The sequence below is a fragment of the Lethenteron reissneri genome, chromosome 31, assembly GCF_015708825.2.
Source record: "Lethenteron reissneri isolate LAM-NWPU_2019-01 chromosome 31, ASM1570882v1, whole genome shotgun sequence".
In the NCBI taxonomy this organism is placed as follows: Eukaryota; Metazoa; Chordata; class Hyperoartia; order Petromyzontiformes; family Petromyzontidae; genus Lethenteron; species Lethenteron reissneri.
The window spans coordinates 13,552,903-13,678,881 of NC_083809.1; the positions used below are offsets into that span (position 1 = coordinate 13,552,903).

Here is a 125,979-nt window from a genome sequence, read left to right on the forward strand (position 1 = left end):
CTGTCAGCCGCCAAGCCCTGTCGCTGGCGGAGTGTTTACAGGTGGGGCTGTGAGGGTTTACAGAGTTCGTCTTTCCACATCGCCTCTCGTGGCGTTTGCCTCTGAACGGTGGCGCGAATTGCCGCTGGAACGCACGAGTGGGCCTGTGCGCCCTCGTGGTGTCACAATTCAAACATCGTTCATAAAAAATTAACCCGTAAAAACAAAGTTTTTCACTATAAATCCGTTATATGCGTGGCATCGGTTTTATTTTATTATTCATTTCTGTTTTTCTTGAGTAAGAGTTTCATTTTTTATCACATTGGTATTTTAAATTAAATATGAAAAAAATAATCCAAAATAGTGGAAAATTTAGGAAAAACATTTTCACGAAAATACATTGTCACGCACAACGAGTCTGTGTGCAAAATGTCAGCTCGATTAATTCACGGGAAGTGGGTTTAAAAAACGACCGAAAGATTTGCACGGTCGTAAGCGCGAAATCAAGCAAGCAAGTGAACTTAATATAAAGGATTTAAAAACCAGTCACCTCAGACTCACCGCTCAAACTTTGTGGCACTCTTCAAGTCAAATATCTTTGGTCATGCATTCTAAGTTGTCGATGCGTAGTGTCTTGTGTGTGTGTCTGTAGATTAGTTTTTTTTACGTGACGCATTCGTGAAGTTTAAGTCAAATTCCTTCTCGTTCATCTAGATCTGCGTGTAGATGTGAGGCACTGTAAACAAATTATACATGGTGATGCTGATGTTCCTATCATTACCTGATCCACCACCTCAACTCTCATCTCACTCTACTCCCACTATCTGTATAGTTTGCTATGGCAACAATGGCCACTTGGTAAAGTGTAAATTTAAAGTTTATGTTGTTTAACAAGGTGAAAACTCAAGACACCAGGAATAATCTCATTTTGCAAGTAACCTGGGGGTGGGTCATTCGTCTGCCAGTAAGAGGCGATGTTCAATCCCAATTGAGTAATTTGCCGTGGGATGTTTTATTTTGACAAATTTAAACCCTGGGCGTAAGCACACAATGACCCACTCTTGTGATTTATGTCAGGCGATCTTTAACGTCTACTGTGAACCAGACAGCGAGTGGTGTTATTGTGGTTATTGCCCCCTCAGTATTAACTAGGGCGGCCGCTGGAATCGAAACTTGAACCTCTGCAATAAGCGACGAACACGATCACCGCTACCGCTGGGCCTTGTCACCCGCATCCGACGCGAGATGTCACCCTCCTCCCTCTGCTGCTCCTGGCGTTTGGGATTCTCTCCCTTTCGCTGTCTGCACAGCTGTTTCTCGATCCTCTCCCCAAGTCCAGACCTAAAGCTCTTCCTTCTACTCTTTGATGCTGTCGGTAAAGTCACTAGAATAAAATAAAATAAATCACGACGTTCGGGCGCAACACAAGCGTCCCATCATCAGGTGGGAAAGCATGGTCTGCTGCTGAAGGTAGACTGTTTAACATGACTCACCATTGGTTGGTTATGTGTGCGAACAACATTCTGCCATAACTTTTCCACTTCTTTGCCATTACATCTCCATCCCAAATCTTCAATATTCCCATTTCTCCCTTGGTTGCATAAATTATAGCTGTTCTTTGCCCCAGTGGTTACGCATTTCCGGACAATTCAGCGCTGGTGTGAGGTTGCATCACGTGTTTGTATTGTTTGTTGTTGTAACTCTCTGGCCCGCCCCTACTGGACATCTGTGAAAAAGAGCTTTACATCTCATCGGATTCCTCCAGTATCAATTAATATTCAGATTTTGATACACACAGTGGTCGTGGCCCCTTGTGCACAGGGCGTTGCACCACTGCTCTGTCTGTGCAACCCGCTGTTTTGTTTTAGTTTTATTGTTCATTTTGTCCAAATGGCGCTGGTCATGTCTCTGCGCTTGCTTTGTACAGCCCCTTGAGATGCTTTGGTATTTAGATGTGGTGCACATGAAATTATTACTATCATATTATTATTGTGAGCGTGCACAATATCAGTAAACCCTTTCCCATTCCAATGATGTACTTGTACGTCATAAGAACGGAATCGGAAGGAAAAATAAAATAACTTCATCAGTACGTCTTCAGATCGGTAGACGTGCAGAGGCTCCCACAAGGCCATACGGGAGGGTTTGTGGTGCAGTTGGGCGCCAGCTATCATAGAGTGCAGTCACATCACTACAGTACTCTGCGGTGAGTACAATTGTCTTTAAAAACAACGGCGCGCTATGGCTCTCTAAATAAAATTAACGCTGGACCACTTGCGCGTGCTGAGAATCAGCGTTGAACGGGACCCACCCTGCAACTTGCAGACGTCACGGAACGGCGAAGGGTTAATGCGTGACCACAATTAATACCTCCAGCCCAATTTCCTCGACGCAGAGTCTCCCATTGACCTCACACACAAAACTCTGCTCGTGAGCTCTCCTCACCGGACATTGTCGATGCATACCGAGCAGAACTCTGCCACCCGTGCAATTCCACGCGGGAAACTGGAGATGAAGGGGGAGAGCAAAGTGTTTGGTTAGGTATTCATTCAGGTCAACTGGCTCCTACATACCCTAACCGGAGCTTTCCGCTAATCATGCTAATCATTTACAGACCTGCCAGATCTTCCCATGGGAATGGGTGCTCGCCACTGTGGGGTGTCGTCATGGCTGTCTGGAAACTCCAAGATGTTTCGCCAAGACTGAGAGACACCCACAATATGTTGTCTATTTTCTGAGTCCGTGTCATTCTCGCTTCAACAAAGTGGAAAAAATGCTGATGATGCTGATGGCGGAAACCTTTTAAATGCACAGTTGCGTACAAAACAGTCTACACGGTACTACTAAGCCAGCAGCCAATAGTTGCGTAGATTCAAGAGAGCTACCGTGCGGCAGAACTCGTCCCAATACGTGACGAAATTAAGGTCGAAACTTTGTGCATCCTCTGTCTGTAATTTAAGCGGTAACCATCCGGAACTTTTTCGCAAGTCAAGACACCTCCAACTTCCAAAACGTTGCTGCGTCTTGTATTACTGCATTGGCAGAATATGAAACCAGTGCTTGCGTAACATTTGTGCCTCACAGCAAGAAGGACCTGAGTTCGATGTGTGACTTTGGTGCAATTCCGTGGGGAGTTTGTATGTTTCTCTCCCTGTTTTGCATTAGTTTTCACAAAAGTTTTCTGGTTCCTCCAAACACAATGTAATCGATACTGTCCAAACATCCCAATGCAAAAAAAAAACTATCTGCATAAAACGTACTCCTCTACTTACGAACATTCGATTTACGAACTTTCAGAGATACGAACAAACCTGTCTGTATGCCCAGTTGCCCGTTCGGACCGAGGGTCGTAAGTTCAACCGCCGCGCAATAGATGGCGGTGGTGGCATCTACATCTGCAGAACATGAAGAACTAGTGGCATCTACATCTATAGGAGATTACACAACTTTTAAAGCCATTCCCCTATTTCGCGTACATGCGGTAAACATATTTGGAATCGACAGCAATAAAGTTGAACTTACGAACAAATCAACTTACGAACAGACCTCTGGAACCTAACTCGTTCGTAAGTAGAGGTGCCCCTCTATTACTTAAGTGGGATCACGCATCTCAGCATTGTCCCTTTATGCGAAAAACCTGGCAGGACCCTCCTGAATAAAAGTCTTCAGACTCGATGAGGATTCTCTGGGTAAACAAACGAATGACTAAACTGACGACCAATTGAATTCAGTTGCATTGCACTGGTGGATGCACCCCACCTCCCCTCCCCTCCCCAGCAGGGGGCCCTGAAGCGCTAGCCCCCCCCCCTGCGTTTAGAGTTCGGTCGAACTGCCTTCTCCAGGACACCTCTCAAATTGTTCACGTCCCTGACAAATCCGTGCACAGCATTAGAAGCGAGGTTGTCTTCTTGGTTCTATCGGTAAAGTCACGTAGAAGGGAAATAATAAAATAAACATAATACAATAATTCTCACGAAGTTTCGGCCACAACGCAAGCAGCCGTCCTCAGGTGAAGACCAGGTCTGTCGGGGAGACAGCGTCCGAAAGAACCAAGAAGATGAATCCCTGCAGTCACGAAAGCTTTAAATCGAAATTTAAGCGAGGTTGTGTTGCGAGATGCAACTTGCATGAGTGACGCTATATAAAATGATGCCGTAATAACATCTATTTGCAAGGTTGTGACCGGGAAATCGGGTTGTGGTTTTTTTTCTTTCTCCCCACACCTAATTTCAAGTTGACAAAATAACTTTTTTCCGAGACCCACGCGATTCTCGTGTCCCTGATGTATAAAGGAACCCACTGCACGCTGGGCACTCACGGGAGGACACATTCACGAAGGAGCCGTGCTGTGCGAGGCGTCACACCGCAGGAATTGTACCACCTGTCTCTCTAAACTACATCATGGATTCAGCCGAACGCACCGGCATTCATGAGCAAACCTGGAGATGTTTACTTTATTAGCACCTCCTGGGTAAATAGAACAATGCATTAGTTCTTTATGAATGTAGTGTGTAACATCTAAATGCCATGTATAGGTCATAAAATTAGCACATTAGCATAATATCAATACTCAGTGATACACATTATGAATAAGAGTATATTTAAATTATTAAAAGTAAAAATTAGTTCCACGTAATATGTCACAGGATGTGATGTTCAACACTTTGAAACATCTAAATCTCCTCACAAGTCATCCATTGCAGACATATCTCTTGCTCCTCACCCGGTAGGTTTGAATAAAAGCCACGCCAAGAAAGAATTCGAGAAAATCGATGTCGCAAGTTGTACATGCTCTCATTCTTAGGTTTTTTTCGGTAAAGTCACATAGGTAAAAAAAATAAAATTAATAAAAGTAAAATAAAAAAATTATTAAAAAATCACGACGTTTCGGAGGCAACACAAGCTTCCGTCTTCAGGTGGAACCGTCACAGCTAGCGTGCTGTGACGGTTCCATCTGAAGACGGAAGCTTGTGTTGCCTCCGAAACGTCGTGATTTTTTTTTTACTTTTATTAATTTTAATTTTTACCTACGTGACTTTACCGAAAAAACCTAAGAATATGAATACTTGCAGTCACGAAAGCTTCAAATCTAGAATTGTACATGCTCTCTTAAGACAAGAGAGTGCGACACACACACGCGCAACGTACCTTCTTCAGCCTGCCTTCACTTAGCGCACACGCGAACGCGGGCTATAACCTCGTGCAGTCTCAACATTAAAGTGTAACCGATTGTTTAAAAACCTTTGGACGTGCAGGTTTGGGCAGCGTTCACGCACGGTGAAGGGTGGGTGGGGTGGGGTGATGAGGTGCCAGGCTTGGCAAACACTCGGCCCGACGGCGGAGAGAAGGAGTGGCGAGTCGAAGGAAGGGCGGTGTCGTGGCGGTGGCGGTGATGATGCTGCCGATGATGATGATGATGGTGGCCTCAAGTTGGCACCGTGACAAAATTTTGGGGGTGCACGCGAGTTGGGACAGACGCCAGCTTTGGCTGCGTCGTAAATACCGCGCGTGCGCTCTCCCCGTGCACATGGTGAGACCAGTGGCCGGATTATCCCAGTAGCAAAAGTAGCTGCATATGCTACCGACCCCGCACTTTCAATGGCCCTGCGCTAAATGCTTTCAAGCTATCAATTCCGGTTCAGTGATTCTGGCACTTGCTCTATTACTATAGTGCTATACTGCCCTGAACTTTTATGAACGACTGGGTGTTTAAAGTTAGCGATTTGTCGTATTATCTGGCTGTATAGCAAATTAAAAAACACAATAACTTTACCGTGCAAGTAAAAAAAAAATATTTATGCGGTTTATTTATTTATTATTTAGGGCCCCTTTATAACATATGCTGCAGGCCCCGCATCGGCACTGGGTGAGACGGATCTCGCTACCTTGCTTTCGTGAGTGTGGCGGAAAAAAAGCAAAGTGGGAGTTGGGGATGGAAAATGAACTCTTGACGTTTCCCCCCTCTCGAGGTCAAAGTTCAATAGGTTTTATGTTGATCTTTTTACCAGTGATGTGACACTTTATTTTTTTAGGGCCCTCATCTGGAAGTGCATTAAAAAACGAAGGGGGGCTGTACACGCACACGTGGGCACATGTACGCATGGGTGGAGTTTGGGGGGTGGGGCACTGGGGGGCAATGCCGTCCCCAAACTGGACGCCTTTATCAATTTATTTTGAGTAGTTTACGATTAAGTTTAAAAATACATTAATTATATGCACCCGCTATTCCTAATGTGAGGGATAAAGCGAACCCCACCCCCTAATATATAAGTCAAACTCCGCCTGTGCATGTACAGTACTTGTACACGTTTTTATCAAGTCTGCACTTTTTAGCTTTGTTGCGGCCAGATCATTTAAGTGAAGCAATTTGGCCCTTTAAAATAAGGCACAAAGTGAATTGGTCCTACAATGTAGGGCAATGTGGAAAACTGTAAATACCTATACTTCTGCAGGACCTGGCTAACCAGCCGAGTTAAACGCTTCCAGACTCAAATTGTGCATTACAACAGAATTGTAGAGAATTACAAAGCTGTCGTTCACTGCATGTAAACGAGGGATGAAGCGGTGGGACGGTGACGAGCTCACCGTCCTATGAACCCAGTGACCTGAATTCGACACGTGGTCATGACTAACATCAGTGGCGAGTTCTGGGCAGTCCCCTTCATCAACTTGCACCGGTAAGCGTGGTGAAGGTTGACCGGCATAGAGGCCTTGATCCAGCAGTGAGATTGATGCAAGCTTGTACATCAGCACGATCAGTTTAACGCGTAGGCTTTCGCGACCAATATTATTCATAATAATGTTTTTTGGGCTTGATCGCGTAAGTATAAATGTGTCCTAACGCGCGACCACCCGACACAGCCGGTTTAGTTTGTCACGTAGACAAAACGTGCGAATTGGCTCTAATGAGCAGCACTACTCTCCCCCTACCCCACACCCCCCTCCCTCTCTATCTCTCCTCCCTGGCTCCTCCTCCCTCTCTTACCTATATAGCCTCTTGTTACAGCAGCCCTTTTGCCCACTTCAACAATTGTTTCTTGCTGTGGTTGTCCCACCTGATGACGAACGCTTGTGTTGCGCCCAAAACGTCACGATTTAATTTATTTTATGTTATACCTACGTGACTTTACCGAAAGAACCAAAGAGTATGGCTCAGTGTTGACGTCATCTTGCTCTATTTAAGACCGGAAGCAGGGGGATTGGCTTCACAATTCTGGAAAATCGCCTGATGATGCCGGTTGATGAAATTACCAGAGAAACGCCTTGTTCAAATTGTAAATGTTGCACCGATGGGCTGAAGTGGTAACTAACTGGCACGTTTACATGACAAACCTTACTGGTTGTGTCGGGTGGTGGTGCGTTACGACAAATTTATATTTACGCGATCTAACCCAAAAACCTTTATTATGAGCATGATCACAGTTCAATGCTGATGGTTTGAATGTAGGTCAAACCTGTGCAGCGAAGAATGGTTTTGTATTAACCCAGTGAGGGTGGACTGCTTACTGTACACTCACCGAGGACGTGGAGATTAGGTTTTGTAAAGTGCTATGGGGTGCGAAAAAATGAAACCAAATAAAAAGTAATATAAAAAAAAGTTTTATGAAATGTACTAGCAATGGCAGAACTCCACGACTCCAGGAAGTGGCCCCGAAGCTTGCCACAACGTAAGAGACCGTGGTGAATTACAGCCAACGTCAGTTGAGCGTGGACAATTAGACCCAAGCCGAAACATAACATGTAAAAAATAATGTTTAAAAATATTTATTTTTATGAGAGAATATAGTATTGACATACGTATACCAAGTTTGCAGTCCATACCACATTGGGAAGTGGGTTAAAATCGAGTTACAAGATTTGAGGATACAACGACAACAACAACAGAGCATTGAGCTGGCACCATCGATATCCGAGGTTAGAACCCTGGTAGCTGCCTGTTGTTGCATCGTTTATTCAAGTGTGTTGAGTTTATGGTCACATACTGGTTACCAGTAGCCAAACACAAAATAGGAAATTACATTTGGTTCTGTATTTAATTTTGCTAAAATCCAGACAATAATGTATCTCACTGGCAGAGCGAGTTGGAATACTGCTGCCCGGTATTGTGCAGACCAGAAGTCACTTTCAGGAATGACGGTGGTAGCTTCATGAACCGTTCTCGAGCACAAAGAGTGGCACTGATCTGCAAGAGATCGGAATGGGATCCTTCGTCTTGTAAAAATCACGCCGATAGGGCAACTGGGATACAATTGTGGGAAAAAAAAGAAAAAAAATGAAAGTCTCTCTCAAGTCCAGAAAATGCTTGAATTTTATTGACAAGATTCCACAGAAATTATAATTTTTATCTATGTCTGTTTGAATGTGGGACAGACCAAAAGCAATGCCTCCTAGTTTTTTCTCACCATCTTATTATTGAACATAAAGGCATCTCGCTCAACGAGCGAGATATACGTTTCGCCAAAATTGCCCGTTCAGCGAAAATTTGTTAAACGATCATCCGTTTCCCATTGACTCCCACGTTAAAGGCTCACCTACGTTTCAGTCCCAAAATGTTCCACTCTTCAACATCTTATTAAAGTGAGAAATACAAATTAAAAATGTTTAATAAGGTAATAAAACATCAAATGTAACACTAACCACACGCGATCACCTATGAAAGCCGGGACAGCACACAAAGAGGTGGGTTGCCAGCACCATGCCCTACTGCCTTTATCTCCCCAGTGGTGATGTTTACATACCGCGCCAGGTACTTATTTGAGGCTGAATCGACCTAGGGGAGGCCCTGCACCGGTTCAGATAATCGCGTGTGGCAATCGAACTCGGGTCACCGGTTTCGTTGCACCGCCCGGTATCCACTGTGCAGTGGCTCCCCACACCCACCCCTCCCGCCACCCATAGTCCATGGGCCCAGACCAAAAATAAAATCACTTATTGGTGGCAAAGTCTAGTAATGATTTTTGTAATTCTCCATGTGTGTGGGACATAACCTTTGCGGAGTGGCAGCTTAGTTGTAGTTACCGTGACTTTTATACACCCAGACCCTATGACAGGCGTCCGGAACGATGAAATGGGCATTATTACTGAAAAGCTACCTCGACCAAAGCCAGTTAGGTCACAAACTGGTCTTTATTGGTTTAAATACACAATGAAAGCAGAGGATAATAAGGAATACCATAGCTATAGTGAGGTAAGGAACTACTTTAATATTATAAATATTGACATTCGCATATACTTAGTCAATGATACATGTAATCCCATATATATGGTTAGTGATGGGTATATGTGAAGAAGGTTACATTATTGTTATTAAGCTCTGTGTGTACTTAGATGGTGTTAACAAGGGTAACCAAGTCCAGAATCACCACACTGTGCATCAATGTATACTACTACTACCATAGTAATACCATCAGAATCACTACCCTGTGTCTCTCATCAAACTGCTCGTCTATCTCGTCATCTGACTCCCCGAGTTCAAAGTCAGGTTCTGGATCATCCTGCAGTTTTTGGTTACTGCAGGTCTGTAACCTGCACATGTCTGTGCATGTCAGTCCTTTTGACAGGCACGTGCAGCTTGGCATTTTGCATGAACGCACACACTTGCATACTAGCAGTTCCAAGACCACATCTGGTGCGGGTGGGGAGCGCATCCAGTAAATGGCCAGCTTGCCATCATCGTCTGTCCATCCACACTCAGTAGGGCTTGGCACCACAGGGTTAGCCTACAGACAGCACTTCTATATTGCTGCCTGATAGTTGGCTCGTTGAACATGCATGAAGAGGCAGTCTCTACATGGTGGCAGCTGGCTGGACTCGACTTCTCCCCTTTTGGTGCAGAAGAGCTGGTAGCGCAGTTCGTTCACCGCACCAGTGATGCTATTAGCAACATACATGCGACAGGTGAATTGCTCAATTTTCTGGAACAGCTCATCACTCACATTCCATAACTGCCCCAGTCGACTGAACGTCTCTTGGCAGTAAGTGTCCTTTCTCACCATCTTCAGGGCATTCAGCTTCCCTCGACCGGCGAATGCACTGACAGTGTCGCAGCCTGTGAAGGCGTGTAAGCCAATTAGGCTGTCACAGATGCTGTCTCCAAGTGACCTTGCCAGTTTGCTGATATCGACAAACCGTGTGCGGTTCTGTGTCCCACACTTCTGGTAGATGGGACAGGTGATGTCCTTTTGGAAGCCAAGACAAAGCACCATGACATCAGTGTCCTCATTTGTGATGATAACTGCCTTTGAGTCCACATTTGCTGCATGCAATGCATGCAGGAGCAGACGGGTGTCAGCTTCTTCATGCGTGGAGTGCAGCTCTGCTACTTCCTCACACTTATCTTCTGTCAACTTATAGCAGGTTACCTCAGATCATGTACAACACCTTGCCATGCAGCACCTCTCTGTATTGTGGGAGTTTCCACTCTTCCACCAAAAACTTGATGAGACTGGTCTTGTTGGAGGGAGTGCACAGGAATCTTCTCCACTGCTGGACGTGGTGTCCCCCTGCAAGGTTCTTGTACTGGAGAGTGGTGTCTGCACCCCGGTTCAGTTGTTCAGCATCTTTGATCGAAGTCTGTCGGTAGACATCAAAAACAACATCAATCCTCTCACTCTGTGCCCCCTCGTGGAGGACCTGGGTCAAGGCTGACTCTGCCACCTGTGCAAAGGTTTTGTCGTTGCCATTCATTTTTTGGACCAGGCTAATCCCATCAATGATGGAAGTATATGGGATTGGGATGTCTTCTACAGAAAACGCATTTTTTTCAAGCTCTCTGGCAAGTGCAGCCTTGTTTGTTTTTCATAGGGACCCATCAGCATTTGCCAGTGCCCATGGCAGTGGGCGCAGTGGGTGGGCAAGGACATCCTTCATACTCACCTTCCTGCTTTCAGCCACCAGGATCATGTGGCTTAACAGGTGTATATCTGCCTTCAGAACCACATCCTGTGCTTTCTTTCCATGTGCTGTTTTGTGCTGACATTGTAGAATGTCTTCAGACTTTGCTTGGTCATCTTGTCATGGAATTTCACAGTTGGTGGGTCCTCAGCTAACATTTTTGCTTGAATACCTGGTAGGCCTCTTCTCCTATCTCAAGAGCTCTCAAGAGATCCCTGGTCACATCAGGTGGAGCCATGGTGCCAGTGGAGAGGCTAACCAGATCTGTCTCATCAGGGGACATAGGATTGATCCAGTTATTCTCCATAAGGTCAATGAGAAACTGGACATCTGCATAATCTCTCTTGATCCTTGGACCCTGTAGATCTGGATGGGACAGTTTGGACCTACCTTAACCTATCAGGTCTCTCAGCTGTCTGAGGTACATGCTTCTCTACTCAGCTGTTAGGTAATATTTGGTCACAGCTCCTGGCTTCAAGCTGAATCCCTTTGTCCCTCCAGCTGTCTGGGTGTCTTTGTTCACCGTTTCTTCTATAGCTTGGTCAACAGGGATTCAGCCAAAGGGATTGGTGGAGCCCAGTTGAACGGAGAAGCCTCCTTCCATGAATTCCGTGTACACATCTGGGTGTGTGATGGGCAGCTGAGACATCTGGGCATAGTAGTAGGGGAGGTAGCGTGCATAATTCATCCTATCATAAGCAAGGCACCATGGGGTCATTGCTCGAATGCTTGCCAAGTGTAGCATCCAGTCTCCCTCTCTAGATGCTCGGATGAGCCCCAGCAAGATTTCAACCATGTCCAAATAGGACATCCAGAAGGTCGAGAGGCTGCCGTTTCCACCTCTGAGGAACACGCGGTAGACTTCAAACAGTTCCAGATGCGTGTACATGAGCTGTTCTCAAGGACCTCCTTCAAAGCGGCTTGTGAGACTTCTTTCCCAAGGTTGTCAATGGTCCTCAGTGTCTCATCCAGGTGAACCATGTCGTTCACGTGAGTTGCTTCCAACCAGGACAGGAAACCATTCCATGTCAGTGGCATGAGAGCCGCATACAGGAGTGTAGTCGCACTGTCCTGTTACACTTGCAGCCATCCATAACACCAGCAATGGAGCCTTCTGCGATCATGCCAGACTCAATGCAGAGATCTTGGAGTCCAACATCTTGGAAGCGCTTTCCTATTATCGCCAGCAGTGTGCAGATGGTGTGGAATACCCCAAGCCTGACGATGACATCATGGAACTTGTCACAGTGTTTCCACGTGATCTCGACAGCCTTTGCACACAGGGCTTGGTCAAAGACACAGACAATCTTTGTCAGGCTTAAGTACTGCATGACGCTCAGTGACTGGTTAAGCACCTCGTTGGCAGTAGACATTTGTGTCGCTGGAGCATTGATGGTAGGCAGATAGCCTACATTGTCAGGGATGACCGTCATCTTGTGTTCCCCCTCTTACTGCCATGACAGCAAAGCAAATAGCCATATATGACTGAGTTAGACATCTGCTCCAAAGAATAAGCTTTTAAATGATATGCAATTCAACTAGGTTATTTCTTAAAATGTGGAGACAAATTGCAATGAAAGATGCTAAAACCGCTAATGTAAGGCTTTGTTTACTTGGCAAAGTTTGTATAAAATCGTGAAAACTATCTATAATTCTAGATTTGAAGCTTTCGTGACTGCAATAATTCATATTCTTAGGTTTTTTCGGTAAAGTCACGTAGGTAAAAAAAAAATTTAATTAATAAAAATAAAATTAAATAAAAATCACGACGTTTCGGAGGCAACACAAGCTTCCGTCTTCAGCTTGTGTTGCCTCCGAAACGTCGAGATTTTTATTTTACTTTTATTTAAAAAAATTTTTACCAACGTGACTTTACCGAAAAAACCTAAGAATATAACTATCTATAAAATAGAAATAGTACTTTTTTATGATTTTAATCATCAATTATTACAAATCTCTCTCCGTCGTTCGACCACGTGGAAGATCTCCTGCATAGCTTCCATCGCCGTCATCGTCACGCCGCAAGTCAGCGGCGCAGCCGAGTTAGCGCGATGGGACCGTGCCGAGTGATCGGCTGTGTGTAGCCAATATAGACGTTAATATCTAGTGTTGTACTCAGTGTAAGGAAGAATAAGTGTTGGCCTGTGTTGTGCCCAGTTTGAGTGATAAAGAAGAAGTACCCTCTACATGACGTGTCGCGGAAGTTGCTCATTACACTTGTGTAGCGGGTAAATAACTGGAGGAGAGTTCCTTGAGGCAACACGGTTTATTTTAACAATAACTGCGTAACACAAAGGGGTAACGGCTAATACGCCTCTCGCTGGCTATGTTCACCCCTCACGAGTGAAGCTTGGGTCTTCACTGGTATAAGCTCGAGCCGACCCTAGCCAGGGGTTTGGCTTTGCCCGTTGGGCTCTTCTCTTCAGGAGGCTTCTTCAATCTTCTGGCAAGCGACGACATATTCACTTTAAGATGTTTTTTGTTCATGTTTTGTTTTTTGTTTGTTGCGGTTGCACCCGATTCAAGAGCTGAATGGCTCACAGGGCTATACCTAATAAATGAACTTGAACTTGACTGCCGGGACCGTTCAGAGGTCCGGCTTTTATACCGAGCCGTGGCTCGCTCCGCCCCGGCCACAGCTTCCTTCTGGAACCTTCCAGCAAGACCTGGGGGTGATGTCATCCCCCAGTCCCCTCTTGGGGTCTGCATCACTGGCCATGCCGTTTCTTAGGGGCTTCCGTTGGGCCCCGTGGACCATTGTCCCATAACACTGGGGTTCAGCCCCTCTTCTGCCCCCTATTGGCACGTGGCCAGTACTACCGACTAACTGTATTGGAGAATGCGCATCGCGCCCAATAATACCGCTACATCTGCATAAAAGGTCCACCAAACTTGATTATCGGTGGAATCAGCTGCACCCAAATCTCTAAAGTGACACAACCACTTGGGACTTTGGACTCTCTCCAAGGCTTTGTTTAAACAATTAACAAATCATTGCTTTCCTCAAATATGGATATATGCAAATGTGTAACTACACAGAAAAATATGTTTAGTCAGAGCTTTAAACAAAAACATTGTATGTCATTTTTTCATGAGTGTGTGCTACAAGTTCACAAAGCAATTTCCAAAGCTGGATCATATCCAAGAACTTTAAATAACGGTGCGCCAACACACGTCTCTATATACAGCTTCCTGGAAGTTAAAAGCAGGGTAAAAATAATGCAGTAATTGACCGGTGGAACCGTGGTTAGGGCACTACACGATGAACCCAGTGACCAAAGTTCAATTCCTGGAGGTCAAGTTGCCGGGTTGCTGAGAGTGATATCAGAACTGATTCCGGTACCCCTCACCCTCTGGCGAGTATGGTCCAACAATCATCATGACCTATGCGACATATTGAGGCTTTCATCCAGCAGTAGATTGGCAAATAGTGTATTATTATTGAATGTACCAGAGACAGAAGCAGTGGACATAACATGCCAAGTAAATACATAGTTAAACATTTGAAATAAACTAATCTAAATTATTTTATGGGACCTCCTTTGCCAGTGGCAAAATATGAGAATAGGTTTTCCCCTTTTTTCTGGCAACAAACAGGTGTTAAGATGTTAAAACACCAAACTGAAACCTTTTATAAGGAATCATGTCTGCATTAACCACAATACTTGTGGTCAGAATGCAAAGACCAGAGTACGCCAAAAGACGCCTTTTTGCGTCCTCTGATCTAACACCGTTTTGAGACTAGGTTCGAAAGAAAGCTGCCTCTGGTGTGGACCAATCAGTTTCAAAGACAATGCATATATTATCAGAGCATGTTTTTTTTTGCATTCTGACCACAAGTATTGTGGTTAATGCAGACATGATTCCTTGTAAAAGGTTTCAGTTTGGTGTTTTAACACCTTAACACCTGTTTGTTGCCAGAAAAAAGGGGAAACTTATTTTCATAATCGAAATTATAATAATTATTAAATATATTCACGTGCTACCATTTTACTTCGAAGGTTTAACAAATATGAGTTTGCCAGGTGAGAGATCATAGGACGTTGGCAATAAACAGTTCTATATCAGATATCGCAACAACAAAAAAGCAACATTACATACATCAAACGCCATGGAAAACCAGATAGGTTTACGGCCTCACATCTGTTTAACGAAACCGACCTTTCTTGCAAAGGCCAATGGGATTACCGCCGTAATGGCAGTTTCTGCATCTTATGGGGCAGCAAGCGGTGGGGGGGGGGGGGGGGGACTCCATATCATACAGACATTTAACATTTGTACTGATGTTCGAGAATAAAAGGAAGGAAACCCAAGAGCAGGGCCTTTTTGAGACCCACCGGGAATTTTAGGTGGTAAAGCATTGCGATAGTTGTCCCAGGACCTGGATTTTGGATGCCACAGGGTAGTTGATTGGCAACCAGTGGGCACACTGGTTGGGCCGGAAGCTAACACCACTGGGAGCTTGCGAGGTCCCATTTGTAGCTCTCTGATAGGTTTTTAGGTTGTACTGTGGGTGGTTTGGCATGACATCCGACGTTTCACTCCACGTCCTGGGAGCTTCTTCAGTTCAGCTCGATTCCTGAATAAGCTTCCGGCATGTGCAGCAAAACGTCAGATATGTTTTGTTCCTGAAGAAGTTCCCAGCACATGGAGTGAATCCTTCGTACATCATGCCAAACATTACGCATTAATGTACAACCCAAAAGCGCAGCGAATTCTCCACTTTGTCAACGGCTTCTCTGAACTAAATTGCAAGCGAGGGAAGCAAATACTTCTGTATTGCGTCAAGCCTTTGTGCATCATCCACAGCCATCTTGGCGCAAGCATGGCCCTGTTTTGCAATGTTTCAGTAAGGGCACATGAGTGCACCCCATTTGTGGTGAATGCATAAACTTGTGAAATCGTGCAATGCCAAGATTATAGTTGCATGGGCTTTTGCGCAGGCATAAACCGCATAACCACAGGATATGTGATCATTTGACATAGTGTGACGCACTTGAATCTTTGGTAGATATGTATCTTAAGCCAATTAATTTGTTTTACCTTATTTTCGAAGATCAGTCACCACTTTACAGGGCAGTAGTGAAGTGTTTCAAGGCTTACGAGCGGGCAGTGCCAGCCAAGGTGGAATGCCAGCTGGCAACAACAGGTGCCAGTGCATGACTATAAATCCTGCTCGCAAAGCTTACGTTGTCCCACACAAGTCAATCTGAATGAACAGGAGAGTAACATAAAACCCGGAGTCATCCCATCTCACTCGCCAGCAGCTAAATAATAAATTATCCTATTTATATTGACCGATTCGTATACCGTAGAGCGTTGAGCACGTTTTCGCAAAACAGCAATATATGACGAGCACATGCGGTGTCGTGGGATTGATTCTGTCAAGGCAACAGTTCAGAGTATGAACCCTTGCAGTCACGAAAACTTCAAATCTAGAATTAATGCCCTCTACGGGGAGGAATTTCACTTATATTTCATTTATTTTCTTGTTTTACCTACGTGACTTTACCGAAACAACCAAAGAGCATGAACCCTTGCAGTCACGAAAACTTCAAATCTAGAACTAAATAGTATTCAAAGCCACGTGTTGCGAGGCGTCACTTAAACGCGTGTGTGCATACCTCACACGTTCTTGGCTCGCGTGGCGTGACGCTCAAATTATAACATACGGCCGGCCATAGGCTCGTCTTCATGTTGCATGGATATAAATAGAAAATTCAAGACAAGCCATGCAACAGAAACTAATGGACAACATAGTAGACGACCGATTTCTGCGCTCTTTCAACGTAAGAACGGCGAAACAGCGCGAAGCCCTCTTGGTGTGGCGAGGGGGCCTCGAAATTGGCACTTAACTCCTGAACCATAGTGCTGCCGTCATACGTAAGAAAATAATAGTGATCTTTAAACCCCACACAGAATTACAGGACTGCACTAGGTGATGCACAATAAAGGGGCCGTTCATAAATGACGTCACGCACCTAGGAGGGGGGGGGGGGGTCAGATATTTGTGACGATGTGTGACGAGGCAGGGGGCAACTTTAAATAAATATAGACAACACGTTCTACTTAATTGAATACTTTTTAATAAATACTTCTCCTACAACATCAGAGTGCAGCGCCACATTAAATATGCACTACAATGACAATAGTTTAAAGCGATTTGAAGCATGTTTTATTTATTTTGGGGGGGGGCAGAGCTTTGTGACGTCATATTTGAGGGGGGGTCTGACTTTTTGTGACGCTGTGTGACGACAGGGGGTGGGGGTCAAAAATCGTCCAAATTCGCATGACGTCATTTATGGACGGCCCCAAAGGCATTAATAAGTCTCCCTCGCAGCATACGTACTATAATCACCCAGGAATGTCCTTAACGCTCGTGACGTCACTTCACATCGACCATCCCCCATCATTAATAATCATGAGCAAATGGACACCCCCCCGCCCACCACTCAATATGGAGTACTCCCTCTCCCCCCTCACTAATAATCATGAGCAAGTGACGTCACTCCACATCGAACAGCCCCCTTCATTAATTAATGATGAGCGGGTGACGTCACTCCGCATGGAGAACCTCCTCTCATTAATAATCATGAGCAGGTGACGTCACACCACATCGAGCACCCCCCTAATTGATAATCATGAACAGGTGACGTCCTCCAAATGGACACCCCCCCCCCCCATTAACAATAATTAGCGGGTGACGTCACTCCACATGGGGGGGGGGGCGAAGCGCCTCCTCCCCCCTCCTCGGCGTCAACTCACAGCCCTCACTACAAAGGCAGAACCCTCACGTCACGTGGTCTCCGTAACGCTGTTGAGACATCGAAGTAGAGGCCGACCGATATTCGGTTTCGGCACCGAAAGTTGGCAAATGGACTCTTTCGGCATACTTTCGGTTTCCGCCGAAAGTCAATTTGTAACTTTCGGGCTGGTTTAGTTTTCTCACCTGAAACTGATATTGACTTTCGGTCGTCATTCGTCAACCGAACATCTATTTTTAGAATATAACGCTAGTGCTACGTCTATCACTCTGCCTATCAGCCGGTCAGTCGGCGCTAGGCAATCCTATGCGATAGGCTGCAAACACACACAAGTCAGCAGCAGCAGCAGCAGCCTGGGAGCGAGGTTACAGCCGCAACCACGGTCTGCTAATGTAGATATGACCGGTCTGTCTGGCTGATTGCGGAAAAACTGTTGTTTCTTAACTACAACATTCGTTTGTTTGGATATAATTACTAAGTAAGTAACACCTACAGATTTGATATTTAGCGACTCTTACTGCAGGCTCTGAATGATTAGTTCTAGATTTATTTTTAATTAAAGTAGCATTGCATCATGACATATTTAATAAATCTTGTGTTCGGTAACTTCGGTTATATACCTTTCTGTTTCGGTCTTGGTCGAAAGTGTAGTTTAACTTTCGGTTTCGGCTTTGGTGTAATTTTTTTACTTTCGGTCTGGTTTCGGTTTTGGCCGAAACTAAAAATTAAGTTTCGGTCGGCCTCGATATAGAAGTAAAAAGGACGTCATGATGAACAAGGGATTATAACCTTGAAATTAAATAGGTCTGTGTCACCGCGCCCTTACAAATTGCACACGCATTAATGCAATGAATATCACGTCGCAGTCTGCTTTTCGCTTGCAAGTTTCAGATTGACTGCAATACACCCGTCCTTGGACGGGCAAAAGGCTAGTTGGTACAGATTTGTGGTCAGTCACAAGTCCAGCCACAGAAAATGGTCCAATTTGGCATAGACTCTTTTCCTCATTATTTATTTGATAAATGGAGTCCATAAGCCAGACCACAATTTGGTACAACTTAAGGTAGGATTTTTTTGGTTAAAGGTGTCTCACCAACACCACTTTTCTGGCAGAAGGGTCTCCACTACAGAGAGCTCTAGAGAGCCCCTGTACAGGCTACTTTTGGTCTACTCTTCCATGCTGGCCAGACGTGTTTGGAAAAAGTGGGAATACCTACACATTACCCCACTACACGTGACCTGCTGATCTACTGTACTGGGTGAACAGAGGCGCCCTGAGACATTAGTGGAAGGTAAATTAATAGGTTTTTACCCTTTTATTTGGCACCAAATCTGACACCTTTATACAAGGGATCATGTTTGCAATAACCACAACACAAGCAGTCAAAATGCAAACAAAAAAAGACAACTCTGATAATGCTATGCACTGTCCTTGAAATTGATTGGTCCACACCCAAGACGGCTTTTCTTAGAGCATGTTGGACGAGATGATGCCAAAAGGCGTACAACTCAAAAACAGCGCACTATCAGAGTAGTGAGAGCTCGGGGTAAGCATTTACACCATGAGACCTCCTTTGCCAGCAGCAAGATATTTCAAGGACAGTGGATATCATCAGAGTTGTCTCTTTTTGTTTGTATTTTGACTGCTTGTTATGGTTATTGCAAACATGATCCCTTGTATAAAGGTGTCAGTTTTGGTGCCAGATAAAAGGGTAAAAACCTATCACTATATCTTGCTACTGGCAAAGGAGGTCTCATGGTGTAAATTAGTGAAAGGTGCCTTACAAATAAATGCTAATTATTATAAATAAACTTGCTCCATTGTTTCAATTGCCGCCCCCCCCCCTCCGTGTTTTACAAGTCCAGTGTGCTAACGATTACATCGTGGCACAAATAATAATGCAGTTTTAATAAGAAATTTACATGGCCAACAACACGGAATATGTGATACCATTTATAAGTTCCATTAAATAATAACTACGCTTGTTTACCCAGATAAGCTTCACTCTCGAGGCTCTTTTTCAGGAGGACTACTAAAATAGGTTTGGGTCCAAGTAGCCAGCCACCCGTAATAAAACCGGGTACTCAAGGCCAGAGAGTTGGTGGTAACCGGTGACCACACACAACCGCCATCACGTCACATTGTCTTTTTAAATCCTTTATATTAAGTTCGCTTGCTTGCTTGCTTGCGTGCTTGCTTGCTTGCTTACGACCGTGCAAATCTTTCGGTCGTTTTTTAACCCACTTCCCGTGATACAATCGAGCTGACATTTTGCACACAGACTCGTTGTGCGAGACAATGAATGTTCGTGAAAAAAATTTTCCCAAAATTTTACACTGTTTAGGGAAAACAAATTAAATATTTAATTACCAATTGCTTAATACTGGCAATCATCTGACCCATAGGTGGCAGCCATCTCAAGTCAGAGGACGAGATGACTCTAGCCGCCACGCATATAAAGGATTTATAGTGAAAAACTTTGTTTTTATGGGTTATACTTATACGTGGTGGGATCAAGCAAATTTAAACGAGCCCTTGCTTAATATTGCCAATAACATTACATTTTCCGAGTGACGCATCTTATTGGTGAACAATTTACAAATAACACGAGGCCTTTCTGTAATGCGACATTGGGAGGGGGAAACGCGGATAATCGCGGCTAACAGGACGAGTAGGGGCACCCTGGTCAAGTGATCCAAGACGCGGGCGCAGTAGAGGCACGTGCAACAGAAGGCGGATTCGTGGACTTGTGTGTCTGTAATGTGCGTGGTAGTGTTCGTATATGTGTGCAGCTGTGTGTTCGTGTATGTGTACATGTGTGTTGGAGGCAGTCGCCCTCCCAACAACGTAGAGCAGAGGAGCGACCGCTCACAACAACGAGCGGACCGCCGGGCGTCTAAAACACAGCAAGTTGGCACTGCTGGTGCATTTGCCGAGTCATCTCAGTCAACCCATAAGCACCTGGGCCTGTTCCGTGACCTGCCAGCGGGCGTTCGACACTTCGCGTGGCATCGGAGTGCACCTGGCCTGGCACAGGCACAAATAAGTGGTTAATATTGGTGGCTGTTCGTATTATTGTTGTTGGTGCCCTAAAGGTGGCACGTGTCCAAGACGGCGGGTGGGGGGCGGGGCCCTGGGGAAGTCACGTGTTCATGGAAGCGTTACCCTGGGTGGGAGTCACGTGCCCCAGAAGGCGGGGCCCGCACGGAGTCACGTGCTCCAGAAGGTGGGGTGGGGCTTGGAAAGCGTCACGTGTTCCAGTAGGCGGGAACCGAGGGGGGGGGGGCTTGGAAAGAGTCACGTGCCCATTAGGCGGGAACCGGGGGGGGGGCTTGGAAAGAGTCACGTGGTCCAGAAGGCGGGAACCCCGGGGAGAGGGAGTCACGTGGTCCAGTAGGCGGGAACCGACGCGGGGGGGGGGGGGGCTTGGAAAGCGTCACGTGCTCTAGAAGGCGGGAACCTGGGGGGGGGGGGGGAGTCACGTGCTCCAGAAGGCAAGGCCCGTAAGGAAGTCACGTGTTTCCGCTCCGCATTGGGTACCCCCTCTCTCCCCCCCCACTGGCGCTTTCGCTGCGGCGGCAGGAGTCGGTGAGAGCGAGGCGTTGTCGCACCTGAGGCGAAGTGTCGGGGTACTGAGAGCGGAGCCGAGTCGCGAACGTGCCCCGCGAAACGCGCGTCCAAGCCCCCCGGTCCGGTGCCTCGCCGCGCCGTGAGTTGTGATTGGTTTGTGAGCGGGTGCGTATTGCGTTTGTATTTGGTAGAGCGGATAAGCGGACCTCGCTATTTGCACGTTGCCGATTGGTCGGTTTGTGCGGCGCGTGGTTGCGTCAGCCAATGGGGAGCGCGGATTCGCGCCGCTCCACGCGTGCGGACTGACAAATGTAATCGCGTCCGAGGCTCCATTCCCATGTTTCGCGTCGCGTGGGGTTAAGTACACCTAGCTTGGCACGTTGACGCTTGTCAGGTGTGGCCTTTGTCACTTCGACAGGAGCTCACCTATTGTGTGTGTGCGTTGGCTCAGGTTGTGGGCTCAGGTGTTTGTCACCCGGGGCCGGTGAGAAGACATTCCCCTTACCGAGGGCAGAATAGGACCTTCAAATAGTTGTTGTATCAGGCAATCCGCACATTGACCACCCACTCACGCCTCGCTCACTGCAACAGAGTTCCCCTTTAAGTGGCAAGTGCCAGGTCGACAATCCTCCCCCCCTCCAATGTGCTATCTGTGCGGCTAAAGCTGCTCGTTTCAAGTCATTTGTAGTCGCTGACCGAATGTTTTCACGGCTGGTGTCCACTGGAGTCGTCGCTTGTGTGAACTATTCGAGTTCGATGTAGGCCGTCTATAGACTTGCAGGGTCTGTTAAGTTTGTCGAGACTAGAATCACAGCTTGACTATACTTGGGAGGTGCATGCCACGTGTAAACTGATATGGGCATCTGTGTGTGGTATTGAATGACAACCGAATGAGGACGCAACTTTTGAGTTAAATCACTGGGTCTGTGAGGTGTAGAGACCCTTTAATGCGGAACTTTGCTGTAACTGCAACGACCAAGACGATCTCAGAATACATTCTGGCCCATCTTAATCTTGCAAACCTGTTCTCAAAATATAACAGGGTCTTGCTGGCTATCGTACGGTGTTTACTCGGTGTAATATTGACTTTCATAGTATTCGGCAACGCCTAAAAGGTTATGTAACGGTGAATCTCGTATTCGACACACCCCAGTTGCAGTATACCTTGCAATAACGTTCAGCTGAACTGGAGATGATTTGTATTGGAGAACAGGATTACCGTAATTCATTTACTTTGCAAACTGAATTTGTTACGTTTTTAGCTTCCGCATTTAGCCTCAATATATACAGTATAGGGAAGTCAAAGGTTACACATGCCTAGCGTATCTGCATGCCTTTAAAGTTATTTCCTGATTCATAGTATGCATGTGTCACAGATCCAGATACTATATATGTCATAAATATAAAGTGGAATGTTTCACATGTTGGATATGGCAACTGGATTACCATGTTTCACTTACGACTGGATTTTAGCAAAGATTAAACAAAACGATGTTTCATGGAAAAGTGGAATTTACATAGACTACACACGTGGGCTGAATTTAACACGTGACAGAAATACAGGTGTACTGTATTCAAGTTGAAGTATATTTGTTTTAACCAAGCGAGAACTTAGTACCTGGGTCACCAACATGGCAAAGCAATACATACAATCAAGTACAGCAAGCGAATATAAAATCAAAGCAAAGACATTTCTGGAGAAATCGGAAAAGTTGCATTGGCAAGTCTTTCAGTCCATGTAAACACGTTTTCGTACAATGCTGGCTGTAGGTAAATAAAGATAGCAGATTGAAAATACTGTACAGTTTTTTTTAACATGAGGTACAGTATGGTCGTTTGGCATAGCTTAATGCTTGCCAGGAAGACTGTACTGCTGCTTTAAATAAAGAGCCTAAGACAGCTTCAGTTCCAGTTAGGCCTGTTGAACCACGCAGCCAGATTTTGCCTTGGGATATGCGGAAAACGATCACGTTGTCTATATAGCATTGTCTTAGTAAGTTTTAGAGGGGCTTGGTTTGGCCCGATTTTTTATTTAGTATAGATTTATACTTACATTTTTTATCTGTAATGTATTATGATTGTTATTGGGATCAAACATCGAAATGGAATTTTTTGCACTTTTTGTTCGCAGCATGGACGGGTTGTGCTTTTTCTGTAGGATTTTATTGTTTACGTAGTGTGATGTTTAGATTTGTGTACAATGAGTTTTAGGTGTATCTTGTAATTTTATTGTTTGTTGCGGTTGAACCCAAATCAAGAGCCGAATGGCTCATAGGGTAAATCCTAATAAATGAAACTGAACTGAACTCAAGATTCACTGACTCTTGACTGAAAGCTGGTTATCTCTCGCAAATTGTTATCAGATGGAGTGCTATGTTTTAAATACAGATCTTTAGGCATCCCTGTGTATCATGCAATTAAAACATGCACAGGCTATTGTACTGTACAATTTTTGTATTGCAGTTCTGTAATTTAATTGGGCTCCAAAATGACCAATTGCATTTGTGTACCATGGCTTTAACAGTAACTCTGTTGGTCACAACAATGAAGGAAAATTGGAAAATATTTTGGTGCAATGTGCTCAGAATCCAGACTCTGAATGTTTGATTGGAAGTGTGAATTCACAGGGAACAGTAATCAGAAGTCAAATTGGTTTCTTAGGAAATGCAATTTCCCTAAAAGCGTCATCTGTGCTGTGCAAAATGATGAAGCAATGAGCTTGGAGATCCTTATTTTAAATAATGAGCTATTAGATATTGTGTGCCGTATATTATTCCATATATGACACATTTCACGAGTGATTAGATAAATGAACAGTGATCCAATTATCTTAATAGTATATACTTTACCATAGTAGTTGCCATTTAAGTGTTTAACCAGTATTCCTTTTTTAAATTAGAATGCAACATTTAAAGGGGCAGCTGAACGATGCATTTTAACACAAATATTTAGAAAATTCCTGTAAAAAAAAGAAAAGCTGCTTCATGCAAAGTGGTGCACATCAATAACCTGTTCTCCCAGATTATGGGCTGGATTCTGCTTGTGGGTTCCGCTTCAGCACTTCTGTTCTGCCCTATGCTGCATTTGCTGCCGATTTCCCAGCTGTGCTGCATGAGACGAGGGACATCACCCGGTGGAGATTGCTCGTCGGTTCATGGTGTGAGAGAGTTTCGTGTGCCAAGCTGCCAGCATGCCGGTGCCGCCGCCGCCACCACCACCACCCCCTCCTCCCCCGAGTTTGTCAAAGGTGCGCGAATTCCTGTTTCTGTACTCTCGTTCGTCCGCATTGTCTCGGTAGGCAGTGGCACGTTCTACGTTTTCGTCTATCAACAATTCGTAACGAAGGTTACGTTCGTTGCGTAAACGTAACCTTGGCAGAAACACAACGGGCGAACCTTCTGTTTGAGAATTATTGGGGACGGAGCTACCCAATATCTATTTGTCGTTAGCTTGTTATAGCAAGCTTCCAAAAATTAGCTTAATTTTAACCCTACTTACTTGCAAATACTTGTTATCAGTGCATCCTGTGCAGTTCCTTGTTTCACAGTAAACTCTGGGACATTAGCGAAACAGCTCAATTCATGTGATTGTTAATTATTTGCATTCGTTTTTTTTATAGTATTATGAACATGCCTAATATCTAACAACATCCTTAAATATGGCAAAAGGAATGTGATTTATTTACATTTAACCTTTATAGTTTATAGAGGGTAAAACGTGTTTTATCAGAAGAGCTAATGACTGAACTTGCAATTGTTCATAGGTTACATATTGATAATATATACATAAAAAAAAGTAATGTTTCCGCACCCACAATACAACTTAACCAACACGTCCCATCCTTTAACAGTTCCATAGAGAATGTTTAAATGTATAACTCAGCTGAATGCTGGTCTACGAAGGTATTTTTACTGTGGATATCACATTCTGAACTGTGGACTCTGTGGGATGTTCAAAGTGCACAGAATACAGCTCTGCAGTTTCTAAACAGAATGTAGTTGTATCTGCCGAAAATAACTCCTCTCAATTGTCAATTTAGTTATATGCACTAGTTTCAAAACCCACTTCAAGGATACAAATTGAAGTTCACCTCGTGAATCTTTCCCATGTGTTGAATCCAGGTGAATTGATTATTGGATGCGATTCAACAGAAGCACCATGTGCAGAGTACCGCGTCCCCCCTCTGTTACCTGCCGGGCTATGGAACTGGCAGTTAATGTTACATACGTAAACTTTAAATTCCAGTTGGCAGCCCATTTATATAATGTGTATTTTTTTGAATTACTTCATCTGCAAAATATTCTTTGGGTCTTTCGGTAAAGTCACGTAGATAGGTTCCAATTAATACAAATTACATGAACAAAAAACCACGACGTTTCGATCGCAACACAAGCAGTCGCCTGATGACGACCGCTTGTGTTGCGATGAAAACGTTGTATTTTGTTTATTACATTTTGTTAATTTGAACCTATCTACGTGGCTTTACCGAAAGACCCAAAGAATAATAATTCCTGCAGTCATGAAAGCTTTAAGTCAAGATGTCATCTGCAAACAAAGAAAAGTTATCTGAAGAAAAATGAAACTCTGTCATAAATTTAAGATGAGACAATTAAGATCGAAGTTTTTCTGAAAGTTAGATAGTTAAAACGTGCAATAAAAATATATATTGCTGCTGTATATTTCACACTATCCATTGCTCTGATAAAACACCAGTCCTTGAGCCAGCCAGCCACCTCGTCAACAATTCAACTATTTTTACAATTGCAATGGTTTCCTGCCTTGTAAATTTGGGAAATATTATCTGATTTTGCCAGAGATTCATTTTATGTAATGAAACTTGACAGACATGGTAATGATCGCAAATGCAAAGCAAATGCAGTTTGAAAATTATATGTTAATGTAAATGTCTGGCTCATTGCACAGACAAAAAATTGTGCAATCCTAAATAACATAAATAAGAATAAAAACAAGAAAGCAACTACAGAACAAAGAATAATGATTAAATGGAACTATCAACCATGATAATTTGGTGTGCATTGTCACATACCCAGTGTATATAACCAGACGGTTGTTTTGGGGGACTTGGCCATGCTACTACCTACCAAGAATGTCATTGCACCCTATGTTGTCCTGCAGGCGAACTCCGACCCACCAAAGCTGTCTCGCGATGAGAACAAAGGACGTGGGGCCTTGCTGTCGGACATCCACAAGGGCGCCCGCTTAAAGAAGGTCGTCACCAACGACCGCAGCACGCCCATAGTGGACAGCAGTACGTGCAGTGCAGCCACACAGGCCAGGGAGCTGTGCGTGTCTGGGAGGCATGTGCAACCACGTGACACTTGTGGGAACAGACACTGCATTTACGTATGGAAGTGTGCTGCGCGAGACATACATCTCTGTAAATAACAGTATCTTGACTTGTTCTATTCTTGCGTGCAGTGAGAATGTGTTCAGGAGCTAAATGTGCATGTCGAGGTCTGCTCGCCACCAGAGGGCTTCAGAAGAGAGTTTGCGCAGTTTGATATTCCTTCATTAAAAGAGTGCAGACGACGGTGGCTTACTATATAGTCCATATCTATGGGACCCTTTTTGCTTGGGATAAAAATAATGAAAAAGAATAAGCTTGACTTTTTCTGCCAATGATACAGGTTTTAAAATGTTCAAACATAGTTTAGGTTGCATGGCCACAATCGCACTGTGCCTTGATCTTAACTTGTTGGTCATCCACAATGTAGCACAATTTATCAAGGTATGAGTTTTTAGCACGTTTTTTTTGTGAGAGGTGGGTATTGTTGTTTGTCCATGCCTGGGCAGACTATGTTTAAGAGGTTACCTTCAAATTGAAGGTTATCTTAAGTCACTGTTGCAACCTATTTAATATCAACCCCCTCGGCAAGTCCATCTGTTGAACTATAGAAAAGGCGAACATTTCTTCTCTTGTCGCAACTCCAGTGGTCTGGAATTCTGTCCCTCCTCCCTTGCTTGTGCACATTTGGTGTCGGTGTGTCTCCCTTTTGTCAGAATCTCGAGACTTCTGTCTTAAATGTATTCTCTCGCGCTGCTTATTGTATCTTTTAAGTCCAATTTGTGCACGTTACAAATTGAATGAGTGAATATTTTTACAAATAGGAAATCTCTCCTGGAAATGGACACCTCGGCCTTTAATACATTTTTGTTTCAAGAATCCAATACACAAGACACAATCATCAAAGAGATAAACACAGGTCACGAGCACGCAGCAAACCCGGAGCAGTACGCCCTCAAATAAGGGAGTGATTGGAGGCACTTGGGTTTTCTGCCCTTCCACCGTTGGGGCAACAATCGGGAGCGGCAGATTTGCAGGAAAAGAAAGAAGAGGGAAGAAGGGGAGGGTGGGGGGGATAATGTAGGAGAAACCTCAGCATTCTTAAAGTCCATTCATCATTGCCCGTATGACCGATACGCAGGGAACACTAATGTAATTGTCTTTGAGCTTTTTTGGCATCTCATTTAATCACTGAAGCCCTTGTTCTGTTTCAGCCATGTTACCATTGTACAGTGAAAAAACACAATTAAGCATTTTCATCTGGACTATTTTCTACAGTGGGTTTTATATTTATGTTCTTTACACCCAATGATGGACATTTATCATTGCCCGAGGCTCTAAAAAGCAATACAAATTTCAACAACAACAAGTTAAAACATTTTTTCCATACCTTTTGGCATTCAAAGCAGTAACTGGATATTAAGTCAACATTTATTGTTCATTTCATCTGATGTATATAATCATTTAATGACCTTTGTCAATCCACTGCTGAATGAAGGCTTCCCCATGATGTGCGGGTCATTGACATTGTTTTACTATAAGTCACACTAGGCAGTTGAGGTTGGTGAAGGTGAGTGCCCAGAATCGGTAAAAATTTCACTCGCCTCTAATTCTAGACATTGCCAGGAATCACACTCAAGTGGTCGGGTTGATGATGCAGTGCATTCACCACTCTGCCACCGCTCCTGCAATATATACTATATAATACCCAATGTGTTAACAGCCAAACTGTTTAAAATGCTGCACGTTTCAACCCACAACTGCACCACTTCAGCTGATTTTTTCGAGCTCAAAACGGAACTTGGTGCTTTTCTGATAAGGCAGCAAAATGGAAAACTCTGGCTTGTGTGTTAGAGATAACTGCTTTCTCCCTGCCCTGTGCTGTAACATGGGACAGTTATTACAATTTTGTGAAGACTCCAGCTAGTTTTACATCCAATGTAAAATATTATCTGCCTCGAATTACATAACACAACATATGTGCATGAGCAAGGTATTATTTAAGTAGCATTTCCAAATTATAATAAAGTCCTTTGTTTATCCAGGAAATCCTGAATTTCAAGATACGTTTTTATCAGGGTCATGCACTGGACTGTTTGTCCAATCCCGTGGTATGTGGGAGCATACAGAGAATACCTCAAGAAAAAACACATCCAAAGGACTAACACTGTAGGTTTATTCCACTTGCTGTATTGCCATCTACTGACCAATTCGAAGCCCAACAAGTTTTAAAGTTTCCCAAATGTGTGTGTGGTCCACCAACCCTGGATCAAAGGTATTCACAATCATGCCCTTCTGACAACATTGAATTATCTCATGATGTTAAACGTGAACGTTCTTCTCTATGTCCCAGTAATCCACTTCTCACAGTTAAAGGGAGCATAGAGGCAGTTAATTCTTTCCATGTGTCACATTGTGATAACCGAGACTCAGTGTGGGAAGACACCCATGTATTATAAAAGATATGCTCTTTTCTATTTATCTACATCCTTCACCTGACCAGGCCACCAAAATCAATGTTGATTACTTAAAAATATCCGTTGATTCAGCACATGTGCTAACTTGAGCACTGTAAAACCAATTGTGATGCGTCAATGCAACGAGAATGTGCTTCATTTCTGATGTTGCATGACGTCAATCTACTTGGCTAAAGTATTTGATGTCGCCCTTTATTGTTGCATGCCAGAGCCAAAAAGTGGGGGTGGTGGTGGAGGAGGTGGCGGCGGTGGCGGAGGAGGAATGGGAGGGGGAGGAGGCATGGGAGGGGGAGGAGGCCCTCCAGGGCTGGGTGGACTCTTTGCGGGAGGGATGCCTCAACTCAAGTCTGCCGGTGGTCGCGGTGCAGCAGGTGAGTCGGACCAAACTCCGCACAGTCCAAGCAAAACGTTTGAAATACACGGTACCTGTTTTGTTATTTTTAAAAACACTTAAAATTATTCTGAGAATTCGATGTTTAATGTTACGACTTGAAAATACGATTTTGTTTATTCCTGGCCATGTTTGTTTGGCAATCGTTAAGGATATTGTAGTTTTGATGACCTGCCCTTTTAAACGATTTTGTACCCTTAAACGAGAGCTTGCTAGGTGTAATAGAAGTAATAAATTATCTCATGTCATGTTTTGTTAAGTGTCGCAGTTTTTTGGGGGAGGATATACTTTATAAAATTTCCACCATCAGGTCTGACGAGATGTTTTAAGGACGACAGTTATACATGGCTCTAAGCAATGTCTATAACATGAGTTTCATATCAAGCGAGGCATGTTTTGTTTGATACATTTATACATGCGTTTGTTTTAAACATTGTACCCAACATACAGAGCCTTGCACAGTGAGCATTAGACTACCTGTATACTGAAGGGATTGCAGTGACTCATGTTGTGTTGCCACACCCATGCGATTGCCAACATTCACTCGGCTTACATAGAAGGTACAAAATAAACCTTGTCAAACGAGAAAATCCATTTTAAAAGTCACCTATTACCCTTAAAAAGCTTTCATAATGTTTAATTTAAACTAACTGCGTATTTGTTTTATTTGATCAATAATTTTTTACAAATCCCCTGAGTAGGTGACATTCAGAAAATAAATGCACATAATCTTTATTCTAAACACATATATCTTATTTCATTAATTACTTGGCATGCATCTTTAAGTACTCGTCTTAATAGATGTGATAAAAGACTGGAAATTAAAAGTTAACCTGGTCATTTGCATGCTCTTTTGACGCAGACTCTGGTGCCGGCCGTGCCCCTGTGATGCCCCCTGGTATGAGGACTCGCCCCAGCGACCAGCCAGACACTTCTGGCCTCTCTTCAGAAACCTCGAAACCTGCTGGCATGCGGTTGCCAATGCCACCCATGGCCAATCCGCCTCGTGGCAACCCACCTAGCAGCCCATCGCCACGGCCGGGGATGGGGCCGCCGCGTCTCCCGCTCGGCAAACCGGGAGGAGGCGGCGGAGGATTTCCCCCTCCGCCACCTCCCGTCATGTCCCAGCCTCCTCCCCCACCTCCACCTCACTCCAACAGGCAGAACCCCCCGCCCCCACCACCACCTGTCAGTGGCCGACCGCTGCCTAACCCACCGGATGGCCGACCGCCACCCCCACCAGGCCCCAGCCGACACCAAGGTGCAAGGCCGAGTCCAGCATTGCCACCGCCGCCGCCACCCAGCAGAGGAGCGTCGCCATCTGTACCCACCAATGGCGGTGAGCTTTTGCCGTTCTTAGAATTTGTCACCTCTCGTTAAACTGGGAGTGCAGCAGTGAACACTGGAATCCCAGATAATATCCTGACCATGGAGTGTCTTGAAGAAGCAATTTTCTGTAAGTGTTAGTGCCCAATGTAATTATAGTTTGAGAGCTGTCAATGTGTAGACTATACACTTAATGGAAATAGGAACTCGCCTGTATATTTGCACATGTTATTGACCGCAGTTCAAGAACCTCATTTGCTAAAACGGCGTTTCTGTTGTGTTTGAGCACTTTGTCTCCATATTGCCTTATGTCAACATACTCAATATTTTAATAGCACTATGGCCATAGTGTATATTATTTCTTGCAATTCAAGAAAGACTGAAAGAGAAGCACCACTGGTAATTGATGTAAAGACAATAGGGTGGTTTGTGTGTGTCTCGTGTGTCCATTGTATTGCAGCAAAAAAAATGAATAATGTACATCACTTCACAAACACGTGGTACTGCCACTGAGATGCAGTAGAAAGAATCCATGTTGCTCTGTAAACTGTTATTTTTGATGAATGCTCTACTCAGCCATGCTTCTGCCCCTCAGTTGACAACTGCTTACGTGTGTTACAGGACAAAGGGGGGGTCCACCGCCTCCCCATTCGAGGGCACCGCCCCCTCCAGCAAGGGAACAGCCAAGAGACAACTCGAGCAAGTCAGGTGGGATCCCAAGTTGATTATCTTGGTGTCAAACATTAAATAATATACCTCGCTGGCACAAACAGCACGGTTGGTTTTTTAAAGTTGGTTGGGATTGGAGCTTCTTACACTGGGAACAATGGTCTCACACAGCACAATAGTTGGCAGGATACCCAGTTCCCTCTTTGAGGCAGAACTGAAAATAAGCAAATTAGTGACCACTTTTTAACAGAAGCGAAGCACAAGTATCCACAGCATGCAACTTTGAACCCTGGGTCAAGGAAACAATTGTCTTATTCTACTGTGAGCTTTGTGATAACATGTGGTTTGAGGATTGTGGTGTAAGTTTATGTAATACTTTGTGTTAATTCGTATAGTGGCGCCCCTCGCGTAACACGCCCCCCATAGCACGAATTAGCAGTTACGCGATTCAACTTTTAGGGACATACTTCACACGCTATGCATTTTACAGTTATGGCGCTCAAGAAAGAAACAAATGTAAAATAAAAAATTTGCAAATTAAATTATTATTTTCGTTGATAAAAATTCTAAGTAAACTAAATATTCCTGATGGCGTCACCGTGTCATGGCAGCGCCTGGTGTCACGGGCTGGACGTAGCCATCGTAGGTCTGCTGCCTCTCTTTGCATCGTGCGTGCTGCTGCTACAAGCAACCCCCAGAGAAGCATTTAAGAAGCCCTGAAGTTACTATACTGGTAGGAACCACCTGGTTCCACCAGACCACAGGAATATTGTGTCCATCGTGCATCCAAAAATGGGAGGGGTCAGGCTGGGTGGAGAGGGGAGGGTGGAGAGGGACTGGGTGGGGCTGGGTGGGGAGGGGCTGGTCAACCCGTGGTGCCCTTATAAAACTCAACGTTTATAACCTACTCACGCCGGCTTGTGCCCACCCTCACAGTCGGCCATATTTGCGGAATACACCACGCCGCCGTTGACCCTGGCCATTGACCGAGCAACCCAACGTTCCTACCAGCTCCCTCCGCAGGAATGTGTTTAAGTATTCTTAGGTTTTTTCGGTAAAATCACGTAGGTAAAACATTAAAATTAATAAAAGTAAAATAAAATAAAAAATCACGACGTTTCGGAGGCAACGCAAGCTTCCGTCTTCAGGTGGAACCGTCACAGCCACGACAGCTGTATCAAGTAAATGAGTGATTGCAGGAGCTACCACTCCGTTTATATAATGGTTGGAGAGGGGGGAAGGGCCAAGTACAGCACACTTTTTATTCATATGGTAAGGTGAGGCTTAAGAGGGTGAGCCTTTGTTATGGAGAGGTACGGTTTGTGACTCAACCTGTGACGAGGAGAAAACAACTGAACCTGGTAAACCTGTAGTAGTTGTCTCAAATAAGATTGGCCAAATAAGTGTAAAATATTTTTTGCATGGTTGATCACATCTTTCCAATGATTACTCAGTTTGTAACCATCATCACAGTTGAAATTATATCTGTGTTTGTATATTTGTATGGCTTCGTGTACAAACCTTTGATGGTAGCCAGGAGGTTTGCAGAGAACCTTGGTCTCGGAAAAAACAATTTCATGAGAGCCCACCGAGTTGTAGCAATGATTGGCAACGGCCGAAGAATCAGTTCTGCCGTGTTTCAGATCTAACTTGTGCTCGCAGACACGATCAGAAACATGACGTTTCGTTTCTCCAATGTAGCAATCACCACAAATGCAACTCAATTTGTAGACTCCAGGATACTGTAAGTCAGGAACGACATCCTTCACAGATGGAATCAGATCACGGATGTTATGCACTGTACTGAATCGGACTTGGATCTTATGTTTGTTTAGAATTTTGGAGATCTTTTTGGTCACGCCTGCTATGTATGGTAATGTGATAGTTTTGGTCGGAGTTTCATGTGGCTGTTTCTGTGTGGTGGGAGAAACAGCTTGGCGGATAGTGCGGTCAGAGTATCCGTTCATCCTGAGGGCCCGATGTACATGTCTTAATTCACCGGCCAGGCGGTGTTGGTCAGAAATGCCATGGGCTCTGTGGTATAGTGTATTGATGAATTCTTTTGAGATGGGTGGTGGTGGGAATCCGGTTTCAAGTAGGAATCTGTGTGGGTGGCTTTCCTGTAGACAGAATGTCCCAAGGATCCGTCAGGCCTCCTCTCAAACAGAATATCCAAGAATGGTAGTTTACCGTCTTTCTCCACTTCCATGGTGAATCTGATGGATGGGTGTCTAGAATTGATGTGGTCCAAGAAGTGGTTCAATGCTGGGAGGCCATGTGGCCAGATGACGAAAGTGTCATCCACATACCTCTTCCACAGGGAAGGACGCAGGGTGGATGTCTGGATGGCGTCTGATTCAAACTTTTCCATGAACATGTTGGCTATAACTGGTGACAAGGGGGAGCCCATAGGGGTACCCTCATTCTGTTTGTAGAAGGTCCCATTCCAGGTAAAATAGGTGTTGGTGAGGCAATGCCTAACCAGCGCAGGTACATCAGAATTCAATCCATGTTGGACTAAGTCCTCAATTATTGTTAGGGTGTCCGGTACTGGGACTTTGGTAAACAAAGATACTACATCAAAGCTGACGAGGATGTCATCAGGAGATAGTACCATGTCCTTAACCATAGAGACTAATTGGGTTGAGTTGAGTACTGCTGAAGAGGTCTTGCCTGTGAAGGGGAGCAGAGTATCTGATAGAAAACGGGCTAGTTTGTACGTAGGAGAGTTTATCGTCGACACGATGGGTCGTAGCGGGGTGCCTTCCTTATGGATTTTGGGAAGACCATAGAGTCTGGGAGGTCTAGCCGCCGATGGTTTTAGAGAGGGACGTTTGCTTGGTTCGATTAGGGAAGTCGAACTCGTGATGATACTGTTGGTTTTTGTCGTTAGGCTTTTAGTGGGATCGTTTTTAATTTTGGAGTAACTCCCAGTACCAGTTCATTCAAGTATTGCCACATCTTTCTGACACCAATCTCTTATGTCGCCGTCAAGCCATACTCTGTTAGGTCTTCTTCCTCTCTCTTTACGGTTTCAGCATCAGTCACCACAGCCCCTGTAAAATGTGCGTGTTGGTGTGTCAGGTGCCTTGCCCCCTCCGCCCCCTCCACTGAGGTCCGACCCCCGTGGGCCGCCTCCTCCCTTGCCGCCCTCCCGGATTGGACCGCCGCCGCCCCCCCCTCCACCTGCTCACATCAGCCATTCGTCAGGGCCTCCTCCCCCTCCACCACCAGCACACAGGAATGAGAGTGTGAACAAGAGAGGTAGGGAAACAAGCATCTTTGATGAGCAGCTGATGTATGTTCCCACGATGTCATTTTTCACAAAGCGATACAAATATAATTTCGTGATAACTGATATATTGATAATCATGACTCCTATACCTTAATTGTATTTCACATTTTGATAATCTTTTTTAGTGTTTTCATTTACTTTAAATAATGATTAAGGATTGTTTAAAAGTAATTCAACTGCATTTCACTTTAAGCCTGTAACGTTACAATCTGTAATGCTTTCATGCACATGGTATCAGAAAATTATGTTATAAAATTACCATACCGTCAATGTTTGCCGGAAACGATTTACAAAGCTATAATTTAATGGATGCTACTTATTTTAGAACGTTAATAAAATTTGTATTATTGTGATTTCATAAATATTTTGTTAGAAACTCAAATATTAAGACCGCTTTAGCCATGATAATCTTGATATGCCGATTTTTTTTTTTAAACAGGATACAATTATTGTGGGTCTTGTATCAGTGTCTCAATATATTGGCGTAATCTTACCTAACATCAATAGGTGGTTGGGTGATTCACTCAACGAATACATCCTCAGTTGGTATTGGGAAACCACACATTGAGTTAGGCTGGTGAACAGTGGATTCAACACGAACAAGTGTCATCCTGAATACATCCGCATCTGTTGGATCTCGGAAGCTATACAGGGTTGACGGCTGGTTACCGCTTGACAACCTCGTTGGGTACTTTTAGGTTTTTTTGGTAAAGTCATGTAGGTAAAAAAATAATAAAGTAAAATAATAAGAGATGAAAATAGCTCAATTAAATCACGACGTTTCGGAGGCAACACAAGTCTCCGTCTTCAGGTGGGACCGTCGCAGCTAAATTTACTGTATTAAGTGAAGAGAAATCCAAGATCTTAAATACTCCCCTTAACCAGTATTTAAGATCTTGTTTCTTGGATTTCTCTTCACTTGATACGGTAAATTTAGCTGTGACGGTCCCACCTGAAGACGGAGACTTGTGTTGCCTCCGAAACGTCGTGATTTAATTGAGTCATTTTCATTTATTATTATTTTATTATTCTTTTTTGACCTATACTGTAACTTTACCGAAAAAACCTAAGAGTATGAATCCTTGCAGTCACGAAAGCTTTAAATCTAGAACCTCGTTGGGCTGCAGAGTGCGGCTAGAAGATGGATAGTGCCTCGTGTCATCCCCTTGGATGTGTGGATTTTCTCGGGGTATTCAGGATTCCTTTGGCACGATCCTGCTTAATCATGAATAGCCCAAATATTCCAATGTCCATACTCCCCCCTCCTGGTGAAGAACATGTCGCACTTTTGTATACTGCTCCTTTAAGATATGATTGTATTGTTAGATAAATCGACATTGTATCTACTTTCAATTTCTGTTTTGTTGAGTCATTGAGAAGTTCTCAGGGAAATAATTGGGTTGATTAGTGTTAATGTGTTCACGCAAAATAACAATGAGTTCAAAGTAACATATTAATGCATTATTGACACGTAAGAAAATTAGCCTACTGGGAATTTCCAAACATCCCAGTAAGGCGAGGTACATTCGTGACTAATCATTTGCATATGTAACTACCTTTGGAAGTAGCTCGTTGGCATGAAATACCTGAAAAATAATCCTACTTGCTTGAACATAGTTTTCTAGAATGGTAACAATGACACTATAATAGAACATCGTCATTGTCATGATCATCGTATCATTGGCTACATTACTATTTTCAACATTTACCAGATGAGGGGATCTAACTTGCCGTGAATTTGTCCTGGTGGTTATATTTTCCTAATAGATGTTCACAAAGCTTTGACATCAATGCACACAGGTATATAATTTTAAGAATTGAAACGTCTGCAGGACAATGCATGTCCGTGTACTTGTGTGTGCGTGAATATGCTTGTGGCAAAACATGGACGTTCTTAATGTGCATTTTCCCTGTCTTTGTTGTAGATGACTTTGAGTTGAGGTTTTCTTTCCGTCCTCTCAATGAACTTCCACCTCCAGAGCCTTACCATAACTTTCCGAAGAATTACCCCAGCAAAGCGGTCAAAGGTAGCATGTACACACACATTTCCCATTCAGACACATTCACATAATTTTATTTTTTAACATAGCGTTGTCAACACAGCTGTGTCGACACATGCATGGGCTTTGTTGAGCACAATCAAAATCTGACCTGACCACTTAAATCCTGGTATTTGTCAGTTTGTTACAGTTATGGTAAGCCATTGGAGAGCTAATGCCATGACCTATGTCAGTCGCTATTACTGTATGATGAAATAGAGTGGATGTTCTTATCACAATAAAATAGTGACTACAGGAATATGAAAACATGCATTATAATGCATGTTTGTTGCTCAGCGTGGTTGACGTTTGTGTTTATTCTCTTTACAGGTGATCGATAAGTGTTGTCTCCTCCACCGACCCCAAAGATTATTTGTTTTCAATGCCTTTTGTATCCTGACCTGCCTGGAATCTGGGAAATATGGTGTATTTTTAAGGGCTTTTTTTGGTATTTTCTTGATTGTGTTGTTTGGTTTCCATGCAACACTTTGTAATTTCAGACTGTTTTATTAAAATACAGAATGCCTCAGTGCCTTTTGTTTTATTTTACCATGGAAATTAATGCTTGATGTAAATGTAAAAAAGTACCTCGACTGCCTTGTTTTCTTGAATAGCCATGGACAGAAATATAGCAATTGTTTAATACACTTCTGACAGTTGTGCTAATTGACTGTTTCCTTTACGCTATTGTATTAACAAAGTTGTGCGTGTTAATATTAATGGTGAAGCAATACTAACGTTCACTTCTAAAATGCTGTACTTTTGTGCCTACCGCTTTGTGCGTTATGCCGAGTAAGGCAAAATGCACATAATGATGCGACTATAAAACATTATCCTGTTACTGCGTTCCTTCAAGGGTACAGGAAAACGTGAAATGTGGCTGACAATTTTTCAGTGAATATTTTATCGTTCCATCTTGTGTTTTTTTTTCCTGAGAAAATGAAGCTTGAAAACTCTTACCTACAATTTTAATGTGGCCAGCTGATATGTTCTTTTATATGTGTGAGAGTTTACAGATTCTTAGAGTCTGTAATCTGGTATATATGTCAAATTCAGTCAATGTAAAATCATGAATGGTTTTCGAGGCATGCCTAGGGGGAGGTGCTGTGCTCGACACAGCGAAGTCTGCAAAACTCCCAAAAAAATGTACGCCTTGATTTAAATTTCTAGACTTGCTACCATAAAGCCTCAAGTATACACAGGGCAAATAACTAGTACAATGCTAAATCAGAATATTTGTTTATACTGGAGGAATCTGATGAGCTGTGAAGCTCTTTTGTACACATGTCACGGTGACATGCTACCAATAGAAAAGAGGACTGCTTAATTATATGCACGATTGACTGCAATGTGAGTGGCGCATGCAGCGCATTCATGAATATGCGTCTCCTACCCACTGCTGTGTTGTATTGTGGAGCACCGAGCATTCGGGGAAAGATGATTTTAGTGTTGAGGATGGGTAGGACACACAGTACTGTTGGCTATGATGGAATACTCATTGGCCCGTCCACCTAGAGGAGTTGGAAATTGTGGTTCCTAGTAGCCTATGTGAATGGAAATATACCATCACGTTCATTGCACACATATCATGTATAATTTTATATTTTAATTTTATGATCGTTTCAATAGCAAACATGCCTTCATATCTTTCTAGCTTACCTTCCCAACAAGAGCTGTGTGAAATGGAGGGTGAAAAAACAACTGTTAAACATTTTCTATCTATTTTATCAACATTAGCATCTCGACTTTGCAACTGTGGGCTTATTAACGTGTACTGTATATTGAATGTTGGGGTGGCATGTATTTGTGCTTGTAAAATAAAATCAAATTTGAACACTGAAAATGTCTCATGTAGTTGCTTGAGTATTTATTTTTTATTTAACGCACTGTTGTATTCTCAAATATTGTAACTCAATTTTAACTCACTTCCCAATGTGGTATCGACTGCAAACTTGGTATACTTATGTCATGCTGAGGACAATACTATGTTCTATTATAAAAAAATAATAAACGATCTTTTTACACGCTTTCTATTAACTCACTGTTGTATCCTCAAATCTTGTAACTCAATTTTAAACCACTTCCCAATGTGGTATTGACTGCAAACTTGGTATACTTATGTCATACGGATGACAATACTATATTCTATAAAAAAAATTAAAATTCTTTTCATATGTTATGTTTCGGCTTGGGTCTAATTTTTCACGCTCGAATGACGTTGGCTGTAAATCACCACGGCCCCTTACGATATGGCAAGCTTCGGGGGCACTTCCTGGAGTCTTGGAGTTCTCCCATTAACTAGTATGGTACATTTCATTAAAGCGTGTTTAAAAACAAGTTTTTTTTCATAGTATTTATTCACCTTGACGCCAGCTCGTCGAGTTGAGGCGTCTGCAACCTGCGGCTCTTTTTAAGGACCGAGCACACTGCGGCTCTTCAAATATTGAGGGTTTATTTTGTAGTATTTAACACATTCCTGCGGAGGGAGCTGGTAGGAACCTTGGGTTGCTCGGTCAATGTCCAGGGTCAACGGCAGCGTGGTGTATTCCGCAAATATGCCCGACTGTGAGGGCGGGGGACACAAGCCGGCGTGAGTAGGTTAAACGTTGAGTTTGATAAGGGCACCACGGGGTGACCAGCCCCTCCCCACCCAGCCCCACCCTCCCCATCCAGCCCCTCCCCACCCAGCCCCACCCTGTCAACCCAGCCCCTCCCCACCCAGCCCCTCCCACCCTCCCCTCTCCACCCAGCCCCACCCCTCCGATTTTTGGATGCGCGACAGACGGACGGACACAATAATCCCCTGTGGGCTGGTGGAACCAGGTGGTTCCTACCAGTATTACCGAATTCTAAATTAATGTCTCTTTCTTGATTTGAAGCTTGGCTCTTTCTTGCTGTTTTGGTTGCCGTACCCCATTGGTCGAGTTGAACGCGGTAGTGAGAGGGTAGGAGGGGGGGGTAGGGTAGGGGGGGTAGGAGGAGGGGTGTAGGGGGGGTAAGAGGAGGGGGGTAGGGTAGGGGGGTAGGAGGAGGGGGGTAGGGGGGGTAGGAGGAGGGGGGTAAGAGGAGGGGGGTAGGGTAGGGGGGTAGGAGGAGGGGGGTAGGGGGGGGTAGGAGGAGGGGGGTAGGGTAGGAGGAGGGTAGGAGAGGTAGGAGGGGAGGTAGAAGGGGGTGGGATAGGAGAGGGGGTAGGGGGGTAGGAGAAGGGGGGTAGGGTAGGAGGGGGGTAGGAGAAGGGGGGTAGGGAGGGTAGTCGGTGTGGGGATAGCAGGAGGGGGGGGGTAGGGGAGGGGGGTAGGAGGGATAGGAGAGGGTGGTAGGAGGGGGGATAGCAGGGGGTAAGGGGGGGGTAGTAGGTGGGGGGGGGTAAAAGGGGGTTGGACAGGAGAGGGGGGAGTAGGAGGGTTAAGAGAGGGGGGTAGGAGGGGGGTAAGAGGAATCGCTCCATTCACAATCGCGTTTGCAGCGGCGGGGGCGACATCGCAGGGGCCGCCGTAGTTGTTGTGTTGGGTGACGTCACGCGTGGGGGTGGGGGGGTCACCAAAGCCTTGGCCTACATCGGCGCTGACTCGGGGCCTGACGCGTCGCCGCTCTTCGCCTCTCCTCCCCCCCGATTCCCGTCCGCCTTTGTCTCTCCCCTGCAACACGGGCGGGAGAGATGGCGGACCCGGCCGAGATCCGTCGCCTGGAGCAGCTGTCCCTGGTGTCCAAGGTCTGCACGGAGCTGGACAATCACCTGGGAATTAACGACAAGGACCTGGGTAACGTGCGCGGCCTGGGAGGCCCAACACCAACTCCTGTACACCAACTACTCTATACTAACACCTCTACACCAACTCTCCTACACCAACTACTCTATACTAACACCTCTACACCAACACCTCTACACCAACTACTCTATATAACACCTCTACACCAACTATCCTACACCAACTACTCTACACTAACACCTCTACACCAACTCTCCTACACCAACTACTCTATACTAACACCTCTACACCAACACCTCTACACCAACTACTCTATACTAACACCTCTACACCAACTATTCTACACTAACACCTCTACACCAACTACTCTACACTAACCACTCTACACCAACCACTCTACACCAACTACTCTATACTAACTACTCTACACCAACTACTCTACACCAACTACTCTACACTAACACCTCTACACCAACTACTCTACACCAACTATCCTACACTAACACCTCTACACCAACTACTCTACACTAACACCTCTACACTAACCACTCTACACCAACCACTCTACACCAACTACTCTATACTAACTACTCTACACCAACTACCCCGCACCGACTACCCCGCACTAACACTTCTACACCGACCGCTCTACACCAACCACTCTACACTAACACATCTACACCAACACATCTACACCAACACCTCTACACCAACACCTCTACACTAACCACTCTACACCAACCACTCTACACCAACTGCTCTATACTAACTACTCTACACCAACTACTCTACACCAACCACTCTACACCAACCACTCTACACCAACCACTCTACACCAACTACTCTATACTAACTACTCTACACCAACCACGCTACACTAACACATCTACACTAACACATCTACACCAACACCTCTACACAAACTACTCTACACCAACTACTATACACTAACACCTCTACACCGACTACTCTACACCGACCACCCTATACTAATGCCTCTACATTGGCCCTTCTACACCAACTCCAGAATCAGAATGTGTATTTATACTGAAGGCGGAATACGATGAGCTATGAAGCGCTTTTTCACAGACGTCCAGTAGGGTGCATAATGCATGGGCATAATATGACTTTGACACCCCCCCGCCCAACGCCTACGCATTTTCCATGAATATGCTAAATTCCTCTTCACATGCACATTCTTTTTGTTAAGGCGCTCTTCAACCCCCAATGCAGCTTATATATAAGCTCCTAGTTTGGTAGTGTCTCATTCTTCACCTGAAGACGGCTGCTTGCGTTGTAGCCGAAACGTCGTGAGAATTGTTTTATTGTGTTTTATTTTTATTATTTTATTACTTCCCTTCTACGTGACTTTACCGAAAGAAACAAGAAGATGAATCCCTGCAGTCACGAAAGCTTTAAATCGAAAAATAAAAGTAAACTTAATTTTTTATCTTACCAGGTAAAGCCCACTGAGCTATTAGTAAGTCCACCGACTCCCCTATAGAGTACCTACTCTACTAAACTAAACTTATTTTTATTTAACCAGGCAAGGCCCACTGAGAGTTAGAGATATGTTTCCAGAAGCGACCTGGCTATCACAAATGATAGCCTAATGAAGTGGCTTATCAAGTGCAAATGTATTTCAGCTAAATGCTCTAAAGTTGCTGTAACGACACCAACTTATCTCCTATAACTCCTCTACATTCACAACGTTATACTGGTAGGAACCTCCTGGTTACACCAGCCCACAGGGGATTATTGTGTCCGTCGTGCAGGGAGGGGCTGAGTGGGGAGGGGGGGCTGGGTGGATAGGGAGGGGCTGGGTGGGGAGGGTAGGGAGGGGCTGGGTGGGGAGTGGGAGGGGTGGGGCTGGGTGGGGAGGGGCTGGTTGGGGAGGGGTGGGGCTGGTTGGGGAGGGGTGGGGCTGGGTGGGGAGGGGCTGGGTGGGGAGGGTGGGGAGGGGCTGGGTTGGGAGGGGCTGGTCACCCCGTGGTGCCCTTATAAAATTCAACGTTTAACCTACTCACGCCGGCTTGTGTCCGCCCTCACAGTCGGGCATATTTGCGGAATACACCACGCCGCCGTTGACCCTGGCCATTGACCGAGCAACCCAACGTTCCTACCAGCTCCCTCCGCAGGAATGTGTTACTCTATGCTAACCACGGGGGTGACGTTTAGGCTGTACATTGTTTGATGCTGCTGACATGGTCATCTCCGCGTCGAGAAGCAGTGCTTTGAGAGTGCTGGATCCCTTGGAAGGTGTAAATGAGTCGAATGTGACAACGATGTTTTTACCACGTATGTTTTTGTGTGTGTATATATATGTCTTTTGTGTATTTTGTGTGTGTGATAATGTAACGCGACACGCACAACGGCACGTCCATATGTTGCTGCGTGCATTTAACCATCAGTCATACGGACGCCTAGATGGCGAATCATTAACGTTCGAGCGACTGTTGGTGGCGAGCGTGCTGCTGGCGATTCGGAGTCGTTTTACTTACATACAACTCTCTGTGTCTGTTCGCAGCTGAATTTGTCATCAGTTTGTCAGAGAAGAACAACACTTTTGAAAAGTTCAAAAAAGTCCTGGAGCAAAATGGAGCGGAGTTTTCGGTGAGTACTCCAAGAACCGAGGTTGAATCTCTTTTTGCAGTATGGTGCGGTAAAGTCACGTAGATAGAAAAATAATATATCACGACGTTTCAATCGCAACACAGGCAATCGTCTTCAGGTGAGAGAGAGAAAGCTACTGAAACAAGGTCTTATATAGAGTCCCCTCAGGGTAAGAGGGTGGGCTAGAGATGGTCTCCCTGAGGCTGTGGCAGTGGCCTATGTATTGTGAGAGATTAGCATGTCAATGATGCATCGGTGGCAGAGCGAGCAGGACATCCAGCCTGTCAATACAAAGACATCCAACCTAGTAATGCAACTCAGAGAGTCAGCTAACATCGGCAGGAAGGATGGAAACATCACAGCAGGTTAAGACGATACCTGGTTAATCACGGCCTTCCAATGATTGCCCAATTTGTACCCATCTTCTCGGTTGAAGTTGTGTCTGTGTTTATATATCTGGATGGCTTCATGGACAAATCTTTGATGATAGCCAGTGGGTTTGCATAGTACCTTCGTCTTGGAAAAGTCTATTTCATGTGAGCCCACTGTAGCTTTCTCTCTCTCACCTGAAGACGATCGCCTGTGTTGCGATCGAAACGTCGTGATCTATTATTTTTCTATCTACGTGACTTTACCGAAAGACCCAAAGAGTATTAATTCCTGCAGTCACGAAAGCTTTAAACCACAAACTCATCTTCTTGGTTCTTTTGGTAAAGTCACGTAGAAGGGAAATAATAAAATAACAAAAATAAAATACAATTCTCACGACGTTTCGGCCACAACGCAAGCAGCCGTCCTCAGGTGAAGAACAGGTCTGTCACCTGAGGACGGCTGCTTGCGTTGTGGCCGAAACGTCGTGAGAATTGTATTTTATTATATTTCATTGTTATTATTTTATTATTTCCCTTCTACGTGACTTTACCGATACAACCAAGAAGATGAATCCCTGCAGTCACGAAAGCTTTAAACCACAAACTCATGTTTGACATTAAATTTGCTGCGTTTGTTTTCCACAGGACCCGCTTATTAACAACTTGCTGCGTCTCATCCAGACCATGAAACCTGCTCCCAAGACATCCAGCGATAACTCGGGTATATTTAGGTTTTAACTCGTTTTTCTGTTACAGTATTTCCTCGTTATTACGCTACCGGAAGTAATTTGCTGATGAGCCTTGCCTCTCTTGTTCTTTAGCTGAGGCTTCATCGTCGTCAACCAGGACGAAACAGGAGAAGATGAAAGAGCTTTTCCCTGCCCTCTGTAGGGCGGATGATGATGCTGCACGGGTAAGCAGCAGCAGTAGCTGCTTTGTGATGTGTGTACAATAGTTTGTGGATGTACTTATGTCTGTTGAACTTCTTTCGCACCGTATAGCCAACCGTGATAATCGAAGGTGCGGGGGAAGGACAACAAACTAAACGTGTGTCTAGATGCGATTGCATCTCAAGATGCTGCATAGATAAAGAGGACATGTTTATTTTTCTAGAGATAAAGACACAGTAAAGAATGATGGTCTTTCGATTTAAAGCTTTCGTGACTGCAGGGATTCATCTTCTTGGTTCTTTCGGTAAAGTGACTTTACCGAAAGAACCAAAAAAATGATGGTCTTGTTAAGTCCAACATATATTATTTTTTGTATCAATGGAATATGCTAGTATTTTTATTTTCTGAATCTTTTAGTACTTGTAATGGCTCCAATAGAATTGCTGATAACTGAAATAAGAATGCTTCACAGGCAGTTTTGTATGCTTTCAATGGGAAAATGTGACTCCCGTCACCAGCTACAGTGTGTGTATGTGTCCACAGCAAACCATGCTCAAGGCTGAAGACATCAAAGTGGCCGTGGATGCCATGGCAGAGTTGGAGGCCCTGATCCCGAAACTCTCGGGGCAGGAAACCAAGCACGGGTGTGTTAGCAACCCAGCCGTGCACACACACACACACAGACACGCTAACATCTTTGCTTGTAACTCGCATCCATCTTGGCCCAGACCAATCGGCCATGACGAAACAACCTCTTGTTTTTGTCAATCCGTGCCGATGGCTCTAGGTCAGAGGCAAGCGGCAGCAAGAGAAGCGACAGCCGCGAGCGGGATTTCCGGCACGAGGACCGACACCGAAGACGGCGCCATCGCTCCCGCTCTCGCTCCCGCTCGCGTTCCCGTATGCGGCGCCATTCGCGCTCACGCTCGCCCTCCCACGACCGCTCCCGTTCGTCACGCCACGAGCGCCGGAGGCACCGTGAACGCACGCGGTCAAATAGCCCCGAGCAAGAGAAGCAGTCGGAGCGCTGGCCCGACCGCCACGTGGACAAACCTCCGCCCGAGGAGCCTAACGTGGGCGACATCTACAGCGGAAAGGTGTCGAGCATCATGCAGTTTGGTTGCTTCGTGCAGCTCGAGGGACTCCGGTACGCAGCACACGCTCAGGCTCACAACACTGAACACGACCGAGATAAATAATTAGGCCCATCCATAATAGTGGAATTTATTTAACCAATAAAGCCTCATGCTGAGTCTCAAGATTCTCTTTTATGGTGTTGCTGCATTGGGTTACTTGGCCAATTCTAAATTTTTAAGGTGTATTTTGCATGTGGGAGATAATCAAAATACACACATGCTCAGTCCTTTGTCAATTCACTGCTGGATCAGAGCCTCCCCACGCATTTGTGTTGTGAGGGTTATTTAACCACTAAAAGCCACTCTTGAAGCTCGCATTCCATTTGCTCGACTGCTATCTACTGGCCATGTTTCAGCTTTGTGACGCTGTCAATTTCACACACGCATGCATGGACCATTACATCTTGCCTCTAAAGTTCTGGATTACAGATGTGCAACACGAATTGAATCGTCCTGAGCAGCCAGAGCTATTTAAGTCCGTTCGAGATAATATGATAAACTAATGCCGCATTGCTATCATGCATCATCTATTTTTCGTCATAGATAAATGAGAACACTGATCCAGAGTTTTGTATTCCTGCTGGAGTGGTAATTGAGCACTGTTGACCCGTTGGTAGTAAATGTATATATGTCTGATGGTGATCCCTGCATCTGTAGGAAACGCTGGGAGGGGTTGGTTCACATCTCTGAGATCCGACGAGAGGGCCGCGTCGCCAGCGTGGCTGATGTTGTCACCAAAGGTCAGAAGGTCAAGGTCAAGGTGCTATCCTTCACCGGAACCAAGACCAGCTTGAGCATGAAGGTTTGTGGACCTGTGCTCCCAGAGCTTTGGCTCCAGCACAAGATTCAGACATTGACATAGCTTAAAGATTCTGTTAACATAAGTAGGCATGTAAGGTTCACTCTCCTCTCCCCCACCTCTGAGCTGAATATTTTTTTTGTTTCCATTCTTTTTTATCTCATGTTTTCTCTCATTGCTTCCATTAGCCTAAATATGAGACTTACTTTCTTACTTTATTTTCTTCAAGGTTTCTAGTAGACTGGAGGACGTAAGTGACTAGTATCCACAGCCATAGTGCGACATGTACGGGATGTGGTATGCTAGGTGTGTAAATATTTTTCCGGACAGATCCAGCTGAATTGAAACCCTGCCTAATCCTATCATTCGTGTAAATCGCAAAATTACATTTTAATATGTGCACGATTCGATCAATGCACCTTGGCTACAAGAATCGATATGAAGCGATGCCCAGTGTGCCGGGCCACCGAAGTTTGAAGGCTGCTTTTGTTTCGGCAAGCGCAGGACGTGGAGCAGGAGACGGGCGAGGACCTGAACCCAACACGGCGGCGCCTGCTGGTGGCTGACGCCGGCGAGGAGGCGGCGGCCGCGAGAAACCCCGACCGCCCATCGCACATGCCGCTCGTGAGCGCGCCCGAGGTGGAGGACGACCTGCTGGAGCGCAAGCGTCTCACGAAGATCTCTGACCCCGAGAAGTGGGAGATCAAGCAGGTGGGAAGCGGGCCCAGGAGCTGGGATAGCAACACGACACATGGCAGAGAGCCACGAAATCTGAACTAAACTATAAACTAAGCTCATCTTCTTGGTTCTTTCGGTAAATTCACGTAGAAGGGAAATAATAAAATAATACAAATTAATCATAATAAAATACAATTCTCACGACGTTTCGGCCACAACGCAAGCAGCCGTCCTCAGGTGAAGAACATTCAGACGCTGTCTTTCCGACAGACCTGTTCTTCACCTGAGGACGGCTGCTTGCATTGTGGCCGAAACGTCATGAAAATTGTATTTTATTGTTTTATTTTTATTGTTTTATTATTTCCCTTCTACGTGACTTTACCGAAAGAACCAAGAAGATGAATCCCTGCAGTCACGAAAGCTTTAAATCGAAATATAAACTAAGCTGTTTCTTATTTACCAGGTAAGGCCCACTGAGCTATGTAGCTCTTTTTCTGAAGCGACTTGGCCACAAATGATTGCTAAACGAAGTGGATTATCACGTGAAAACTTATAGCAGCCAAATACTCCAAACGCACGTTTCTAAATGTGGAGGGAAAAACCGGAGGACCTGGAGAAAAAGCCACACGACCATGGGGAGAGAGAGAGACATGTAAACTCCAAATATACAGGCATCAGGGTTCGTATCGAACCCACGACCTCCTTTATGTCAGGTGAAGTAGGTAACATCCCTCCACCACTGTCCCAGGGTCCGGAGCTAACGTTCAGGTTATGTTAATGGTTTTGTTGCAGTGTACTACGTGTGATGATGCTATTAGGTTTTTGAGAACAGTTACAGGTTTTGGGCTGATTTTTTTCTGTTTAGAGTCAAAACACTAAAGTTTGTCTTGATTCTGATGTCTTTTATTTACGTCCTTTTCGCAGATGATTGCAGCAAATGTCCTTCCAAAAGAAGAGTACCCAGATTTCGATGAGGAGACTGGAGTTTTACCCAAGATAGACGACGATGAAGGTGTGAAGGACATTCGCGATCAACATCCTCTTTGGAACTGTGTGAAAGACGTTGCACCTGAGTAACAAGCAGGTTGCTGATAGTGGTTCCGTGTGTTGTGCGGTTGGCGTCGTGGTGGGAGGTGGTGCTGTAGGGTGTGGTTTTGTGGTTGGGAGATGGTAAGATATGGGTGGCGCTGTGTTCTCAGATGAGGACGTGGAGATTGAACTGGTGGAGGAGGAGCCTCCGTTCCTGCGAGGCCACACTAAGCACAGCACTGACCTCAGCCCCGTCAAGATCGTCAAGGTCAGCTCCAGCTTGTGCTGCTAACAATTTCTGCGCCCCTACGAGTCTTTGAATTTTCACTATTTTAAGTTCTAATTTTATCAGTTTTTTTTACTGCCAATACCTTCACTCAATTCACTGAAATTGTCTCCTTTTTTCTATGCGGCACCCTGGAAGTGATATTTTTAGATCGGAAGCAGTCTCAACTCAATACTTTGATCCAGAAACTCAGTCTCAACTCAAGACTCTGGTCTCAACGCCGAGATGACGAAACCTCGCCTTCCTTGACCCACGTTCTTCCCCGTTGTTCCCCAGAACCCGGACGGCTCGCTATCGCAGGCCGCCATGATGCAGAGCGCTCTGGCCAAGGAGCGGCGCGAGATGAAGCAGGCGGCACGCGAGGCTGAAATGGATTCAATCCCAACGGGCCTCAACATGCACTGGATCGATCCTCTTCCCGACGGCAAAGCCCCTCCCCCCTGCCACACGCACACACGAGCACCTACTTCACACTCGGGGTCAATTATAATTATAGTTAACTATTATGATACGTGATAGACAGCAGAGGGTGGTGCAGAAAATGCCATTTTTAAATCCTTTATTAAGTTCACTTGCTTGCTTGCTTAGGACCGTGCAAATCTTTCAGTCGTTTTTTAACCCACTTCCCGTGATCCAATCGAGCTGACATTTTCCACACAGACTCGTTGTGCGTGACAATTAATGTTCGTGAAAATGTTTTTCCAAAATGTTACACTTTTTAGGACAAAAATATTATATTTAATTACCAATTGCTTAATGCTGCCATGCAATCATCTGACCCATAGGTGGCAGCCATCTCAAGCCAGAGGACGAGAGGACTCTAGCCGCCACGCATATCAAGGATTTATAGTGAAAAACTTTGTTTTTACGGGTTATACTTGTTATGCTGTACAATGCTCTGACGTCTATGTACCAAAACCTTTGTCAATCTCTGCTGACCAGCGCTGTGAAATAGTAAAGTAACCACTATGACCAGCAGAGGGTGCACAGTCTCTCATCCAGCAGGGGATTGACTAAGTGGCTGTACATGTGCAGTCTTCACTGGTTATTCACGGACTTGTTTCCGTGATTTTGGCTGTCCGTGAATCGCTTCTGGAACTCTACACGACTGTATTGAGATAGAGAAAGAAAGTGATGTGATAAAGTGATGTGATAAAGTGATGAGATAGAGATATGTTGTAATAATTTTCATGTATTTAATAGCTTATTTATGTATTTAATATTGTTGAATTGAATGTATCCCTCCGCAAATAATGAGGGAATACTGTACAAAGAAAATTCACGTCTTCAGAGCTCGCCAACGATCGCTGATACAAGTAATATCACATCAAGGCAAAAGTCGAGCTCAAAAGTCAGCATGTGTCGTTATGGTGGTGCTAATCTCCATTGGTGGCCTTGTGCTGGTGGTGTTGAGGCTCTCATCCAGCGGTGTTGTTTACAAAAGGACTGCACACATACTGTGGCTTAACGCATCGTGGCATCGTGTGTTGTGCTGAACCGCTGTACTGAATGGAGTGCCGCGTGTGTTGCTGTGTGCAGCCGAGGGTCGCCAGATCGCAGCAAACATGCGAGGCCTGGGCCTGATGCCGCCCGACATGCCGGAGTGGAAGAAGCACGCATTTGGCGGCAACAAGGCCTCGTATGGTAAGAAGACGGCCATGTCAATCATCGAGCAGCGAGAGAGCCTGCCCATCTACAAACTGAAGGAGCAGTTGGTGCAGGTGAGGTGTTGCTGTTGAGAATACAGACGAAGCTGTATTGCCTTTGTTACTTTAGATGTACGTATTTAACATAGCCAACTGTGCTCATTGATGCAAGGTGCAAAAATTTGTTGCATGCGGTGTTAGTGGTGTAACCTTTATGTCCAAGTTGGTTTTGACGGCTTGGCATCTGGAATGCGCCTGGTTGCATCATATCTTGGAAGCTAAGCATCGTTGAGCATGCACTAACAGATTGTCATAGGACTGCAGAGCTATGTGGTATTGAATAGGTGGCCATGCAGCAAGATCCATTTTTGTTCTGTCCTTCTATGCTTCCACGTCCACGCTGCAAACATTCGCCACCTCAACGTTGCAAAGCATGGTCTAACAACTCCAACGATCTGCACTGCATCGGGGAGGCTGTCATCCAGCAGCGGATTGACAAAAGGGCTTTACATGTCCACATGGTGACGTGTGAGAAACGTGCGTCTCGTATTTCACCGTTCTGCCAAGACACACGGTCGTCCGCCACGCTCGCGCACTCTCTTTGTTCTGTTTTTCCCCCACGCTAGGCCGTGAACGACAACCAGATCCTGATCGTGATCGGTGAGACGGGCTCGGGCAAGACGACGCAGATCACGCAGTACCTGGCGGAGGCGGGCTACACGACCCGCGGGAAGATCGGCTGCACGCAGCCCCGTCGTGTGGCCGCCATGTCCGTGGCCAAGCGCGTCTCCGAGGAGTTCGGCTGCTGCCTCGGGCAAGAGGTGCGCGTTTCTCGTCCGTCACGGCCTTTTACCGCTGTGGACAACTGCCCGCAAGGGGGACTAGCAGCATCGTTTTGACTCCATAGATTCTTCTCCCCTTTACGGTGAACCAAAATTTGTCCATGTCATCATCTTGATTAGAGTGTTTGGCTGCTATAAATGTCCACATGATAAGCCAATTCGTTGAGCTATCATTTGTGATAGCCAGATCAGTTCTGAAAAAGAGCTATATAGCTCAGTGGGTCTTACATGGTAAAATTAAACGAATAAAATAGTTGTCGGATCTCAGAATCCATGCTCATCCAGGCTCCAGTGATCCCATCCGAGCTCAAATGAAATTGACCTCCGAATGAGGACAATTAGGAAGGTTTGTCATATAAATAAAACATGCCAATTTGTTACGAGTACAGCACATCGGTGTGTTGTAGTATTAACCACAACATTTACAACTCGACTACGACGTTTGGCCAATAATTACATCAGCACATTTATATTCACGCGATCTAACACAAAAAAACCTTCATGGATAATATTGGTCGCGAGAGCGTACGTGTTAAACTCGGCAGGAGATGGCAATAACAGCAATGGCTTGGATCTCAAGCATATGCACCTGGGCTCATTGCCACGGTGGTATGGATCTGTGCGAGTCTTCACAAATGTAAACTGCGCTTTGTGCGTGTTACGCTTGCAGGTTGGGTACACGATCCGTTTTGAGGACTGCACCAGTCCTGAGACGAAGATCAAGTACATGACGGACGGCATGCTGCTGAGGGAGTGTCTCATCGACTCGGAGCTCATGCAGTACTCCGTCGTGATGTTGGACGAGGCCCATGAGCGCACCATCCACACTGACGTGCTCTTCGGTCTCCTCAAGAAGGTAAGCTGCTCAAGGCGGTCGTAGCCTGCACGTACGCTGTCTATCCGACAACCCTGTTCTTCACCTGAGGACGGCTGCTTGCGTTGTGGCCGAAACGTCGTGAGGATTTTATTTTATTATGTTTTATGTTTATTGTTTTATTATTTCCCTTCTACGTGACTTTACCGAAAGAACCAAGAAGAAGGTAGCTTTTCCAGTTAAGTATCGTCCGAGTAGTTATTGTTGGTATACGTATGTATGTTGAACTTATTACGCACCGTACGTAGCCAAACGTGCTAATCGGAGGTGCGGGGAAATACAACAAACTGAACACAAAAAAGCAGTTCTAAAGAAATGAGTTTTCAACCTCGATAATTTAAAAGTGGATATCTCCAGCATCTTCCTAATATCGGAAGGAAGAGCGTTCCAGACTGCTGCAGAAGTGCATCTGCATCCTTGTTGAAATATATGTTGATATATTTCAATATGGTAACACTAGCAAGAAGGTCTTGGGTTCGATGTCTCACTCGGGTGCCTTTGTGGAGTTTGTATGTTCTCCCCTTGTTCTGCACGGGTTTTTTCTGGGCTCTCTCGTTTACCTTACATCGCTAAAAACAACATAGAATGTAACTGGTATTGGCCAAACATCTCATTGCTGAAAATGTTAATGCAACTTTGGATTACACATAGTAACATTGCTCCCTTCTACCAAATGTATCAACAACCTCCTAAACAGCAGTTTTGGGACTTGATGAGGCTTTTCTGGGTAAACAAGTGTATGTAATAATAAAAATAAACAAATATTTTTGTACAATATGTCTTTATCACTCGCCTACCGGTGAATAATATCGTCGATGTTACATAGAGCAATTGAGGAAAGTACAACGGTTGTAAATAAAGATCAGAAAGTATCCATTAATTATACTCTTTGGTTCTTTAGGTAAAGCCACCTGATGACGGACGCTTGTGTTGCGCCCGAAACGTCGTGATTTATTTTATTTTATACCTACCTGACTTTACCGAAAGAACCAAAGAGTATGGATTCCTGCAGTCACGAAAGCTTCAAATCAAGATTATACATAACTTGTTGCCTCTTGGAGAACGCTAACTTCTTGTCTCCCACTCCACCCGTCAGACCATAAAGCGGCGTCTGGACATGAAGCTGATTGTGACGTCGGCCACGCTGGACGCCGTCAAGTTCTCGCAGTACTTCTACGAGGCACCCATCTTCACCATCCCCGGGCGAACCTACCCCGTGGAGATCCTCTACACCAAGGAGCCCGAGACGGACTACCTGGACGCGTCGCTCATCACCGTCATGCAGATTCACCTCACCGAGCCGCCAGGTGCCTCACTCGTGCGCTCACGCCCGGCCGCACTGCACGTGTGCACGTTGGCATAGGTAGAGTAATCACCGACGCCACAAGTGACTTTCATACAGAACTTATGAAAACATAAGCTCTGTCCTCCCAGCATGCCTTGCAAGTCGCGTGATATCATCATTCTGCATGTATAATGCGCAACGGCCTCTTTTTTTTTAGACTGCTAAGATTCAAAATTGTATCCATATTATTTTCCGCAGCAGAGATAACTGAATTACCGGTTTCATCCTGGTTAGGAATCGTCATTATAGCATAGCCATCCTTCCTTACTGCTGCTGCCTTGTGCCTCAAATACTATGGCAAGGCATGCTGGGAGAATTGAGGTTATATGCTCTTGTTGAGAATTAATTTTATTTGTTTCCAGCCTACCCGCAGTTTTTCGTCTCATGAGGTTATCCTCATTTTACAGAAATTGTTAAAATAATACGTTAAGACACTGCACTGCGTGTTCATGTTTGTCTGAATTATATAAAAATTACCTAGATTTATCTTCTCTAAAGGCCTTTGTTTAATTACAAACCATGTAATCATTTGTCGTTAGAAAGAAAATGTTCCTGATGTCTTAAATACAACATTTTCTGGAAGGCAAATAACGTTATTATAAACAGGGTTCTTCAAGTTGAGTGTCCTTGGCTCGTCACGTTATGGAAATGCCTTGCCTTTTGCTTAATGACCCGGATGGAGTTGCTCGTCTGTCGGTTTTTGCTGATATTCGCTTAATGTTTGTGAGTCGCTTAAACGGGGCTTGTCAAACCGCTGTGCGTGACGTGGCACCGTGCAGGCGACATCCTGCTGTTCCTTACGGGTCAGGAGGAGATCGACACGGCTTGCGAGATCCTCTATGAGCGCATGAAGTCGCTGGGCCCCGAGGTGCCGGAGCTCATCATCCTGCCCGTCTACTCTGCACTGCCCAGTGAGATGCAGACACGAATCTTCGACCCTGCGCCCCCGGGCAGCCGAAAGGTGTGTGCCCTGCTCCTGCCCAGGCTAAAGCTCTGGCTCATAACCCCACAATCTTCTGCTTAGGTTTTTCAGGAAGTGCCACGTGTTCTTTAGCAATTAAGTTTGACTCCATCTTGCTGGGTGCTTCTTGAGTCCCTGAAGAGTCTCTTCAGTTCTTGAAGAAGCTCTATACACACGGAGGAAACAAAATGTCAAACACTGATTAAGATAATAAAAAAAAAATAACAGTGCTGATTTTTTTTTTTCAAAAGAATGATTGAAGGCGGTGTGGCAGCATCTCTTTTAAGAATGACATTGGCTCCCTGGCCACTGATGGGAGAATTCACCTCCGAATAGCATGATTGGCTACGTACGGTGCGAAAGAAGTTCCACATACATACAGACCTCGCCGCGACGCATGCCAGTTTTTGCTGAATGTCACTCAACGCTGCCACATGCCACTCGCTGTGTGCAATGCAGGTGGTCATTGCCACCAACATCGCGGAGACATCACTAACCATTGATGGCATCTACTACGTGGTGGACCCTGGCTTCGTCAAGCAAAAGGTTTACAACTCCAAGACGGGCATTGACCAGCTGGTGGTCACCCCCATCTCACAGGTGAGCATCACCAGCAGTAGCAGCCTCCCATCATTTCTCTCTCACTTTGTCATTTGCTGTTGAGAGAAAATCTACGCTGTCAGCAGAGAGCAGTGCAGCAAAATGCATGATACTGCACAATGTTCCAACGGCTCTACACCCCACCTTCACCAACCCACACTGACCAGTTTGATCAGTGTGGGTTGGCCGAATAACTTGTTCGACGCACACAGTGTGAAGAGGTCCTCATCCAGCATTGATTTGACAAAGGAGCCGTATATACACATGTTGAGCAGATGTGTTATATTTTATTCATTTAATAGTCATGTGTAAATAAACCCAACAGCTCTGTCCACCATTGTTCGCACTTTGTTGCGGTTACGCAAAAGCTGTGTGATGCTCACCACTATCCTCCTGCTGTCGTGAGAACAACCTCTTTCTTTCCACCTGCCCAGGCCCAGGCGAAGCAGCGTGCGGGTAGAGCCGGCCGCACGGGCCCCGGCAAGACTTACCGCCTGTACACGGAACGTGCCTACCGTGACGAGATGCTCACCACCAACGTGCCCGAGATCCAGAGAACCAACCTTGCCAGCACCGTGCTGTCGCTCAAGGTGGGGCCTTCGTGTGCGCCACATTTGGGTCGCCCTGAACGGCATGGGCCCATAGAAATGGCGACAATGTGTTCTGCTGGCCAAGGGAATCTTTTAACCTGACACTGCTCCATGTTAAAGCATTGCTCTTCAAATTAGGGAGATTTACCACGATAAACCCCGATGGTTGGGCATTTTTTTATGATTTTATACTTAACTTATGAAAAATATTTATTTAATTAGCTGATTATTATGAGCAGCGCTGTTAAGATACCAGCTGCGACAATGAAAGGCAATGTTGAGTTTCATAACCGGCGCTGACCTTTGTGTTTCTTACTCATAAGCCTAAACAAATATAAAACTGTCACGAGCCCAGAAAAATTACAGTAATGGTTTGCAGGTGCTTCGCTGCGATGACGAGATGTTAACTAACTCACCTGGTATACAGGAGGTCGTGGGTTCGATCCAAACCCTGATGCCTATATAAAAAGTTCTACATACATACATATATTTGGAGTTTGCATGTTCTCCCTGTGGTCACGTGGATTTTTCTCCGGGTCCTCCGGTTTTTCCCTCCACATTTAGAAACGCGTTTAGAGTATATTGTTGCTGTAAATTTCAACGTGATGATAAGCCCCTTCGTTGAGCTATCAATTGTGGCCAGGTCACTTCTGAAAAAGAGCCACATAGCTCAGTGGGCCTTTCCTGGTAAAATAAAAAATAATGTAGTTTTATTCATAATAAAGTTTTTTCGGTTACGTGACAATCCTAACTGGCTATGGTGGAGGGTTAGGACACATTTATACTCACAGGATCTAACCCAAAAACCTTTATATGAATAATATTGTTCGCGAAAGCCTACGTGTTAATGTAGTTTTAGTCTATAACTTCCTTGCCGACTCCCCCTGGGTTTGCGCGAGGCCGTGACTGACCTCCTGCCTGTGTTGCACGCACTCTCCCGTGTGCAGGCCATGGGCATCAACGACCTGCTGTCCTTTGACTTCATGGATGCCCCTCCCATGGAGACGCTCATCACCGCCATGGAACAGCTCTACCAGCTGGGGGCACTGGACGACGAGGGGCTGCTCACGCGTTTGGGTCGCCGGGTACGCCGCGCACACGAGTTCACCGCAACCCCGCCCCCCCAGCCCTGACTCGGATCACCGGCTGGTTGCTGGGCTGTGGTTGTGGTGTCTGGCATTGGAGGGAGAGCTTCGGAGAAATTGAGGGCTCTTATGGTACTGTGGATAGTGGGCATGTAGCAGTGCTGTAGCCTCCCCTAGGTCGACTCAGCCTAAATATGTGTGAAAATACATAATTTATCATTAATACAAATAATTTAATTTGGAAATCATACCAAGCAGGAAAAGTAATGGTAAACATTATAAATTTAATTATGAGGCAATTCATCAAATCACTGGGAAGTGGATTATCACATACTTAGCAGATAGTGGCTTGGTCTTGGTAGATTACAAACACTGCCACTGCTTAGGACCATTTGTATTTTCATTGAATGAGAGCAAAACTTTTAATTTTCCAGCATTAATGGCATCTTAATGTTAATTCGTGATTAAGTTTCATGTTCAGTGGAAAATAATTGAAAATGTTTTCGCCCACGAGGGAGTGAATTATTCCTGTGTCAGGGGTGGCGTTGCTATAATGAGTGGCGGCCGCCTCTGGCCCTGGACCACGGGAGCTGCGTGGGCCCTGTCCAGGTGGCGCCGTTGGCCCCTAGAGGCCACGCTTCTGCCCCGTGCGTGTGTGACGCGCGTTTTGTGTACCGCGCAGATGGCAGAGTTCCCCCTGGAGCCCATGCTGTGCAAGATGCTCATCATGTCCGTACACCTGGGCTGCAGCGAGGAGATGCTCACCATTGTGTCCATGCTGTCCGTACAGAACGTCTTCTACCGCCCCAAGGTAACATGACCCGACCCTCGTGAGCGTCCGTCTCAGTTCACTTAAAGGAGAACGCACCCTAAGAAAAATCCTATATCCCTAGGCCTAGCCTGTGTGTCCTGGGCTGCCCGACATGGTTAGTGTGCTGCTTCACTTCAACGTAACTGTGAAGGTTTTACTCATTAACGAATCACGAACACACAGCCTGGTTATATATTCGTGAAGATAATAATGAACATGATTTATAACATGTACATATTTCTTGAATCGGATGCAATGTTTAATCCGAGAACTTGGAGGCACGGAGCCATAGCTTGAGTTGTTTCTGCCTTTATCTAAATGTGGATATCAGTAAAAATTTATTCCATTCATATTAATGTATCCACTCATTGTTTTTATTTTGTGAAGGTGCACTTATTTGTATGGCAGTGTGTATGGTGAGTATATAGGTGTATTGTATTTTTTATGACATGCCCAATTTCTAGCAAGAGTTTCCAAAAACTGATTTGGTAATACATGACAATACAGATTTATATAGCATTTTAATACAATCACATCTCGAGAAATTGTGCAGAGCAGCACGTGCACATCCAGGGAAAAGGAGGCATATGGTATGTATGTAATTGAAGACATTATTCGGCTGATGAAAAGAGAAAGGTCTTCAACCTTTACTTGAACAGGGGTTAAGAAGTCATCAGCACGGCTGTCTCGAGAAAGAAAGTTCCAGACCATAATGGCGGCAGAGGAGAATGAGCAACCTCCCACTTGAGCAAAGTTTAACTGGGGAATTCAACATACGCCTTTGATTGCTGGTGTGGAGAGATCGTGCAAGGGTTTCGAGAGGGATGTGAGGTGAGATATATTCATGGGTGAGGCCACGGAGGACCTTAAAATTAATGGAGGCTACGTTAATTACTTTTTCACTTGTAAGCTAAATGCAGCCAATCTGATGTTGTCTGACGTGTGCCCGCTGCTGCCTGGCACTCGCGTTTCCAGGATAAGCAAGCGCTTGCCGACCAGAAAAAGGCCAAGTTCAACCAAGCGGAGGGAGACCACCTCACTCTGCTGGCCGTCTACAACTCGTGGAAGAACAACAAGTTCTCCAACGCATGGTGCTACGAGAACTTTGTGCAGGCGCGCACGCTCCGTCGAGCACAGGATGTGCGCAAGCAGATGCTGGGAATTATGGACAGGTGTGTGGAAGAGGAGTAGTGCAATGGTGTGTTGGGGAGCGGTAGTTTAGTGGTTAGCGCGCTGCGCTATGAACCCGGAGACCCGAGTTCGATTGCTGCACACGGCTAACACCGGTGATGATTATCTAAACTGGTCCTGGGCATCCCCTAGGTCGACTCAGCCTCAAATTTATACCTGGTGAGGTGTGTAAACATCGCCACGAGGAAGACGATATCGGCCGGGCGTGGTGTTGGCCACCTACCCCCTCATGTGCTATGCCGGCCTTCATAGGTGCTCGCTTATAGCACTTGCCCCAGCGGCATGTTTAGACTATATGGGGGATCTTTACCTTTGCAATAGTGTGTGTTCTGCGTTATCGTTCTAGCCACCTGAGTTTGATTCACATATAGCAGCTGTGGAAAGTGATATCCTGAACCTGTCCTGGCAGCACCCACCGTCATTATTAATGGGTGTATTTTGTGGGTAAACACAAGGCCATGCTGATAGTTGTTTGAATGCTCTGTGTGTGCGCGTGCTCATGTTGTTTTAAGATCCTTGTGTGACGGAACTATGTATTTCATTTTAACCATTTATGTGCAATTGGCCTTTATGCATGTGTGATGTTGTTTAGCGTGGCAAGTTGTGAAGATGCAATTCGCATCGCTTGGTAACAGCAATTAGGCCCTTAAAAACAACAATACAAAATTCACTGTTGAAAAACGAAAACATTTTACTTGATCTGTTAAATTTGCTACAATCATCGGCTGTTAAATTGTAATTGCTTTCTTCCTGTTTTTGTGTCAGAATGTGAAATCTACCAGAATATGCTCCGCATTTTTTCCAAATGTGTCTTGTTAAAAATGAATTTTACGGCCTGCACTATTATTCTGTCATTATGGGGTTTCCTCGCCATTAAGAGGTTTTTATTATTGTTGGAATTAACCAAGCTAATGGGCCCTATAGTGCGGATGTGGGGTTCCCACATAAATTGTTCCCAGAGGCAGACTTGGCAACAGTGAGCATTGGTTACTATACTGTGCTGATGAGTCCTCATTAGGACAACATCCATGCACTACATTTCTGCTGCTGTCAGCCAGTCACATTTGCTAAAATATATTGTAATGGTGACCCAATGTGAGGGCCACAATGCGCTTCACAAGTAAACGCCGATCGTTTCCGTAATATGCACAAAAGCTGCTACACCCTTTTCTTCCGTGTCGTTTGAAACTCGTGAAGGCACAAGCTGGACGTGGTGTCGTGTGCCAAGGCCACAGTACGCGTGCAAAAGGCCGTGCTGAGTGGCTTCTTCAGGAACGCAGCAAAGAAGGACCCTCAGGAAGGCTACCGCACGCTGGTGGACCAGCAGGTGGTCTACATCCACCCGTCCAGCGCGCTCTTCAACCGCCAACCAGAGTGGTACGTGCCCTTGTATACACTCATGAGCAAAAAAGCCTTCGAAGGTCTCGCAACCACTAGGATGAATGAACGTATTTATAATGCAAGTGATAATGCTTTATTTTTTAACACCTAATGAGATAAACAGCCTCCCTCTGACGTGGTTGACATAGATCACAAAGCGGTAATTGCAGGTGTAGCAGGCAGTGGCGGCCGATGGAAAACTACTATGTATCACGTGAGTTTGCCTTGCGATGGCATGTGTGCTGGAGAGGTAGTGTTGTGCTGCAGACAGCATGACTTCTTAGTTTAAAGGCTGTCTGATAATTAATGAAAGACTGTCATTAAATCATTAAATGCTGTGAATTCGAGGAAGTTATTGCCCTGATCCCAAATTCGTAGTAGGGAAACCTGCTTAGGCTCATGTATACGCTTGACTGCTTCTGCGGTGATGAGGCTAAATATTTGCTTTTATTGCTTGATTGCCATGGCACATTGAAGCAACTTTGACCATTGCACAACAAATACAAAAAACCACGAGAGCTAAAATAGGGGAAGAGCGAGGGAAATAAAATGACACAAAAGACCTACAGCAGAGGGCCTTGTTCCATGGTCGCATGTCATTTGTAATTAAAACCTGCCGCGCTCGCTCATTACCGCGTGCGCGTGACAACCCCCCACCCCACAGGGTGGTGTACCACGAGCTGGTGCTCACCACCAAGGAGTACATGCGCGAGGTCACCACCATCGACCCCAAGTGGCTTGTGGAGTTTGCGCCGGCCTTCTTCAAGGTGTCGGACCCCACGCGTCTCAGCAAGCAGAAGAAGCAGCAGCGCCTGGAGCCGCTGTACAACCGCTACGAGGAGCCAAACGCGTGGAGAATCTCCCGCGCCTTCCGCCGTCGATAAGCCTGCGTCTCCTCATTTGGGTCCCTTCCTGGTTCCAAATCCACCTTGTGCCCTATGCACGTACAGCCCGTTTGGTCAATCTACTGCTGGATGAGGGCCTCCTCCCCACACCGTGTGGGGCGTCGTTGGGGTTATATGAATCGTGCTTCACCACGCTAGTCAGTGCAGGTTGGTGAAGGCGGTGAGTGTAGACGCGAGTGCATAGAACTACATTGCACCAATGAATCTTGTCGTACTGTAATTTGCTGCCCAGCATGTCGGCCCACAGCATGTAACACCTATTATGCACGGTGGTTGACCATAAAAGTACTATCCATGCTCGAACCTGCTTAGCTTCTGAGGTCTTATGGGATCGGCTGGCATCCTTGTGATTTGTTTTATAAACATTGTTTATTTTTGTTTAGTGTCGACTACAAACCTGAATGCGAACACAGCAAGATACTTAAGTCGTGGGCTTATTTCTGATCTTGCTGTGAGACAATTCTTTTTATATATATCAGCCTCCATCGATACAGCGTAAAGTGACTGAATTATTCATTGGAGTGGTGTTTATATTTGGGTAAACGTCAGTCATTGGCGTGTCACTGAATGCGAAGTCTATTACAGTATTCAGTCTTTAATGTTACTTGTAAGTAACCACAAAGGGGGCTGCTCCCATGCGTTGGAAAATTTCAAGTTTGAATTCTCCCTTGCTGCTTTCACACATCTTTGACATTTTGATAACTGTCCAAGAAAGGAATATCCCACTCTGTTATAATGTTCTGGCCTTAGTCCATTCTTGGTTGCTGCATCACGTATTTAGTTAGGTACTCCATCCCTGCCTAGTGTGGTAAATACTTGAGTGTGTGCACGTCAACAAGAGACAATGATAACATGAGCATGGAAGCATAACCCTCCTAACTTGCTTGGATCTGCGTTTGTGTGGATATCAGAATGACATGCTTTTTCATGAAGAACGTCAATCAGCATTGCTGTGTTTCTGTCCGGAGGCGAAGTGTACAATAAAAACCAACCATTCCCTTTTAAATAATTTGTCTTTTCTCTTAAAAGATGTACAGTCCGTTTACAGGTCCAAACTGAGTTATACATCTTCTTGGTTCTTTCGGTAAAGTCACGTAGAAGGGAAGTAATAAAATAATAAAAATAAAACATAATAAAACAATTCTCACGACGTTTCGGCCACAACGCAAGCAGCCGTCCTCAGGTGAAAACCAGGTCCGTCGAGGCGACAGAGTCTGAATGAAACAGCACACGAGCTTGGAGTATATATATAAGCTGGGCGCATTGACATAGATTTTAAGCGTTTGGCACCAATGGTTGTTATGTTCAACTTCATAACCTTAAAGTGATTAAGGCTGCTGTAAGTGCAGAACTGTGTCATATATGCAATGTATCAAAAGCATAACTTCCAGACATGCATCATTGTTTTATTTACAATTGTGTTGTCATGGATTGTTATATTAATCCCAGATTATTAGGCAATGTTCAATCTGCTTTGGCATTTGTCTTATACAAGCGACACATGCCAACACAATGTCATCTACCTACCACCATTAACACAGGGTTGATGTTCCATAATTGAGAAGAGTGTGCAGTGTATAAGGTGTGACTGGACACGGATGTGAATGGTATTGAGTGTGGTGAAGTATTTTATTTTAAAAGCCTTCTGGCCCTGAAACTCAGATCTGCACAGCTGCATGTGCAGAGTTTCCAAACGAAACTGCTGCATTTGTTGTAGACGTTCAATAATAAATGAAGGCAGAAGGAATGTATACCACTGTTTCAGACTCGGACAGAAAGTGACGTTTGATTCTGGAGTCGTTAAAAAGGATGGGTGAAAAAAAAAATTCTGTCGTTGCAATTTTGGGAATTTGCGTTCTCTAAAGGACTTCTGGATTTATCATCACTGCAATACACAATAATACACTGCATGTATTATCGTGACATTCGGGAATGTGCACATTACACAAATAGCCTTTTTGTGTTGCCTCTGATATGTGCTGGCTGCAGCACTTGCTTTGAACTGCTTCCATGATGTGAGGAAGGAATATTTAAACTTCAGTGAATGCTGCTGCCAGCTTTAGGTGTGACGTGTTGCCTGTGGCTTAGCTTTGCTTGGCTGTGCTGATGCTTATACTGCATACCTTGTAATCCCGGCATTGTGCAAGGATATATATTAAGCTCGTAGTCGATACAATTGGTTGTGTTTGTGGAATCCATGTTGCTCATTGTGCAATTTTAGCTCTTGTACTGCAGAGTTGCAGCATCACCCCAACCTATCCAACTAATTGTGATTTGGAAAAGCGAAGACATGTTAACATTTCATTTTATGTTAGTGATTTGAAATTGGTTAAGCATTTTTGATCATTCGATTGAATTAAATTTAGTCTGTATTTGTGCACGCTCTATGGCTTGGCCACTGGCCACTCGGCTGACTAATGAGTGGCAGGCTGTGGCGATGATGGTGAGCATTGTCATGAACTCTTGGAAGCCGCACTCCGCATCTCCATTAAGGTCCAGGTCCCTCCCTCATGAGCATTTCCAGCATCTGGGGGTCCTTCACCCCTTGCGGTTCACAAATGATAAGAATCATAGTCTTAGCATAACCTTTGTTGAAGAACATAATTTGAGGGTTTCATGGCACGTGCTTGGTGATTGTTTATGTTGTCGGACACCAGCCACGTTACAAAATAACTCATTCCTGCGGAGGGAGCTGGTAGGAACGTTGGGTTGCTCGGTCAATATCCAGGGTCAACGGCGGCGTGGTGTATTCCGCAAATATGCCCGACTGTGAGGGCGGACACAAGCCGGCGTGAGTAGGTTAAACGTGTTTTATAAGGGCACCACGGGCTGACCAGCACCTCCTCACCTAGCCCACCCCCCACCCTGCACGACGGACACAACAATTTCCTCTAAGGCTGAAGCTTGTGTTTTAGAATGGCTGCTTGCCACTCAATTGGAGCTACGTAATCGAATCTTGAGCCTGTAAACTCGCTTCCAAATAAGCCTCCCTCCATCCACCCCACTCTCACTGCTGCTCAAACTGTATTTTGAAACGCTTCTGAGGGCACTTAGTGCAGTAAAATAGAATACTAGTTCGTCGTCATAACCAGTCATGTCCATTCCACTGCTGGGTTAAACAACTGCAGTCATTTAAATTCAAAACTTAAAAATCGCCTCGCTACACGGAGTCTTGCGCATGAGGGCAAATAGTTTTTTTTCTCGTTTAGACAAATTTAGTCTTACCAGATAGGCAGCGATGGTTTACTGGTAGGAACCCACTGGTTCCACCAGCCCACAAGAGAGTATTGTGTCCGTCCGTCGTGCAGGGAGGGACTGGGTGGGGCTGGGTGTGGGGGGTGGGAGGGGTGGGGCTGGGTGGGAGGGAGGGGTGGGGCTGGGTAGGGAGGGGCTGGGTGGGGAAGGTGGGGAGGGGCTGGGTGGGGAGGGGCTGGTCACCCCGTGGTGCCCTTATAAAACTCAACGTTTAACCTACTCACGCCGGCTTGTGCCCGCCCTCACAGTCGGAATACACCACGCCGCCGTTGACCCTGGCCATTGACCGAGCAACCCAACGTTCCTACCAGCTCCCTCCGCAGGAATGTGTTTTAGTGCCTCTTTGCAGAAGTGCCTCCCCTTGCGATGCCGTGATGGGCTGACTTTTATATTTGCCATGTCCTCTTCGTGGCGACCCCGGTGTGACAATCACTCTGCTGCAGGGCTCACAAAGGGGGACTTGCCGGCATGCCACGTGCACTCAGCTGAGCAGGGTCCAGCTGCACAAGTGCCAATGCTGTGGGTCCTGGTCAGCTTTGTGCAAAACCTGCCACAGATTTCGCGAGCGCTGAGCGACAGCTCTGGTCATCTCTGCCAAAGGGGCTTTAGTGGCGCGCGTGTGTGATTGTGTATTTGTATGTATCTCGATTTGAAGTTTTCGTGACTGCAGGGATCCATACTCTTTGGTTCTTTCGGTAAAGTCACGTAGGTATATAATAAAATAAATAAAATCACGACGTTTCGATTACAACACAAGCAATCGAAACGTGGTGATTTAATTTATTTTTTGCTTGTGTTGCAATCGAAACGTTGTGATTTAATTTATTTTATACCTACGTGACTTTACCGAAAGAACCAAAGAGCATTTGTATGTATGTTTGTTGATGAGAGAGTGTGTGTGTGTTAATGGGGAGAGTAGAGAATTTTCCATACCTGGGCAGTGTGCTCTTGACCGGCTCCGGTTTAACAGCAGAGGTCTCACTCCCAATCAGTCGAGTGGCAATATCTTTTCATCGATTGGGTAACGCTGTGTGGAAGCTACCTGGTCTGTCGCTCCGCACGAAGCTACAGGTCTTCTCGGCCACGGTCATTCCCTCCCTTCTCTACTCTTGCAAAACGTGGACCCCCCTAGTGGAGCATCTTCACCGGCTAGAAACATTTAGGCTGGCCTGCCTACGATCCATCCTGGGTTTAACCAGTCTGGATTGTGTGAGGAGCTCACAAATCCTTGAAAGACCTGGACAAAGTCCCATCGGTGAACTCATCCGGCAGGCAGGGTCATGTGGCTCACATGCCCAGCCACCTCATGCCCTAAGCAGCTTCTGTTTGGCCGCATTGAGGAGACTAAACGGGCTCTGCACGGGCTAGAGAAGAGATGGAGTGAGTGGGTGAGTGAGTGGGTGAGTGAGTGGGTGAGTGAGTGGGTGAGTGACACGGGCTAGAGAAGAGATGGAGTGATGTGGTACAGGAGGACGTGGGGCTGAGTGGACTTGCCGATGACTGGTACCAGCGGTGTCAAGATCGGCCTCTGTGGAGGAGGCTCGTGAAGGACGCTACTGGGCAGTTGGAGGCAGTCGCCCTCCAACAACAACGGAGGGCGGAGGAGCGACGCTCACAACAACGAGCGGAGCGCCGGGTGGCTAAAGCACAGCAAGTTGGCACAGTATGGGGCACAGGTGGTGCATCAGCCAGTCATCTCGGTCATCTCAGTCAGTCGACCCGTGGCACCTGCTGGGTCTGCTCCGTGACCTGCCAGCGGGCGTTCGACACTCCACGTGGCCTTAAAGTGCACTTAGCCTGGCACAAACACCGTGCTGACGTCACCGTCACTTAGTGGCGAATGGCGTTTGTTGTTGTTGCGCTACGAACCCGGCGATCCGAGTTCGATTCCCACTCACAGCCACCACCAGTGACGATTATTTGAACCGGTCTTGGGCCTCCCTTAGGTCAACTCAGTCTCAAATGAGTACCTGGTGTGTGGTGTGTAAACATCACCACTGGGAAGACAAAGGCGGCCGGGCGTGGTGCTGGCCACCCACCCCTTCGTGTGCTATTTCGGTCTTCATAGGTGCTACTCGCTAATAGCACTTGCCCCTACAGTCTGTTAAGGCTATACGGGGTATCTTTGTCTTTGTGTCTGTATATCTTCGTGTGCATGCGGGAGGGTTTGTGTGTGTGTTTAGGGTTTGTGTATGTTTAGGGTTTGTGTGTTTAGGAGTTTGTGTGTTTAGGAGTTTGTGTGTTTAGGGTTTGTGTGTTTAGGAGTTTGTGTGTGTTTAGGAGTTTGTGTGTGTGTTTAGGTGTTTGTGTGTATGCGTTTAGGTGTTTGTGTGCAGGAGAGTTTGTGTGTATGGTTTGAATTGTAATGACAATGAGTGTGTGTATGAGTTTGTGTGTGTGTGTGTTTATGAGTTTGTGTGTGTGTTTGAGTTTGCGTGTGTGTTTAGGGGTTTGTGTGCAGGAGAGTTTGTGTGTATGGTTTGAATTGTAATGACAGTGAGTGTGTATGAGTTTGTGCGTGTAGAAAAGGTCCATATTATGCACGTTTTTCTATTGTTCTTATGTACTTGTATGTTTATGGCTTTTGTTATTTGTTATAAGTGACTTGAATTGTCCTGATTTCTTTTACTGTTTTTATTGAAATTATTTATCGCCATGTTAATTGTTTTATTGTAATGTCTTAATTATAATTGCTATCTATATATAAGGTTAAGGATGTGTGCAACAATTCAGATAGCTTCCAATTAATTATGTTACTCTATCAAGGGTTAGATCGTTTGATTCGTTCAGTGTAGTGTTGGGAAAAACCTAAAAATTGACAATTGTAGATTTAGATAAATCTTGGAAGGAAAAATATAAGTAAAAAAAATGCGTGAATGTTTAACTAAGATCCGCTAGATCGGCGTATGTTACGCCGGGTACAGCCAGTTTATTATATTTCCTTATTGTTATTAATGTTTTGTTAATTGGTTTTGTAATTTTCTATCACAGTTATTATGAAAGTTAATTGTATATGATAATTGGTTCTTTACCCTTCTATCTGGCAACAAAACTGACACCTTTTTTTACAAGACATAACTCTGATAATGTGCACATTATCAGAGTTATGTCTTTTGTCTTTTGTTTGTATTTATGACTGCAGGTATTGTTTGTATTTATGACTGCAGGTATTGTGGTCTATGCAAACATGACTCCTTGTAAAAAAAGGTGTCAGTTTTGTTGCCAGATAGAAGGGTAAAGAACCAATTATCATATTTTTACTGGCAAATGAGGTCCCCATAGTGTAGTTAATTGTACATGTAATGTAATTTGTTTTATTATAATAATTATTGTTATATCATGACTGTCACTGAAACGTGTTGTAATGGTTATTATTGTTTATTATTGGTGTTGTTGGTTTTTTTATTCTTGTTGATAATGGTATTGGTGTTGTTGATATTATTGGTGTTGTTGATATTGTTATTAATGATGTTGTTGAATTTTTTTTTATTGTTTATATTGTTATTATCGATGTTGTTGATATTGTTCTTGTTGGTGTTGTTGATACTTTAGTTGTTATTAATATTGATGTTAATAGTATTGCTGTTTATATTATTGCTGTTGTTTATATTATTTTTGTGGCTTCCACTCTGGGTCTGGTGGCGGGGTCACGTGACGCCCCATTCGTTGGTACCGGGGTCGCGCGGTTTCGCGCTCCGCTCTGTTCACGGAGACCGCAACACACAAACCCCCCCCCCCCACACACACAAATAAACACAACAAACACACACATACAACAACAACAACACACACAAACCTCACCAGCTACACAACGCACAAACCCCTGGCTCTCACGCGCGACGGAGCAGCGAACATGACGCGCAGGAAGGTAAGGCGATTTATTGGGCCTGGCCTCCTGCTTCGGTAGCAGCAACAACAATAACAACAATTAAACGGCAAAGGCAGCATTGCTCTTGTACACCCTGTGAGTGATGTAGGAGAGGAGCACTGCTCCTCGGATCCTCGTTGGGCTCTTGGGGCTGTCGCTGTGGCTGTTCTACATAAAAAAGGCGAAGTAGGCCGCAGGAAAGCCTCGATCTCACCTGAATTTCCGGCCGCCCGAGCCGCGCCTCACCCGGCAGGGTGGCTATGCGAATACGGCGCCTGGCTCCGTCTTGTTAGAATGTAATTGTTAAAAATTGCATTGTTATTTATGACTTGTGTTACGAGCGGTGGCTTTTTTTTTACACGAGCTTGCTGTTGCAAATGCTGTTTCGTTGATACTGTGTTTTTGTTATGAGACGGGAGAGAGAGAGAGCGACTTGAGTTAATGTGTGCGAGGGAAAAAAGCACGAACCCGCAGGGACAGGAGGGCACCTCGAGAGGGCAAGGCAGCAGGGAGATTCACTGCCAGGGACACACAGGGCATTGGGGGGCATTATGAGGGCAATGGGGGGCATTAGGGGGGCATTGGGACAGCAGAAAGTGTGGGCCATGCATCACTGACTTAATATGCGCCAGCCTTCCGTAATGGGCAAGAAGGGCAGTGTAGCTAAACCATTGCCATGCACTTCTACATGCCCACGTCTTTGATCCCCGCCTTCATCAACTCACGCATTGACCTTCGTGATGAAGTATGGTCATATGAACACCCGCACGGCGTGAGTGGGGGGGGGGGAGCCCTCATCGAGCAGTGTTTACATGTGCATGTGCGCAAGGTGGCGGTGGTGGTGGCTGGACAAGCAGCAGAAGCAGCAGTGGTTAGAAAAGCGGGGTGGTTATGTGCGGCTTCGTGCCTTCAATGTCCGTGGAGAAACCAATGAGGCTTGCTTATTATATTCGCTTATTGAACGCGGGCGGTGAGAGACAATGGCACCCGGTACCGCCTTCCGTGCCGCGTTGCCACCTTTGTGAGACGCCACCTGTCGCATGTTCTTCACGGATCAGCGCCGAAGTGCAAACACGTGTGGCTGGCGCTCGACACGTGTGATTGACACTCAGGCACGCGTGACTACTTGTACTTCGTATTTACCACCACTGTACCCGAGCGCCTCCTGTACAGTACTTCGCATTTACACCACATGTAACCGTGTCCGTCTCCCAATTGGTTTGTTTCCTTGGTGTGTGACCCCGATGTAAATCACCGCAAGCATTAATCATTCGCAGCGCCTGGGTGTTAAGGACTCTAAACCGTCCCAGTAAAACGCATGCACGCATGCAGGCGACGGGTTTTTGTGTGTGGGCGCCCAACCTTGCGGTTGTCTCGTGTTGTTGTTTTTGTAGGTCGTTTGAAGTGTTTCTTTTTACTGGTTCCCGCACGCCCAGGCTTCGAGGTCACAAATGCGTTGTCTTGCGCCGCCTGGTGGTAAAATTGGCACACTTAAGCGGTGTCCGTTCGCTAAGTTGTCCCCACCTGAAGAAGGATGCTTGTGTTGCGCCCTAAACGTCGTGATTTAATTTATTTTAATTTTTTACCTACGTGACTTTACCGAAAAAACCAAAGAGTATGAATCCTTGCAGTCACGAAAAACTTCAAATCTAGAATTAAGGTAAAATTGGCGATTTGAGGCTGCACGTGATAAAAACCTTGTCACGTTGTTGGACACCTCTTAATTATTCTTTGGTTCTTTCGGTAAAGTCACGTATACAGATAAAATAATAAATGAAATTAAGCACAGTATGCTAGTATTTAATTTATTATTTTATCTTTATAGTATGCTAGTATTTAATTTATTATTTAATCTTTATACGTGACTTTACCGAAAGAACCAAAGAATAATTCCTGCAGTCACGAAAGCTCCAAATTAAGTTTAAACCTCTTAATTAGGCAAAACACTCAAGTTAAATAAAAAATATTGATTGCGAATCAAATAGGCTTGGGCAGGATGATGATTGTTTGTCGGGAACAACAACAGTGTAGCAGCCATGGGGAAGCCGTCCGAGAGCTCATCCATCACAGAGATGGATGGAGCCTGATATCATCAGCTCATGTGCAGGTGCTCGATGGATTGTTGTACCGCAACACTTTGAGAGATGGTTAAAACTTGTGGAAACTTAATCAGGTAATGCCTAGATCATGGCTGATGATGACGAATCGTTGCATGGTAATCAACATGGCTGCTACACTCTTGCCCGCTTCAGCAATTGTTTATTGCTGTGGTTGTTCCACCTGATGACGGGCACTTGTGTTGCGCCCAAAACGTCGTGATTTTATTTATTTTATACCTACGTGACTTTACCGAAAGAACCAAAGAGTATGGTAATCAACACTTGCCGGCCGCTGAGCACTGACGGAATAGGTTTGCAAAGTAAGAGTGACTTCACTTCTGCTGTCCCGTCTCATTTTTGTGTAAATGACCCTTGGCTTCTTTGTGAACTGCAGCGCTCTGGGGAGCACACGGTGGAGGAGCTGGAGTCGGCGGTGGAGCAAGGCACCTGGGAGAGTGACATGCAGCCCCGGCGCACCTCCGCCCGTCTCACCCGCGCCGCCTCCATGCATGCAGACATCATCTTCCACTGCGGTACGGGAGGAGGGAGCAACTTTCGCGAACACGAGCAGTGAAACTGCTGGCGCAGTCATTAAGTTAACCTCGTGTGACCATATGGTCAGATGTAGCACTCTTACTACAGCCGTTAAATCAATCCAATGAAATGAGAGCGGCAAATACAATTCAGAGAAAATTATTGTGTTAAATTTCGATGTCAAGCTTTCGTGACTGCAGGGATTCATATTCTTGGTTCTTTCGGTAAAGTCACGTAGAAGGGAAATAATAAAATAATAAAAATAAAACAATCAAATTCTCACGACGTTTCGATTGCAACACAAGCAATCATCATCAGGTGTGAAAACCGTGGCAAGAAATTTTGAAAAAAGTGGCGGTTTTTAAAAATATTCTTGCTGTGGTTTTCACACCTGATGATGATTGCTTGTGTTGCAATCGAAAGTCGTGAGCATTTTATTGTTTTATATTTATTATTTCCCTTCTACGTGACTACCGAAAGAACCAAGAATATTAAAAATTATTGTGGTTAATTTATTCAATGAGTTGCATTTGCATCATCAGAAGTGTCTAGTCAAGTATGAATGACCATATTGAAGAAAGACAACGAATAAACCACATAGTCCTTATTTATAAAATACATACCTATGCTTGTTTCTCATGAGTTTCAAGTTGCGTTCCTTAAAAAAGAGCAGTGTCATTGTAACTCCGTGATATTCATTTGCACGTATTTCCATTGTGAACAAATGTATCTGCTTTTACATTTACATACCCATTTTGTAGATTCAAGCAATACAACTTTCACTTATTTGCTATTGGATTAAGGTCATGTTGGTGCAAGTGATTGAATAAGTGTTAAGAGTAAATGTTATTGTGTTTAAAGCAGAAGACTCTGCATACACGACACGGCGCTCAGTCCGCACCCAGCAGAATGGCACTCCTAAAAAATACCCTTTGAGAGGGACGCGCTCACTCTCTGAGTCAGATCTGCCTGCAGAGCCCCCTCCAGGTAAGAATTGTTTGTATGGCACTATACCGCATCTCTTAGGTATATAAGGATTCACCTGACTATTCCCAATTTCATGAGTTGTCACAATGTGGTTATCGTTGGATTCGATAATTGATCATTTGTTTGAGTGTTTTAATTGTCGTTCTCATTTGCTGTGTCTTGTTTATTCCATCAGTCCAAAGAAAGCATTTGTCTATAATTTTCATGAATTTTAAATCCAATAATAGTGAAATTCCTCTTAGCTGCAGCAATATGAGGGGGCACTGTTTGTGGATTTGCAGCTTGTGTAGTACGAATGCTGCATTAGGGCACAGCCAGAAACTGAGGCTGCACACAGAGATCGCGCGAGATTGTGCAATCATCATTGGAAACAATTTCATTATCCTCAACACCATCATCATCAAAATCATCAATCCATCATTAAACCACTTCAGCAGGTCATAGAGATAATAGATCCCGCAGATCATAGATTATGGCCGTGGATAACATTAGTCGCACATTATAAGATCGAGGATAAGAGGCGCTCCAATCTAATAAATTCACACAATTCAATCCACATACCATGAGCGCAATAATCCATTGTAGTTGATAAATTGATACGTGACTTCCACATGTTGTATTTTTGTTAGACTATACATTCCATTTCTAAATGCTAGACAAGCAGCTGTAATGCGTTGCACGTGCACAGAATTGAAAACTCCTGTGGAGAGGGAGCGAACGCCTCCGCGCACACCGGAGGAGATCGCTGGCCTCTCCGAGTCGGAGGTGGAGGCAGCGAGTCCTGGTCAGGACTTTGCAGACCGAGGCACGCCGTACCACGAGCTCTCCGGCCATCTCACCAACCGGCCCAAGCGCAGGCGATACCACGAGAGCTACAACTTCAACTCCAAGTGTCCCACCCCGGGATGCGACTCCCTCGGTATCGATGCTCAGCTATACTTGCCATTGATTAGCCCTACGAGTGTAACAATTTACACCCCACGCAACTCAATGAATTGTCATAATTCAGTCACCATTCGATTCAAGAATCTATTTTCTTTTTAAATGGAGGCAATTTCAAGCAGCTTCTAGTGTTTGGAGCGGTTGCTTAAATTCATGAGCAACATTTCAATATAAAAGCATTGATTATAATTAAAAAATTATTTCAAATGCATGTATCATGAGCTTAATATAAGTCGATGGGTAGATCATTATCTTGCTCGAAAGGTTTTATTGTGATTCTAAAAGCATTAACAGCATGCGAGAGCAATGTTTTTGGACATAAGTATGATAGGTTATAATTAAAGACTACGTGGCATTGTGTGTTTGCTTTAGGTCACCTCACTGGGAAACACGAACGACACTTCTCCATTTCAGGGTGTCCCCTGTACCACAACCTCTCTGCCGAAGAGTGCAAGGTGAGAACACGGGTCACATGTACCGGCTTTGCCCATTTTGCCACTTTCCTCTTTAAACATTGTCTTCCATAAGCAGAGTCTCAGTAGCATAAACGTTAAAAATATAAGATTTAAATGACATAAATTTGAAAAAAATAAGCAAACCTTAATTACAGCAACAGGAACGTAACATTTATTCTGAGTAACTTAACAGTTATATTGTGAAGGACAATAATAGGGTTACACCCAGAAGGCTGGGTTTTGATTCTTGAAATGCCTTGATTCATGTAATGAAACCTGAACATGAAAGCAGATTTGAGCACATGCCTTGAACTCTGTATGACGATGTGAATCTCTCGCCTGCATGTTAACATGGGCTTAAGTACAACATTGCTCCGCTTCTTCGCACTTTTACCCCAACCCCATCCTAATATCTCAGCATTTAAGAGTACCTCTGATTGATTTTTACCTTGTGTGTAGTTGAGGGCTCAGCAGCGTGAAAAGCAGGAGAGAACTCTAGCACACAAGCAACTGGAAAACAACCGCCACTTCACGAGGCAGCAGGTTCGCGGCCTTTTTAATCCAAACAATGAACACAGGCAACTACTAGCGGCTTTGGGTCGAAGGACCGGCGCAGTCTATACTGCTTGTGGTTGCTGTTGTAATTTATAACACGCTCACAAAGTAGTTCAATAATTAAGACAATATTTATTGACCTATTTTCCAAACCAACCTATTCTCATGTTTACCTAATATTCTACCTCTGATTTGCTTTTCCGTTCTTCAACACTGTTGGTAAAAGTTAATGCCCTTAATAACACATTCCTGCGGAGGGAGCTGATAGGAACGTTGGGTTGCTCGGTCAATGGCCAGGGTCAACGGCGGCGTGGTGTATTCCGCAAATATGCCCGACTGTGAGGGCGAGCACAAGCTGGCGTGAGTAGGTTAAACGTTGAGTTTTATAAGGGCACCACGGGATGACCAGCCCCTCCCTGCCCAGCCCCACCCCTCCCACCCCCCACCCAGTCCCATCGACCCCACCAAGCCCCTCCCCACCTTCCCCACCCAGCCCCTCCCCACCCAGCCCCACCCAGCCCCACCCTCCCCACCCAGCCCCTCCCTGCACGACGAACACAATAATCCTCTGTGGGCTGGTGTAATCAGGAGGTTCCTACCAGTATGGTTATAATTCTTAAGTCGAAATGTTTGCTGATAAGGTGGTGCAATGCATGTATTTAGGCCTGTGTTTCCCGCACGTGTTAATGTGCTGAAGGTGTCAGGTCCCAGTGAGAGCGTGATGTGCGTAAGACCGTTGGTAGCGTCAGGTGTTGACGGATTTGGTGTTGTGCTGTGTAGGCATCGCCAAGCAAGCAGCAGCGCTTCAAGGAGAAAGTAGTTGAGCTGCGCAAGCGTCGCTCAACTCCTCCGGCTGAGCAGAAAGAGAAAATAGTGGTAAGTCTAGAATAGTGTTTGGTGTTTTTCCAAGTTGGGTTGAAACTTATTTTGTTGTGCTTGTGTATAATAATAATTTGATCCCCGTGAGCACAATTTATCGTGGGTAATTGGGTAAAAAAATGCATGTAAGTAGTGTTTCAGTAACACGATTGAGTTGGATAATAGTATCGTAACAAACTGGGGTCTTTTCAGGAAAATCCACGAAGTCAAGAAAATAGCCGAGAACCCCTTTTGCAGGGCCTCACCTCGGACTACGACCTGGAACTGTTCCGCAAGGCCCAAGCACGGGCGTCGGATGACTTGGTACTGCACCACCTGACATTGGCACACCCAACCCTGGCACAACCTGATTCCATAACCGGCTACACTTGTGCTGGGCCACTGCCTGTTTGCACGCCCTTTTCATTCGAGCCGCGCATGGGAAACTGTGGCAGGGAAATGCCTCAAATGTGAATCCATAGTGCACGACTTGACCTGTGAAGGGAGTCTCTAACACGACTGGTAATCTCACCTTTCTCACGAAGAAACTACTTTAGGTTTCACGATAGATTTTTCGATAATATTAATGATAGTGATGGTCAAAGTCAATGCAATTTTATTGTCGATTAAAACACTTGCCACACACGAATGTTAAAACTGCATGGCACATTTGGATATGATTGGTTAAGCTCATCGGGCACCGCGTGGCTTATTTGAACAGACACACAAAAGGCCAGACTCTTCTTTTTATTGTTATGCATTTGGATATATATGTGGCAAACTGAAAGACTTACTTTTTTTTATTGTTTTTTGCATGCAATTTTTTTAAAAAGCAAAAAAATCATTAACGCAAAGAAACAGGGGACAAGTGCTTGTTTTTGCCCTGCAGGGGAATGCCCTTCACAGATACAGAAACATCAGCTTGGAGTAGTGTACAAGCTAAACATATTCTTACGCTTTAAAGTGTTTTGTCCTCTTCACAAAGTTTTATGACGTTTGTCTTAAGGGGGCCGTCCATAAATGACGTCACGCACCTGGGGGGGGGTGGGGGGGGTCAGACATTTGTGACGATGTGTGACGAGGGGGGGGGGTTTGAGAAATGTGAAGTCACATCAAAATGCGCAACTTTAAATAAATATAGACAACACGTTCTACTTAAATTTCGATTTAAAGCTTTTGTGACTGCAGGGATTAATCTTCTTGGTTCTTTCGGTAAAGTCATGTAGAATGGAAATAATAAAATAATAAGAATTATTTTATTATGTTTTATTTTTATTACTTTATTATTTCCATTCTACGTGACTTTTACCGAAAGAACCAAGAAGACGTTCTACTTAATTAAATAGACTTTTTAAATAAATGTTTTCTCCTACAACATCAGAGTGCAGCGTCACATTAAATACGCACTACAATGACAATAGTTTAAAGCGATTTGAAGCATATTTTTATTTATTTTTGGGGGGGGCAGAGCTTTGTGACGTCATATTTTAGGGGGGGTCTGACTTTTTGTGATGTCGTGTGACAAAGGGGGGGGGGGGTCAAAAATCGTCCAAAATCGCGGACGTCATTTATGGACGGCCACTAAGTCCATCGCATTACGCTTCATTTTATTTATTTCATAACTGTCAAGTTGTGCACTTTTGAATAGCCACCGTTTTGTTGATGCAATCATTAATTCCGTAAGGTTTTTTCCCCTTGCTATGTAATATGTTGCTTTATTTACTTTTGATTGGATACCCTTTGTTTGTGCACCCTTTGAACTAGTGGAATCTCACAGCTTATGATGCTTACTCAGCAACCTTCACAATCCTTTCAGCATATTTATGCATTGACCTATGTCTGTTGTTAAATGCACTGTATTCTCAGATATGTATTATATATAGTCAGATAATGAAAGTGGAGAGAATATTATTTCATTTAAACAACTTGTAAGAGTTGGCTTTACATAAGCCATTAATTTATGCAATTTTCTTTTTTGCTGGACCGTTGTGAAGTTTTCAGATTTTTCAAACATGCATAAAACATGTGTTTCGTTCATGATTTGTCAGTTTTGCAGTTAGTAATATTAGGCTAGAACTTCCTTTCTGGTTTGAAAAAACAATCCGTGGCTTGGACCATTTGGGCTCCAATTATAATATTTCCCCCATAAATAATAAACACACATGAAACAACAAAGTTCGCTGATGTGTTTATAAAAGTCTAAAATTCAACATGTGTTAGTTTACTTTAAGTCACTCTGTCCTCTTACAATTTGCCTCACTCCCTAACACCACTTCAGTCTTGTAGTATTAAGTGTAACCAAGAGTGGAGTTGCATTGGTTAAAATATCCTCAATTGTTGTTGTGCTGACCTTGATGACCCAGATGACTGTGCCTGTTCAGGAGAAGATGCGGCTAAAGGGTCACCTTACGGAGGGGACAAACATGATCAAGTCAATAGTGTTTGGCCGCTACGAACTAGACACTTGGTACCACTCGCCATACCCTGAAGAGTATGCACGCCTGGGCCGGCTTTACGTGTGCGAGTTCTGCCTCAAATACATGAAGAGCCAGACCATTTTGCGGAGGCACACGGTGGGTGCACACATCTGGGGTCGAGGCTGACTTAGTGACCTTGCCAGTTCACCTTTACACTTTTACAATTGCTGTGGTGGAGGGCTACTTGCACACCTTTCTAGTTAATCATGGTGGCTTGTAACTTTGTGGTTGGACTTTATGCACTATGTGATGATGGTGAAAACCAGCATATGTATGTATCACCTTTTTTTAACGTTCATATGCATTACACGCATTTTCCAAAGGGAGCATTATGAATGGTTGCTGTTGATTAGCCATGGATTTAAAGAGTAGTCGTCAATGACTTGCATTGTCATCTTTGCTGTATTGTGCGGTGGCTGATGTTGCACGGATAATGTACGTCTGTGCTGTGCAGGAGAAGTGTGTATGGAAGCATCCCCCTGGAGATGAAATCTACAGGAAGGGAACCATTTCAGTGTTTGAGGTGGATGGCAAGAAGAATAAGGTAGCAACTCCATTGTCCAACCGTAGTATGAATGACCTATTAGCTACATTTATGTGCGATACAAAGTTGTGGACTTTTAAGCAAGCACAATTTTTTATTGTTAACGTTTTAATGACGGGTTGAGCCCTTGGATTTTCACTGAACTTGAGAGTGCCTGTCATCCCCATGTTTTATAGATCTACTGCCAAAATTTATGTCTCCTGGCCAAGCTTTTCCTCGACCACAAGACACTCTACTATGATGTGGAGCCCTTCCTTTTCTATGTAATGACGGAGGGTGACAACACAGGCTGCCACATCATAGGATACTTTTCAAAGGTCTCGCACACACTGTAGTTGCAATCCTCTGAAGTTTTGTGGAATTAAATACATTTTTATGAGTGTTTTGGGATTTAAGATTGCATTATGAAAGTTTTTTCAACGACCATTTTTTGTGGTATGTTTGTGAACGAAACTTGTGTATGACTTTTGCCCTTCTTTTAGCAACTTCATTACGCTAATTTCTCTTTTTCAGGAAAAAAACTCGTTCTTGAACTACAATGTTTCCTGCATCCTGACAATGCCACAGTTTATGAGGCAGGGCTATGGGAAAATGTTGATTGATTTCAGTAAGTACCTTTTTAAGTTGCCTTATTCGGTACGGTGAGTCCCCGCTTAGCGCGCGTTCACACAACGCGTTTTCGCTATAATGCGGGTCTCCCATTCGGAAACACTGCGCACAGTGCGGAACGCGAGCAGTTATAACGTGGGTTCTGAGCGGTCGACGTTGAATTGCTTTCTTGAGCTGCGCAGCTGAGAGATATGATACAGTACGCGGAATGATACAGTCCACAGCATACCTTAATCTCTGTGTTTTTGTCCCACCGTGGGATAACTGCAGGGTGATGTTATTGTGAAAATGTGATTCACATTTGACATTTTTTATTGATGTATGCCCTTTAATGTACAGGTAGTCCTCTACTTACGATGGAGATGCGTTACGACGACCCCATCGTAAGTCGAAAATATCGTAAGTCGAAGATGGCCTAGCCTACCCAGGAGTCTTAAAAAATGGTGATAATTTAGCAAAACAGCAATTTACAGTAGCGTACTGTATAAACTATATACCGTATGTATTCATTAATTACAATACTGTATAGCACAGTAAAATGTAAAGTAAAAAAAACCAGGTAAATTCTTAGCCTACCTATATGAACTGCAATTTAATAGAAAGTTTTTTCAGGAAACAATCCTATCTGCTATAAAAAAAAAACAACGTACAGTGTCGTTCCTCGTACGCTGCTGCGTTTTCCAGCCGTGCGAAATTTAAATAATTTTACAATTTTGTCGTATTGCTATCGCCATCGTACGATCGAAATATCGTTAGTCGGACCATCGTAACTCGGGGGACTACCTGTATATGCAGTAATTACTCGCGCAACACATTTTCGTTCAATGCGGCACTTTTCAGGAACGCATCTACCTCCTTAAACGATGAATTGGTATGTTCGTTTTTAGTGTCCAGTGTAATATTCTTAGCCACCTATGTTCAACGTTGTCGCCTCTGTTCCGGGTTCCATCATGAAGAAGTTTAGTTCATCTAGAATTGAAGCTTTCGTGACTGCAGAAATGACTATACTCATTGTTTTTTTTCGGTAAAGTCACGTATGTAGAAATACAATTTAAATAAAATTAAAATCACGACATTTCGAACGCAACACAAGCGCTCATCATCAGGTGGAAATGGGGTAAAACACATAGCGAGGGAACACACGGGGACACCACGTACATAGCACATAGAGAACGGCAAACTGCATCACATTATGTTTCTAAGGTTTGTTGAGTTCTCGTCTCCCATCTTGCTGTATTTGCCTCCATGCAGTTTGCCGTTCTCTATGTGCTGTGCGTGGTGTCCCCCTGTGTGTTCCCTCGCTATGTGTTTTACGCCATTTCCACCTGATGATGAGCGCTTGTGTTGCGTTCGAAACGTCGTGATTTTAATTTTATTTCTACATACGTGAGTTTACCGAAAAAACCAATGAGTATAAGTTTAGTTCCGTAGTAGTTCCCCAGCTGAGTACTGTGTGGTGGTGGCGGTGGTGTTTGCTGTGCAGGCTATCTGTTGTCCAAGGAGGAGAATAAGATCGGTTCACCGGAGAGGCCCCTGTCCGACTTGGGCCTCATCAGTTATCGAAGCTACTGGAAGGAGGTGCTGCTGCGATATCTTCACGCTTTCCAGGGCAAGGAGATCTCGATTAAAGGTGTGCCTGCTGCCACTTGTGCACATTTGCAGCAGTGCTTTTGCCGGTCGTGGTTGGGCCCACGCTTTAGGCTCTGTCGCTCGCTGCCTTGGACAAGACAACTCATGGTTACACACATCTCTGCTTTAAAATCTAAGATTTACATGTTGCAAGGCTGATGGGATGTTGACTACGAACTTATAATACGACTTGATGACTGACCATGGACTCAATCAACATCGGATGAGTTGTAATATCTAGCTATATTGTACTCTGTGATGAGAAACCTTTTTAATGTTAAATCTTGACTTAAAGCTTTCGTAACTGCAGGAATTCATATTCTTTAGGTCTTTCGGTAAAGTCAAGTAGATAGGTTCAAATTAATAAAAATAAAATTAACAAAAGACGACGACGTTTCGATCACAACACAAGCGATCGTTAATTTTTCTTAATCTGAACCTATCTATGTGACTTTACCAAAAGAACCAAATAATACTCTTTCATGTTGTTTCACGCTCACTTAATTTTACCATATTGACCCCGTTGTCTTTTCGTGCATGATATGGATTGTCTTTTGCATTTTTATTTTAATATTTCACTCAAATTTTGTGAATGCTGTCTATATACACGTGCACTTGTTTTTTTTGCTCCAGAAATTAGCCAGGACACGGCAGTGAACCCGGTGGACATTGTGAACACGTTACAAGCCCTGCAGATGCTCAAGTACTGGAAAGGGAAACATCTTGTGCTCAAAAGACAGGTGCATACCTTCAGCCACTCGAAGCTGCTGGCAGTTTCACGCATACACTGAATCCTCTTTGGCAAAGTTTATTTTCCGATGCAGTTTTTGGGTTGGACCAAGCGTTCAGCATATGCTCGACGTTGCGCCCCACTTGCTGGGAGCTTCTTCAGGAACCAAATGGAAGCAAAAAATGTCGACATCAATGCCAAGCACAATGCATGGCGACAGCACAACTGGCAAAACATGCGGAGCGGCGTGGCTTTTGTTCGTTACATTTTGCGGTTTTCGGGAAAAAAAAACAATGGTGCTGCGAATACAAATAGATTCTAGATTTGAAGTTTTCGTGACTGCAAGGATTCATACTCTTGGGTTTTTTTGGTAAAGTCACGCAGGTAACAAATTCAAATAAATTAAATCACAACGTTTCGGGCGCAACACACGCATCCTTCTTCAGGTGGGGACAACTTATCGAAAGCACAACCGCTTAAGTGTGTGTCTCTTTCGCTAAGAAGAAGGACGCTTGTGTTGCACCCGAAACGTCGTGATTTAATTTATTTTAATTTTTTACCTACGTGACTTTTCCGAAGAAACCAAAGAGTATGAACACAAATAGAACCAAAAAAACAGATGGGTGGAAGCATGAGTTTGTTACTGTGAATGCCATTACATCTTCACGTACATGAACAACAGTGTATCTTAACAGGCAGTTGAGGGTCGAATGAAATGCCTTCCTAACTGGGAATTGCTTAGCATTTTGCTGCCAGATATTTTCTTGAAGTTTTTGAGGTTCATTGAAATGTAGGATTGAAAAGTAACATACGAGTCGGTTTAAAGCAACAAAGTTGTTGGCCAATGAAGCAGAGAGAGAGTTTGCACGTACATTTGTTTTATTAATTAATAAATGCATTTTGTTTTTTTGTTGCAGGATGTAATTGATGACTTTTTGGAAAAAGAAGCCTCAAAACCAGTCTCCAACAAAGTAATCGACCCTGCAAGTCTAAAATGGACACCCTCAAAGTGCAGTTAATTTATGTTTTTTTATGCCATTGTAGTTTGAAATTGTTTTACTTAGTTTTTAGTGGTGAGCATTTCAGATTGGTTTGTTAACAAGCATTTGTTTTTTACGCACAGTTGTATTTTTACATTTTAACGAATTGGTGATATGTATTCATACGGTTTGGGTAATATTGGTTGTGGTTTGTTTTAATTCCATGCCTTGAAATATTTTCGTTGTTTTGTTTACTTGAACTTATTAATGTTATTAATTTGTTTTTTTTTTACAAGTATCCAACATGTATTATACTGTATTCCCTTGAAAAGTTAATGGTCCTTTTACCGAGGCTTTAAAAAATTGGTCCATTGGCAGTTTCAGTTATTAATGTTCTTTCACCTCAGAGACATTAACTGTCATGTCATGTTAGATGGAAACACTGACTGCATTCTGTGGATTGAAAACAGTGTTCAACTCTTGGTAAAAATTGTCTGCAAAAAAAACTAAGAACATTTAAATTTAAATGTTATCGTGCAAAACATGTCCGAGTCAAAAAAGACCTATATTAAATAGCCTTTCCAAAGGCTAATGTGGAATATAAAACTTGCCTTAAGTCACATTAATTCTTAAACATTTTAACCAAACTACATGTGTTATGGTGATAAACCACAACTGCCAAACTTTAGAACACTGGTGTGTTAGTTGTAACATTTATTTTTAAAAATGTGTGTAAAGTTTGAAGACTGAAATTTAGGAGTAATAAATTCTCCAGTTTAAAAGTGATAGCTTTTATTTGCGTAATCTGGACAGAACAAAGCACATCACTCAGGCATTGCAAAGTGGTTTGGCAAATGTTGAGTTGTGTGAGCCAGTATTGATGTCTGGTGTTCGGAAACTGGCATCTTTAATCTCCTGCATTAAACATTGAGTGGACAAACACACGCTGTCAAGTCCCATGCATACGTTTTATGTGGAGTAGAGAGAAAAAAACGTGTAGATTTGAAGTGTACATAAGGCAGTTCTCCTGTATTTAAATTCTAAGTGTATTTTTCAGGCAGCTATGAAATATTGTGGGTTGCTGTGTAGCGCTTACACAAAAATAAAATCCTTGCGTTCTTTTTTGTTGTTGCAAAATGCAGAGAAGCAGCTGCTTTGTGCATACTTCCTTGACTAACAAATCAGGACAGTGACTCACTGTCAAAATGAAATACTACTTCACAAACGCACAGACAGGAAACACAATGTAACACTGCCTTCCCATGGTACAGACAGAATGCGTTTGCCGTTAAGGATTCTACAGCTGTAAACTCGCCCAAGCATCAAAATGAGTGACCTCGACAGTAGGGCAAGCATTAAAACAGTTGCCAAGCAGGTTTTTTTCATCAATTTTTTTCTATGGAAAAGACCTTGTACTCAGCTGTGATATCTTTGCAGGTTGTACTCTGTGTTGTTTGGCATGAAATCTGACACTTTGCTGCACATGCTGGGAGCTTCGACAGGAACGCCTGAAGAATATTCCAGCACGTGGAGCGAAGCATCGGACATCGTACCAAGCAACGCACGACACCACCTGGAAATGCATTGGAGAGTAACGAGGCACACCGTGATAAAATACACAGTCGTATTGAACTACTGCGGTTGGTTACTTTAAACTTGGAACAGCTCATCACTCGTTCTGTTTTGAATATGATCCTGGGATGTGTACCGTTGTCTTACAAGGAACACTACACGTCGACCAAACCATGAGATCATAGCTCATCGGATTCCTCCAAACTAAATAAAGATTCTGATTGTTCGATGTGTTTTATGGTTGTATCGTGTTTGGCGTGATGTCCAAAATTCTCCACGTGCTGGGAACTTCGTAAGCGTCGAACATTATGCCAAATTAAAATCGGTACAACCTGAAAACACATTTGAGTTCTGTACAGCACAAACACGAAAACCTATGCGGAAGACCTACCATGGATGTTTGCCATGTCCTGCACTTGTACATCACTGATTATATGATCTGCTACCTTACTGTATAAATCAATGCCACTTGGTGAAGGAGATTAAAGGACGCTTCATGAAAATTGCATTGGTTTAGTTTGGAGAAATATCAACCAGTGGTCTGTTGTGGTTTGTTTTTCACGCATACATATTCGGAGGGTGGAAAACGTTTTTTTGTTTGTTTAATTTGCATTAACAGACATGCAAAGATTAAAAGTTTTCATTAACCATTACACTGTCGGGCGATGCAATTAAATTGGGTGACGATAAAAAAAACGCCAATCACTGCTTTTGCAATGACTGCTAAAACAGCAGTAACCTCGCTGTATTGACCCAGTGTCGGCTGCGGTAAATAGTAAATGGGCTGTAATATCGGCATTACCTGATGGGACATGGCGGGTGGCTGAACAGCTGTTGCCTGCATCTGTTGCTTGTGATGCCATGGCCCCAAGGCCACCTTGTATGCCACCCAAGGGAGAATCCCTTGTGCACCAGGCCTTGCCCACTCGATGATAGACGAGGGAAAGTGTATGCCCGTTTACACTGCTTGTGCATGGGTTTATGCAAAGATGTGTTGGACTTCAGATTGTACTAAATGTGCATTGTACAATAAGAAAGTTAACCTCTATTAGAATTAACTGGACTTATGGTTTATCATCCTATGGTATGTTAGAGCTTTTTTTGTATAATGCTTGTTTTCTTTCAATGCCATGGCATAGAGAACTGCATAAGACCTTATGGGTGAGCGATGATGGTGGCTGCCCAAGTCACAAAGCCGCAAAGAGTGCTTAAAGTTTTGTGAATGTCAGATAACGTAAACAGTTTTTTTTACCCAATTTTACAGATATGTCAATGCATGATTATGCTGGCTAACCCACACACACAAGAATCACATGCCAGTAAATGACAAATTCGAGTTATTTCATGAATATTACTTTCAAGGGGTGCAACATTCTTTGTTCATGCAGAGCATTGTTTAGTCTGGGCCTACATTAATCTATGATTACTCCACATGCGCGACTTGGGCTCTCAGATCGTTATTATTTACCTGGTGACTGAATTATCCATCTATCTCATCTGATAGTTTTCACCAAGGCCGTAATTATAATATATATTGGGGGACACACATCCCCCCCAATATTAAAATATGTTCAAAATACCCCCCCCCCACCAATATTTTGCTATAAAAATAAAAATTGCTATGCTATGTAAATAAAAACAACTTTGCTAATCCTTGGCCACAATATCTGGACTTGTCTTCATATAAATCAATACATAGATTTCTGTTTATATGATTGTGGTTATGGTTGTAATTTATTAATCCCTAATCTCTGCCATTACATACAATGAAACAAGAAATAGTGACAAAGTAAAAGCAGAGCAATGTAATACAGTACACTATTAGATATTATTGTAAAAAATATATTTAAAAAGTCCATCCCATGTGTTAGTGAATTTTTTAATATTTTACGCAGATAATTCGTTTTCAAATGTAGATATTTTTCTGGTTTGGGACCCCCAGACACCCTGGAAGATTTGGTCCCCCCTCCCAATGTTGACTCCATGGCTACAGCCTTGGTTTTCACACACTGATAGGTAGAATGGTGGCACAGTGGTAAAACGTGTGCCTCAGCAAGAAGGACCTGAGTTTGATTCCAAACTCAGGTGTTTCCTTTCTGTGTGGAGTTTGTGTGGTCTCTCCTGTTCTGAAAGGGATTCTTCTCGGTTATCCAGTGCTATTTACTATTCTTTATTCTCATACAGTGCCGAGAAAACGTTTATATACATCGCATGGGAATTACTCAATTTGCATTACTGAGTAACGTAGCCACCTACTCCAAAAGTGTGGCAAAGCCTTTCGAAAAGGAGTTAAGGTTAAGTGAAGCCTGCATCGGTAAACAAGCACAAAAATAAACAGTGATGCAGCTTGTCAATAATGATATGTATTCAGCTGTGCAGCCCATCGACACTGTCACTGTAAAGTTTAACCACAATCTGTGGTTTCCTCATACGAAGTGTGGTGCTTCGGTGTAAAATGTCACTCGCTCTTGTTCCCCCGAATATTCGACTGCTAATGAACTTTCATGTAAATATGTTCGCTTTCAAAGCGAGTGTCGGACGGATGTTATTGATTAAGCTTTAAGTTGGAAACGCTGACGACGAATTGATTCCAAATGTAAAAGTGTTCAATTATTTCAAACATCGTACATTAAAGTATCGTTACGTGCATTCTGCATCTGGTGTCCATTATTCTGCGCGTTGTACGAGAGAAAATCTCACAACGTTTGCTATTCTTGGCACGGAGTTAAATGTGTTCTGATGGTCCACATGATGTACGGGTGTCCTTTACATTTCCCAAGACAATCGTGTATGCTGGCTGGCAGTAACGAAATCTCGAGATATGAAAAAACGAATCGGTTGGTTGTTGTGTTGACAAGTCTCGATTCACTTGGGCAGCACGGGGTTACAAAGTTGCCCTCGTGTGCTTCATGAATTAAATGCAATTTTTGTTTTTATCAGATTGTCTCTTTCCCAATTCTTTACGCTGGATAGTTGTCCATGTGCTGAGCTGGGCAATTTTGCTCTGAGATTGTACAGTGCATGCTGAGAAAACAGTTTGTGAACCCCTTAGGATTTTCACGTCATTTACACATTTCAAACCTAAAATGTTATTAGATCTTAATGTAAGTCCTAATACATAATAGATAAAGATAACCTGATTCAACAAATGACATGAAAACATGGTACTCCTTCTAGGACAGAAGCTGTAATATTTACGAAAAAAATTGAGCAGAGTATAATTGTATCTTGTGTAAATTTAATGGCAGTGAATGTTGCACAAAAGTATGTCATCAAACACTTCACTGCATTTCACTGTAGCACTGTATATAACTGACCTTCAATTTAAATTTCGATTTAAAGCTTTCGTGACTGGTTCTTTCGGTAAAATGTATGCTGGCTGGCATACATTTAACTTTACCGAAAGAACCAAGAAGATGACCTTCAATTTGTTGAAATTCACTGCTCTGATACTTTATTCTCTTCTGCTTTCGGTCGCTGGGGTTGAAATAAATTGGAATTCGACACACGATGTGGAAAATCACCGAGAAATGTCTATTTTACCATAATGTAGAAACATAAATTAGACTTACCTTTTGTCTCAAGTGCTGAAGAAATAAAGACACCAAATCCACTTTGTTGCTGCGTATAATTATTTATTAGATTCACTTTCAATAAAGAAACGTCAAACTTGAAGCGAATTTGCAAACGAAGTTATTTCCGCTCGACCTGCGTGAGTGTAAAAATCTACCCGCTCATGAATATTAATGAGGGGGGTGTGGCATGTGGAGTGACGCCACGCGCATTACACACAAACAGACATTCTTGGCTCATTATAGTAGTAATTCTACATTCAATAACCACGTGTGAAAAAGTATGTGACCCTTTAGATTCAATAATTGGTGACACCCCCTTGAGCAGCAATGACTGCAACGAAGCGTTTCCTGTAACCGTTGGTCAGTATCTCTCACATCGGATTTGAGGAATTTTGGCCCATCCCTCCTCACATAACACCTTCAACTTTGGCCCATCCCTCCTCACATAACTCCTTGCATGGACTGCTCGCTTCAGCTCCTGCTAGAACATTTCGATGGGGTTTAGTCCCGGACATTGACTAGCCCCATTGTAAAAAGCTGAATTTCTTCTTCTGCAGCCATTCGTTTGTAGATCTGCTTGTATGGTTAGGATCATTGTCTTGCTGCAAGACCCACTTTCGATTCAGCTTCAGCTCACGGACGGATGGCCTGTGATTTTCCTCGAGAATCTATATATATAAAATCGCGAATCTGTCTGTCTGTCTGTGTGTCGCCGGACCATACGCAGTTTCATTGGACGGTGGTTGCCCCTGGCAACGGGTAGCGACGCATTCGGCGCGTGGGGGACGCCATTTTTAATTCCCGTTAAAAATAGGCGCACGCATTAACACGCGACTCTGAGGTAAATTCATCAAAGTTTCACGTCCTCTTCACTCCCCCCCACCACAATGTGTGCAATTACTATTATAGGGTCGGTAGATTATAAAATTATAGCGATTAGACAGTATTATTGTAGCGCGGGGGGGGGGGGGAAACGGCACCCGTACCCAGCCTCAGCCGGGTGGGCAATTTAGGCGAGGCCGGAGGCTCTGCACGGTGCTAGGCCTCGACAGCCACCACGCGACTCTGAGGTAAATTCATCAAAGTTTCACGTCCTCTAGAGAGTGGTGAGGGAGAGTGGTGAGGGAGGGTGGTGAGGGAGGGAGGGGAGGGAGGGAGAGAGGTGAGGGAGGGAGAGTGGTGAGGGAGGGAGAGTGGTGAGGGAGGGAGAGCGGTGAGGGAGGGAGAGCGGTGAGGGAGGGAGAGCGGTGAGGGAGGGAGAGCGGTGAGGGAGGGAGAGCGGTGAGGGAGGGAGAGCGGTGAGGGAGGGAGAGCGGTGAGGGAGGGAGAGCGGTGAGGGAGGGAGAGCGGTGAGGGAGGGAGAGCGGTGAGGGAGGGAGAGCGGTGAGGGAGGGAGAGCGGTGAGGGAGGGAGAGTGGTAAGGGAGGGACTCAGCCTCAAAACGAGTAACTGGTGTGGCGTATGAACATCGCCACTGGGGAGACAAAGGCGGCCGGCCGTGGTGGATCCAAGTCCCGGGCGAAGCCGGGTAGTACAGCTAGTCTTCTGATACAATGCAGAATTCATGGTTGTGTCAATGCAGCCCTAAACCATCACATTCCCACCACCACGCTTGACGGTTGGAATGAGGTTCTTCTTTTCGAAAGCAGTGTTTGGTTTTTGCCAAACATAACGTTTCTCTTAATCTTTGGAGTTTTCGTGACTGCAGGAATTATTCTTTGGTTTTTTCGGTAAAGTGCAATCGAAACGTCGTATGCTATTATTTAATTTATTACTTTATCTTTATACGTGACTTTACCAAAAAAACCAAAGAATAACGTTTCTCATTGAGGCCAAAAAGTTATACCTTTGACTCGTCTGTCCAGAGAACATTGTTCCGGAAGTCTTGTGGATAATTCATATGCTTTTTGGCGAACTTCAGACGGGCAAACAATGCTCTTTTTGGAGAGAAGTGGTTTTCTCCTTGCTATCCTTCCATGAACACCATTCTTGTTCAGTCGTTTTCTGATAGTTGAATCATAAACACTCACATTAGCCAAGGCGAGAGGGGCCTGCAGATCATTGGATGTTTCTCTGGGGTTCTTTGTGACTTCCTTGATGATTTTCCAGTTTGTTCTTGGAGACATTTTGGTAAGATGACCGCTCCTGGGTAGGGTGACTGGTCTTTCTTTCTCCATTTGTCGACTATCTGTCTGACAGTGGATTGGTGGAGCCCACACGTTCTTCGAAATGGTTTTGTGACCCTTTCTGGACTGATGAGCATCAATAACTTTTTCTGAGGTCCTCAGAGATGTCCTTTGATCGTGGAATGACTTGTTTCCACGCACTTGTGTGGTGAGGACCAAACTCACAAAGTTTCTGATCTTTATATCGGGTGGCGCCTCCCAAACTCTCCTCTCAAGATCTACCTAATTATTTAAACACCTGATTCTAATTATTCCCTTAATTGGCCTAATGAAAACAGGGGTTCACTTACTTTTTCACATCCTCTGAACCTTAATAACTCATTGTTTCTAGATTTGAAAACTGGAGGACCCGGCGAAAAATCCACGCGACCACGGGGAGAGACACGAAAACTCCAAATTTACAGCAGGCGTTAGGGTCGGGATCGAACCCAACGACCTATTTGCATACCAGGCAAGGTAGTTAAGATCTTGCCCCAAATCTGTCCTCGTTCGATCGTCATCGAGTCACCCACCTCAAGACACTCCAGGAGTTGCAAAACCATCTCGCCCGCGTCGTCCTCGGCGCCTGTCATGCAGCTTCCAAGGTCTTGATTCTCTTCTTCCTCTCCCCCTGTGGCCCTGCTCTACAGCTCACGGTGGAATTTCTCCGCAGCAGTGCCACTCGCAACCTCATCCTCCTCTCTCACCAAGGACCCAGGGCCGGCAGTGCCAGGCGGCGTTTCTCCGCGTGGCAGAAGCCCCCAGCGTCCGGAGTGCCATCTCGTCGCACATTCACAGCGGAGGCATTCAACCTACACGGACTATTAATGGACCCACCTCTTTCTTAAAGGTCAACTCTTTTTTTATGAATGCCTACCTCTTTCGTCTGTCTTTTCTGTGAAATAGAGCTTGATAGCTAATCGGATTCCTCCACTGTGAATAAAGATTCGGAGACTGGCTTTCCAGTGACGCTGTTGGTTCCGTACTTCAGAGTAAATAATTTGTGTCCGTGAAATGTGTGCTTTATAAATTGCATCATTGTTATTATGACTTGCTTGCCACGTTCTCTTCTGGACTTCTGCGTTGCTTAATCCTGTCGTGCCAAGAAACGCTCAACATCCGTCTCAGATACTTTAAACTATGCAGTTGATATGAATGAAATATAATTTCAATTGGCCACTGCAGTAAACTTATAATATAAATATCACTGCCCACGCATTATAACGTAATCATTATTTATACGCATGATTCGATTATCCAATTAGCCAAACATTCACATAGATTAGCCAACCATGCACACGAAACGTCGTGAGCTTTTATTGATTTATCTATTTTATCTACGTGACTTTACCAGAAAAAAACAAAGAATATTCACATAGCTGTCAACCCATACGGTTTACCCCGTATTCTTGTACCGGGAAATTGAGTCTTCAGCTCCATACCACGTACAGCCGTTTAAATGGGGGCAAAACTATTTTTCGTGTACCTTATTTGTGTTTCTCCCTTGTGATGGGACTTTGTACGGTGAGCGTTGATATTTATCAGGGTACGGGGTGACCAATAATGTCTGAATTGGTCTGTAATAAGAAGGCACTGATAAGGGGTTGACAGGTATGTAGTGGTGAGTGTACTCGTGGTGAGTGTACGAGTGGTGAATAAACTAGTGGTGAGTGTACTAGTGGTGAGTGTACAAGTGGTGAGTTTAGAGTGGTGAGTAAACTAGTGGTGAGTGTACTAGTGGTGAGTGTACAAGTGGTGAGTGTAGAGTGGTGAGTAAACTAGTGGTGAGTGTACTAGTGGTGAGTGTACAATTGGTGACTAAACTAGTGGTAAGTGTAGAGTGGTAAGTGTACTAGTGGTGAGTGTAGAAGTGGTGAGTGAAGAGTGGTGAGTGTGCTAGTGGTGAGTGTACTAGTGGTGAGTAAACTAGTGGTGAGTGTACTAGTGGTGAGTATAGAGTGGTGAGTAAACTAGTGGTGAGTGTACTAGTGGTGAGTGTGCTAGTGGTGAGTATAGTAGTGGTGAGTGTACGAGTGGTCATTGTCTATTTGTTTGCGTTTCTCCCTTGTGATGGGACTTTGTAGGATGAACATTGATATTTATAACAGCACGGGGCGACCAATAATATCGAGAATTGATCTGTAATAAGATAGGGCACTGATAGGGGGTTGACAGATATCCATACTCTTAGGTTTTTTCGGTAAAATCACGTAGGTAAATAATAATAATAAAATAATAATAAATGAAAATAACTCCAGTTTTCTTTTTTTACCTACGCGACTTTACCGAAAAAAACCTAAGAGTATGAATCATTGCAGTCACGAAAGCTTCAAATCTAGAATTAATGACATATATCCATTCAGCTACCCCGATTAACCGCCACGTGTCACGGTTATTCGGCTGAGCGGGCGGTTCATAGCCCCTCCCCCTCCCACGCTAGCTCCTCCCCCTCCCACGCTGGCCCCTCCCCCTCCCACGCTGGCCCCTCCTCCTCCCACGCTGGCCCCTCCCCCTCCCACGCTGGCCCCTCCCCTTTTCCCGCCCCCTCCTTCTGCCCTCGGCCCCCTCCCCAGTGAAATGCGCGGGAAGCCGCCAGCGTCGTCGCCGCGCAGCCCAGAGAAGTCGAGCGTCGAGCGGTCGCTCGATCCGCATTCGTCTCCCCGCATCGGCGCTCGGCGCGCGGCTGCTCTGGCCTAGGCCCTGGGTATCGCCCCCCCCCACGCCTGCGAGAGAGACTTGAAGTGAAAATGGCGGGTAAGTGTAAGCTCGTCATCTCCCGCGCCGTTTCTCTCTTTCCTCTCTCTTTGTCTGTCCGGCCTCTCATCTCCGCTGTCTTCTCGCGTGAATCTGGGGCTGCGGGAGACGATGGCGTTGGGGGGGAGGGCGGACGGGGAGGCCTCCTCGGTGCGGCGGGCGAGAGAGCAGGCGAGCGAGGCCTGCGCGCCGTGGGAGTTGGGCCCGCGTCGTCCCTGCCTCGGGATTGAGACGAGTTTCGAGTTGGGTTAATGTTTAGGGGTTAGAGTGAGGAACCAGGGTCGGCTTCGTGACAATGGGAGTGGGGCTAGGATCTATGTGAAGGGTTGAGACAGACTGCTGTTTTGGGATAGAGTTGAAAAATGTCCGAGTGATTTCGTGCCCAATTGAGCGTTGTGGCATTTGGTGCTTGGCTCCTGTTTACAGTTCTGAGATGATGGGGGGGGGGGGGGGGGGGGCAATTCCACGTTCTTATGGCAGCAGGGACGAGCGAGTTCATCCATGGAACAACCTCTTGACTTCTCCAGAGTGGTAGGCGATTTTAGCGGCCCCCGGGAGGGATGATGAGCTGAGTCAAGTCCCAACAGGATCTGAAATGGGAAACCTTCCTATCACTTAGTCGCTGTATTTAGGGTTATAGATGATGTGAAGGTTTAGGCATCAAGTTCAAGTGTATTTTGTTTCACCAGGTGAGAACTCAAAAGGCCGGGAAATAATCATTATTGTGGCCCAGGTCAAAAACAAACTAAAGCAACCGTGCAAACATATAAGTGCAAATAAAGGTTTAGGGATGGGGTTTAAGGTTTTAGTCACTGCTTTTATGGGTGAGGTTAGCATTAGATTATTGGATGTGGTCAGGCGAAGGTTGTTATGTTAAGGGTGGATATTAACGGGCGCAGCAGCAATGTTTCTGGATGAGGTGAGGCTTAGGGGTGAGTTTAGATTTTTTTTTATTTGATTAGGGATGAAGTGAGGTTTAGTTATAGACTAGGGAACAGGTTGTGATGGTGTGAGGATTATATATGGGGTTGGATATTAATTTAATCCAAGGTATGAGATTTAGGTTAGAGACATGGTCGGGGATGGGGTATAGTTTTAGCATTTGTTTACAGCTATGGGTGAAGATCGATTTTGCATTGTGTCTAGGAAGTGGGGATGTAGTTGGTGATGTGGTTATTGTACCATGTGAAAGTTTTGCTTTGTCTTTGCTTTGTGCTCTAGGTTTAAGTCAAATGCAAGCAAAGTTGGCTGCATATAAATCGGACACAAACGAAGCCATCTCACTAAAACTAGGTAAAGTAATGTGTAAACTGTTGCCATATCCAGTAGACTCTCGATGATACGCGCTAACGACGGGGAGGACGGCCGCGAATAATCTAAAAATATAAATTTTCTGTGGATCTCTATGCCAAAACCCGCTAATATAGGCATAAATTATGTTCGGTTCAAGCACTTGACCTGCAGTAAATATTTCCAAGAATAACAATGCATACCTGTCAACCCCTTATCAGGGCTTATCTTATTACAGACCAATTCATTGCTTATTGGTCACCCCGTGCCCCTTATACATCTCAACGTCCATCCTACAAAGCCCCATCATGAGGGAGAAACACAAATAGACAATTTTTTTTGCCGGTATTGAAATGCCTGTACGCCGAATGGACCTGAGAACTATTTTTTCCTGTACAAGATTATAGGTAAACCGTATTATGGGTTGACAGGTATGATCATGTATAACTTATTATTAATTTGGGTTTAAGGGAAAATCCATCGGTTATTAATTTGTCAATCTCAGTGTGCGCAGTTAATCTGCAAATGGGATAAAGAAATCTGTTGAAATATTGCGTGGCACTGAGTGAAAAAAACGATTTCGCTACCGTGTGCAGCATTGGATTACCTGGCATGAATTCCACATGCGTGTGTAACTCATGCAACTGTTGCTATTAATCCACATTGATGTTACGTGTAGGGCTTGACTTGTTGCTGTTGTTATGTCCCAATGTACAGTGCGGTTTGTGTGTTTGCAGTGAGAAACCTGGAGGATCTAGAGGATGATGAAACAACATTTAAGCCGGAGTATAGCCACCAAGTTTTTGATGACAAGTACGTCGTGCACAGCTTAACCTACCTATACAAGCACCACGATGTTTTTTTTTTACCGTTTACTTATTATTATGCTGTGAAATGTGCTTTGGAGTTGTGTTAATATGCTTAGTATGTGGTTGATCTAGAAAATAGACATTGAAGTGTAAAACTTAACAAATATGGCCACATTTTTAGTTTGACAACACTTGGCCTTGACAATTTGCCCCGTTGGTTGCATGGGAGATGTAAGCAAATGGGACATGCTCCAATGCTTTAATTAAGCCAATAGCTTAAAACAGGGTGACTATTCCAGACTGTGTTTTTTCTAATATTTTAGAAATGAATAGTTATATCCCAGGCTTGTTTTATTTGCAATGTTGTGGAATACCGAATGCTTTGTTGGTGGTGTGTGACGCCGTGATGGCCATGTGTCGTGGCAGTGAGACGGTGTTTGGATACCAGGGGTTGCAAATCCAGCTGTACTACAGTGCGTGTCGCCTCACCACCCTGCTGAACATCAAGTACACATCTCGAGTGGATGAAGCGTTCCACGGCCTGGAGGTGAAGTAGCTCTACCTTTTGATAAATTAAAGGTGTTTTTACCGTGGACACATTCAAACAAATCCTTAGCTCGGCACTATCGTGTTACATTCAGAGATTTACTTTAGGAGATTTGCAAAAGCTGCTGTTCACATTATGCCTTGTTGTAAATGTTATATGTAACACATTCATATACCACACCATAACCACAAAGGCCTTTGTCTACACTTATTTAAAAATAAAACTTAGGAAAGCTTTTACGCTATTTTTTTTTTTATTACATGATAGGGCGATGATGTGAGCTAGCGGTAGCGTGTTCACTACTAGTTGCAGAGATTCGCGTCAGCTGCCCTCATTATTACTGGAGATGTTATAAACATTTTGATGTAAAGCTTTCGTGACTGCAGGGATTCATCTTCTTGGTTCTTTTGGTAAAGTCACGTAGAATGGAAATAATAAAATAATAAAAATAAAACATAATAAAATAATTCTCACGACGTTTCGGCCAGGTCTGTTCTTCACCTGAGGACGGCTGCTTGCGTTGTGGCTGAAACGTCGTGAGAATTATTTTATTATGTTTTATTTTTATTATTTTATTATTTCCATTCTACGTGACTTTACCGAAAGAACCAAGAAGATGTTATAGACATTTTAATGTGACATTGCTTTATGGGCATAAAAAATGTGTGTCATTCGCAAGAGGAAGCCGTTGTGTGTTTGTGTCAGGTTCCAAATTTTCCAAATTTGAATATTACACCACAGATTACTCAATTGCTATTGTACATAGCAAGCATCAGCCCCTACTGCCACAGGTCCGTTATTTATGTGCAATTATACACTGAAATGTTACTCTGTGTTAATTACTTTATTAATCTTGTTTAAATGGTGGATACTTTATAAATGTTGCTTTTTTGACCCATTATGTAATTGCAAATGAGATTAAATTTCTTGATTTGTCTATAAATACAACAGAACATTGATCTTAAATTCCTGTTTTGTGAGTTTCGCTGTTTTCGATACACCATTTTTCAATTTACAAATAAATCCTCTGCCGCAATATTTTCTGCTCTAACAGTTTTCCACTTCTAAAATGTAACTTGACTGGTCCCTGGGAAAGTGTTAGAGATATTACTCTTTATGACTTGATCATCTGCATTACAAGTATACCAAAGCAAAACTCTAAATGTACAATGCGCTGTGGTTCCCCTTTCAGGCAGATGACATCGATGCGAAGCTGCGCAAGTACGTTCCACCAGGATGCTGTTCCAACGTGGATGACTTTGTTTCACTGCTCGAGAAAGATGCCTCGTTCAAACCGTTTGGGGAGCTTCTGCACACGTACACCGTGCCAAGCCAGGAGACGGGTGGAGACATCACCTACCAAATCTACAAGGTGAGCCAGCGCTTCCTGTGGGTATAACCCTGGATCATCTACACTTAACATCATATTGACTATGTTTGAGAATCCTTGCATGGCTCTACCAGTGGAATTTACGTGTGATACAGATACAATGGGAAGATGATGGATGCCTAGGTGTGGTCAATGGATGGGTTCCTGCTGTCAATTGTTATATGTGCTGATGCATTTGTCATTCATGATCACTTTGAGAAGTTGGGAGACTTTGGAGTTTCACTAACCTGTATTAATGTTTGCATATTATTTGCATACATTGTAATGGATTTATTCACACAGTTTGGATGTGTGGGGAGCATACTAATAATTTTAACCAATGAATATATTGGTAATTACATCCTAAATTATCTTCACCTTATATGTGACTTGCATGATAGTGGTAGATTTTGGTGACAGTAAATGCCAGGCATTGAGAACCACTATCTCTTCTCACAGGCTGATATGACAAATTCAGGTTTCAAAGAGTTCCATTCCAGGCTTCAAACTTTCCTCATCTGGTTCATTGAGACTGCAAGCTTCATTGATGTGGATGATGAGAGGTGGAACTATTTCCTGCTGTAAGTACTGACTCTTAACTAAAAAGGAACGCATGATCCATGGCACACTGTACATCATCTCGGTTTATCAAATTATGTAAACAGATTCCAAATAGTCATGATGGCTTTCTGTATTTGTAAAATATTTGTCGTTATTAAAAAAAATTGTGAAATGGATGCCACTACTTTTAATAGGTGAAATACTGAAGTGCATTTGTTATTTTTATGTTTTCCAAACAACGTTGAGTATATTTGTGCATTAGCTCTGTTCATAATGGAAGGGATAATAACCCTTGCAAAGATGATCCTACATAACCAAACTGTCATAGAAGTTTGTGTTGCTGCTTTTCGCTTACCCTGTACAAAACCTGCCAAATTAATCAAAGGGCTGCCCAAACCTTCGAGGCTATTTACTATTTACTATTTTCAACGATGCAAGCGATCAGCTTCCGTACTTCTAATTTAATACTTCCAAAGGCAAACGGAAGGTGTTACATAATCCATGCGTATTGCATGATTTATCCTAACTTGTTTGATAAGTCGTAACATAAGCAAACTATGATGTCTTCACTGCCAGTTCAATCCTGCATGTCTGGGATCACTCGTATAGTAGTAGCGTACGACACATTTGGCTCTGGTACTGGAGGAACAGCTGCATCACGCTCGAGAGCCGGGACAAAAACATTGACAAAGCGTGCGTTTGTAGTGATGTCTGGCATAGCGCTCCTTGTCAAAGTTAAGAGTCTGCAAAGCTGTTTTATTTCGACATTGAGACACTTCTGTAAGATAGAGTTGAAGTTTCAGAGACACGCCCTTTCCTGCAGCTTTACAGTGGTAATGAATGCGGTACTACTTTGAATTTATAAATATGGTTTAAATTTTTATATATTAACTTGAAAGTGTCTAAAGGACACCATATTGGATGTGGTGAGTGAGTCGTTTTATCATGTTATGACGAATTTGGCATGTTATGATTTTAAATATAAAATTATAGTGATTGAATTATTGATCGTAAAGTTTACATTTTAATAAACATGCACAGCACATATCTACTGCCTCCTTAAGGAAAGGCTTAATAATAACCACACTAGTGTGCTAAAAGAGTGCGCGTGCTGTATTGTGTAAGTGTAGATGATGGTACGTATCCATTACACAGATACGAGAAGTACATGCAGGATGGCTCTCCCCGCTACGCCGTTGCAGGCTACATGACCGTCTACAGTTACTATGCCTACCCTGACAAAACACGGCCACGCATCAGGTACCTTATGCAACCATCACAACATGCCTACCCACACTCATTGCATTTCTTGATATCCTCTTATTTGATGGTGATTTTGCTTTACTTACATATGTGTCTGGTTGCAAATATATCTTATAATGTGAATGCGTATGGACATGTTATATTGTGACCTTCTGGGCATAATCGAAAGCAGAAAATTCCAGCATCAGAATTGCTTACCCCTGACTAGTTTCGGCAGCTGGCTGTAACACCTTGCTACCTACCTTCCTCGGGGTTTGTTTCAACCCTGGAGGAAGGCATTTTCATCCTCTGTAGTGCCCATAAGCACACTTTGTCATGTATCTGGTACCCTTTCTTACCTATATTTGTTTTTGTGATCATACATATTCAGAGTTGGGTCATGTCACAGGAGATGGGAAAACACAGCACATGCCGCTCATGCCTTGTTTTCAGCAGAATTATCTATGAATAGCCCCCCCTTGCACTGTGTGCATGTACGTGCGTGGTGTTTGTGTTGCGCTTGTGCTTTGAGTAGCCAAATGCTGGTGCTCCCGCCATATCAGGGCGAGAGTCACGGTGCCCGTCTGCTGGAGGCCGTGCATCGATTCTACATCGCCGAGCCCAATGTGCTCGACATCACGGGTACACCACCCTCACCGCACCCCCCCACCACCCCCCCCCCCCCCCCGCAGCTGTCTGCATCCACGTCTAGGGAGGCCCGTGTAATGTGTCACCTTTGACCGCTCGGCAAACACGTCTGGGGTGGCTGGGATTTGTTAGCGGACTCCTGAGTGACCCCAGATGCAGGGTTGGGCAATTACACTTCTGTTCCGTGGATTTTTTAATCTCATGCCGGGAAGCGGGAGTGGTTTCTCGCCCCAATTCCAGTGTTAAATATTTAGCTCCTTTCCCTTTTTTGCCTGCCTTGTGCAAATAGTTCAGACAGCCATTAAACTCAATACATTTTATCTTATGTAAAACACCAGAGGACTGTCCACCAATTGGTTTCTGTTTCAAATAATTTAAAGTGTTACAATTTCAAGTGACGTAAGCACAAAATACGAATTATTGACATTCAAGTTACTCGTTAAGTAGGCATTCCTAATGCGGTATGAGCACATTTGTTGTGTTTTTAGTAAATATTTAAATTGTCTGTATACAATTGTACAATATACATATGCAAAACACAAACAATATTTGCATTCTCACGAAATACTGCTTCAAGCCATTTCATGTAAGGACCCATAGCTGTAGCTGAAGATGCTTATTTGTGCATCTTGAACACGCGTGGCGACTGTCCACAGCTGAGGACCCGTCGGAGAACTTCTCGCGCTTGCGGGACTTTGTGGACACGAAGTTGTGCATGGCGCTGCCCGCCTTCTCCCCGGACAAACTTTTGCTCGGTTTCACCCGTACCATGGCCACCGAGGCCCAGATGCGCCTCAAAGTCAACAAGGTGTGTGATGGGTGCTGCTTAGGGGAGGGGGTGGCCTTTGTGTTCATGCTCGTTTGCTTGGCGCAACCTCCCTGTGCCCACTACTGTTGCTGCAGTGGGGCCTGAGCTGGGTTGATAATTTTTGGGGCACTAAGCCCTGCTGAGCATCGCAAAGAGATGGTTAAGCATGATTGTACGTTCATGCAAATTTGATTAATTGATAAAAAAAAATGTGATCAAAGGTGTATTACAACTACAGACAATCTTTGAGAACATTTAGCAATATTAACACAACATTTAAATGTCATTTTGGATCTCAATTAAAATATTTAAACAATTATCCAAAGGCATCAATAGAAAATCATACACAGTACACACGAACACAGTACACCCATGATCATACATTAATGTAAACCAGCGGTGGCCAACCAACATCTCCCGAGCCACATGCGGCTCTTTAATCGACCACATGCGGCTCTATCGAAGGGGCATAATGTAGAATGTACTATAACGGTAGCAAAGAAAATATTGAATGTCTCCGTACTTTGCCGAAAACTGTCAAAATATATATAAACACACTTGGGTCTTTGCAAAACTCATGGGTATTTTTTGGCTCTCGGGTCTGTTACAGGTTGGCCACCCCTGATCTAAACAAATATATTTCAAAGCGACATATAAAGTGTCGTTCGAAGCACTTGCATTCACGTTGACAAAGTATTTCCCTGAATGAAGGGTTCCACCGGTGGTCTTTTATGTGGCTCACGTTTCGTGTGTGCGTGTGTGTGTGTGCGCCATTCGCTGTTGGCGTGCACTGTGCAGCGGCAGGCGCGGCGCGTTTACGAGATCCTGAGGCTGAAGGCAACGGATGGGAGCAACCAGAAGCAGTTTGAACTCTACTGCCAGGATGTGAAGCAGAGGCTCAACTTGCCCTTCAAGGTAACAATGACAAAGGTGGAAAAACGGCTTTTGTGAAGAAACATTCGGATTCGTATACTGGCTAAAATGTCGAGTGGTACCATGTGGCCCCATAAAGTCTATCTCTTAAAAAAGGCTGTAATCCGGCAGGCATGCCCTGCTTTTTAAATCCTTTATATTAAGTTCGCTTGCTTGCTTGCTTACGACTGTGCAAATCTTTCGGTCGTTTTTTAACCCACTTCCCGTGATCCAATCGAGCTGACATTTTGCACACAGACTCGTTGTGCGTGACAGTTAATGTTTGTGAAAAAAAAATTCCAAAATTTTACACTTTTTAGGACAAAAATATTATATTTAATTACCAATTGCTTAATGGTGCCAAGCAATCATCTGACCCATAGGTGCCAGCCATCTCAAGCCAGAGGACGAGAGGACTCTAGCCGCCACGCATATAAAGGATTTATAGTGAACAACTTTGTTTTTACGGGTTAATTTTTTTAACCGTAAAAATGCACGCCACCTGATTCTCAGTAGATGTTAAATATCCCGTTACATTATTTCTAAAGGAGTAGACCATTGTTTACTGGCGTTATGATCAAAATTTGCTAAGATTTGAAAAATTACCTGAAAAAAAGTCTCAATTGGAATAACTGAGCAATGTCACCTGGTACTGTGAAACTACCAGAGATTATATCTGAGAAATAGCACCTTAGTTTTCCTCTGTAAGAATTACATGAATACCAAATATACTCGATCATTATTACTTTGTCCAATGTGGGAATCATTGATGTCACCCATTTAGGATCCCCTCTTGAGATGTTTCCTTTTGTAAAGTTATTCTAATACAGATTTTTTTCCATGAAATTTTTTATTTAAAATAGTTAAAATGTTTAATATTTCAAAACGCATTAAATTATGTTTATCATTACCAAGTATTTGGCCGATACCATTTTGCTACGTTTTAAAAACATATCCACATACATAAAACTAAAATTTATAATGTAATAACCATATTCAAAATGTTGATCAGACATGAATAGGGTTTTGGCAATCGAGTGCTCTGCTTTAGGCTCTACCCGTGCGTATGTTTTGCGTTTCGTATGTGTCTGTCTGTGCGCTGTTGGAGCAGAAAAACAACCGCGAGCTGGAGAAGATGCGCCGCTTTCTGAACTCGGAGGAGCTGACGGCACAGCTGCAGCAGCTGGACCCTTTGCGACAGGAGCAGTGGCTGGAGGAGCAGCTGCAGGAGACGCTTGTGCAGTACCGCCGCGTGCTTGAGCGCATCGCACAAGCCTAGCGTCCTTGCCGCGCCCCACGTTAGGGGCGCTTGTGCTTTGCTGCACAACACACACAGTTTGGCCGTTGATTGTTAATCCCCCTGCGACGGCGAGGTCATCGAGCGTGTTGCGTTGGCGCCGATCGCTCGCCCCGTGCGCGCGGACGGTTTGCCTGCTGCGGTGTTGTGTTCGGCAAAGTAGAGGAGGCGACCCCTGTTAACGCAAAATCGAGCGATAAAATAAAGGAAAACTCCTGTACTCCCTGCACAACATGAGCAGTCGGCGCAGCTTGTGCTGGGAATTTGGACAGCACTGATAATGCGAGGCAGCTGTGATGCCACCAATTGGAAGTTGGTTGTGGTCACACTGAGCACTGAAGGTGGCACTGCAGTGTATAAGCAGTTTTCTGCTATCATAAAAAAGTTTGTTTTGTATCATAGGTCACACTTGTAAGCAAACTAACAGTCTTTGTGAATCTACGTGTGGGATTTGAAGCAAATTACAAAGCATTTAGTTCACTTGTAAACGGTGCCTACCTTTTGCTTTACCAGTGCTGTCCACCAAATATGTGCAGCAACTGCCCCACCCCCTTTTCACACTTGTACAGCCAGGGGAAAGTCCATCTAACACATGGCCGTTTGAATTATTGGGTTACCTGGATTATAAATGCACCCTCAAACGGGCAATAATGACTGATTTTTGGATTGTAATGTAGCTTGAATGTTTAAATTCCTCCATGTACATATCTACCCTTCAGAGCTCTGCAGGCGCTCAGCTTGCACGGGTATTGTGCAGCAGTGGCAGTAATCACTGCGGTGGCTTGTGTCATCCACCTGAATGGCGCGTGTGCATCGTATAAGTGATAATTGATATGAGCAAAACTGGAACAACAGCACTGAGCGCCTTGTAAAGTGTTTGTGCTTTTGCAAGAGACGTAACGGCAGAGCTGATATAACTTCTGGGCTGTATTTCCTAGACACAACAGTGACTCGGCTAACATCTGTTTCCTTTTTCTAACAAGCATCAGAACATCTGCTAAATAACACCACGTCTTACCGACTATTACACTGTGTTTTAGACTTCTTAATTGTTCACGTTACAAATGTTGCTGCGCCACCATTTAAGTTATGTGCATTCCTGCACAAGATTTAAACTGAAGTGTTTATAAAGTTGAATGTTGTCTTCCATGCTTGAGTTGGATTATTTCTGTTTTCAAAGTAGGTGCTTTCAATTAAGTGGGCTCGTGGGTAGGACACGTCGATGGAGGGATGATGGCTGGTGGTTTAAACTCGCGGCGGCGTGGCAGTCAAGGAAGGGAATGCACGCGATAGGATGCCCACCGCAGAATTGGGAGTGATGAAATTGGATCGTGCAAGAATGAGATGGATAGTGGCATCACAAGGTAGAGTGGGAAGGGCTCCCAATATCATAGCTGATGATGATTGTTTAATATCTTTCTGCAAAGCATACTTGGCTTTCAAAGTGCAAGAAAACACTAATTTGTTCATAACACTGCCTTCAAAGTGCAAAAAATATGTACTCGGTGGCATGTTGGGCAAAGGCTCTTCATTGGAAATCAATAGATCTGAGAGATGCCGTGAAGAGATGGAGACTGCACTTAACAACATGAGGCCTCATCATCATACCTCCTTTGCCAGTACCAAAATATAAAACAAACCTTTTTACAAGGATTCATGTCTGCATTAACCACAATACTTGCAGTCAAAGTTACATTTTAAAAAAAAATTCTGATCCCTCTTTTAAATAGACATGAATCGTTTCCCAGTGATAGCTATTGAGTAATATACAACCCTGTAAAAAAAATCTAAAACTTCCTAAAGATCATTAAGAGTAATACAAAATGTTGCTGGCACAGTGTTGCTTTTAATAATTTTAACTTTTCACGTAAATACTTTATTTAGTAGCACTTTTTGGATTATTTAAGGTTGATTAATAGCTACAATTCATGCCTATTTTAAAAAAGTGACCAGGAAACATTTCAAGGATATATGCTCATCGTCCCCGATGGTACACCGTGTTATGGAGGGGCCTTTTCCCAAAACGTCCACCTATTATGTACTTTTATTTTAAGGCTCTATTTTTATTGTGGAATGTTGAGGTTTTTTTGTTAATTGTGCTAATGCACGGCTGCCAACAGCATTGCCAATTTTTTATTTACAAAATGCAAGTTGTCTTAAACATAAATTGACGCCTCCTTCGCATGAATAAATTCAACCACTGCAAATGTTGAGGCTCTGATTGGTCAGCATAGACCTCGGTATACCAACCATTTTGGAAAACGTTTTCTGGTTTCTAAGGTTATATGGAGCGCTTAAGAGAATAACAGCTGGGGCACCTTCCTGTATACATGCACGGTAACTATTTGCTATTTTTAAATCCTTTATATTAAGTTCGCATGCTTGCTTGCTTGCGTGCTTGCTTGCTTACGACCGTGCAAATCTTTCGGTCGTTTTTTAACCCACTTCCCGTGATCCAATCGAGCTGACATTTTGCACACAGACTCGTTGTGCGAGACAATTAATGTTCGTGGAATTTTTTTTCCCAAAATTTTACACTGTTTAGGGAAAACAAATTAAATATTTAATTACCAATTGCTTAATACTGGCAGACAATCATCTGACCCATAAGTGGCAGCCATCTCAAGCCAGAGGACGAGAAGACTCTAGCCGCCACGCATATAAAGGATTTACAGTATAGTGAAAAACTTTGTTTTTACGGGTTACATTTTTTCTTGTATATAAAGGACACGTAAAAACGTAATGTTCAAAAGCATTTTAGTATGTACAGATACATGTGCATGAATTCAGAATTGACATTTTTGTGAGAATAGTGAAAGCTGGTTCTAGAAATAGCAGTTTTCTACCAAATTATATTAAAAACTCTTTCTAGAAGATAACGTAAATGACCAGTACTGCATTGGATGCTTCCACCATAAGTGAGCAATACTTTACTGTTGAAAGCTATAATATATTTTTATGGAGCCCATAACCATCATGCGTCGGGCATGGCTCTTGAGCGGTGTGAGCACCTGTGCGGTGCTGGCCACTTGTGGTGATGGGCCAAATGGAGCGTGCCAAGTAAGCGGGTCGCTCCCACCGGAGGACACCGTAATCCCGTGGAACCTTACCCCCCCCTTTCATCACGTACAGCACGATTTGATTTGCAGCATCTGCCGTCGCTTCCAGACACTCGGTCAAACTCGACTTTACGTTAAGAAATTCGTAGGAAGAGGATTGCGTGCTGATGCAGATGGAATATTTTCCCCCAGAATGAGGGTATAATGTAAGATGTTTTAACATGAACAATATGACTATTCTCACGTGCGTATGGCATCGTGCTACAGGATAACGAGCTGTTCGTAGCCATGATTTTATGACTGACCTTTTGTACATTTAACAGTGACCATTTTTGTTATTTACCGTTACAATAGTCTGCCTCTACTGGTGAGTCCATTGCTTGAGTACATGCGTTGCTGCTTGAATTATCAATGAATTAAACATTTAGATTTTTTAAATCTAACGATGGCCCTGCATTAACAGTGGTTAATGCATGGGGTCATTATAGTTGCATGCGCATCTGCACGCAGTTGTTAGCAATATCCAAAGTAATGTCCTTTAATGTATATGGACAAGTTGTACGTATACGCGCCTCGAGCCTGCTCCCCACCACTTTATTCCACAACAACAGACGAGGATAAATTTTGAAAGGAGGTGAACCACTGCACAGAACATCACTCGCCATCTGTTCCTCTAGAAACGATGCTGTTTCTCATGTTGCAGCCTCTGCCAGGAAACAAAGGCACCTGTTGGAGCTGGACCTAAAGTTACCTCCTGGGCTTTGTAACCCCCCCCCCCCCCCCGAGGTTTATCTCGCCATCTGCCTCTGTGGCCCCTGCAGGTGGCACGGGGGCCAGTGTTTACGGCGAAGATGTGTCGACCGGAAAATGCAGATAGCACTCGTTTACGTGGAACGGCCGATCAGTGCCGGATGGGATCATCCTAATCGCAATGGCGGTGGTTTGGTTTGTGCATTATGCTTTGCAACGCAAAACAAAGCAAAGCAGCTTGGATGTATATACTCTCGTGTCTAAATGCAACTGCATTTCACAATGCTGTACATAAGTGGCATTCTGGGTAAAGGATGTATATTTACTTTGTAGAGGAGTCATCGTCAGAAAGTCTTGGATTTTAACTGGTATAGTGTCAACAGCACAGATGACTGGGAAAAGTGGGTTCCATATGGGGACGTCAGGAAAAATTTACTTCTCAATGAGCGATGGTTTACTGGGAGCTTTAACAAGTCTTCTTCAGTTACTGTAACAGTGCGTGTGTGGGTTATGTAAGAGGGGGGAAATTTTTACAGGTGAGTCCATGGTTGTTATTGAAGATGATAAGGGTGGTTTTGAATTTGATCCGGAATTGCATTGGGAGAGATTTAAGTATTGGGGTGATGTCACATTTTGGAATGGAAGATGTCTCGCTGTGGATTTTGGAGGTGATGGATTTTAAGAGGCTGTAGAGAGTTTAGTAAATTCGTGATGTGATGAAGTTATTGATGAGGGTCTCAGTGGCAGCAAGCATCACATAATATCACGGCAATTGAAGGCATATGGTACTGCAGAGTGGAGATGTTGGAAGAGAATAAAAGCCCCGGGATCAATGACAACTCAAGGGTTTACACGGTGAAATATCGAGGTTTAAGGGTGCGTGTTCAAACTGGAAACTTTACTTTGTGTGAACTTTTCCAATGACGAGAACTGCAGTTCTGGCAGCATTTAGCTGGTGGAAGTTAGAACTAATCCAAGATGAAATCACACCACGGCAGGATGTGGCAATAAACAATGAATATGGGTTCATGATGCCAATAGTGATGTCGAGTTAGTATTAATAGCATCGAAGCGATGGTTAGCATTGCATCTATGTAGCTCCAATATATCTCCAAGCAGGAGGAAATGCAATGAGAAGGGCAGGAGGCTCGGGATGGTATATTTGACACCATAGTACAAGAGTTTTTGAGAGGAAGACGATCTTGTATAGAATGGCCTCGGTGGGAACCAAATTTCACTGGGTACAGAGATCAAGAAAGGATAGATGAGAGAAGACTTATTGTGATATGAAAGCTTCCCACAATTAAAAAATGTTTAAATTGAGGTGGCTATTTGGCTCGAGGGTCAGAGCACTAAGCCAACACCACCGATATCCTGGATTCATATCCTCGCGCCACTGACCACGGCAAATCGCCGTGTCCTGCAGAGCAAGTATGCTACTCTGGTTATCGTACCCAGAATCAGTATCGTCCTGGCTGAGCGACATTTCTCGGTAGCTGCACCAGCCATCTGGAACTCTCCCAGCGAACATTCGCTACACCCAAGCGTCACCCACTTTTAAGCAGCAGCTAAAGGCTCTCACCTGTTCAGGCTCTCACCTGGGCAGGCCGACATACGAGGGACTTTGAGCTTTGGCTGCGTGCCTTCAGGATCTCGATCGAACACTGCATCGGATGCATGAATTATGCAGGCGTTATAAAAATGTGTTTATTGTTTCACAGGCAGCTACCGTTGATGAAACCAGGCGTCTAATCCAGTGAGTTGATAGGCTCATTCAATTCACCTCTGCACGCAAAAACAGATTTGGTTATTCACTTAATTTGGTTTTGTTTCAGCTCTGGGAATTAAATGTTTGCTTTGGCAGGCCGCAAACAATATGCGCAACGCGTAGAAAAATGCGTCCCCCAAGTTGTGGATAAAGATATCAATCTATGATAATTTCATAATGTTTTTTTGATGATATCTTCCAGGGCCATTTCTCAACACAAGGGGTTGCTCTGCTAGCTGCAAAAGTTCCACGTGGAAATGGCTTCCCCTTATCCTATAACATTAACTAATAGCACAGATGAAATATATTTGGGAGAGAAAAAAATCCAACCTTTTAAAATTCTCAATAAAAAAGTGTCCCTTTTGTTTGCATGACCCAGACATTATAGTAGCCGTGTATATATGCGATACCATACTCCTTACATTTACCTGGATTTATGTATTGTCTCGTTTGATTTTCATTATCATTAATAGAAGCCGCAAACTTGTTCAATACATCACTTACCACTCTCCCCCCAATGTCTGCTTGCAAGTGGCTTGAGACACCGTGCAGTCCATGCAGCCGATACATTAAACGGTGACCCGACTTTAAAGGAACAAAGTTGAGCACAGAAAGAAAACCTTTCCTGTAATTTTCATTCCGTTCCCATATAATTATCTGTTTACAGAGCGATGCTATTTTCTGTACACGGGCCGCAGGACCTTGTGTGCGTGGGTTTACACTGGCGAGAAGTCTTGGGAGATGGGGGTCATCAGTCTAGCCCCAGTGAATCCGCCTCGCTCTTCATGCCCTCCTAATTACCCGTTGGCTAATTGCCGTGACCCCTGGAAGCCAAAGGAATCCGAACCGCTCTTGCAGGTGTACCAACACGACTCTTGCAAACTTCACCGGACCGCACACATTTTACAGGATTTGTGCAACGTGTAGTGTCAGTTGCGAGTGCTTTTTGAAGAGCTGAACTTGACAGTGAAAAGCAACATGCCGATGTGCCTAAAGAAGAACTTTAAAACAAAATCAGAGAATATCTATCACCTGTTATGACATGGATCAGAAACATTGACAGATGCAACACAATTGGTACAAACATTATGAAGAACTCGCAAAGGAAGAATGGATAATTCATGCTAGGAATCACATTGAAAGACACGAAGAAGGACATGAAAAGGAGAATATACCGAAGCGACATCAGAGTTGAGTGTAAAGAAAGGGCCGTTTCCCTACAAATCCTCCTGGCGATGTGTCGCTAGCACAGATATGATTTGAGCCACAGCGCTCACCACTGCGCCACCTCTCCCTGAACGGAGATACAACTGAGATGAGGACGAAGCAGATTTTAGGCGAGGAATGACCAAGAGGGGGTTTCTACACCGGCCATGTTGCATCCACCGCTGGTTAAGACCACCCCAAGCCGCCATCCATGCCTCTCACAGTCCTCCGACGGATAATCGTCTACCGCCTAGCACCTGCAAATTCACTCATTTGTAGAGGGTTTAATCTTTTAAAAACCTTGGACACTTATTTTGACCTTTCTATATAGTATCCATTGGCCGTGGAATGGCAACGTATTTGACGCAATCTTGATTTTAAGCTTTCGTGACTGCAGGAATCCATACTCTTTGGTTCTTTCGGTAAAGTCACGTAGGTAGAAAAAAATAATCGATCACAACGTTTGATCTATTTTTTTTCTACCTACGTGACTTTACCGAAAGAACCAAAGAGTATGTATTTGACGCAGTTCCAAATTCGCCGAGTTCGTTTCGTATCATCATTATTATGCTGTCCGGCTTGTTCACGGAAACGCAGTCGTGCAGCAAACGCGTGCAGTTGTCTGCACACAAAGACAAAGATCCCCCGTATAGCCTGAACAGACTGTTGGGGCAAGTGCTGTTGGCGAGCACCTATAAAGGCCGGAACGACACGCAAGGGGGTGGATGGCCAATACCACGCCCGACCACCTTTGTCTCCTCAGTTTACACACCACGCCAGGTACTCATTTGAGGCTGAGTCGACCTAAGGGATGCCCATGACCGGTTCAGATAATCATCACTGGTGTTGGCCGTGAGCGGGAATCGAACTCGGGTCACCAGGTGCGTAGGGCTAACCGCTACACCACCGCTCCTCACAGCCTGCACACAAAAGACAAAGATCCCCCGTGTAGCCTGAACAGACTGTTGGGGCAAGTGCTGTTGGCGAGCACCTATGAAGGCCGGCACGGCACACGAGCGGGTGGGTGACCAACACCACGCTCGGTCGCCTTTGTCTCCCGAGTGGCGATGTTTACTTCACACCGCACTGGGTACTCGCATGAGTCTGCCTATGGGAGGGAGACCCAGGACCATGCTCAAACAATCGCCACTGGTGTTGGCCGTGAGCGAGAATCGAACTCGGGTTGGTAGCGCAGCGTAGCGCGAACCACCACACCACCGCTTCCTCGCAGCCTGCAACACACAGACGCGCACGCGCGCGCTCGCACGCACGGGCCCAGCTCAACTCGCAAACCGCGTGCGTTTATTAATAGATCGAGCTGATAATTGGAACTCTTGAAGTTGGCTTGGCCGCTCGCAGCGGCAACCCTGCCCAGCGACTGTGCTGGGGATACGCCGGCTTCATCTGTGAGCGTTTACTGGCCCCGACGCACGCCGCAATTACAGCCAAATGGCTGGGAAAACAAACAGCGCGACCAGCCACGCCACTCCGCTGCTAAATTGCGCGCCCCCCTCCTCCTCCTCCCCAAAAAACACCATCTGCTTAAAGGTGAAGGGGACACGAGCCCGCGGATCTCGCCGGCACGGCGGATACAATCAAGCGCTGCGGCTAATTTTCTTGTTTTAACAAAATCAATAAATATTTAGCATCGCTCGCCCCTACCACCTCCTCACCCCCCCCCTGGGTTAGAAATAATGATTAATGTGAACGGCGTTGTGCGTTAGCATCGCCGCGGGTGTTAATTGCTCTCGCGCAATGCATATCGACACGCGCGCCGTTGACTCGCTTGTACGGGCCGGATGTAACCAATGATCGCAGCTCTTTGTGAAGCCACTGCTGGATGACCCCCCCCCCTTCCACTCTGAACCCCTCCACGCCACGATGGGTCGTGGGGGTTGCTACTTGACCATACTTTACCACGCTGCTCTTCTCAGTTCAGGTCGGTGAAAGGGACCCTCCGGAGCGCGGTTGGGCTACGTACGGTGCGAAAGAAGTTCAACGTACGTACGCACATGCCACGTGCACGCGTGTTAGTCGTGGCCAGGCGTCGAACTGAGATCGCCGGGTTTATAGAGCACTGCGCCACCGCTCCCCGTTACGCCTGAGTGCAATCTGGAATAGACCAGAATGCAGACATCTCCCCATGCACACGGATGGTTTTTCGCGGCGTGGCTTTCCACTCGCTGGACATACGCGAACATCGCTCGCGTGGCGAGGCGCTTCTCCAGCAGTGGATTGACATAGACGCGGGCTGTACCAGGTGCACGCATGCCCAACGTCCCAATTTCATCATTCTCGAGTTGCTTCGGGATGACTTCCCGCTCCCACGTCACAGTTCATGTACCCGCTGGGCTTCGCGGTGTCATCACGGGCAGTCCAACCAGGATTCCGAAGTACGCAACGCAGCTCTGTAAACATCTCACGCGCCGTGCGCTGTGGTTCGCGCACCAAGAAACCTTCGACACCGAAGGTTAGGTCCGATTCCAAGTCGCGGAAACAATCGATGGGGGTAAGCGGCATCTGAATGAATCTTGCGCCTTTCTTGGGTCGAATCGGGCTTCGATGAGTAGCCTGGTGTGCAGCGCGGATGGAACGGGTGTCGCGGGATCTGGGCAGGATCCACTGGTTGATGCGTGCTGGATAACGGAGCAGCACCTTGCTCCAGAGCTGTATTACCTCGCTCACAAGTCCACGATTCAATGTCTCGAAAGACCGTCTCAAGATAAATAAAACAAATTAACGCCGCTCGTGCCTGTACGGTGGCTTGGAGATGCAGCCGCATCTTGGCACCGCTATGCAAGTCCGCGTTCGTTTTTGTGTCCGTTCGTCTTTGTCGTCACATCTGTCTGTGTGTGGCGACGTTCCGTGCGGCATCGTGCGTGCCGATCTCCGCCCCCCCCCCCCCACCGCAGGGAGCGTGGCAGGGCAGATCCCCGTCCCACCCCCTCCCGTGTTTGTGTTTCCTCGGCCCTGCCGGAGCAGAGCACCGAGCTCCCAGCCTCCTCCTCAGCAGCCCTGGGAGACGCAGCCGGGCCGCCTGCGGCTTTGATCTGCAGTGACCCGATGCCGCGGGCAGCAGTTCCAATGCCTCGCGTGTGTTGTTGTGTTGTTGTGTGTTGTTGTGTTGCGTGCTCCATGTGGGAGAGCCGTAGTGTAGCGGCTACGTCACCGGCGAGCCGAGTTCGATTCCCACTCGTGGCCACCGCCGGTAACGATTATCTTAACATGGCCCTGGGCCTCCCCTAGGTCGACTCAGCATCAATTGAGTAGCTGATGCGGTGTGTAAATATTGACACTGGGGAGACAAAGGCGGCCAGGCGTGGTGCTGGCCACACTCCTCGTGTGCCGTGCCGGCCTTCATAGGTGCTACTCGCTAATAGCACTTGTCCCAACAGTCTGTTAAAGCTATACGGGGGACCTTTGTCTTGTGTGTGTCTGTGTGTCTGTATGTCTGTATGTGTCTGTGTGTATTTGTATCATTCCACTCTCCCCACACCCTCCATCGTTTCTCCAAGCCCTCACTCTCCTCTCCGCCATCTCTCTCTTTCCACCACCATCTCTCTTTCATCTGCCCCATTCATAAAAAAAGTTTTTCACTATAAATCCTTTATATGCGTGGCGGCTAGAGTCCTCTCGTCCTCTGGCTTGAGATGGCTGCCATCTATGGGTCAGATGATTGCCTGTCACCATTAAGCAATTGGTAATTAAATATAATTTTTTCCTAAACAGTGTAAAGTTATGGAAAAACATTTTCACGAAAATAAATTGTCACGCACAACGAGTCTGTGTGCAAAATGTCAGCTCGATTGGATCACGGGAAGTGGGTTAAAAAAACGACCGAAAGATTTGCACGGTCGTAAGCGCGCAAACAAGCAAGTGAACTTAATATAAAGGATTAAAAAAAACAAATGCATTGCCCCAGCAGTCTGTCCAGGCTATAGGGTGGGATCTTTATCTTTGTATTACATGCGTGCACACACTGTACCATCATCATTGTTTCGCTTGCTTACCCCAGGAAAGCCGAAGTGAGTCTCAACACTCTTCTTCAGCCAAAGTGAGTCTCAACACTCTTCTTCAGGCGAGTCCAGCCAAGTTATTCGCAGTAGTGGACAAGGTAATTTGCTAATTATTTAGCAGCATTGGGATGTTTATTTCTAATCTGTGGGAGGAAACTGGAGAATCCGGAAGAAACCCCATGCAGAGCAGCGGGAAGAACGGACAAATCTCCGCACAGATAGGCGTCCCGAGTTACGAATCGAGCCCAGGTGCTTCTCGCTGCGAGGCATACGTGCACTCCGCCACCCTGCTGCCCAATAAACTCGTGTACGCGTGCACACACAGCCGTCTGTGAACACACACTCGCACACAGACACGCGCGCGCGTACGTATGCACACGCGCAGGTGTGAACACATGAATGGCATGCGCGCTCATACGACCAAAGACAAAGATCCCCCTTATAGCCTTAACAGACTGTTGGGGCAAGTGCTGTTAGCGAGCACCTATGAAGGTCGGCACGGCTCAGACGCCCTTTGTCAAGATCGATCATTATTAATCGGGTCCCAAATTCAGAAACAGGTGAACTATTATATTCTTAGTTTCAGTAACTAATGCACTGATTGAAACTTGTAACGTTGTTTCAATTGCCATCCGGGGAGATGGAATTGAACCGGCGACCTCTGGATTGCAAGTGCAGTGTGTTAACAAGGACAAAGATCACCCGTATGGCCTGTAACAGACTGTTGGGGCAAGTGCTGTGGGCGAGCACCTATGAAGGCCGGCACGGCACACGAGGGGGTGGGTGGTCAGCACCATCACCGTTTTCTCCCAGTGGCGATGTTTTTACAAAACGCACCAGGTACTCATTTGAGGCTTATTCGACCTCGGCGAGGCCCAGGACGGGTTCAGATAATCGTCACTGGTGGTGACAGTGATCGGGAATCAGTTCAGTTCATGTATTAGGTATAGCCCTGTGAGCCATCGGCTCTTGAATCGGGTGCAACCGCAAACAAACAAAACACATGAACAAGAAACATCTTAAAGTGACTACGTGCAACAGAAAAATCCAGGAAAAAACTGCAAAGTCTTCCAGAAAAAGCACCGTATATCAATGCTGTGTGCAAAAATCCCAGTGGGACGCAAGTAAAACAATAACAACCATAAGACAATTTAGATTAAAGTTATCAGTCTAACACTGTACTACAACAAATAAATATGGCTAATCGAACTGGGTCTCCTCCAGGTTCGTAGCGCAGCACGCTAACCACTGCACAACCGCTCCCTTTAAGCGTGTTAACCATTGCCCACACACCATTGTGGCAGCCTTATAAATATTACTCATTTGTTTAGTCAACTTGTTGAACGCGACCTTTGTGTTTGCTAATATTTATCTTGAGCTCCACTTTGCAGCCCCTCTTTGTTAAGTTCTGCACTCGTTCCCGGTGGTGCATTCCCACTGGAACTGATAAGGACTGTGTCATCAGCAAAATCTGAGATGGTTTATATTGTCCCCCCCCGCCCGCCCGTCCGCCATTCGTGTGTAAGACTTCGCTTCTCCAATTACATTTGCATAAATAACTCCAAATGTGTGCATTTCAATGAGATCAGAATGATAACAAATACATCGGAGCCGTGACATGGCAAGCCATTTCAAGGGGACGCAGGTAATGATACCACGTTGTCATCTGTAAAACTAATTCAAAGACACATTTCACGTTATCGCCTCTCATTAATAACATTTCCAAATCTCCAGAAAATATATATAAAAAAAAAGATTAATGAACCCACATGATGATGATGTTCTGATCACTGTGGTCTCCGGCTATGTCTGAGTCTAAGTTATGAAGATCCCAACAGGTAAGTTTAATTACATCATCAGATACGTCGTTACTGTCATGATTTCACTCCTGTTTCTTTAAGCTCGAAGATAACATGCATTTTATGTATCAGTGAACAGTACCGTAACCGAACGGTAGCCGATGTTAATGTACGCGATTCCCTGTAATTTGATAAATAGCTTCATGATATTGCACAGGTTTTATGAGAAACGCAGTCCTTCCCGTGAAACGCCAGCCTCTCAATGTACACACACGCTGTCTGCTTGAAGACGAGTAAGCTTTATTCTTAATACACAACGCAATCTGCTACATATATGAAACGTATATAATGTTCATGGACAGATACAATTAGTAAACATTTAACTCATGATAAACAATATACTGCTCTATATTTAAAAATAATGTCGCTATCATCAGCATCATCATCCACAGTCACGAAAATCACAAACTCTAATTATATTTCAAATGTAAATTGGCAAGTATTTATTACATGGCGATATAATGTAGAGATGATCGTGACCGGATGAGTTATGTCCATTCTAATGATGTAAATACATTACATTTTTGTTTACCTTTCTTGGACTTTGCGCGACTATCATGTGTTGTAATATTTTTGTAGCATTCTTACCCGCCCCTACCGGGCATCTGAAAAAGAGCCTTAATAGCTCATCGGATTCCTCCAGTATAAATACATATTCTGATCCTGACATTGAACACGAATATAATTATATTCTTGGTTCTTTCGGTAAAGTGACGTAGAAGGGAAATAATAAAATAATAAAAATATTTAACTATTTCTTTTACGTCACTTTACCGAAAGAACCAAGAATATGAATCCCTGCAGTCACGAAAGCTTTAAATCAAAACGAATATAATTGTCACGATAAAAAAAACTGAAAATGAAAACTTTCGAATCTGTGCCTCAAAAGCGAGGATCGGAGTGAGTCAAAGCGAGTTAGTGAGGCTGTGTACTCACTCTGCCGGTAACCGGTAACCGTTTGGAGATTCGGTTCTCGGATCCGAAAGTCTGGAACCGGTAACCGTTTCCAGTGGAATTGAGTCGGCAGATGTGGCTGTGCCCACACTTCACCCACCACACACGGACGGAACTGCCTGTCCATCGACTAAACCTTGGCGAACCTCCGATTACTACGGTTGGCTACGTACGGTGCGAAAGAAGTCCTACATACACACGACCCAGATTAGCACGTAGGCTTTCGCGGCCAATATTGTTCATAATTTTATATTTGAAGCTTTCGTGACTGCAATGATTCATACTCTTCTTGGTTCTTTCGGTAAAGTCACGTAGAATGGAAATAATAAAATAATAGAATAAAACATAATAAAATAATTCTCACGACGTTTCGGCCACAACGCAAGCAGCCGTCCTCAGGTGTAGAACAGGTCTGTCGAGAAGACAGAGTCTGAATGACGACACATTCATATTTACGCGATCTAACCCAAAAAATACCCTTTATCATAGAGAAGGCCATGTTCGCCGACGTCTTTAAGAAAGGATGCGGCACATGGAGGATGTAGCAGATGAGCCATTGCCCGAAACGTTGCACGGAACATTGTATATTCTACAAGGTCGTGATTTCTCTCATCTCGTCGCGTTGTGTATACACATATTCATACGTGAAAATGGATCGAGTATTTTGACAATGCAATGGAGAGCGGGAAAAGAAGTATTAACATTTCATCGGTAATGTACTCTGATTAATGTAAAGGTGTGTTTGTGATAGAGATGACGCTCCTGACAAAATAATAATACACGAATGCACGTCAAGTGCATGTGTAAAGATACCTCGAACAGACTCTTGGGGTCTATGAAGGCCGGAACGGTAGACAAGGGGGTGGGTGGTGAGCACCACGCCCGACAACCTTTGTCTCCCTAGTGGCGATATTTACTGTACACCGCACCAGATACTCATTTCAGGCTGAGTCGACATAGCGGAAGCCCAGTACCGGTTTAAATCATCGTCACTGGCTGTTGGTGGCCGTGAGCGGGAATCGAACTCGGGTCTCCTGGTTCATAGCGCAGCGTAGCGCTACACGCTGCACTACCACTTCCCACATAATAGACGCAGAGTCACGTTACAGACAAGTATATACACAACACAACACAGGCTGGGAGATAAACACTGGAACACAATAGCTCGCTTAGTGACTTTCACTCTTTGAATTGTGGTTGTGTGTTGTAGAAGTTGTGGGATGTCTCAGACAAGTTGTGCGATTTATATATACCGCTTCAGATGCACCACATCAGATGAGAATCAGAATTTGTATTTATACTGGAGGAATCCGATGAGCTATAAAGCTCTTGTTTCACAGCTGTCCAGTAGGGACGGGTCACGACGTTACAACAACAAACTATACAAAAACACGACAAGATGGCAACGTATAGGAGAGGTAAAGAAATTGCGTAAAATACACGTTTTTTATTTTACCAGGTAAAACCCACTAAAGCTATTAGCTTCTTTTTCAGAACCGACCTGGCCACAAATGATGGCTCCACAAAGTGGCGCATGACGTGGAAATGTTTCGCAGCCAAATAATCTAAAGGCATGCTTCTAAATGTGGAAGGAAAAACCGAAGGACCCGGAGAAAGAAACCACCCGACCACGGGGTGAGAGAGACATGCAAACTCCAAATACCGCATACCATGCGAGGTAGTTAACATCTCGCCACCGTGACGCCCCTTAAATAAAAATAAGTTGAAAGTTAAAATTATGATCCACGGATGGTATGTCCCACAGCTGCACAGAGGCCCGAATTCTCAGTGACGGTTCGGTTCAGGCTTGGCTCAGGCTCAAGGGAGCCGGCTCAAAGCCACGCACTGAACTTGAGCCGGCTCTGAGCGTGTGGCTCCAGCCGCGCCGAGGATTTCCCCGAGCCGAGCACTGAGCCAAGCCATGGGTGAGCCGCTCACTCACGCGTCATTGGAAGCAGCTCAGAATCTGTATTTACGCTGGAGGAATCAGATGAGCTGAAAAGCTCTTTTTCACAGATCTCCAGCTGAGCGGTTTAAGCGTGGATGGTGTTCGGGGCCAAGCCACATGAAGTCGGAACAGCCATCTACAGAACGTAGCCAAGCATCACTCATTTGACAACCACCGATATTCTTACTTTCAATCACCGTACAACCACCGTTAAGCCTTCACTACCAATAACAGCAAATGACCGACGGTCAAGAATAATGACGGAGCGCCACCCCCAAGGGATGGCGGGCGTCCGAGTGAATGTCTACCGAGGAGATGGAGCGATGAAATCAGCTCGTGTGCAGGTCCTGGGTGGAATGTCGCATCGCACGATTCGTGAAGCACGGCGACGTTTCGGGGAGAGGGGGCTTCATCTAGCAATGGATCGAACATGGCCGATGTTGAAAATACGTCCTCTCGTTGCGTAAATGTTTATGCGGAATAACTTGCTATTGATCGTGTCGCCTGTACTGCCACCATGGCATAGCGCACAGACAAAGGTCCCCCGTATAGCCTGCAGCAGACTGTTGGGGCAAGTGCTGTTAGCGAGCACCTATGGAGGCCGGCACGGCACACGCGGGAGTCGGTGGCCAGCACCACACCCGGCCGCCTTAGTATCCCTAGTAGTCGATGTTTACACACCGCACCAGGTACTCATTTGAGGCCGAGTCGACCTAGGGGAGGCCCAGGACCGGTTCAAATATCCGTCGCTTATGCACAAACACCGCACGCGATATACTCCACTCTTATTCCGCATTTAAACCGGCACAGCGTTTGCACTCAATTTGCCACCATCAAGATACTGCAATAAACACACACACACACCGTGACACAAAACGTTGAACAGTCGTGTTCTATGCGTGCATGCGCGTGCCTGGTTATTACCTATAGTGCATACAGCAGATGTTCTCAAATCGAGAGGCAATCTCTTACATTCGTCAAGACACCTACCATATGCACAATTGTGCGTATGGCCTATGCCACGTGGGGACAATAATCAATAATCGGATTACATTGTGTTGAACTACAAATATTAATATTTAAATCACATTGAGATTCGTCACCCCACGGCGTATTTTCGACCTCTGCTTTCGAGCAGCAAACTGCGGGCCGGTTTGCGCTTTTCGAGACTCATCAGCAGAGCGCTGCCCGATAAACGCATTCTACTGGGTCATTTGAGTGCTCGTGTCTACAGCGTGCGCACTGCATGTAAGGTTGAACCTTTTTTCGCGCCGTACGTAACCAACCAAAACACGGGATCGGAGAGTGTCCACACGTGCCGCTAGAGACACACGAGTCCATAAGCACATGCGGGCACTGTAACGGTATGTTCTGGTAACGAAACACTGTCTTGTAGGTAACACGAACTTCTTTCGCACGCTACATAGCCAACCGTGCTAACCCGAGGTGCGCTTTGTTTGATCACGCATTCATTGAGTGTGATGTGCACATTCGCCAAAAGACACAAATGTGAAGATGATGGTGGAGCCAAGTGATGAGTGGCGAGCGAGGTGACAGAGCCGGGTGATGGGGGGAGAGAGAGAGGGGGCTTACGGGCGGAGGGGTGTGATGATGATGATGATCGTGGTGGGCGGGGTGAAGGGGACCTCCTCGGTGGGAGGAGGAAGGGGAGCAGAGGAGGAGTAGAGGAGGTCTAGGTTGGATCCCCGCTCCCGTGCCCCGCATATAGGAGGCGCTGACGCCGCGCGAGCACACGGAGCCGCGTAAATCCGCCTCCTCGGATCCTCCTCGGTGCCTCCCGCTCCTCCTCCTCCTGCTGCTCCCAGGGCCGCTTTATCCGGGTCCCTGCTGCCCGATGGTGCAGCTGCTGCTGCAGTAACTTACCCCCTGCTGCTGCTGCAGCTGCTGCTGCTGTAACTTACCCCCTGCTGCTGCTGCTCCTGCTGCTGCTCCTGCTGCTGCTGCTCTTTTGATTCCAATCCAGGCGTTGCTGCTGCTGTTACTTCTAATTCTGCTGCTGCTGCTGCTGTTGCAGCAGCCGCTGTTCTGATTTAGCTCCTGTTGCTTTGCTATCCGTTGTTATTACTTTTCATTTCTCTCCTGTTGATCCCGCTGCTATTCTTCTTCTTCTGTTGCTTGCTACTTGCTGCTGCCCGGTGGGGGCACGCATGGCCCCCGTGTGCCATGCAGACGCCGCACCACTACGAGGCGCCCCCGCTCCCCCCGCGCCCTCCTCAAGACCGGCCCCCCCGGGTTCGCGGAGCAAGACCCCCGCCACGGGACTCTGCACGGGGGCCCCTCGGCGCCTCGGGGTACCCGGGGAGACTCCGCGCCGAGTCGGGAGCCGGGAACTTTTCCCAGCCCCTGCCGCCCTACCAGCTGAGCGGACGAGGGGCCGAGCCGCGGCCCGGTGAAGGTGCGTCAGAGCGGAATACCCAGGGAGCTCACCCGTGTCTCTCTCTCTCCCGTGTCTCTCTCTCACCCGTGTCTCTCTCTCACCCGTGTCTCTCTCTCTCACCCGTGTCTCTCTCTCACCCGTGACGCTCTCACCCGTGTCTCTCTCACCCGTGTCTCTCTCTCCCGTGACTCATCTCTCACCCGTGTCTCTCTCTCCCGTGACTCTCCCTCTCACGTGACTCACCCGTGTGTCTCTCTCACCCCGTGTCTCTCACCCGTAACTCTCTCTCCCGTGTCTCTCTCTCACCCGTGTCTCTCTCTCACCCGTGTCTCTCTCTCTCACCCGTGTCTCTCTCTCACCCGTGACGCTCTCACCCGTGTCTCTCTCACCCGTGTCTCTCTCTCCCGTGACTCTCTCTCACCCGTGTCTCTCTCTCCCGTGACTCTCCCTCTCACGTGACTCACCCGTGTGTCTCTCTCACCCGTGTCTCTCACCCGTAACTCTTCTCTCCCGTGTCTCTCTCTCACCCGTGTCCTCTCTCTCACCCGTGTCTCTCTCTCTCACCGTGTCTCTCCTCTCACCCGTGACGCTCTCACCCGTGTCTCTCTCACCCGTGTCTCTCTCTCCCGTGACTCTCTCTCACCCGTGTCTCTCTCTCCCGTGACTCTCCCTCTCACGTGACTCACCCGTGTGTCTCTCTCACCCGTGTCTCTCACCCGTAACTCTCTCACCCGTGTCTCTCTCTCACCCGTGTCCTCTCTCTCATCCGTGTCTCTCTCTCACCCGTGTCTCTCTCTCACCCGTGTCTCTCTCTCACCAGTGTCTCTCTCTCCCCGTGACTATCCCTCTCATCCGTGTCTCTCACTCACCCTTGTCTCTCTCTCACCAGTGTCTCTCTCTCCCGTGACTCTCCCTCTCATCCGTGTCTCTCACTCACCCTTGTCTCTCTCTCACCAGTCTCTATCTCTCCCGTGACTCTCCCTCTCATCCGTGTCTCTCTCTCACCCGTGTCTCTCTCACCAGTGTCTCTCTCTCCCGTGACTCTCCCTCGCATCCGTGTCTCTCACTCACCCTTGTCTCTCTCTCCCGTGACTCTCCCTCTCATCCGTGCTCTTCTCACCCGTGACCCTCTCACCCGTGACTCTCTCACCCGTGTCTCTCTCACCTGTGACCCTCTCACCCGTGTCTCTCACACCCGTGACCCTCTCACCCGTGTCTCTCTCTCACCCGTGTCTCTCTCACCTATGTCTCTCTCTCTCACCCGTGTCTCTCTCACCCGTGAACCTCTCACCCGTGACTCTCACACCCGTGTCTCTCTCACCGGTGACTCTCTCACCCGTGTACTCTCTCACCCGTGTCTCTCTCACCCGTGTCTCTCTCACCCGTATCTCTCTCACCCGTGACTCTCTCACCCGTGTCTCTCTCACCCGTAACTCTCTCACCCGTGTCTCCTCTCACCCTGACCTCTCTCTCTCTCTCACCCGTGTCTCTCTCTCTCACCCGTGTCTCTCTCCCCGTGTCTCTCTCACCGTGTCCTCTCTCCCGTGACTCTCTCACCCGTGACTCTCTCTCTCACCCGTGACTCTCTCTCTCACCCGGACTCTCTCTCACCCGTGTCTCCACTCACCCGTGTCTCTCACTCACCCGTGTCTCTCACTCACCCGTGTCTCTCTCTCTCACCAGTGTCTCTCTCTCACCCGTGGTCTCTCTCACCCATGTCTCTCTCTCTCACCCGTGTCTCTCTCACCCATGTCTCTCTCTCTCTCTCACCCGTGTCTCTCTTACCGCGTGTCTCTCTTACCCGTGTCTCTCTCACCCATGTCTCTCTCTCACCCGTGTCTCTCTCACCCGTGACCCTCTCACAGTGTCTCTCTCACCCGGAAAGCTCAGCTTATTGTTGAATATTTTGAGTACATTGATTATATTGAGTAGTTTATACCTAGTTTTTCACATCGGTCTATTGTATGGCAGTCGGGTAGAAGCAGTTCTTGAGCGTCAATATGCCAAATTCCTCTGTTGATATGTAAACTTCTTTGTCAAGCCGCTCTGCTCCTCCCACCCAGCTTAAAATACGCTGCCAAGCTTAGCGGTGTTCATTAGGACGCTGTCTTTCCGACAGCTCTGTTTTTCACCTGAGGACGGCTGCTTGTGCTGTGGCCGAAACGTCGTGAGAATGTAATAATGTTTTTTTTATATTGTATTATTTCCCTTCTACGTGACTTTACCGAAATATCCAAGAATATGTAGGTTTGTTGTTACCCGGGCTATTACCTGCTCTTTTACCTGTGCTATTACAAGACTTGTAGTCCATACTTTTACTAATGTTATATTACATGCGCAGCGCTCTTACATGTAGCCCTCACCTGTGGCTCTCACCTGTAGCAGTTAACTGTGCTGTCAGTTGCAGAGTTATCTCTACTCTGACCTGTGATGTTACCTGTGATGTTATCTGTGTTAAATGCGTGATTGTTTCTTGTGCTGTTATGCTCTTACGCGTGGCCCCCGTACGTGTCACTGTGTACACACAACCTGTATTCTCTACAAGTGTTCTCTACTAGTGAAGCTGAGCTGTGTGTCCACTGCTGATGAGACGCTGTATGTTGAACCCGGTCCAGAGTTTGTCGTGTGCTGATCAATGCTGCTTGCAACTCATGCGCACCACGCAGTACCGTTTGGTCAATGGGTTGGTGACAAAGCATTCTTGTATGTTTCTATGTGGAAACAGGTCTGCTCTCGTATGTGTAATTACGAATGTCCTAACCTGTACACATCATGAGTACGCTATTCACGGAAAGTAAAGGTGCATTTTCTTGGTTCTTTCGGTAAAGTCACGTAGAAGGGAAACAATAAATAATACAAATATAAATTATTTTTATTTTTTTATTAAAAAAAAATTGTTTCCTTTCTACGTTGACTTTACCGAAAGAACCAAGGAATATGAATCCTGCAGTCACGAAAGCTTTTAAATTCAAATTTAAAGGTGCATTTGTTTTATGTTTTGCCATACATATATCTCTTGGACATGTTTACCACCGTCAGCGGGCATTTGTTGTCGTTCCCCCCGCACCTCCGATTAGCACAGTTGGCTACGTACGGTGCGAAAGAAGTTCAACATACGTACACATCTCGCAAATGTTGTTTTCGTGGCAGGGCGAACTTGTGAAATGTCACGGTTCCGTGTCGGTTCGCGTTCCGTTATACCCGTGTTGGTGACTGCGTGAATATCCTCATCTAAATGCGGCGGTAAAATCGTTCGTATTACATTTTGATGGTTTTGGTTGTCGTATATGCACAGCTTTAAGTCGTTTACGGTTGGTTGTAATTACAGTTAATCGCGTCCTGTGTATCGATCGGTGCGTGCCAAGTGACCGCTTTTTATCGGCTTTAGCGTCTAACTCTACGCAGGCGAATTACTCGGTTTACTGATCCGAGCGGGTCAATGGGTGCGTGAGAGTTTAGCGTGGGACTCGGAGCAATGCGGAGCTGCCCTATGAGTGTAACTATAATTATTCATCTCCGCGAAATCATTCTTGGGAGGCCAGATGAACAAAAAAGATATACCTGGTATCAGATTGTCATGCTTATAAGCCTACGCGTGACTAGAAAGTGTGCAAAAAAAAAAAATTCCGACTTTTCAACTCTCTAGCACAGTGGTCGGCAACCAAATTAACGAGAAGATTTGTTTCGAATTCGATGACGAAAAAAATTCGACTCGATATTTGAAGAGCCGCAATGCCACGTGAAGAATGTCACGAAAACTGTCCTCAAGAAGAGCCGCACGCGCCAGTCACGTGATCGTCTAGTTACTAGATCATTTCGTCACGTGATCGGCTCGTCACGTGATCGTCTAGTCACGAGTTGCTCTTCATGGTCTAGAAAATATATTCTTGGTTATTTCGGTAAAGTCACGTAGAAGGGAATAAAATAATATAAATATAAAACAATGTAAATTCTCACGACGTTTCGACTGCAACACAAGCAATCATCATCAGGTGTGAAATCCACAGCAAGAACATTTGAAAAATGATGATTGCTTGTGTTGCAGTCGAAACGTCGTGAGAATTTTATTGTTTAATATTTATATTATTTATAATTTCCTTCTACGTGACTTTACCGAAAGAACCAAGAATATGAATCCCTGCAGTCACGAAAGCTTTAAATCGAAATTTAACACACCTAAACTCACCGGTAATAGCGCTGCGTAAAACACACGCACACACACACGTGTAACAGCAGCACAATGACATCAGCTTTAAATCAAAAGTCTAGAATCTAGTCGGTGCGTTAGTTATGGCCGTATGCACCTGCACGGTGGCATACGATGTCGAATGATGCTGTAGCTCTAAGCCCAAGGTAGCGCTGTACATTCATGCACACAGCACGGTCCGTGGATCTAAGTTAGTGCATTGCCATGCGACACACGAATTCGCACCAATACAGCATACGTGGGAAAGGTTGCGTGAGATACGGTAAGACAGGCCCGCGACTCGTTACGTGTCGTAGGTGTGTCTTCTGTCCGCACGAGTGTGAAACGTGTTGGATTCTGCTTTCTCGATTGGTCTAATTCATGATGCCATCGTTGATAATTCACTATGTAACATGATTTTTGTTCCCGGGTAGTAAGTGTTGTTTTATAATTGCGTATGCCTCAAAAGTACAGAAAAAGGCTATTATTTCCCACAAACTTTTCTTTTGTGACCAGTAATTTACGTGAAGGAATGACACAAATGCACACGTTTTCTCATTGAAAATAGGTACATTTCAAAATATTACTGTCCTGGTCACAAAAGCAAAGTTTGTGGGGATTAATAGCCATTTTCTGTACTTTTGAGGCATAAGCAATTGGAAAATAACACCTACATAACACTTAACTCCCAGGAACAAATTTAGTTTTTGTTACACAGTGTTATAATTGTATCTGCATGCCTGTTTATAACATAATAATACGAAGTAATACAATGTATACGAGAGTATGCAATGTGAATGTGCGTGTTTTATTTATATGTCGTCTGCATGTGACCGCATCCCAACACGCAGTACGGAAACAGCGAGCATACGATTTGTATGGAGAGAGGAGCAGTCGGTGATGTCCCTGTGTGAGTCTATGGGCCTCTGAGCCATTGTGTTACCTACGTCAATACTCTTTGGTTCTTTCGGTAAAGTCACGTAGGTAGAAAAATAAAGTAAAACATAAAAGAAAATAAAAATAATATATCACGACGTTTTTTAATTTTATTTTTTCGTGAACAAGCCGGACACGTAATAATGATACGAACTCGGCGAATTTTAAACTGCGTTAAATCCATACTCTTTGGTTCTTTCGGTAAAGTCACGTGGGTAGAAAAAAAATAATCGATCAAACGTCGTGATCTATTATTTTTTCTACCTACGTGACTTTACCGAAAGAACCAAAGAGTATGGATTTCTGCAATCACGAAAGCTTCAAATCTAGAAGTACCTATGTAAGTGTATCACAATGTGGATTCTTGCAGCAGCGGCGAAATGCGATTGCAGCCCAAGACGCTGCACGTGGCACTTGTTTCGCCTAGCGTGCTCATCGGAGGTGCAGAGACGGTGGGAATTTTACTGGTAGGAACCCACTGGTTCCACCAGCCCACAGGGGATTATTGTGTCCGTCCGTCGGTCCGTCGATTACGACGATGATGATTTGATGACGACGGCGACGGCGGCGATGATGATGATGATGATGATGCAATTGCGGGGGCTGCAGGCGGTGAGAAGCGGCCGTCCTTGCTGCAGGGCCCCGGATGCACGGAACGCCGGGTCGGCAAGAAGGTGCGTAAGGCGCGCAGCATCTACTCGAGCCTCCAGCTGCACGCGCTCAACCGCCGCTTCCAGCAGACGCAGTACCTGGCACTCCCCGAGCGCGCCGAGCTCGCCGCATCTCTGGGACTCACGCAGACCCAGGTGATGACCTCTTCCTCCACGCCTCACAACCCATGTTTGTTTGTTGTAGTACAGAGTTAGACTGATGGCCTTTATCTAAGTTGTCTTGTGGTTGTTGTTGTTGTTGTTTGACTTGCATCCCACTGGGATTTTTACACGCAGCGTTGGTGTACGGTGCTTTTTTCTGGAATTTTTGCAGTTTTTTCCCCCCTGGATTTTCAGTTTGCACTTAGTCACATAGTCACTTGAAGATGTTTTCTTGTTCATGTTTTTGTTTTTTGTTTGTTGCGGTTGCACCTGATTCAAGAGCCGAATGGCTCACAGGGCTATACCCAATAAATTAACTTGAACTTGAACCCTTGCCCACCCTGCCTCCGCCCCCTGGCTTGCTCGTCATGTTTCTCATCGTCGACATCATCCTCATCATCGGCGTCGTGATCAACATCCTCCTGGTTATCGTCACGATGGTCCTCGTTATCATCAATGTGCCCTTCGCTTTATGCTCGTTATCATCATCATCATCATAAATATTCTCCTTCCTACCCCTCATTCTACGCGTAATCTTCGGCGTCATGATTATCACCATCGCCATCATTATGAGCATCAAAAAAATCGCCATAATCCTCCTCGTCATCATCGTCCTCTCTCAATCACAATCATCAGTATGTTCCTCCGCATGGGTCCAAAGTTTACCAGCTGTCTGCTGACGAGCCAACCACGAGGCTGTGATCACAGTGACAAATCCACGTGTCGTATTCACTTTGTGCTGGCGGAGTTTTCATTCAATGTCGGCAGCTTAGCTTGACACGTTTAGTGGGGGGCACCTGGGTGGGGGGGGCGGGGCAGATCCTTAGCTTTAAATTAATTCCTGGGTCGTTGAAGGTGATTTATTACTTCAATGTTCTGGAGGTGGCTTCAATGTTGTCAGGCTATTCATTAAAGGAGGAGGTGAGGCGTGTGGCGGCATCTTGGCACATTTTGCTCCTTGTGCAAAAAGTTGTGGGTAGGCAGGGGGGCTCGGCGGGGAGGGGGGGGGGCACCTCTCCCATCCTGCCCCCCATCGTTGCCACGCGCACGCTGAAGTCTCACTCAGCCAGCGTGGGAGTGGGGGGTTGCTTGCAGAGCGTGATGCCGCCCCCTGCTGCTCTGGATAGGGGCTCACACGCGCAGCCAACATCCTTCGCCCAGATCGTATGCACGTATGTTGAACTTCTTTCGCACCGTACGTAGCCAACCATCCTAATCGGAGGTGCGGAGGAAGGACAGCAATCTAAACACAAAAAGCAGTTCTAAAAAATATTTTTTATGTGGATGATCTAAAAGTGCATAGCTCCCAGTGGCTTCCTAATATGGGACGGAAGAGCGTTCCAGACGGCCGCAGACGCGCATATAAAAGCGCGCCATGCGGTGACCATCTTTGTTCGATGGCCAGTTAAAATCCACTACGAGGATGACCAGGGTAGCACCTGGTCTGGTCACATCTCGGAAGCCAAGCAGGGTTCGAGCCTGGATAGTGATTGGATGGGTGACCACCGCCGCGCATAAAACAGGTGCCATAGGCTGCGGCGGGGCTGCGTCGTGGGCAGCAGAGT

General features: G+C 45.0%; 4 protein-coding genes across 12 annotated transcripts; all 4 read left to right on the forward strand.

Moving 5' to 3' along the window:
* Positions 1 to 21,135: 21,135 nt before the first annotated feature.
* On the forward strand, positions 21,136 to 38,552 carry LOC133349826 (WAS/WASL-interacting protein family member 1-like). Of its 5 annotated transcripts, none has more exons than XM_061563625.1 (9): positions 21,136 to 21,225; positions 24,310 to 24,454; positions 26,344 to 26,476; positions 29,199 to 29,360; positions 30,243 to 30,719; positions 31,328 to 31,414; positions 34,460 to 34,639; positions 36,596 to 36,697; positions 37,040 to 38,552. In XM_061563625.1, exons 2-9 carry the CDS (start codon positions 24,398 to 24,400, stop codon positions 37,048 to 37,050), a joined length of 1,209 nt encoding a protein of 402 aa, XP_061419609.1. In that variant the 5' UTR covers positions 21,136 to 21,225; positions 24,310 to 24,397; the 3' UTR covers positions 37,051 to 38,552. The 5 variants fall into 5 exon arrangements, with proteins under 5 accessions (XP_061419609.1, XP_061419607.1, XP_061419606.1 ...); XM_061563623.1 differs by having other exon boundaries at positions 21,164 to 21,372; XM_061563622.1 differs by having other exon boundaries at positions 21,164 to 21,346.
* A 1,673-nt stretch (positions 38,553 to 40,225) lies between these two features.
* LOC133349827 (ATP-dependent RNA helicase DHX8-like) lies at positions 40,226 to 62,009 on the forward strand. Its single transcript, XM_061563627.1, has 23 exons — positions 40,226 to 40,470; positions 42,947 to 43,032; positions 44,049 to 44,124; positions 44,225 to 44,316; positions 44,837 to 44,937; positions 45,081 to 45,440; positions 46,087 to 46,231; positions 46,733 to 46,939; positions 47,831 to 47,918; positions 48,106 to 48,203; positions 48,498 to 48,645; positions 49,761 to 49,942; positions 50,494 to 50,688; positions 51,380 to 51,565; positions 52,680 to 52,890; positions 53,708 to 53,889; positions 54,349 to 54,489; positions 54,924 to 55,079; positions 56,027 to 56,164; positions 56,847 to 56,975; positions 57,951 to 58,147; positions 59,364 to 59,543; positions 60,211 to 62,009. Exons 1-23 carry the CDS (start codon positions 40,368 to 40,370, stop codon positions 60,428 to 60,430), a joined length of 3,621 nt encoding a protein of 1,206 aa, XP_061419611.1. The 5' UTR covers positions 40,226 to 40,367; the 3' UTR covers positions 60,431 to 62,009.
* A 5,373-nt stretch (positions 62,010 to 67,382) lies between these two features.
* On the forward strand, positions 67,383 to 82,094 carry LOC133349828 (histone acetyltransferase KAT7-like). 5 transcript variants are annotated; one of them, XM_061563628.1, is made up of 15 exons: positions 67,383 to 67,574; positions 70,068 to 70,206; positions 71,072 to 71,194; positions 71,883 to 72,113; positions 72,509 to 72,591; positions 73,051 to 73,134; positions 73,927 to 74,022; positions 74,218 to 74,328; positions 76,368 to 76,577; positions 76,936 to 77,025; positions 77,202 to 77,342; positions 77,539 to 77,632; positions 79,118 to 79,264; positions 79,897 to 80,003; positions 80,911 to 82,094. In XM_061563628.1, exons 1-15 carry the CDS (start codon positions 67,560 to 67,562, stop codon positions 81,010 to 81,012), a joined length of 1,773 nt encoding a protein of 590 aa, XP_061419612.1. In that variant the 5' UTR covers positions 67,383 to 67,559; the 3' UTR covers positions 81,013 to 82,094. The 5 variants fall into 5 exon arrangements, with proteins under 5 accessions (XP_061419612.1, XP_061419613.1, XP_061419614.1 ...); XM_061563629.1 differs by having other exon boundaries at positions 76,386 to 76,577; XM_061563630.1 differs by lacking the exon at positions 73,051 to 73,134.
* Positions 82,095 to 90,862: 8,768 nt separating this feature from the next.
* Positions 90,863 to 101,671, forward strand: LOC133349830 (histone acetyltransferase type B catalytic subunit-like). The gene is given in 12 exon segments (XM_061563634.1): positions 90,863 to 90,923; positions 90,926 to 91,039; positions 92,261 to 92,332; positions 93,067 to 93,142; positions 93,565 to 93,685; positions 94,878 to 95,057; positions 95,514 to 95,635; positions 96,771 to 96,875; positions 97,393 to 97,499; positions 98,162 to 98,313; positions 99,112 to 99,228; positions 100,337 to 101,671. Coding segments are annotated over 12 exon segments (1,395 nt in total). The 3' UTR covers positions 100,505 to 101,671.
* Positions 101,672 to 125,979: the final 24,308 nt, after the last annotated feature.

What these genes read in the sequence shown, in the direction of transcription:
- LOC133349826 (XM_061563625.1), top strand. Translation starts at nt 24,398, where the DNA reads ATGCCGGTGCCGCCGCCGCCACCACCACCACCCCCTCCTCCCCCGAGT. An exon ending in CGGTGGTCGCGGTGCAGCAG is followed by an intron (nt 29,361 to 30,242) that starts GTGAGTCGGACC and finishes CTTTTGACGCAG; the next exon opens with ACTCTGGTGCCGGCCGTGCC. An exon ending in ATCTGTACCCACCAATGGCG is followed by an intron (nt 30,720 to 31,327) that starts GTGAGCTTTTGC and finishes CGTGTGTTACAG; the next exon opens with GACAAAGGGGGGGTCCACCG.
- LOC133349828 (XM_061563628.1), top strand. An exon ending in AGACATCATCTTCCACTGCG is followed by an intron (nt 70,207 to 71,071) that starts GTACGGGAGGAG and finishes TGTTTAAAGCAG; the next exon opens with AAGACTCTGCATACACGACA. An exon ending in AGCAGAAAGAGAAAATAGTG is followed by an intron (nt 74,023 to 74,217) that starts GTAAGTCTAGAA and finishes GGGTCTTTTCAG; the next exon opens with GAAAATCCACGAAGTCAAGA.
- LOC133349827 (XM_061563627.1), top strand. Translation starts at nt 40,368, where the DNA reads ATGGCGGACCCGGCCGAGATCCGTCGCCTGGAGCAGCTGTCCCTGGTG. An exon ending in GACATCCAGCGATAACTCGG is followed by an intron (nt 44,125 to 44,224) that starts GTATATTTAGGT and finishes CTTGTTCTTTAG; the next exon opens with CTGAGGCTTCATCGTCGTCA. An exon ending in TGGTCACCCCCATCTCACAG is followed by an intron (nt 54,490 to 54,923) that starts GTGAGCATCACC and finishes CCACCTGCCCAG; the next exon opens with GCCCAGGCGAAGCAGCGTGC.